Source organism: Cryptomeria japonica, chromosome 6 (assembly GCF_030272615.1).
Source record: "Cryptomeria japonica chromosome 6, Sugi_1.0, whole genome shotgun sequence".
Lineage (NCBI taxonomy): Eukaryota > Viridiplantae > Streptophyta > Pinopsida > Cupressales > Cupressaceae > Cryptomeria > Cryptomeria japonica.
This window is the reverse complement of record NC_081410.1, coordinates 124,413,260-124,557,438: the sequence shown is the minus strand read 5'-3', so window position 1 is coordinate 124,557,438 and position 144,179 is coordinate 124,413,260. Positions and strand designations below refer to the sequence as shown.

The window sequence follows — 144,179 nt, the reverse complement described above, 5'->3', positions numbered from 1 at the left end:
TATATTCATCTCTATGTATGATAGATAAATACCCATCTTTGTGGATTTTAGGAAAATATTCATGTGTGGATTTTAGGAAAACATTCATCCTTGTGCATTAACAAAAAAAAAAAATCATCTCTGTACTTTTTAGAAACATATTCATCTCTTTGGATTTTTAGGAAAAAAAAAATATTATTCCTTTGCATGTATGAATTTTTTAAATTGAATTATACTTTAGAGTTTGTAATTAAATTTTATGTGTTTAATTTAAAATTAAAAATGTTTTAGAATATTGAAAGTTATTTTGAATGATTAAAATTAATAAGCTTATAGTTCTTTGAAATTTAATTATGCACTTGGTGATTAAAAAATCATTTAGGATTAGTTTATAATTATAAATTTTTAATAATTAAAAATTTATCAAATTTAGTGATGGATTTATTTATTGAGGTCCATTTAATGAAAAATGGTTTTATTTATTGATATCTATTTAAAAAGGATTAATGAGACCTATTTATAATCTAACCTTATTAAAATTAATAGAAATGTGTTTAAAATATCATCTCTAGATTTAGGAATTAGATTATTAATATATTAAAGGAAAATTTAAGCAAAAAGGGTCTAACCCATATTAATGGATACCTTATTGGAGTTTTTAAAATTTAAGTTGCAAATTTGAACTCTTTTTTTTAAATTCTAAAGAGTTAGTATCTCCTCAAAGATGGGAAAAGAGTCCCTTGGGTTTTGAAAAGATAAATATTGCATAAGGAAAAAGGGTCAATTAACACTTGAGAATTTCAATAGATAATCGAGCATTAAAATATCTATCATCTTGAATTAATCCTTCTTAGGATGTAGATATAATAGTTAAATCTTTTTATTAAACAAATTAGTTTGACTGAGGAAAAACAAAGCAAAGGGAAAATGTTATTGCACTAATGATACACTTATTTCATAGTTTTGGATCTTTTCATCAAATAAATAAATCCTAATAGTAAGTGGGTTCCCTCAAGACATTCAATACATTTCAAATATTTAAGTTCTTTAATTATTGGATTTCAAAACTAACTTTTGTATATTTCAATTTGTACAAGTATCAAATGTTAAAGGAATTTACCTAACAAGTAGATGTGTTTAGATTCATAGTAACCCTTTTAGGTATTTCAGCAATATGAGTTAATGTTAAACAAAGTTTTGCCTCAATTCGAAAGATTGATTATTTGATTTGTTTCTTTATTAGATTCCAAGATATGAGTATATAAGGTATTGAGAATAGTCACTTCTTTTAATAGTTAAAATCATTTACCTTCTAACTAAAAGAAACATAAGACTAGTAAAAAGGAAAAGTTACACTTAATAATTAAAGTAATTAGTAAGGATAAATTTAATTAACATAAAAATTAGAGGTAATTTGCATAGTTAAATACACATATGGTAATAGTATTAATTAGGATGCAAAGAGAGTTTATTCAAAACCAAAATTGTTCTAGCAAATGAGTTTCAAGAAACCTATTCTGTGATCACTTAGAAAATTAAATAACAATTCTAATTGAGGGTAATTTAAGGAGCAAACATTAGCTCCCATCGAAGTATTTGAAATTGATAAAGTTATTATTTGTAGAATGTATCCAACAATAAAATTAATGTTACTTCAAGTGGAAGGAGTAATTAGTTATCACTTTATAATCTTGCAAAGGTATTAGTTCAAAAGCAACTAGAAGTTTATTGATTAGAATTGTTTATTAGGAGACTTAGTATTATTTACTTGGTTAACTAGCAAGTGTTTATACTCGTCTAATCTCTTTTTCAAACATTAGTGACTAAGAATAATGTGGTTAGTTTGAAGCTTATTGTTGAATAGTTGTTTCATTTTCCCTTCAACAAGTGAGTATTAAATTCATTTCCAAAGTATAATTATTTGATAATTTAATTCTATTTCAAGCAATTTAGTACCTTTCAAGTATTAGGATTCACATTTAAAGTAGTGTTATCATTTGTAGATAAAATTTGTATTACTTCATATGGAAGAATTAGTTGGGGATCATTATTAAGTACTTCCCACTTCAAACAAGTAGGTGTTAAAAGTCATTTCCAAATTCTTGCTATTCAATCATTTAATTTTATTTCAAGCAAATCAGTACTAGGATTCATACTTATTGTGTAATGGTTTGTCCCAAAACAAGTATATCTTGCAAGTAATTCAAATAATTTTCATAAGTTATCTTTGGAAGTATCATGGTTTCCAAGCAATTAGTAATTTCATGTATTTAGTTCAAGTTTTTGAATTTTTAACTTTCCTTAGGAGAAAATACTATTCCAAGTAGTCGATTTGTTTATGTTCCTTTCAATTACGTAAAATTCATTCAATAGTTTTTAAACTCAAGTGATAATTCCTTGTATATAATAGTTCTTTTCATAATTGTATTGGTATAGTGCTTCATTTAAGATTCATGAATTCAAAGTTAAATTCCTAGTTAGATAACTAACAAGAGGAGTTGAAACCAAAAATTAGCGGCGTTCGGTATCTATGGTGCCTCTGGGTCACACTTACGAGTAATGCTGTCGTGTTGAACTACTGCACTTAACGCCTAATAAAGCTGCAATAACGGCATCTATGGCATCGTCCCTCTAAATCACGGAGGAGAAATAAGGGTCATTTGGAAGTTAAAATCCAAGGGGTGGGTAATCCCCCTTGGATTGATAATCTAAAGGATTAATTTTTAAATGAATTTACATCCGATCAGTTGAACTTTAGATAACCCCAGTAGGGTTTGGATGTGTGTGAATATCTTGGAAATTTATTTTATCTTGATACAATTCAACGGATGATAACGGATTAAGGGTGATGTATTTAATAGAAAATAGGACTTAGTTGTTTTAGGACACAAGTAGAAGGCCACCTTAAGCCTTTTTCTATAGAGCTACCATCATGGGTAGCAACCACAAAGAAACTGTCTGGGACATTGACCCTAGAAAGGGTTGTGTGGCCACCAAATAGTTTACATTAAACCATAGTTAGAAACCAGAACTACATACTTTACGCCTTGATCTCGTGCCGAAACGGGTATGTAGGCAGTCTAGGGACGGAGTTGTCCCTTGTACTCAGGCATTCGAGGATGGGGATTAGGATTTGGGTTTGGGTGATTAGTTGGTTCTTGAAGTTCCTTGGTCTTTTAATAAAATGGTGCAAATACTAATTGAAAGGTTAAAATTAATTCAATGCATACTCAGAAGGAATCTCGTATGGATTTGCTTGACTTCCTGAGGCTTTAGGCTGAATTCTGAGGTGGAACTCAAGCTTGTTTATGTAATTATTTTAATACTCCTAAGGACGGCGACCTCGGTGCACTCCTAGTAGGGGAGTGTAGTCTTTAGAGAGTGGCTCAGGACTTGAATGGTCCCGATGAGTCTAAAGTCTCTGGCCAGAGCATATCCTATTCTTATGAATAGATGCCTACCCCGTTTGGGTAGATGCCTATCCCAAATTGGATAGATGAAACCTCCTATCTCGTATGGACAGATGCCTAACCCGTATGGTTAGATGCCTAACCCGTATGGATAGATGCCTAACCCGTATGGTTAATGCCCATCCCAGTTGGATGGATGCCTATCTCATCTGGATAGATGTACCTGAGTATGTGATCGAATAAAAAATAAATAAGAATAAGTAATAATAAGAAATCAATATTTATATATATATAAAAAAAAAAATTAGTTGAGTTTTTGGATTAAGTTAAGTGGGTTATTATAGATTCCTATCTCGTTTGGATAGTTATACCTAAGTATGTGATTGAATCAAAAATAAATAAGAATAAGTAAGAATAAGAAATCAATATTTTTATATAGTAAACAAAAAAAAAAAATCAGTTGAATTTTTGGATTAAGTTAAGTGGGTTATTGCATGTGGTATCAGAGCGAAGGTTCAAGTCTAGGCCTTGAGCTCACTTCAACTTATAGAATCTTGAAGAGTATCTTGGAAGTAGTTGGAGGTCATAGAGGTAAATCGCTATGTATTAAATCAAGAACTAAATAAGAAATTCAAATTTCAAGAAGACCTAGAAGGTAAGAAAGTGGAAGAGGAAAGCATACCACCACTTCAAGGAGTCGGATTCAACTACACTAAAGGAAAAATGAAACAAGAAGTCAAAACTATAATCAACATATTAACTAATTAAAGGGATGAGATCAACTCCATGGAACAATCAATGCAAGACCATAGAGAAAGGCAAAATGACATCAAATAAATAGAAGAAGGATTGAAAATGAGAACTTGGCAATGATTTAAAAAAAGAGGGATTGGAGCCATCTAAGGATTTCAAGGAAATTAACCAACCTAAGTTTGAAGGGAAGAAATAGGTGAAGGAGCTGAGGATTGGTTGAATGGAAAGGGAAAATACATTGAACTAAAGGACTTTAGTGAAATAATTAAGACATTATGGGGTTTCCTATCAACTCACTAGAGAGGCATCTTGTTAGTGGACTAATGGGTATAACAAGGATATAATCACATGAGATCAATTAATTCACTATTTTCATAAGAGGAGGTTGTCATAATTATTCTTCAATAATATATGTAACATAATTCTATAATCTTCGACAAGGGGCTTTGACAGTACAACAATATTGAAATAAGCTTGCCAAATTGTTAAATTGTGTACCCATGTGTCAAAAGATGAGAAGGGTCAAATCAAAAAGTTCATTTTTGGGGCTCAATACCAACTTGGGCAGAAGTTGATGTGCATAGACTCATAGGCATGAAGGAAGTACTTGAAAGAACACTAATGGAAGATTCAAGCTAGAACAATAACGAGATAAATTTTTAACATGAATCTTTCATTTAAGGCGAAGCATGATTCAAGGCAAATGCAAACTTCAACTGTGAGGATCAATAGAATAATTTATCTGAAAGAAGCCACATCATAATCAAAATCAAAGGGATGGATACAATACTAATAGGGGCAATTAGAATAGGATAACTTATCCACTAAGGTTTGATGAAGTAAGGAAAGATCCTCATAGGAATCAGGGGGAATAATGATAGAGCCATTCAGAGTATTGGAGAAGCACCAATACCAATTGTGCAACAAAGAGATTGTTCTACTCAAGTATAATGGAATCAATATGATAAAAGGAATACTACATGGGAAGACTCAATTATGATGCAGCAGATGTTTTCACTTTGGTTATAAAAATTATGAATTAGCAAACTCTTTTATGGATATATTAAATAAGTGCATCGGGACGATGCACAATTTAAGGAGGGAAGGATGTCATAACCCTCTTTTTAGACCTTGTTATGCTTATTATTATTATTACTACATTCATTATTATTATTAACTTTAAGAATAACATTAGTTAGAAATTATAAATTTAATATGGTTGAAATATTTTAAAGGGAGAAGAACAAATAGTGCTGACTCACACGTGAGGTCATAATTTACTTGTAAATTATTTTTTTATTTTTTTTCCCAATATTCTAATTGAGCACATGGTGTAGGAGAAATAAGAAGATTCTAGAAGTGAATTTTGAATTCAAAATGCATGGTCAAAAGTAACTGGCACTATGACAAGTTGTAAGGAATATGTCTCGCATGAAAGAATTTCAAATTCAAATTTAATATGCATGTAACCCCCACTTTTGCATGGAATTATTTTGGGAAAAAAAAGAAGAGAATATGTGAATCATTTAATTCTCTCGTAGTGGGAAATGACTCTCATTTTTTTTATATATTGAATACAAGATTTTTGAAAAGGAGGGAGTTGATTGTTTTTTTTTGGGTGAAGAAGTACTTTCTCAAGTTCTGGTAGATGCTTGTTAGTAGTAGTAGGATTTTGTAGCCACATTTCAATGTAGAATTTTTTAAGTTTGTTCTTGAAGAATACTCACCAAGCTACAAGGAAGGATTGAAGAAGATTAGGGGGAGATTTGGAGATGGTTCTACAACAAGTTCTAGTTCAATCCGGGTTCCATTTTTGTACACTTGTCTGTCTTCTTTCATGATGTATTTGTATGGTAGATATTGTAGGAAAAAGATCTATTTTATTTCTTACTTGCATGCATAGGTTTTCTTTGTAATGGGTTTTGTCACAACCCTCCTTTATCACTTTTGGATTTAAAATACAACTCTATTATATTTTTGGATAAGCTATTTAAATGATTAAATGAATACTATAAAAGGATAAAATAATAATACACACACACATGGAAAATATACATTATTTTTATTTATCTATTTTCCACATCCAATTATGGCACATGTTGTAGGAAGAATAAAAAGCTTCTAGAGGATTCTCCACCACCTTGCATGTAACTCCCCCACTAATTTTAATCAATTTGCATGAAGTTCAAAATTGGGAAAGAATCTCCTTTTTAATTAAATTTTCTAGATAGTGGAATGGAGGGAATTTTCTTATGAAATTATATCAAGTTTCAAAGAAGGGAGTTGATCATGTTATGAAGAAAATTTTCCAAGTCTTGGAAGTAGATCTTTTGGTAGTCTTATTTTTGTTGCAGGAATTTTAAGTTGTGGTTGGAAGGATTTCTCTCAAGTTGCAAGGAAGGATCATAAGGGTAGCTAGTGGATTCTGTAATGCCCCGCCAGGAAACCCCGAAGGGATTAAGCCATAACACAAGAATAGAGTGCAAAATTTATTTTTTTTAAAGTTACAACACATAAGATGCAACAAGATACCAAAGATTCAGATTACATAGCGGAAGACTTCAACTAACACCTAAAGAGTTTCCCAACGAGATTACTTAAATTTCACAATTCACTTAACTCACACAATGACCAATAAACTGAATATCTTAATAACAAGATAATTCATAATCAGGATAATTTCTTTCAGAAGATGGAAATATAAATCACAAGCAAGGATTCATCCATTAAGATCCATTCATAATTTCCATTCCACCTTTTCATTTAAATTAACAAGCCATACAACTAATATTCTAACATACTAGAATTTCATCATAAACATATGAGATCTTTCCAAGCATATTTAAATTCCTTAACAACAACTGAATAAAATCCACTACTCTAAGTTACATTCATTCATACTCCAATTTATTGCATTTCAAAAGACGATTGCATACTAGCATCTACGATAAATCTCATCTAAACCACTTACGCAATTCGATCAACATGGCATTCAAGAAGGAACTGAATATAAGCATTTATAGTTAATTCCAATTATCCACTTAACCATTCTAACATAAGCTAATCATACATGATAAAGCTGAATAAAGGAACATAAGAGAATACATCACATAACACCATAATGATCTCGGAGTTCACCCCTAAAGGGCTACATCTCCGGGTCTGCTCAACTGCAAGACCCCTCTGATAAATAATAAAGTTAAGAATACAAGAGGTTACACCATACAATCCAGCCATCAAGGCAAAACATAAACAATATACAACGACCGCACCAGTCAATTAATACATAAACGATCCTTGAAAAGAACAGGATCCAGTTGAACATAATCAAAGCTAAAACAAGAGGTCCATGAGAGCATCCATAAAACTGAGCCATCACCACCCAAGGTCTAACATGAAACCAAGACTCTCAAGGGCAGAGACAAAGGACGACTCACAAAGGTACTCCTAACAGGACAAAACGACAACACACTAGCGAACGTAGGGACAAGTGTCATCACACAACATGGTATGGTTACCATGGCAAGTCTTCATAGGCTCCGGTCCCATACACTGGGTCACCCTGGCAACCTAATCCGAGCTTCCGGCCCATCCAAGCCTCATGTGGACCCACACATCCTCTCGTGAAGACAAGGAAGATGGTTTGCCATTTCAGGCTTTCTCACAGCATGTCGAATCTATGATAGCACTCGTCTCATGTGTGAGGCACATTTATCTTGTTTAGAGATTACATTCTAATCTACTTAGGTTATCACTTATTAGACTCACTTTCGACGGGTTACCCAGCAGCCACTTTGGGCGCGGCCCCCAATCGAAAGCCACTTTCCCATACGACACTAGACTATACTCGGACGAACTCAAAACCAAGGAATACACATGGTCTGACAAACGGAGTTCAAGAAGAGATACACAATCATCAGGTCATACATGACTCAAAAGTAATCACTTACTGATGGTACTCTAACTAGAGACCCGACCAACAACGGTCAACCACAATCATCATTCGACTCACACACAAGGAGGATATGATCAAAACGACACTACCACAATACAGCAGTCACTCGGAATCGAGGACTGAAACAGGTACACCAAATCATTTGATACGACAGGGTCCTACTAGACAAAGCAAAACATGCCATTTCATAATTAAGGGCGAATATAGAAATTAAACTCGCAAGGCAATAATCCGAAAAGACAATATTCCTCAAATTGATTTAAACATTAAAATCGATCAAGTTTTCTACATGATCTAAAAATAGGTTACAGTTATCTACCTCATCAAGGGATAAGTTGCTCTTGGTTTTCTAACTCCTAAGGTTCAAAGCATAGAACAGGCAAATTAAGCCATAATGAGTTTTTAAACCAAATTCATATTAATAAAATTCAGACAACCATTAATCGACTAAAATAAGATATTTAATCTCCAATCCAAAACGTCATTAACATACTGGTCTAAGATCAATCTCTATAGATTCCTAATTTCAAATTCAGTTACATAATACGGATTACGGAAATAAAAATGTAGAAAGAGAATCTAAATGGAGATAGTCATTCCCAATGCATATCGTTAAATTTCCAATGCCCAACGATAAATATTTCACTACTTTACAATTACTCAAATGATATGTTCTACGATAAAATTTAACATCATCAAGCAGTAATTACATCGTATTTCAACGATCAAGATCTAGATTCATTAATCCAAGATCGATCAGGATATATTCAATGATATTTAGTTGCCAAGTTAACAGTTTTAGAACTTAATCAGGAAGGGAGCATAAGTCATGAAATGAGATTGAATAATGATTAAACCTATAAACTCCGTTACAAAATTATTCAATACCAAATCAACATTTATGATAATATTGCCACCCTAATCCTAAATAAGAAACTAATTAAATCTTAACACTAAAATAATATTCACAATTATCATATGCCATTTTTTTTTTGAATGAAAAAAAATACATTAAAAAAACATGTTAAAAACTTTGATTTTACAAAAAAAAACGCATTAAAAAGTGGAGGCGAGCTGGGAGGGCCGTGCCCTAACCCTAGCCGCAGTCCACACCGAAACATAGGGGAGCCCATGCGGGTGGCGCCGCTGCGGTGCCCGCAGGTCCTTTGCGCCCAGCGGCCACTGCAGTGTGCCGCGGGCATAGCCCTTAGCACCAGCGAGGGGGAAACACAGAGGAAACGAGCGGGGAAAGCAGGGGGGACGTGCGAGGGAGGGGGGAGGAGCGGGTGGAGCTCCGCTCCCTGCCCTCCACCCCAAACCCTCGGCTCGCTAAGCATTAAAAAAACACGCACAGTCCAAAAAAAAACGTATTAAATTTAATTTGAGCACACGGTTCGGAAACAAACACAAACGCCTAGTTCAGGTTTTATGACATTTTCGCCCAGCTCGATTTCATAAAAAAAAGAACAATGCACAGGGGCGAAACAAATATATTTTCCTTATTTTCAAAACACAGTTCGAGCTTTATAAAACAAAACGCCCACTACCAGGTTTGATAAAGAATTCTGATTCAATACAAATTCGGTTTTAACAATCTGAGATTGATATCACATTTCCATTTCAAACAAAAAACTAAAATTGAGAGATAAATCCTACCTGATCTCGCGTTCCTGGCAAGATCTCCAGCTCCCAAATCCTTCCTTCTCCATCCAAAATCCTCCAATTTCATCTCCAAAATCTTTCCCAACCAAAATTCCTCCAAAAATGTCCCTCTCTCCATTTTTCCCCAAATTTGGGTTATATGGAAGAGTTGACCCAAAAATTCCATTTTTGGAATTAAAACTTTTATTTACAAATAATTCACCAAATAATTCCTTTTCTAATTATAACAACAAATTGACTTGCTTTATCAATTCCAAAATCGATTTTCTCATCTAATCAAATTTAACCTTTCTAATTTAATAATCCAACAGAATGCAATTACGTCTATTGCGATAAAATACAAAAATTTCTTTTTCAACAGCATATATAAATGCATTAAATATTCGAAAACAGACATTTAATCAGATTTACTTCCAATTTAAAATGAGCAATCCAAAACAACGAAAATCGCATAACGAAATTCTGATTAATCTAGTCCATTAATCTCTAATGCATAAATACATATTTAATCAAGAAATTACTAAGGACTAATTAATCAATTTAACCAAACACACCAAGCATGCAAAACGAGAAGGTCAACCAAACAGACGACTCGCAAACCCCAAACAAAAAGGGATTACCGACGACGACTGGCGATGCTCACTTGAGCACGACGAAGGTCAACTAGGGTCTTACGACCACCTAATCCAACTCTAAGGATTAAAAAGGTACACTCAAACCTGTACATCCAGGTGAAGACGAACCTCGCACTCATGCGGCGTTGTACCTGAAATTTCCTGCAACCAAAGATCATACATGCATACATATATAAAATCTAATGAAAGCGTTAGCTCGATATTGATACCACGAAATAGGAACACTGAATAACTCGCATATAACTAGTGAGAAAACCACATCAATAGCTATGCGTTAAATCAACATCTGACTATAACATCATATTAAGATAAACCTATCAAGATTAAACCAAGGTTAGAAATAGACTAGGGTAGGGGTACTACATTCTCCCCCCCTAGGTTCCGACTTACTCCTGGAAGTCGTAAGGCTAGATGGAGAACCTGTCGTACGCATCAGCCCTGAAACTCATTCAACAAAGATCAAATTGCACATAGAAATCTTTCCATAAATGAATGAAATATTACTGCAAAATTCTTTACAAACGCCATAATCCATTGGCAAGATACATCTAAAACCATACATTCCTTAAAATATTCTAGGAATTATCCACAATCATAGCAGAGAAACAAGAAATTTCTTCCTTTCATTTCACCAAATTAAAGCATTACAAAGAGGTAAACAACAATTACCATAATCATCTATCAAACATGACAAGAAAACATGCCATAATGATCAATTTCCTTTACCAATCCATCTTTATCATAAAATTTAATAACATAGAACTAGCTCAAAATATCAATTTCTACCACCAAATTAACTTTCATGAAATAAGAGCAACAAAATAACTCAATTGTTTACACTTGCCAGGCATAAGAAAACCTTTCCAAAGACTATGTCCCATAACATAGTGACAAGTTAATACAATTTACTCCATGATACAAATAATAACCATCCACATAACTGGAATGCATAACAGAAAAGGCCACATGTGAGCATGTCTAATGCTCGGTCAAGGATAACATGCACGATCAGCATCTCTATGCCTGATCTCAGAACAACAATATGATCATAATAATCCAATATCTCACTCAAAGGCTTGATGGTGCTAGGCACACCATAGCAGTGCTACCTTCCATACAAGACCTTTGTGAATATCCCTTGTTGTGTAAGGTGTTTAGCCTCCAAGAGATAGTCACCACACAAGGTAGGTAGTGGATAATAGCTGCAACATAGCCTCACATACCCCCATCCTCAAGGTTCCCTGCATCTACTTCCTCGTATACACTCATCCAAGCCCGTCTCCTACGTTCTTGGAGAGGAATTCACATTGCAACACAAGACCAGCATCCGAAAACAATAATGATAAACCAGTTTAGCCACCAAAGTACAGATGAATAAAGATAATAAATCCTCAATTCCAACAGTAAAACAAGAAAATAATCCGGAATCTCAACACCAAATCAAAAGTGCAAAAGATCACAAGATCGTGGCCAAACCTTCAAAATCAAAGTAAAATAAACTGTTGATCCGCAAAGAAATATAAAAAATAGCACAACTGCACATAACATCACTGCGTGACTAATAGCTAGCCACCAACGAGGAAGGAAGGAAGAATCGTCTAGCTATCCTAGTAGCTCATCATGTGGTGTGGCCAAGTCACACATCCGCATGGCATGGCAGTGTGCACCTCGACATCACTCCGCATCACGTCGTCACGTGGCATGGCTCTACCCAATGCCTAGCGGTAGGCCGCATGGAAATGTCTACTACATCCCGCATCATGTCTCAGCACGGCATGGCAATACTCCAAGCGGACAAAGCACGCAATGGACATATCCCGCATGGCAGTGTACCCCGCGGATAAGGCACGCGTTGGTCACACTCCGCATAGCGATGTTCCTCTCAGGATACTCGCCGTAAGCCAGAGGTATACATGGCTAAGGTCTACCCACAAGTCTACCAACACTAGTCAGTTGGCACTTATGTAAGAACAATAACACGCCTCTCATGAAGACAAGGCAACTGATGCTCCAATAGAATCCAACAATATGCTCAAAAACTGCCATCTATATGCTCAAAATAAAGGATAGGAATAAGGCTAGCACACATAAACCTATAAATAGATTCATCAAAGGGAAAGTATTGAGTACACCTTGATATAGTTTAGTAGTACAACTATATCATTCCTCGAGGTAGAGAAGCTAAAGTCGCTTCGCGCCAACATTACTCGTACGCCAATCCATACTATTCAAGGAATGGTTACTACGAATACTACCCCTTAACATACCGAGTTACCCACAACCCGAGGTTTGGTACTCAGCAGGGAAACAAATAAGCAACAGCACATAAACAGTATGGTTTCCCATACTCATAAGCAACATATCCTCCATGGTTGATTACTTCACCAATCCATGGGCACATAAGATAAGCACTGGTTTCTTACAATACACACAAATACATCGGTACTGGTTTAGTCACATTTACGGGGAATACTTTTCAGTACGCTAACATCTATACAAGGGAGATTCAATTATGCTTTCTATATAAATAACTGAATCAAGTTTACTCTAGATTCAAGTACTGAAATTATTAACAATTCACAATTACATAAGGAAATAACATCATTCCTATATCTTTATCACATTTCACTAAGCATCCGAACTCACATTACTAACTATTCAAATTCATTTCTAAGGCTTAAGACTTTCATCTATCACTATGAAGCCCAAAATGCAATAGTACAATTTCACATGTTTTATAAGCATTCTATTTAAATCAATGCATTCTTCAATACCATTTCTAAAAAAAAAAATCTTATGATTAGGCAAAGAGAAGGGAAAGAGAGTTTGATAGCCAAACTATTTCCTACAAAGACACAAGATCAATCAAGATCACGCTATAATATTAAATTTTTCACTATAAGCCTATCATTTCAATTACACGGTTTTCATTTCGCTACCGTTAGAAGGATGACAATCAGCCTAACAAAAACATTTTCAATAATTATGGTTGCAATAGGAGGTTCTAGTTTTCCAACCAAAACAGAGATCAAGAGAAGCAATCTTTTCGATAATGCAAGACCTCTTAAGAACACTCACTTAAATAATACAATATAGACACATGTCATAATTTTGCAACCTATTAGGGAAGATCACATTACGATCAAAGGCAAGCAAAGAGCTATTAACCAAATAGAACATATTAATGCATGCACATCAAACAAGCTTTTCCATTCGCACTTTCTAAACACATTAAGGTAATTACATATACCCAACAGCAAGTTCAATGGAGCATTTGCTAAAATAAATCTTCAATCAAACTGGTTTAATGAAACACATAAAACAATCTTTCGGAAAACACATTAATATACTCTCGAAGCTACAATAACATGCTCTTTTTTTTAACACTTCTACAAACCAAGCAGTTTCGCATAATTCCACTATTCGCATAGCAATGCACCTTACCAAGATAGAATTTAATCATGCTACTCCTACAACCTACACATGGAGAATTCTTTAAACATAAACATACAGTTTTCTCCCATAACCAATATAAAATTTTTAAACCCATAGCCCTTTAATGATCTAATAACATAAGCGACATAAGGCTCACTCAAGGGTTCAAGAAGTCACACCCTTTTCTCTTGAAAACAAGAAACTCAAATCAAAGATAATTACACATATCTTAATCATTTTAATTTCCAGAAAGAAAGAGAGAGGAATGGTGACGATCATTTAATTTTCTACAAAATAAGCATTCAATAATTGCCATACTAGTCCTTCAAGCGAACAACACTAAGCTAGATCATAATCTTAAACAAACACAATTCGCACTTTCAGATTCAAGACAAGCACGGACCAACCCAAATGGATTAGTCTAAAGAGTACAACACTCAATAAGGGAGGTACATACGACTCTCTTTCAGAATAAGAGTAATCGTAGACCAAGACATCAATAATCAAACAATGCACAAATAAGCACTCAAACACCAACATCAAGAAGGCGACAACAAGGTATGAACACACACACATTACACACTAGCTAAGGTCTGCTCAATCACTCACATGCAAAAGGAGGACAAGCATACACATAAGGTCGATACACCTCACACCAAATAGAGGGCACATGCGACACCAGAGATCCCAATGTTTGCAACATGGGCTCTGATACCAAATGTAATGCCCCGCCAGGAAACCCCGAAGGGATTAAGCCATAACACAAGAATAGAGTGCAAAATTATTTTTTTTTAAAGTTACAACACATAAGATGCAACAAGATATCAAAGATTCAGATTACATAGCGGAAGACTTCAACTAACACCTAAAGAGTTTCCCAACGAGATTACTTAAATTTCACAATTCACTTAACTCACACAATGACCAATAAACTGAATATCTTAATAACGAGATAATTCATAATCAGGATAATTTCTTTCAGAAGATGGAAATATAAATCACAAGCAAGGATTCATCCATTAAGATCCATTCATAATTTCCATTCCACCTTTTCATTTAAATTAACAAGCCATACAACTAATATTCTAACATACTAGAATTTCATCATAAACATATGAGATCTTTCCAAGCATATTTAAATTCCTTAACAACAACTGAATAAAATCCACTACTCTAAGTTACATTCATTCATACTCCAATTTATTGCATTTCAAAAGACGATTGCATACTAGCATCTACGATAAATCTCATCTAAACCACTTACGCAATTCGATCAACATGGCATTCAAGAAGGAACTGAATATAAGCATTTATAGTTAATTCCAATTATCCACTTAACCATTCTAACATAAGCTAATCATACATGATAAAGCTGAATAAAGGAACATAAGAGAATACATCACATAACACCATAATGATCTCGGAGTTCACCCCTAAAGGGCTACATCTCCGGGTCTGCTCAACTGCAAGACCACTCTGATAAATAATAAAGTTAAGAATACAAGAGGTTACACCATACGATCCAGCCATCAAGGCGAAACATAAACAATATACAACGACCGCACCGGTCAATTAATACATAAACGATCCTTGAAAAGAATAGGATCCAGTTGAACATAATCAAAGCTAAAACAAGAGGTCCATGAGAGCATCCATAAAACTGAGCCATCACCACCCAAGGTCTAACATGAAACCGAGACTCTCAAGGGCAGAGACAAAGGACGACTCACAAAGGTACTCCTAACAGGACAAAACGACAACACACTAGCGAACGTAGGGACAAGTGTCATCACACAACCTGGTATGGTTACCATGGCAAGTCTTCATAGGCTCCGGTCCCATACACTGGGTCACCCTGGCAACCTAATCCGAGCTTCCAGCCCATCCAAGCCTCATGTGGACCCACACATCCTCTCGTGAAGACAAGGAAGATGGTTTGCCATTTCAGGCCTTCTCACAGCATGTCGAATCTATGATAGCACTCGTCTCATGTGTGAGGCACATTTATCTTGTTTAGAGATTACATTCTAATCTACTTAGGTTATCACTTATTAGACTCACTTTCGACGGGTTACCCAGCAGCCACTTTGGGCGCGGCCCCCAATCGAAAGCCACTTTCCCATACGACACTAGACTATACTCGGACGAACTCAAAACCAAGGAATACACATGGTCTGACAAACGGAGTTCAAGAAGAGATACACAATCATCAGGTCATACATGACTCAAAAGTAATCACTTACTGACGGTACTCTAACTAGAGACCCGACCAACAACGGTCAACCACAATCATCATTCGACTCACACACAAGGAGGATATGATCAAAACGACACTACCACAATACAACAGTCACTCGGAATTGAGGACTGAAACAGGTACACCAAATCATTTGATACGACAGGGTCCTACTAGACAAAGCAAAACATGCCATTTCATAATTAAGGGCGAATACAGAAATTAAACTCGCAAGGCAATAATCCGAAAAGACAATATTCCTCAAATTGATTTAAACATTAAAATCGATCAAGTTTTCTACATGATCTAAAAACAGGTTATAGTTATCTACCTCATCAAGGGATAAGTTGCTCTTGGTTTTCTAACTCCTAAGGTTCAAAGCATAGAACAGGCAAATTAAGCCATAATGAGTTTTTAAACCAAATTCATATTAATAAAATTCAGACAACCATTAATCGACTAAAATAAGATATTTAATCTCCAATCCAAAACGTCATTAACATACTGGTCTAAGATCAATCTCTATAGATTCCTAATTTCAAATTCAGTTACATAATACGGATTACGGAAATAAAAATGTAGAAAGAGAATCTAAATGGAGATAGTCATTCCCAATGCATATCGTTAAATTTCCAATGCCCAACGATAAATATTTCACTACTTTACAATTACTCAAATGATATGTTCTACGATAAAATTTAACATCATCAAGCAGTAATTACATCGTATTTCAATGATCAAGATCTAGATTCATTAATCCAAGATCGATCAGGATATATTCAATGATATTTAGTTGCCAAGTTAACAGTTTTAGAACTTAATCAGGAAGGGAGCATAAGTCATGAAATGAGATTGAATAATGATTAAACCTATAAACTCCGTTACAGAATTATTCAATACCAAATCAACATTTATGATAATATTGCCACCCTAATCCTAAATAAGAAACTAATTAAATCTTAACACTAAAATAATATTCACAATTATCATATGCCATTTTTTTTTTTTGAATGTAAAAAAATACATAAAAAAAACATGTTAAAAACTTTGATTTTACAAAAAAAAATGCATTAAAAAGTGGAGGCGAGCTGGGAGGGCCGTGCCCTAACCCTAGCCGCAGTCCACACCGAAACGCAGGGGAGCCCATGCGAGCGGCGCTGCTGCGGTGCCCGCAGGTCCTTTGTGCCTAGCGGCCACCGCAGCCCTGCGGCCACCGCAGTGTGCCACGGGCATAGCCCTTAGCACCAGCGAGGGGGAAACACAGAGGAAACGAGCGGGGAAAGCAGGGGGGACGTGCGGGGGAGGGGGGAGGAGCGGGTGGAGCTCTGCTCCCCGCCCTCCACCCCAAACCCTCGGCTCGCTAAGCATAAAAAAAACACGCACAGTCCAAAAAAAAACGTATTAAATTTAATTTGAGCACACGGTTCGGAAACAAACACAAATGCCTAGTTCGGGTTTTATGACATTTTCGCCCAGCTCGATTTCATAAAAAAAAGAACAACGCACAGGGGCGAAACAAATATATTTTCCTTATTTTCAAAACACAGTTCGAGCTTTATAAAACAAAACGCCCACTACCAGGTTTGATAAAGAATTCCGATTCAATACAAATTCGGTTTTAACAATCTGAGATTGATATCACATTTCCATTTCAAACAAAAAACTAAAATTGAGAGATAAATCCTACCTGATCTCGCGTTCCTGGCAAGATCTCCAGCTCCCAAATCCTTCCTTCTCCATCCAAAATCCTCCAATTTCATCTCCAAAATCTTTCCCAACCAAAATTCCTCCAAACATGTCCCTCTCTCCATTTTTCCCCAAATTTGGGTTATATGGAAGAGTTGACCCAAAAATTCCATTTTTGGAATTAAAACTTTTATTTACAAATAATTCACCAAATAATTCCTTTTCTAATTATAACAACAAATTGACTTGCTTTATCAATTCCAAAATCGATTTTCTCATCTAATCAAATTTAACCTTTCTAATTTAATAATCCAATAGAATGCAATTACGTCTATTGCGATAAAATACAAAAATTTCTTTTTCAACAGCATATATAAATGCATTAAATATTCGAAAACAGACATTTAATCAGATTTACTTCCAATTTAAAATGAGCAATCCAAAACAACGAAAATCGCATAACGAAATTCTGATTAATCTAGTCCATTAATCTCTAATGCATAAATACATATTTAATCAAGAAATTACTAAGGACTAATTAATCAATTTAACCAAACACACCAAGCACGCAAAACGAGAAGGTCAACCAAACAGACGACTCGCAAACCCCAAACAAAAAGGGATTACCGACGACGACTGGCGATGCTCACTTGAGCACGACAAAGGTCAACTAGGGTCTTACGACCACCTAATCCAACTCTAAGGATTAAAAAGGTACACTCAAACCTGTACATCCAGGTGAAGACGAACCTCGCACTCATGCGGTGTTGTACCTAAAATTTCCTGCAACCAAAGATCATACATGCATACATATATAAAATCTAATGAAAGCGTTAGCTCGATATTGATACCACGAAATAGGAACACTGAATAATTCGCATATAACTAGTGAGAAAACCACATCAATAGCTATGCGTTAAATCAACATCTGACTATAACATCATATTAAGATAAACCTATCAAGATTAAACCAAGGTTAGAAATAGACTAGGGTAGGGGTACTACAGATTCAACATCAAGCTTGATAATCCAGGTTCTCTCCTTGTTGTTTATCTTTACATTTACTTATGAGGAATTCATAATATCAAAAATAGTTACAGGTCTTCCTTTATATAAAGAAATTCTTTTATAAGATTTTAAATCTTTTATTTGGAGATAAATAATAATGATAATGCTTTCATATAGTGCATGCAAAGGATAGTTATTTATTTATTTTATTTTCCTTAAGAAGATATGCACATGATCTTGTTTTTTTTGTTTTTTTAAGATTTTAGCAAAAAGAAAATCATATTCTTTTATTTGTTTAAAATCTCTCTTTCTGAGATTAAAATTCTTCCTGTATAATTTGAATCTTTTTCAATTCTCTGGTTCTTCGAATGAAAATCTGAGTCTCATTCTTTAATCTCTCTGAGATTATTAGTTAAATAATTCCTTTCTGTGATTATTAGTTAAACAAATCTCTCTGTGAATAATAATTAAAATAAAATCTCTATGAAATGAGTTGAAAAAAAATCTCTATGAAATAAGTTGAATAAGATCTCTGTGAAATGAGTTGAATAAAAATCTTTGTGAAATGAGCTGAATAAAATCTCTGTGAAATGAGTTGAATAAGATCTCTATGAAATGAGTTGAATAAAAATCTCTGTGAAATGAGTTGAATAAAATCTTTGTGAAATGAGTTGAATAAAATCTCTCTGTGAATATTGGTTGAACCTCTATGATTATCAGTTGAATAAAATCCTCCTGTAAATACTAGAAACGAATTCTGGAAATAAACAATTCCCTGTGAAATCTGGAAATAAACTTCCTTCCTGTGAATGCTGGAATAAGCTCTCTCTCTCTCTCTCTCTCTCTCTCTCTCTCTCTCTCTCTCTCTCTCTCTCTCTCTCTCTCTCTCTCTCTCTCTCTCTCTCTCTCTCTCTCTCTCTCTCTCTCTCTCCTCTCTCTCTCTCTCTCTCTCTCTCTCTCTCTCTCTCTCTCTGTGTGTGTAAATGTTACCCTCCTGTTTACTACAAAATCAATCTAAAACAATTATTGATCATCTATTTTATCCATGTTCTTATAAATAAATTCTCTTCTATTTTTATATATCATTAAGTAAGGGAATATGAAATCATATATAATCTGGAAATAAACTTCCTTCCTGTGAATGCTGGAATAAGCTCTCTCTCTCTCTCTCTCCTCTCTCCTCTCATCTCTCTCTCTCTCATCTCTCTCTCTCTCTCTCTGTGTAAATGTTACCCTCCTGTTTACTACAAAATCAATCTAAAACAATTATTGATCATCTATTTTATCCATGTTCTTATAAATAAATTCTCTTCTATTTTTATATATCATTAAGTAAGGGAATATGAAATCATATATATATATAGTAATATATTAAATTTAACAATAATGAATATATTACACATTGCAAGTGATTATAAATTTTTAAAAAATAAAAAAAAAATGGTCAATTTGTTGAGTAATTATGGTGGGTTATTACATGTGGTATCACAAGCAAAGGTTCAAATCTAGGCCTTGTGCTCACTTCAATTTATTCAACTAAGGAATGTTTGCAATGGTAGAAATTAATTTAAAATCCTAAATCAAGAACTAACTACATCATTTAACTTTCAGGTAAAACCCTAGAATGGCTAGGGAAGTAACTAAGTGTTTGTCGAGAGCAAAGGTACAATTTCCTGAGTTTGAAACAAGGGTAGATCTCTATATGGAACCCCTAGGATTGTATGATGTAATTATTGGAATGAGTTGGTTAACAGACCATCAAGCTAATGTAGATTGCTATAACAAAGTTGGAATGTTTGGATGATGGGGGGGAAAAGGTCAAAATCCAAGGAAAGTTTAAACCCATTAATATAGAAACCATCTCAGCCATGCAATTAAAGAAGGAAAGGAGAAGAGGATGGCCTAATCTATATGGTTGAAATTGATGAAGGAAAAGAGGAAAATACACCAACCTTCAAAAATACCCCTTTCTTAAAAGAATTCAAGGATGTTTTTTTAGAAGAATTACCTGGCTTACCCCCTAAAGGAAGTTTGACTTTTCTATTGAAGTACTACCAGGAGCTGAACCAATATCAAGGGCACCTTACCGAATGAACACAACTGAATTACAAGAGCTCAAAATGCAATTAGAGGAACTCTTAGCTAAGGGATTAATAAGGCCAAGTGTACCACCATGGGAAGCGCCAGTCCTATTTGTTAAGAAGAAGGATGGAACCTTAAGACTATGCATCGACTATAGGATGTTGAACAAGGTCACAATAAAGAATAGAAATCCCTTACCTTGCATAGAGGATCTTTTTGACCAAATGAAAGGAGCAGTAGTTTTCTCAAAGATAGACCTACGGTCAGGGTACCATCAACTCAGAATTAAGGAGGAAGACATTATGAAGACAACTTTCAGGACTAGATGTGGGCATTATGAATTCACAGTAGTTCCTTTTGGTGTAACCAATGCCCCAGCTGCATTTATGAACCTAATGAATAGTGTACTCCATGGACTAATTAGATAAATTTGTGTTGGTATTTTGGGATGACATATTGATTTACTCTAGGAATGAGGAGGAACATTTAGTGCACCTACAAATTGTTTTACAAAGGTTGAGAGAACATAAGTTATATGGGAAATTGTCAAAATGTGCCTTCTTCAAGGAAAAGATTCACTACCTTGGGAATATAATATCAAGGGAAGGAATAGCAGTTGATCTAGATAAGATAAAGGCAATAGTAGAATGGCCAATCCCTAAAAATGTTTCAGAGGTAAGAAGCTTTATGGAGCTAGCAGGTTACTATAGGAGGTTTGTGGAAGGATTCTCTAAGATAGCAAACCCCATCACCTCATTACAAAGGAAGGGTAAAAGGTTTGTGTGGACAGAACAAAGTAATAAGGCATTCCAAATTTTGAAAGGGAAACTAACTTCAGCACCCATTCTAAAGGTACCAAATCCGAATGGACACTTCACAGTCATAACTGATGCTTCTATTGAAGGTTTAGGAGGAGTACTTGTCCAAGATGAAGGGGTAATAGCTTATGAATCTAGGAAGATAAAGACTCAAAAATTTAATTATGCACCCCATGACTTAGAGTTGGCAGCGATTGTGCATGCCCTACAAAAATGGAGGCATTTCTTACTAGGGAAGCCCTTTGAGCTAAAGTCAGATAACCAAGGACTAAAGTACATCTTTACCCAACCCAACTTAAATGCCAGACAAAGAAGGTGGTTAGAGTTTCTAAGTGAATATGATTTTGAAATTGAATATATTAAGGGGAAGGAAAATAGGGTGGTAGATACCTTAAGTAGGAGGAGACACTTGATGACTATAGCAACATTCAAAACTTCTTTCAAAAGGCAAGTAATGGATGAACAAGGACATGACCCATGGTATGAGCAAGTCAAATTGACTTTAGAACATGATCCAACCGATCCTAATATTGGAGGGTATACATTAGAGGAATATGGGTTGCTCAGATACAATAATAGAATCTATATTCCTAATTCAGGGAACTTAAGGGAAGTAGTCTTGTCGGAGGCTCACAATGCCTCTTATTCAGGGCACCCAGGAGTTAACAAACTTTATGCAAATCTAAAGAAGTTATACTTTTGGCAAGGGATGAAGAATGACATTGTCAAGTATGTGGCTAAATGTTTGGAGTGTCAAAGAGTAAAGGCAGAACATAGACATCCAGCTGGATTGTTACAATTGCACGATGTACCTCAACACAAGTGGCAAGTTATTAGCATGGATTTTGTGCAAGGGTTACCCATGTCACCTTCTAGGCATGATGCAATAATGGTGGTAATTGACAAACTCACTAAGGTGGAACACTTTATACCAGGGAACCTAAAGGATGATGCACCTACCTTGGCTAGGTACTTTGTTAAGGAAATATTTAGGTTGCATGGAATACCAGAGAAAATCATATCAGATAGAGATGCTAGATTAACTTCAAGGTTTTGGACCACTCTTCAATCAGCTCTAGGAACTCAACTAAATTTTAGCACTGCATACCATCCTAAAACCAACGGTCAAACAGAAAGGACAAATCAAATTATGGAAGACCTACTTCACATGTATTGCATGGACCAACAGAAGAAATGGGAAGAGTACCTACCTCTGGTAGAGTTTGCTTACAATAATACATATCAAACATCTTTGGGAATGGCACCTTTTGAAGCTTTGTATGGTAGACCATGTCGAACACTTTTGAGTTGGGATAGTCTTGAAGATAGAGTGATTGTTGGACTAGAGATGTCAAAAAGAGATGGAGAGGAAAACTAAGGAAATTAGAGAAAGATTGAAGGAAGCCTCGGATAGGCAGAAGAGTTATGCAGAAAAAAACATGACACCAAGGGAGGTTGAGGTGGGAGAGAAAGTCTTCCTAAGGGTTAGGCCACACAAGAGTTCCATAAGATTTGGGAAAAAGACTAAGCTTGCACCTCGTTATGTTGGACCCTTTTGAAATATTGGGAAGGATTAATCCAGATGCATACCGGTTGGCCTTACCTCCCCAATTGAGCCGAATCCATGATGTCTTCCATGTATCTCTTCTTAAAAAGTATGTACCTGATGAGAAACACATTTTGAATTGAGATGCTTTACAGGTCCAGAAAATGGGAGGAATAATGATAGAGCCATTCAAAATCTTGGAGAGGTGCCAGTGCCAGTTGCGCAACAGAGAGGTTGATCAGTGCAAAGTACAATGGGACCAGTATGATGAAAAGAATGCCACATGGGAAGATACTAAGGAAATGCAGCAATTATTTCCTTTATTGTTTTAATCATGAACTATAGACTCTTTTGGATGCATTCAATAAGTGCATCGGAACAATGCACAAATTAAAGGGGGGAGGATGTCACAACCCTCCTTTATCACTTTTGGATTTAAAATACACTCTATTATATTTTTGGATAAGCTATTTAAATGATTAAATGAATATTATAAAAGGATAAAATAATAATACACACACACATGGAAAATATACATTATTTTTATTTATCTATTTTCCACATACAATTATGGCACATGTTGTCGGAAAAGAATAAGAAGCTTCTAGAGGATTCTCCACCACCTTGAATGTAACTCCCCCACTAAGTTTAATAAATTGCATGAGTCCAAAATTGGGAAAGAATCTCCTTTTAATTAAATTTTCTAGATAGTGGAATGGAGGAAATTTTCTTATAAAATTATATGCAAGTTTCAAAGAAGGGAGTTGATCTTGTTATGAAGAAAATTTCCCAAGTCTTGGAAGTAGATCTTTTGGTAGTCTTATTTTCGTTGTAGGAATTTTAAGTTGTGGTTGGAAGGATTTCTCTCAAGTTGCAAGGAAGGATCATAAGGGTAGCTAGTGGATTCAACATCAAGCTCGATAAACTAGGTTCTCTCCTTGTTGTTTATCTTTACATTTACTTATGAGGAATTCGTAATATCAAAAATAGTTATAGGTCTTCCTTTATATAAAGAAATTCTTTTATGAGATTTTAAATATTTTATTTGGAGATAAATAATAATGATAATGCTTTCATATAGTGCATGCAAAGGATAGTTATTTATTTATTTTATTTTCCTTAAGAAGATATGCACATGATCTTGTTTTTTTTTGTTTTTTTAAAGATTTTAGCCAAAAAAAAATCATATTCTTTTATTTGTTTAAAATCTCTCTTTCTGAGATTGAAATTCTTCCCTATATAATTTGAATCGTTTTCAATTCTCTGGTTCTTTGAATGAAAATCTGAGTCTCATTCTTTAATCTCTCTGAGATTATTAGTTAAATAACTCCTTTCTATGATTATTAGTTAAACAAATCTCTCTGTGAATAATAATAAAAAAAAAATCTCTGTGAAATGAGTTGAATAAAAATCTCTGTGAAATAAGTTGAATAAGATCTCTGTGAAATGAGTTGAATAAAAATCTCTGTGAAATGAGTTGAATAAAATCTCTGTGAAATGAGTTGAATAAGATCTTTGTGAAATGAGTTGAATAAAAATATTTGTGAAATGAGTTGAATAAAATCTCTATGAAATGAGTTGAATAAAATCTCTCTGTGAATATTGGTTGAACCTCTGTGATTATCAGTTGAATAAAATCCTCCTATAAATACTGGAAATGAATTCTGGAAATAAACAATTTCCCTGTGAAATCTGGAAATAAACTTCCTCCCTGTGAATGTTGGAATAATCCTCTCTCTCTCTCTCTCTCTCTCTCTCTCTCTCTCTCTCTCTCTCTCTCTCTCTCTCTCTCTCTCTCTCTCTCTCTCTCTCTCTCTCTCTCTCTCTCTCTCTCTCTCTCTCTCTCTCTCTCTCTCTATATATATATATATATATATATAAATGTTACCCTCCTGTTTACTGCAAAATCAATCTAAAACAATTATTGATCATCTATTTTATCCATGTTCTTATATATATATTAAATTTAATAATAATGAACATATTACACATTGCAAGTGATTATAAAATTTAAAAATTAAAAAAAAGAATGGTCAATTTTTTTGAGTTAATTATGATGGGTTATTACAAGTTTTATGTAGTTGAAGGAAGAGAAAATTTTATTCAATTGTATGCATTTCATATCATAAATTTGAGTGGCTAAAAATAATATTGCATATCTTTTCCAAAAAAAAAAATCCTTCATTGGTTTAGATTTTGATAAAAGAATTCATATACAAATAGGAAACAAAGTTGTATAATTTGCATATAATCAGTAGACTTGCCTCAAAATATACATACAATTAGAATATTAAAATCTTTTCTACCCTTTACCTTGATTCCATTATTTTTTTGCTTTTTTTTCCAAGAGATTTAAAATAGAATAGGGATAAAAGAAAAGAAATAAAATGTTTTTTTATGTGAAATGCATATCTCTTTGCTTACTCAAAGGTGTATATATATCCTTGTGAACATATATATTCCGTGAAAATTTGTCTTTGAAAAATATATTTTTCTCTGGGAAATCTTTGTGTTTTTCTCTGAAAAATATATTTTTCTCTCGGAAATCTCTGTGTTTCTTTTTTCTCTAAAAAATTTGTCTCTGGAAAATATTTATCTCTAGGAAATCTGTATGTTTATTTCTCTAAAAAATTTGTCTCTAAAAAATATTTATCTCTAGGAAGTCTCTGTGTTTATATCTTTGGAAATTTGTCTATAAAATATATATATATGTGTTTATTTTTCTGGAAAATTTGTCCTTGAAAAGTATAATTTGTGAAAAACTCTCTCTGTGAAATTTTTTTGAAATCTTTTATTCCCAAAGTGAAATCTATGAAGTTTATCTCTTTGTTTTTTTTTTTTCTCAAAATGAAATTAGTGAAGTTCTCTCTCTCTAAAATTTTTATTTTCTCAAAGTAAAATCTGTGAGTTCTACCTCTCTAAGAAATCCTTACCTCTAAAAAGTATGATCTGTGAAATTCATCCCTCTGTGTACAAATATCTTTTTCTATTTATGAAATCCTTACCTCTCAAAAGTATGCTTTATGAAATTCATCCCTTCTATGTACAAATATCTTTGTCTATTTATCTCTCGAATACTCTTCTACCTTTGTCTATTATCTCCGGATTACCCATCCCTGTGTACAAAATCTCCTGTAAACAAGAAATTTTATCTCTATTTTTATTAAAGAGGAAAAAATAATAATAATAATAACAAACCACACAATCATTATATATATATAATACCCTTCTTTATGATTGTTGAATATAATAATTATATCTTTATTTTTCCATCCATTAAAAGAAAACACTTTTTGTTGTTTCCTGTTTTAAAGAATTCTTTTTTAGTACCCTCTCATATTATATTAAGAGAAAGTTTTTTTTTTAAATTTACTTTTTGAAATTTATTTTATTTTGTAATTTTAATATTGTAAATTAATTTCTGAGTGTTATGAAATAATTAAAATATTTATTTATTTGAGTTTATTAATCAAAAAGGTATTTTATTAGTTAAAGGTATCTAGAATTTATTAGTAATAATTAAAATTGTTTTATTAAAGGTAAAGGAAACAATCAGAGCTTTTTAAGATTATTTAGTTGGAATTTATTTATATTTAAGTTGTTAGCAAAGATTTATTTGTATCATTAGGATTAATTAGCACATTTGAAAATTAAAAATTATTCATATTAGTTGAATTAATTTATAGTTAAGCATTACAAATAATTTTAATAGTTAAAAAATTGTTCAATTTATTTAGAATCTGAGGATTTATTCTTAAGTGTAAAATATAGTTTTAAAGAAAAATAATAAAGTGGTAATAAATTTCCTAGGGAGAAGGACGACAAACATAACTCATGATAAAAGAGTTTGATATATAAGTTTAAGTTGTAAATTTGGACCTTCCTTTTAATAAATACTTTATCTATAAAGATTTCACTATCTCCCTCAAAGATGGGAAAAAAGCCTTTGGGGTTTTTAAAGGATAAATATTGCATAAGTCCAAATGGTCAAATTACACTTGTGGGATTCAGTTAGATAATTGAACACTAAGAGATTTATTATATTGAATTAATATTTCTTAGGATATAGATAAAACAGTTAAATCCCCTTATTAAATAAAATAGTCGACTCAAGGAAAACAAAAGAAAGGGAAATGGCATTGCTCTCATGCATCTTGGGAAGCTTTTGCACGAATGAAATTATTCCAAGTATTGGATTCTCCCTCATTAGTTAGTCTCAAATGGAACCTAGTAGTAAATGGATTTCTCCAAAACAATCAATACATTTCAAATATTTAATCTCTCTATTTCGAAACTACCCCTTTGTATAGTTAAATTTGTGCAATTATTAAGGAATAAATGAATTTACATACTATGTAAATGTGCTTAGATTCATAGTACTCTTTATGTATTTCGAGCAATATGAATTTCCTTCAATCCAAGAAGTCGAATATTTGATTTGTTTCTTTGTTAGATTTCAAGGCATAGAGGATGGTCATTTCTATTAATGGTTAAAAACATTTACCTTCTTGCTATAAAGAAACATAGGGCTAGTAAAGGAGAAGTTACTTTTATATTACAAGTAATTAGTATAGATAAATTTGATTAACATTTAAGTTTAGAAATGATTTTCATACAATCTAAAGGGTATATAATCTATTTTGGAAGAATAGTAGTATTAATCTGGGTGTAAAGAAATTTTATTTGAAAACCAAAATAGTTTAGTAGATGGGTGAGACAAAGGTTGAAATCTTTTATGTGATATTATTAAACATGACTTACCTTCCGAACCTCAAATTTAGTACTTATCTATTATTTATAAATTATCTAATGAAACTTACCTTCAAAGCTGAATAAAGTTAGGATTTGTTGGGTTCTATCATTATCGAGCAATGAGTTTTCAAGAAAACTACCCCATGATCACTTGGAGAGTAAGATAATAAATTTTAATTGAAGTACATTTTAGGAGCAAGCATTAGCTCACTTCTAAGAATTTGGAATTGAAGAGGTTGTTATATGTAGGAAATATCCAAGGATAAAGTTAACATTACTTCAATAGTTATCTCTTATAATCTTGCAAGGAATTGACATTGGTTCTAAAGAAACTAGAGGAAGATTGATTCAAATTGATTAGGGTCTTTATTTTAGTTGATTAGCAATTATTAGACTCTCTTCTAATCTTATTTTTGAACAATTAGTGATTAAAGGTATTGTGGTTATTTAAGCATATTGTTAATAGTTCTTTTCCTTTTTCCTTCAAAACAAGTGAATATTAATTTTATTCCCAAAGTAATATTAGATAAATTAATTTTCTTTAAGAAATTTAGTACCTTTCAATAAGTATTTCAATCCTTTTCATAAGTTATAATTTTACATGTTTTCAAGCAAAACTTCCTTGTATATCATAGTTTCATTTTCATGATTGTATTAGTATATTGTTTTACATAAGATTTGTGAATTCAAGTTAAATTCCTAGTTAGACAACTAAACAAGAGGAGATGAAACCAAAACTTAGTAGTGTTAGGTATCTATGGTGCCTCTAGGTCACGCTTATAGGTAATGTCGTCGTGGGTATGTGCACCAAGTTGTGGTACCAAAAGGGGGTCTTAAGATGCCACTTTTTTTTGAAATCAGCAAAGTCTAAACTTCAACGACAAATTGAAGATAGTTACACTCCAAATTTGAAGATGCAACAAGAACAAGAGTTTGAGTGCTTCGAGTCTACTTTCTAAACTACTAATTTTGTTTGAAAATGGTGGAGATTAAAGGCTTCAAAAAGGGGAGCCACAAAAAGTGGTCATGTTTTTATGCAAAAAACATAACATAGCGTCTGTTGTGGCCCCCCTAAAATGTTAATTTTTTTTTTAATTTTTAAAATTGCTTTGGTGAGAAATTAGCTAACACCTTGTAGTTTATGCCAGAATTTTCAGCTAATTTTTTAATGAGTATATGATTTTTTACTAATTTTCGAAGTGGACACATCCTGAAAAATAGAAATTTGAGTTTGCTCCCCCCTAAAATCATTGAAAACAAATCAAAAATCAAAACCTTTTTTTTTTAAATTGTGTAGAATGGAGTCTAGTTTCTAAAAATGTAATTTTTTTCAAAATTTGATAAACGTGTAAAAATCTAGACCAAAAATAGTGCATGTTGGTTTTGACAAAAAACAGACACACTAACAAAAGAAATTGTAGATGAAGGACTTACCGAAATCAAAATTTGAAATAAATTACATTTTTGGATAGCTAAGAGGGAGCTCAAGTTTACCACGGTATTTTTTTTAACTTCATTGAAACACGTGCAAACCTGATGGAGAGCACGACCAAAAATATGTCAAAATTTTCAATGTTCTGATAAAAACACGTCTCTAGCCTGAAATGGTCGTCCAAACCTTTGGTTTGGATGCCCAAGGAAAATCCAAACCATAGGTTTGGTGTTTCCCAAAGTGGGCCATTTGGCACTCGCCAAATATGGTGAACGCCCTATTTGGCGTGCGCCAAATGTGATGAATGGATATTCCATTTGGCGTGCACCAAATGTGGTCCATATTCCACATTTGGCATGCACCAAATAAAGATGAAGAGGGAGATAGCTTGAGGGATAGCAGAATAAGGGAATTGTGAGAGCTAGAAAGGGGAGAGACAAAGAAGAGTATGTATCTATAAGAATGAAGAGCCTGAGAAGAGGTAAGGGGAGAGAGAGAATATGAGATCTAGTTCATAGAGAGAGATGGAACTACGAGGGAAGGCAGATAAAGAAGCGAGATGTGAGATGGGGGTTTCTATGTACACATTTGGCACTCTCCCTATTTGGCGCGTGCCAAATGTGGAATAGATACAAACTTTCCTTTGTCCCTCCCCTCTCTAGCTCTCACAATTCCCTTATTCTCCTATCCCTCGAGCTATCTCCCTCTTCATCCTTACACCCATCTAATTCCCTCTCTCACCTCTTTCCCTCAGTTTTTTCCTCATTCCCTCCTCTCTCTAGGTCCTAAGGGGTCATAGGACATAAAATGGCCCCTTACGACACAAAATGACCCCTAACAACACCTAAGCGGTCATATGGTGTCCTAAGGGATCATAGGACACCATATGACGTCTTAGGTTACCATAGGACCCATAACGACACCATATTTTATCCTAAGTGGTCATAAGACAGCCTATGACCCCTTAGAACACCATACAACCCATAACAGCACCATATGGTGTCTTAATGGGTCATAGGACACCATATGACCCCTTAGGTGTCGTTAGGGATCATATTGTGTCCTAAGGGGTTATATGGTATCATATGACCGCTTAGGACACCATATGACCCCTTAGGACAACATATGACCCATAACGACACCATATTGTGTCCTAAGGGGTCATATGGTGTCCTAAAGGGTCATAGGAAACCATATGACCCCTTACGACACCATACAACCCATAACGACACCCTATTATGTCCTAAGGAGTCATATGGTGTCCTAAGGGGTCATAGGACACCATATGACCCCTTATGACACCATACAAACCATAAGGACACCTAAGGGGTCATATGGTGTCCTATGGCCCCATAGGACACCATATGACCCCTTAGGTGTCCATACAACCCATAACGACACCATATTGTGTCCTAACAGGTCATATGGTGTCCTAAGGGTCATATGGTGTCTTATGACCCCTTAGGACACCATATGACCCCTTAGGACACAATATGGTGTCGTTATGGGTCATATGGTGTCTTAAGGGGTCATATGGTGTCTTATGACCCCTTAGGACACCATATGACCCCCTAAGACACAATAGGGTGTCGTTATGGGTCGTATGGTGTCCTAAGGGGTCATATGGTGTCTTATGACCCCTTAGGACACAGAGGACACCATATGACCCCTTAGGACACCATATGACCCATAACGACACAGTATTGTGTCCTAGGGTGTCATATGGTGTCCTGAGGGGCCATAGGACACCATATGACCCCTTACGACACCATATGACCCATAACGACTCCATACAACCCATAATGACACCTAAGGGGTCATATGGTGTCCTATGGCCCCATAGGACACCATATGACCCCTTAGGTGTCCATACGACCCATAACGACACCATATTATATCCTAAGGGGTCATATGGTGTCCTAAAGGGTCATAGGAAACCATATGACCCCTTACAACACCATACAACCCATAACGACACCCTATTGTGTCCTAAGGGGTCATATGGTATCCTAAGGGGTCATAGGACACCATATGACCTCTTACGACACCATACGACCCATAATGACACCTAAGGGGTCATATGGTATCCTATGGCCCCATAGGACACCATATGACCCCTTAGGTGTCCATACGACCCATAACGACACCATATTGTGTCTTAACGGGTCATATGGTGTCCTAAGGGGTCATAGGACACCATATGACCCCTTAGGACACCATACGACCCATAACAACACCGTATTGTGTCCTAAGGGGTCATAAGACACCATATGACCCCTTAGGACACCATACGACCCATAATGACACCCTATTGTGTCCTAGGGGGTCATATGGTGTCCTAAGGGGTCATAGGACACCCTATGACCCCTTAGGACACCATATGACCCCATAGGATACAATAGGGTGTCATTATGGTGTCCTATGGCCCCATAGGACATCATATGACTCCTTAGGTGTCCATATGACCCATAACAACACCATATTATGTCCTAAGGGGCCATATGGTGTCCTAAGGGGTCATAGGACACCATATGACCCCTTAGGACACCATACGACCCATAACGACACCATATTGTGTCCTAAGGGGTCATATGGTGTCCTAAGGAGTCATAAGACACCATATGACCCCTTAGGACACCATACGACCCATAATGACACCCTATTGTGTCCTAGGGAGTCATATGGTGTCCTAAGGGGTCATAGGATACCATATGACCCCTTACAACACCATACGACCCATAACAACACCTAAGGGTTCATATGGTGTCCTATGGTCCCATAGGACACCATATGACCCCTTAGGTGTCCATACAACCCATAACGACACCATATTATGTCATAAGGGGTCATATGGTGTCCTAAGGGGTCATAAGACACCATATGACCCCTTTGGACACCATACAACCCATAACGACACCCTATTGTGTCCTAGGGGGTCATATGGTGTCCTAAGGGGTCATATGGTGGGGTCATAGGACACCATATGACCCCTTACAACACTATACAACCCATAATGACACCATATTGTGTCCTAAGGGGTCATATGGTTTCCTAAGGGGTCATAAGACACCATATGACCCCTTAGGACACCATACGACCCATAATGACACCATATTGTGTCCTAAGGGGTCATATGGTGTCTTTTGACCCCTTAGGACACAATATGGTGTCGTTATGGGTCATATGGTGTCCTATGACCCCTTAGGACACCATATGACCTCTTAGGACATGATATGGTGTCGTTATGGGTATAGAGTAGAAATTTATCAAAGGTAAAAAATTTCAATGGAAGTCATTTGGCTAGTGCCAAATATGAGCTGCACAAAAAAAAGTTTATAGCATATAGAGTTAGTGTTTAGTTTAAGGTAAAAAATTTCAATGGAAGTCATTTGGCTAGCGCCATATTTGGCATTGGCCAAATGAGCTGCACTAAAAAACGGTTATATGGGACCCTTGACCCGTGATCCAAGCCCACATTCTCTCATTTTTTCTTCTTTCTACGCATGATCAAACAAAAAAATGCTTTTTGCATGGTGTTGACATTTTATGCAAGGTTGTTTTATACATTCCATTAGCTCTCCACCACCTTTTTTTTTATTTGGCAACGTCAAAGAGGAAGAACATAGTTTTTTTTATCAAATTTGAATAATTGAGGTAATATTTTCTTGTTTTTAGAATTCAAATACTTATTAAGTGTTGTTTTGTTTAAATGTTAGAATAAAAGTGTGAGTCAAAATTGATTATAATCCTATTAGATTTACATTAGATTTACCAATGCATTTGAAGGAAGTTGCATAAGAAAATTATTTGTTTAGTGGTTTAAAACAAAATTTGCAATTTCGTACATCCTTTTTAAGATCTTATGAAATAATTTAAAAAAGGAATACATGAAATAATTTCAATTTCATATATCCATTTTAACATATGCATAATCATCATCATGCCGAGGAAATGACCAAAAAATGTAACACTAGAAGAGCGTGAAGCTAAGAATGCAAAAAAATGAGAAGGAATGAAGCAACTTCGTGAACAAAGGAAATTGAATACCATAGAAGAAGAGGTGTCAATTGAAGAGCTGCCAATTGAAGAGGAACATGAAATATCCATCCAATCTAAGAGAGACAAAATTGGCCACACAAAGGCAATGGATGCAAAACCTTCGTGCAATGAAACAATTGAATCCCGAGGTTGAGAGCATGTCTACCACAATTCAAGTTGAAGGCACCCCATCTCTTACATCTCAAGTTGAAGGCACACCATCTCTTATTGGCACACTATTGGTGTCTACAACATCTCATATTGAATGCACTCCCTCTATGACATTTGACGTTCCAAGTACTTCCCAACTGACATCAAGCATTGGAGCTACACCATCTTGTACACCTCAATTTCAAGGTATGCCATCATTTTCATCTCCGGTTGAAGGTATGCCACCTAACCCTAATGTTGTTGACATTCCTAATCTTGAGATAACTCAAAGTTTGAGAACACCTCCTAGAGTTTTGCATAGAAAGCCTAAGTATTTGATTGATATTGATACTAATGTTTTGAAACCAATGTTTGACAAGTTTCCGAAATGTACTTGTCAAAGACATGCTAGCCGGATATGGAAAATATTTTTTGAGCCTTTAAATGAGACAGGAAGATGTCAACTATTTGTTGAAATGATGAGAAATCTGAAATTTAGGCCTATAATGAAGATTCTTGGGCTAAGAACATCGATTGAATCAAGCGACAAATCTATTGTGAAGAATCTGATGGATGCATATGATACTGTTGGTTCTAACTCATGCACAAAAGACAGTAATGCCACACGATGTGTCATTACATCAACAATTGTAAGCACTCAAAATAAGAAAGATCGCCTCCTTAGAAAGACAAGTAAACAATTGAATCTAAGTAGACAAACTCTAATGAGAGCTTTGGGAAGGCAATAAAGAATGGAGGATCCATATAACAATGAGTTATGGGCATTTTCCAGTAGATTACCATGGAAAGATAAAGCAATTGTTGAAGCCTTGAGATCCCTAATTGAATATTTTTGGAAGAATAACACAAGGGTCTCTCCAAATCAAAGAGATGTTGTAAGAAGGAGGATTGGTAGTAAAATCCGTTATCCACATCCGAAACATTTTTTGGATATGACTCAAACACAATTTTTTGCCAAGTTTCAACGTATGTATCCTCAAATAAAAATTAGTCAAAGGTTCTTTGAAATGGTAAATCCTTTTTATCTCAAAATAAATCACACACGTACAACTTGTTGTTGTAGAGTACATATTGAATTTTCTAACCATTATGATGTTTATCAATGCATATGTATAGATTTGCATGCTAACAATGTTTTGCAGGAATGCAACATAAATGGTCCATCGACATCTTCAAGGGAATTCATATCTAGCATCTTATGTGAAAGAGTAGATGGTCAAGTATATTACAATAAGTGTTGCTTGGATGGCACATGTGTTGATTGTGGTGGATTGCGACATTTACAAATTTGTCAACATATGGATATTGGACAAGAAATTGGTAATGAATTAGTAGAATTTAAAAAATATAAGACAGTGGCCTACATGCTAAAAGATGGAAAAGAAGCAAAAAGGTGTGAATTGGTTAGTGAGAAGATTCCATTGTATCAGTTTATGGGCATCTTTCATGAGAATATAGTGTATGAGTATGCAAGGCATAACCATCGAGCTCGTTGGTTGGACTCACAATTTAAGCTATGCAAGGACACATTTCCAGTTCATACAATCATTTCAATTGTTAACTTTGTAGAGAACTACACACTACAACCGCATAACAAGGTGCAATCACAATATTACAACTCCACACAAGTTGCCATATTTTTGCATATAGCATTCATTCATGCACATGATAGTATGGATGAGGATAGGAAGATATTGAGGGAGTATCATTTTTACATCAGTGATGATTGCTCACACTCTACAGAGTTTGTGCAAGGTTGTTTTCAAATATTCTACGATGATTTTGCTAGCCGAGGCATATCATTTCGTCAACATATCATATGGTCAGATAATTGTGCATCGCAATTTAAGAACTCTCGGATGTTTTATTGGTTGAGTAGGATGCATAAGTTGACTGCTATTTAGCATATGTGGAATTTCTCTGAGGCTGGGTGTTAGGGTTTCAAGCAGATCTGAAGCAAATATGAACTAACAATTATATGCAGATTTAAATACAAAAGATAAAGAAATAAAATAGGACACAGATAACACAGAGATTTAACGTGGTTCACCCAGAATGGGTTACGTCCACCATACACAGCCGTCCAATCTTTCTTATTATCCAGCAAAAATAGTACATCAACCTTACAATGCCTTAAGCATCCCAGTCGCTTATAACATGCATTTTTAGGGCAACAAACAAAGACGGCCTTTTTAGGGTTTTATTACAATGTCGGTTTTCATCAACGAAAAATGGCAAAAAAAAATTTCTCAGGGGCTACCGCCCCCGTACCCCGGCGAGGATACATGCTGAGTGTACAGTACTTTGCTGATCAGTCGCTACATTTCAACAATCTCCCACTTGGAGACTGATCAAGCTCCACATTGAACAATCTCCCACTTGGAGACTGATACTACACGACACCACTGTACATGCAACATCCGCTGGATAAAACACTAGGACTTGACCGGTATAAATTCCATAATTATCAATCAAGAAGACCAATAGAAACTGATGAAGAAATCAGCTTCTCCTGTGGAACTGCCTTTGTGAACATATCGGCAGGATTCTCACTTGTGTGAATCTTCTCAAGCCGTAACTGACCCTCCTCCAAAACAATCCGGATGAAGTGGTACCTGAGTTGAATGTGCTTTGTCCTTGAATGAAAAGCAAAGTTCTTTGCAAGATGAATGGCACTCTAGCTATCAGTATACAATGGTCTATCCTCTTATGTCTGACCCAATTCCTTCAAAAAATATTGCAACCAAATCATCTCTTTGCTAGCTTCTGTAGCAGCAACATACTTAGCTTCAGTGGTTGAACGTGTAGCAACCTTTTGCAGCCTAGAAATCCAACTGACTGCAGTTCCCCCTATAGTAAAAACATACCCTATAGTACTCCTTCATGAATCAATATCACCCGCCAGATCAGAGTCAACAAATCCACTCAGAGCAGCATTAGATCCTTTGAAACATAATGCCTTCGTAGTAGTTCCTTTCAAATACTGAAGAATCCATTTCACAGCATTTCAATGTTCCATACTCGGATTACTCATAAACCTGCTCACAACTCCCACTGCATGTGCAATATCTAGCCTTGTGCATACCATTGCATACATTAGACTACCAATAGTTGATGAATACGAGATGTTAGACATTTTATTAACCTCTTCCTGTGCCTTTGGGCACATCTCCTTAGTCAATTTGAAATGACCAGCCAAAGGTGTACTAACTGTTTTTGCATCCTGCATGTTAAATCTTTTCAACACCTTCTTTATATACTCACTTTGGGACAAATTCAAGGTTCTATTTTTCCTGTCCCGTGTAATCCTCATACTGAGAATTTGCTTAGCTACACCTAAATCCTTCATAGAAAATGACCTAGCTAATTTCTGTTTAAGATCATTTATATGTTGCATGTTAGACCCAGCAACAAGCATGTCATCAACATAAAGCAATAGGATAATATAACTGCCATTATCAAATCTCTTAAAATATACACAATGATCAGAATGACATCTATGATAACCTTGTTCAGCCATGAAACTATCAAATTTTAAATACCATTGTCGGAGTGCTTGCTTTAGGCCATACAGACTTTTCTTCAACCTACACACCAAGTTCTCCTTACCTTTGACCTCATATCCCTGTGGTTGCAACATGTAAATTTCCTCCTCCAAATCTCCATGGAGAAAAGCTGTTTTGACATCTAATTGTTTAAGATGTAAATCATCTGCAGCCACAAGACTAAGTACGGTTCTAATTGAAGTCATTTTTACAACTGGAGAAAATATTTCATCATAATCTATACCCTTTTTCTGTGCAAAACCTTTTACCACAAGTCTGGCCTTATATCTTTTCTGACCTCCTTCCTCCTCCTTCAGCCGATAAACCCATTTGTTAGGCAAGGCTCTTTTTTCTGCAGGTAAAGGGACTAAGTCCCACGTCTTATTTTTCATCAAGAAGTCCATCTCCTCTTTCATGCCTAGCTCCCACTGTTGTCTGGCATCTACCTGCATTGCTTCTTCATATTCTTCTGGTTCACCAGAATCCGTTGATAAAATAGAATACAAAGAAGGAGAAAATCTTTCAGGGGGTCTACTTTTCCTCGTAGAACGTCTAACACTTGCAGGAGTTTGTGGGACAATCTATTGTTGTTGAGCATCAAGTACCTGTGGCATTTCATTTTTAGGAATCTCATCCAACACCACATATTCTTGTTTGTCCTGTTCATGCTTCTTTTCTTGCATCTGTTCTTTATACATAACCTTCTCATTGAATATAGCATCTCTACTTCTAATTATTTTCTTATTTTCAAAATCCCATAACCGATAGCCATATTCATCTATCCCATATCCAATAAAGGTACATTTATGAGATTTAGCATCAAGCTTGGTTTTGTTTTCTTTATCAACATGGACAAAAGCTTCGCAACCAAAAGTTTTTAGAAAAGAATAATTTACCTTTTTACCAGTCCATGCCTCCTCTGGAATACCACCATCCAAAGGGGTTGAAGGTCCTCTATTTATCAAATAGACAGCAGTATGTACAACATCTTCCCAAAAATGTAAGGGCAATCCAGCATGCAATCTCATGCTCCTCGCACGTTCCATGGTAGTCCTATTCATTCTCTCTGACACACCATTTTCCTGTGGAGTTCCTAGAACTGTCTTCTGCTTTGAATCCCATTTAAGGAACAATAATCTTCAAATGCTTTGCTACAATACTCACCTCCATTATCCGATTTGAGACACTTCAATTTTTTTCCTAGCTCATTCTCAACCAAAGCTTTCCATTTCTTAAAAGTTTCAAAAACATCTAATTTTTGTTTTAGGAAATATACCCATGTTTTTTTGGTTGAGTCATCAATAAAAATAACATAATAACAAGAGCCACCAAGAGATGATACCTGAGCCGATCCCCATACATCTGAATGTACAAGCTCTAACTTCTCACTCTGTTTCTCTTTCCCAACCTTGAGAAATCTGACTCTTTTTTGTTTACCATAAACACAGTTTTCACATAACTCTAAATCAATCTTCGTTAGTCCTGGCAATAGATTTTTGGAGTGAAGGATTTTCATCCCTTTCTCACTCATGTGCCCAAGCCTATGGTGCCACATTATCTAATCTGTTCTTGCAACATTTATTGTTGTTGTCCCTACAGTAACTTTATCTATAGCAACTAAGGTAGAGTAAGTGTTACCAGTACACAGATATAATGTGTCTACTTTCGCACCTTTAGCTACTACTAATGATCCTTTAGTGACCTTCCACATACTATCTGAGAAGGTAACTATGCAACCTTCACTACCTAGTTTCCCTACAGAAATTAAATTTCTTCTTAAATTAGGAACATGTCTTACCTCCTGCAGAAACCAATCATTACCATTCTGCAACTTGATCTTTATCTTTCCTTTTCCAACAATTTGACAGGGCTCATCATCACCCAAATATACCTATCCAAAATCACCTTGAATATAATCTAGAAAATATTTTCTATGGGGTGTAGCATGAAATGAAGCCCTAGAATCTATTACCTAGGAATCATTAACATTATCCAAACATAAGATTAAAGCATCTTGTAAAGTATTACTTGCAATATTAGCTTCCTTACTGTCATTTTCATTTTTGTCTCCTTCTTTGTTTTTTCGAGTCCAATAGTCTTTCTTTAGATGACCAGGCTTTCCGCAGTACCAGCAATCTTTCTTTCCTCTAGATTGAGAGCGTCCTTTCTTTGACTTCCCTCGTGACTTCTCATTCCCAGGGCCTTTTCCTCTTTCCTTTGATCTTCCTCTGTTCTCCACATTCAAAACACTACCCGATGATGTTGAAGTCTCACCTATGCTTTTCCTTCACATTTCCTCGCTTAGGATAACACCAACAATATCATCAAATACCAAAGTATTTTTACCAGAGACAAAGTTACTTACAACCATAACCAAGCTATTCTAGCTTTCTGGCAAAGAACATAAAATCAAGAGAGCCCTAACCTCTTCTGCAAAGGTAATTTTTACCAAAGACAATTGACTGGTAATTATATTAAATTCATTTAAGTGCTCTGCTACAGATCCTCCCTCACTCATTTTCAAATTAAACAAACGCTTCATAAGAAATACCTTATTCGAAGCCGAGGGTTTCTTATACAACTTAGCCAATGTTGCCATCAAATCTATAGTCGTTTTTGCTTCTGTTATATTGAATGCTATAGATGGTGCAAAGCATAATCGAATGGATCCCAGTGCCTTTCTATCTAAAATTACCCACTCTTCATCTGACATTGTGGTTGGTTTCTTTGCCTTTCCTTCCAATGGCCGCCACAAATCCTTTTGATACAGGTAATCCTCCATCTGCATTTTCCATAACTGATAATTCTAGCCGTTAAACTTTTCAACCTTGAATTTGGAATCCTCCATTGCTCCCACTCAAATCTAAAAGTCCTACCAATTTACAGAAAACCTCGCTCTGATACCAATTGTTAGGGTTTCAAGCAGATCTGAAGCAAATATGAACTAACAATTATATGCAGATTTAAATACAAAAGATAAAGAAATAAAACAGGACACAGATAACATAGAGATTTAACGTGGTTCACCCAGAATGGGTTACGTCCACCATACACAGCCGTCCAATCTTTCTTATTATCCAGCAAAAACAATACATCAATCTTACAATGCCTTAAGCATCCCAACCGCTTATAACATGTGTTTTTAGGGCAACAAACAAAGACAACCTTTTTAGGGTTTAATTACAATGTCAGTTTTCATCAACGAAAAATGTGTTGAGTGTACAGTACTTTGCTGATCAGTCGCCACATTTCAACACTGGGCATGGAAAAGGGGAGCATGATGGTGCAAGAGCATGTATTAAAAGAGCTTTAGCATGAGAAGAGTTAAAGTACAAAGGGAATGCAAACTTGAAAGATACAAAATCAATTGTTCAATGGTGCAATGGTACAATTGGTCCACGTAATCAAGGTAAGTCTTTAGTTCACAGATTTTTTTGGTTGGTAGATGATACTAACATTGCAAAATTAGAAAGTTGTTATACATTGACAGGATCAAGTGAGCTACACTCTTTCAAAAGCTCTAATGCAGGTTCATGGACTATCCATACGCGACGGATGGCATGTTATTGTTCTTCATGTAGAGATGTTGCCTATAATGACTTTGAGTCAAAGGAGTGGGTGGACGAATGGTGTATGAGACCTCTAATCCCACTTGAGACATACCGACCTCCGAGTGCACTACAACTCACACAGATGGAAGCATCAATTGACTTTGACCATGTGTCAGATTTAGTCCAACCAAGTAAATTATCCACATGCAATTTTTTATACTTTAATATTTTACCTTAGTTGTTTGCTAAATTCTTCTCACTTTATCATTGCAGGGCATGTTTATGTAGTAATTGCAGCTGAAGACAATGAAGAAGGAACATATTATTACCTGTGTCATTGTGTGGACACAAAAAAGAAATTGGATCACCCTGTGGTAGATGGAGAAAATATTGAGTACCCCATAGGATCAGTAGTTGTTACTGGAACATGGCTTAGAAGGTACCTAGTGAAGAAGTCTAACTTGTGGTTGTTCAAGGATTTTGAGACACATAGGAAGATTCTTCATTATTCTAACCTTGTTGTAGCTTCAAATGTTCATTTGATCAAATATGGGGGTAGACCACTAAACAAGAACCTATGGAAGGTTCCTGAGTCTGACCATGAGGCCATACTAGACACGATAAAGAGTAGAATAGATCCAGATGGTTCATTGGATTAAAAGTAAATGTAAAAAATTGTAATATCAATCTTATTTGGATATATGTACATGACTTGTATTTTTGACTACTCGAGGCATTGTAATATAAAAAATTATGTTTTTGTCTTGTTTTGTGTGATTTTATGTAAATAATGTCATTTTGGACCATTAGAGATCACATGGGATCATTTCGTGAAGTATACCCTGCTAATATGGTAAAAGATGTAAAAAATGCTCATTTGTTGTCAATCACTCAAAGTGTGAAAAATTATCAAAATTTGGCATGGTTTTTCTTGATGTTAGTGACATGTAATAATGATCCATCTAATCTTGTGGGGTTGTGTTATGGCACTCTAAAAAAGCCTCTCTCGGTTTGGGTAGACTCAGATCCAGTTGCTCGTGGCGACTCTTTCTCAGTTGCGACAAAAAGCGTCGGATGAGTTCAATGAAAAGTTGTACAATGCCCCATCTTTCAATCTACTCGTCGTGACACCGAACCGTCAGCTCGTATGTGTCAGGGTGGTCAGGTTTACGCTAGGAATTCCTTCTTTTTTCCCTCCAACTCACCCGATCGTTGCGGGCCACACCCTAGCAGCCAAATCACCCAAGTGCTCAAATTGCTCAAAGTTGTCAATATTCGTCATTGTGTTTCTCCGTGCCCGTTAATCATAAGAATGATCTGTTTGATCCTGCGGGGTCATGTTATGGTATTCTAAAAAAGCCTCTCTCAGTTTCAGTAGACTCAGATCTAGCTTCTCGTGGCGACTCTTTCTTGGTTGCGACAAAAAGTGTCAGATGACTTCAATGAAAAGTTGCACAATGCCCCATCTTTCAATCCGCTCATCGCAACACCAAACCATCAGCTTGTACATGTCGGGGTGGCCAGTTTTATGCTAGGAATGCCTTCTTTTTTCTCTCCAACCCGCCTGATTGTTGCAGGCCACACCCTAGCAGCCAAATCGCCCAAGCGCTCAAATTGCTCAAAGTTGTCAATATTTAGTATCGCATTTCTCCATGCCCATTAATCATAAGAATGATCCATCTGATCCTGTAGGGTTGTGTTATGGCACTCTAAAAAAGCCTCTCTCAGTTTGGGTAGACTCGGATCCAGTTGCTCGTGGCGACTCTTTCTCGGTTGCGACAAAAAGCGTCAGATGAGTTCAATGAAAAGTTGCACAATGCCCCATCTTTCAATCCGCTCATTGCGACACCAAACCATCAGCTCGTACGCATCGGGGTGGCCAGGTTTACGCTAGGGAATGCCTTCTTTTTTCTCTCCAACTAGCCCGATCGTTACGGGCCACACCCTAGCAGCCAAATCGCCCAAGTGTTCAAATTGCTCAAAGTTGTCAATGTTAGGCATCGTGTTTCTCCATGCTTGTTAATCATAAGAATGATCCATCTGATCCTATGGGGTCATGTTATGGCACTCTAAAAAAGCCTCTCTCAGTTTCGGTAGACTCAGATCTAGTTGCTCGTGGTGACTCTTTCTCGGTTGCGACAAAAAGCGTCAGATGAGTTCAATGAAAAGTTGCACAATGCCCCATCTTTCAATCCGCTCCTCGTGGCATCGAACCGTTAGCTCATACGCATCAGGGTGGACAATTTCATGCTAGGAATTCCTTCTTTTTTCTCTCCAACTCGCCCGATCGTTGCAAGCCACACCCTAGCAGCCAAATCGCCCAAGTGCTCAAATTGCCCAAAGTTGTCAATATTCGGCATCGTGTTTCTCCATGTTCGTTAATCATAAGAATGATCTGTCTGATCCTACGGGGTCCTATTATGGCACTCTAAAAAAGCCTCTCTCGGTTTGGGTAGACTCAGATCCAGTTGCTCCTGGTGACTCTTTCTCAGTTGAGACAAAAAGTGTCAGATGACTTCAATGAAAAGTTGTACAATGCCCCATCTTTCAATCCGCTTGTCGCGGCACTGAACCATCAACTTGTACACATCGGGGTGGCCGGTTTTACGCTAGGAATTCCTTCTTTTTGCTCTCCAACTCGCCTGATCATTGCAGGCCACAACCTAGCAGCCAAATCGCCCAAGTGCTCAAATTGCTCAAAGTTGTCAATATTTGACATCATGTTTCTTCGTGCCCGATAATCATAAGAACAATTTGTCTAATCCTACGGGGTCATGTTATGGCACTCTAAAAAATCCTCTCTCGATTTCGATAGACTCGGATCCAGTTGCTCGTGGTGACTCTTTCTCGGTTGCGACAAAAAGCGTCAAATGAGTTCAATGAAAAGTTGCACAATGCCCCATCTTTCAATCCGCTCCTCGTGGCACCGAACCATCAGCTTGTACGTGTCAAGGTGGTCGGGTTTACACTAGGAATGCCTTCTTTTTTCTCTCCAACTCGCCCGATTGTTGTGGGCCACACCCTAGCAGCCAAATCGCCCAAGTGCTCAAATTGCTCAAAGTTGTCAATATTCGGCATCGCATTTCTTCGTGCCCGTTAATCATAAGAATGATCTGTCTGATCCTACGGGGTCATGTTATGACACTCCAAAAAAGCCTCTCTCAGTTTTAGTAGACTCGGATCCAGTTGCTCGTGGTGACTCTTTCTCAGTTGCAACAAAAAGCGTCAGATGACTTCAATGAAAAGTTGCACAATGCCCATCTTTCAATCTGCTCATTGCGGCACCAAATCATCAACTTGTATGCATCGGGGTGGCTAGGTTTATGCTAGGAATGCCTTCTTTTTGCTCTCCAATTTGCCTGATCGATGCGGGCCACACCCTAGCAGCCAAATCGCCCAAGCGCTCAAATTGCTCAAAGTTGTCAATATTCGGCATCACGTTTCTCTGTGCCCGTTAATCATAAGAACGATCCATCTGATCCTGCGGGGTTGTGTTATGGCACTCTAAAAAATCCTCTCTCAGTTTCGGTAGACTCAGATCCAGTTGCTCATGGCGACTCTTTCTCGGTTGCGACAAAAAGCGTCAAATGAGTTTAATGAAAAGTTGCACAATGCCCCATCTTTCAATACACTCATCGCGGCACTGAACTGTCAACTTGTACGTGTCAGGGTGGTCGGGTTTATGCTAGGAATGCCTTCTTTTTTCTGCCCAACTCGCCCGATCGTTGCGGGCCACACCCTAGCAGCCAAATCGCCCAAGTGCTCAAATTGCTCAAAGTTGTCAATATTCGGCATCATGTTTCTCCGTGCTTGTTCATCAGAAGAATGATCCATCTGATCCTGCGAGGTCGTGTTGTGGCACCAAACTATCAGCTCGTACGCATTGGGGTGGCTTGTGTCTTGGATTACAAACACACATTTAGGTTCAAAGCTTAAGTAATAATAAACTTTGTGCAATTTTTCATCTACTCATTTGTACTGCAATTATGGATAACCATGATAAATGATTTGCATTAACCTAAAAGCTACAAATCCATGCAACATTGTATACCGTTAAAACTATCAAATATATCCAATACAAACAAATAGGCTTGCCAAAAGCCATATGGACTTAGAATTTCACATATTCATAAAACAAAACATATGTTCAAAATTGCTATAAAGGCATAGAACATGATATCCAATAAAGTCAAATAGGGGCTTGCCAAAAGCCATATGGACATAGAATGTTACATACTCATAATACAAAACATATGTTCAAATTTGCCATATAGGCATACAACATGGTATCCAATAAAGTCAAATAGGAGCTTGCCAAAAGCCATATGGCGATAGAATGTCACATATTCGTAATACAAAACATATGTTCAAAATTGCCATATAGGCATACAACATAGGACCCTATTCTATTCATTTCCCTCTAGGGGAAGGAAACAGATCATGAGATATCTTTGCCTATCAAGGGGATGGAGATGTATATGTTGCAAGTGTCTTTTGAGTACGTCCACTCGACCTCCTCTCCAGACTTTTTTGTAACTCCACCTGATACAATGAAAAGAATGATGTTAGCATATACAAAAATTGAATTTTAGAATGACATATAATAGAATAGTCACTTACCACATACAAATAATCATGATGTTCATCCACAACAGGTGCACGTTCATGATCTGGAGTGACAAGCCCCTCCTGTAAGCATCACAATATAAATTAAACTAAATACAAGTGTCGTTAAAATTTTCAATAACATATTAATAAGATAACAAATGTAATGCTAAATTTACAAATATGTCTCATACTTCTATTAAAGTAGATGAACTTGCTACTGTTGCAGCAACACCGCGCTCCATTGACGCACGGACAGTAGGACGAGTCTCTAAATTCAACATCTGAAAATTAAACAAAGTATATTGATTAATCTCCAAAACTATCTATATTATTTAATAACAACATTAAAGATAAATTGTTTACCTGGGTGAAAGATTGTCGATGAAATACACTACGAGGTGTTGATGTTGAAGCTCTAGCATCAAACTATTTGACATCCAAAATAAGTAATTAGAAAATCATTCACATAAGGTTCAACTATCTACATATAATAATTATATTTTTTCACTCGTTGTATACTTGTGGAGTCGACGAAGTAGTGAAAAAGGGTGTTGTAGGAATGTTGCTAGTATTGTGAACACTTTGACCCTGATTTTTTATCATAATAATTTACTAATTTAGATATATTCTCAAATTTACATATAAGATTTAATAAAAAGAATGAAATGAACTTGTAATGAAATTCACCTAGGTATCAATGCCAAATGTTTCATTCAGCAAGGATTATGTCATGACAATGTTCTCTGTAGCAAACTCTGCTCGTGCACATGCATTCTCAGAACTATTAGGATCATAAGTGCAAAGAGAACCACAAGATCGACAAAAATGAGCTGGAACTTGATGCCTAGAAGAATCAACATCATCACTCGCATCACCCTCTACTAGAGGACTAGCATACTGTATAAGGGTCTGAGTGAGTGAGCTAATCGAGTCTAGAGTTTCGACCTCAATACTCTCCTTCATAATGGAAGGATTAATAACATGCTCTACCATAGGTCTGGCCAAGGGTCTTGGTGGGAGATTTGGATCACGTTGTGCACCCTCTCTATCATGCGAGGAACCCCCACCTCTACTTTGAAAATCTAGAAAATCAAAATAGTTTGGGATCTCATTAAGGACAAACTCACAGTACAGTTTTCTCAAAAAGTATTGGGGTACCTCATGATTATTGCATGGGGGCTGATCAAATACCATCCACCACATATCCCAAAAATTGTTCTTAACCCCTTCATGATGACACCAATGAATAGGGAATCTCCTACATCCAGGGTGTAAAGGTTGATCTGTTCGGGGGTCCGTAAAAAGAGCACAAAAGTCAAATTTATTAATTTTCTTTTTCTTCGTTGCTGCATATGATAATTTGTCAGCATAAAATTTCTTTTGTTCTTCCTTCTTACAGGACCAAAAATTTATTTGCCCACTCACAGATTGTATGTGAGATACAATAGATTTCAAAGAACTGGCAAGGTTTGTCCTATGGGAGTTTGTTCCAGTGGGATCTTTTAGCCTTGTGATTAAACCTTCAAGCTCTTTTTGGCTATTTTCTATTTGACCTAATAGGTTTTCTTGTGTACCTATGGGGTGTCTAGGGATTGTAGGAGGTTCTTGATGTGCTTCTTCTTCAATATGGTCTTCATGAGGAGCTGATTGATATGCTTCTTCTTCAATATGGTCTTCATGAGGAGGTGATTGAGTGTTTTCAACATTTTCTTGTCTAATCTCATTTCCTGAAAATGAAAATAAATTTAAATCAATAAACCTAGTTTAATCTTCAAATTAATCAAAAAAAATGATAATAAGAAAATAAAAATACATACCTCTTCGAGCTCTTCGATGGCGTGGTGGTATTTTGATGAGAGATGGACAACTTAGTGCCCAATTTCAAGCTTTTACAAAGGGCAAGCCCAAGAAAATAGCACCCAAAAATGCCAAAACGTGGGTTTGGAATGTAGAATGCATCCAAAATGCGAAGCAAGGTTTTTTTGAGGTTTACAATGCACATAAGGTACACACCTTATAAGGCATGTGCACTATAGGGTGCACGCCCTATAGTGCGTGCACCTTATGCGCTTTTTAAATTTTTTTTTAAGTCTAGCACCTTTTTGGTACCACAACTTCATGCATATACCCTCATGTTGAACTACTGCACTTAACGCCTAACAACGCTACAACAACGACATCTATGGCATCATCCCTCTAAATCGTAGGGGAGTAATAAGGGTCATTTAGAAGTTAAAAATCCAAGGGGTGGGTAATCCCCCTTGGATCGATAATCTAAAAAGATAAATCTTAAATAAATTTACATTCACTCAAATAACCTTAGGAAACCCCCTTTAGGGTCTGGTTGTGAGTGATGATTTTGGATATATATTTTTATCTTGATGGAATCCAGCGAATAAAAATGGATTAAGGGTGACTTATTTAATAGGAAATAGGATTAGTTATTTTAGGGCACAAGCAGAAGGCCACCTTGAGCCTTTTTGCTATAGAGCTACCATCGTGGGTAGCAACCGCAGAGAAACTATCTGGGACATTGACCCTAGAAAGGGTTGTGTACCCACCAAACAGTTTACATTAAACCATAGTTAGAAACCAGAACTACATACTTTACGCCTTGATCCCATACCGAAACGGGTATGTAGGCAGTCTAGGGACGAAGTTGTCCCTTGTACTTGGGCATTCGGGGATGGGGATTAGGATTGGTTATGGGTGAGTAGTTGGTTCTTGAAGCTCCTTGGCCTTTTAATCAAATACTCAGAAGGAATCCCGTATGGATCCGCTTGACTTCTCGAGGCTTTATACCGAATTTCAAGGTGGAACTCAAGCTTGTTTATGTAATTATTTTAATACTCTTAAGGACGGTGACCTCAGTGCACTCCTAGTAGGGGAGTGTAGTCTTTAGAGAGTGGCTCAGGACTCGGATGGTCCGGATGAGTCTAAAGTCTCTGGCCAGAGCATATCCTATTCTTATGAATAGATGCCTACCTCGTTTGGGTAGATGCCTATCCCAGATTGGATAGATGAAACCTCCTGTCCCGTATGGTTAGATGCCTAACCCATATGGATAGATGCCTAACCTGTATGGTTAGATGCCCATCTCGGTTGGATGGATGCCTATCTCATTTGGATAGATGTACCTAAGTATGTGATTGAATCAAAAATAAATAAGAATAAGTAAGAATAAGAAATCAATATTTTTATATATTAAAAAAAAAAAAAATATCATTTGAATTTATGGATTAAGTTAAGTGGGTTATTATAGATGTGGCTACTCTGATTTTATGTTTATATTTTATGCAATCTTTGGTTTTGGGCTCTGGATGCTTGTAAGTCCAGAAGGTTTTAGGTCCTTTCTAAAACCTATGGTTCGCTGCTAAGTAATCTAGTCCATTTTTCGATGTCAACTCTCTTGTTGTAAGGGTTTCAAGGCCCCTTCAAAACCTATTTTATCCTAATAAAAAAAAATAAAAAACAATCACTAGAAAAGTATAGTGACAAAAAATCCATTAGAAAATGTAAAAATTCATTGTTGGAAAATGAAAAAGGTTGCTTGAAATTCCAAAAAGATGAGCCAAAAGATACATAAATAATGCTAAAATTTACAAACACAAGGGGCTGATTTCTCTTGCTTGGAATCTATATGACATCATACAAGATACAAATTTGTACAACAGAATGAAATTTAATGTTTAAAAATCTTAGACCCACTATAAAGTACATATAAATTTTTTACCTTTAAATTTAATATTTAAATAAGAAAATATCAAGTATTTTGGCCTTTGAAATTTAATAGTGAGATTAATTTGGCTCCATGTCATAATAAATATTTATCTAAGACTAGATCTATTAGAAAGCTAAGAGAAAATTATGGATGATTTGGAGCTCTAAAACCATGTTGGAGTTGATTTCTCAATCCTATAGCTCCCAAAGATCACTTCCAACCAAACACCTACAATAGAAAGAGAGAAAACCAAAGGTATAGTGCTAAAAGTTGATTGATATAGAAACACAAATCATATTGTGTATTTTATTGATGAAACTATACTAAATAATCCTTATTAAAGGAAATGATAAAAATTAAAAATAAATTGTAGAGAAATCCTAATTGAGGATGAAAGGAGATGATGACATGTGTCCTCATCATTGAAATGCAAAAAGTCACATGACTTGAGTAAGCTTAAGTACTAGAGTAAAAAGAAACATAATGCAAAATACCTTTTTAGACTAGCATTCATAAAAGAGAATTTAATATTTAATTAGCTAACTAATAAGCACAATTGTCAAACAATAGGATTATATAATCACACAAGAAAAAAATAGCAAGCACTCTTAAAAATACTTGAAAACACAAAATAGAAAAATTGAAAGAATATATTAGATTTTAATGATCCAACAAAAAATTAAAGATAAATATATCTTAGTTTTAAAAATAATGATGATTCTATTTCCAATAGTGGATACGTCAAAAAAGATAATAGAAATGTCATAAAAATATTCAAACATTACTCTAAAGAAATAGCGTCCATCTTTCATATATCAATTGATGAAACAAGTACATAAAATCATAAGCTTTCATTGATGTAGTAAGAATGTATATAGAGAACAAATATGTAGTTTTGTGAAAAAAAAAGTGTTGAACAAAGCTATGAGTTAAAAGATACAAGAAATTTGTAAAATAAACAAGTTAATATACATAAAAATTTACTTATGAATAACTTAAATCAATTAAATAAATATAATCCCTACATAAATGATAAAAATATTATAAGATGATGAGAAAAAGAAAAAAACTAACAAATGATGATATGATAAGTCACTCCTAAGTACAAAGATAAACATAATACAAAAAGGGAAGAAGTGATAAGGTATTAGAGAAAACATATTGAATTAATTGTATAGACATTGATAAAAGTACTAAATAAATTTTACAGATATTAAATCTAAACCTGTAAGAAAACTATTAAAAACACTAAAGATTAATATATTTAGAATGTAGATCGCACTTGACATACCAAAATGTATATCCTAAAGAATTAAAATGAAACTAAAAAAAATTAAAAATGATATTCTAAAACCAAGAAAAGCTCAGATAAATGTTATGTTGTGATGGAATATGATTGCTCAATGTTCACAAACATTTGTACAACATATACCTATAAAATCCTTATACGATGGAATAGAAAAAAATAGTTAGAATTATTTACTTTTTAAATAGAAGATGCAAATTTTAGATCAATTCTCCCAATTTGTATGATATTTGATTTATATCACTTTAGAATGTGCATGCATAAGTCAAAAAGATAAAAAAAAAAAAAAAGAATTGCTTAGACAATTGAGAATGGCATCTGGGTAATTAATCAACTACTTAAATATTTGATTACTTATGTGTGAATGGATTTTATTTGTGGAATGCTTGAAATGATAATTAATCATTTATTTTGTATATGTAATTAATTAAGTATGTATGCATTTGGAATTTGATTAATTAATAAAATTATTATTTAATTGTGGAGTGGTGTTAGTAGATAAAAATGAGAAGTAATTGATTAATAATTTATTTTTTTCTAATGTTTTCTAAACTTTTTAATGAGATGGCCGACGTTGGCATGACATGCCCTTCAATTCTACATGAAACATTTTTTAGCATAGCTATGAATCAATGAGGCCACAAACATGGGACCTCATCCCCACACTTCACTTGTTCAAACTCGTGAGAAAAATGGCCCAATAGGGGTTTGAACCTTAATTTTGTTTAACCATGACACTACACGTCTGAAGACATTAATAAATTAATTAATTATGAAAAAAATAATCAAAAAAAGTAAATAACTAGTTGATAATATTTAATTAGCTAGTATACTTGATGACATAGCCCACTTAATTAGTAAAAAAATTAATGCATGTGGTAATGCTAAAAGGAATTAATTGGGATGAACCTAATGTGTAGAATTATCAAAACAAGTCTAGTATAATATAGTTGTCTACACCTTGACATAATCATAATTTGTATCTTAGTTTACATTGTATTGCACATATAAGCTCACAAATATTAATATTAGAAAAAATTTCTATGCATCAAGTTGATACACAATAGCTAGGATGAAGAAAAATTGGTCCAAAATTCAATTTGAAGTTTTAGGGTTTATTTTTGCATCTTGAAGTAATCTAGATCATTTCTATGTATGTAAAATCTATGATAAGAAATGGTAAATTTTTAGACTAGAACTAGTTATATTTAATGTGGGCAAGATGAGAAGAGATAAAGATCAAATTATATGTCAACACTTAAGTAGAGTCATAAAATTTATATAATTGCTTTTGCATAGCTGAAAGATAACATAGCTAAAGGAGATGTACTAAAAGTGAAAATTTGTACCAATAATATAATACTACTACCCATCAATAATATAATATTTTCTATGTGTGAAATATAATACTACCCATCATTTATATATCACTCAATCAATATAAAAAGTTATATTGATGCTTCTTTTTAGTATATATTATTCCATTAAATTGTTATTGTAATGTAAAATTTGTGTTTATATATGTACTTCATTCCAACTACTTATTTTTTCAGAAAATACGTATACCTCTTACTCTATTTATAGTAAAATAATTATATACCCATCAATTATTAGTCCCCTCACAAACATAGACATTATACAACCAAAAAATCGAAATCAATAGACTAATCACAATAATTTAATTTTTGTGTCTTCAATCTTCAAAATTAATCTTCTAATGTTATGATACTATGTAAATGCAATTCTTATTATTTGAGTTAACAATTAAACGTTTTCTATTGACATGTATATGTATGTGTGAACATCTTGTCTTATCTTTTCTAAATATAAATTATTCATATTTAGCTATTAATTAGCACACAATAACTACCATATATAATTTCCATTGCCTTTGAGAACACTAATAATGAAAGAACTTGTATAATTTGATGAAGTGTTGAAAAGAAAACTCTAAATATGTCAATATTTAATTAAAATATAAATAAATATCTTACTAAATCTTTAATCAACATAGATCAATTATATAATTTAATCATTCTACATATATAATAACATAAAATTAATGACAGAACTTATAAAAATTTCTACCTGTCCATTTGTATATGTAGAATTGAAAAAGACTACGTATTGTTATATTTAAATTTTTTTATAATATAAAAGTGAAAGACCTGGCTTGACAATTACTTTAATATACTAAGTTCAAAATACAAAATCAATTTTATGCTATTAATCTAACCCGAAAAAAACTAGTCATATTGCAATGGGAAAATAATCAAAAGAAAAAATTGTAGACTAAAGAAGATATTTGAGAACACATTTATCTTTGAATTTTTCAAAAGAAGAAACTGAGCTATCTAGGTGAACAACTTGGAAAAATGGAATAGAATTTTGTTGAGAAGCAATGAATGAAGATGAGTTGCAGATCATTGTGTCTATTCATAGAGTCATAACATTTGTTCTTACTCGAATTTTCTTTCGCGTGGGAGAATACTCATCAACATTTTGAAATGTCTTTTGATATCTCTGCCTTCCATTTTTGTTAAGAGACGTACAATTTTATAAAAGAGTGATGAATTAAGTGAAGGGTGAAGATGAAGTGCACATTCTTATGTCTATGCTTGGAGTCGTAACATTTGTCATTATAAGATTTTTCTTTCGCGTGCTTGTAGACTAATTAGTACCTGTTGGAGGTGTAGATCGCCTTTTTAATCTGTCAATACAATGCATCTAACTTCAATGGTATTGTAGTCAATACAATGCATCTATTCTGTCTAGCACGGGAGTCTAATTAGCTTCACCAGCGTCGGCTAGACATTCCTCCCATTTTCCACAACTGTCTACCCATGGATTTGTATTTACCTTATGCTACGCTTGGTTGGAAAGAGAAGATTAATACCAAGTCAAGCCAATTTTGGAGTTTTTAGCATGTGTCATTATTGGAATGGGATCTAGGTGAATTGTTTAGCCATGAAGTAAACACTTTATCAAACAATAAATTTGGTTTCTACCTTGTTAAAATTTACAAGTTAGGAACTCGTCATTAAAAAAATTATTATCAAAGTAAAAATCTTTTCAAGGTGACATTGTAATATTAACTAAAATAGTGATTAAATTGCAAGAATAAATATTTGATTGAAGAAAAAGGAAAAAGAAAATGAAATGCCATAAAGAAAAGTTATAAAAGGAGAGGCTACTCATTGATATGCTTATTATTGAATACACCACAAGCCTAAGAGGGGTGGGCGGGGGTGAATTAGTTTGAACCTCAAATAATTTACTCCTAATCTTTTTAAATTTTAAACCACTATTATTTTATTATTACAATTATGAAACAAGAAAGCAAAAATCACAACAAACAAATGAACACCAAATTTTCCATGGAAAACCCAAAAGAGGCAAAACCACGACAAGAATCGCACTCATAATATAACCGATTACAAATTTTTAGGCTCAAGTCCAAGGATCTCACTACACCTAATAGGACTTGCAAGACTAAGGAACACAACTTTATGGCAAGATAGAAGGGACTTGCATTACTAAGACTCGGTGCCTCAAGGTAAGATACAAATGACTAGAAACAACCAAAAGAGACTTGTTGGCTCCCAGAAGGTATACGGAATAAGTAAATTGAAATGAACAAGATATCCTAATCATTAAATTCTCCTTGAACTATTGTGGCAAGTGAAAGATATCATGAAAAACACATCTAACATCAATCATTGTCTTAAAACACTATCATACTTTTGATATCATCAACAAAACTCTTCACAAACTAACCTTCACACTTTTGCTATATGAAATTTTCTTGTGCATTCTTCACGTTCACTTCACATAAATTAATGCACATTCCACATCTCAATTCATACAACCGCACATTATACAAGATTATTCATGAAAACCCTCAACTAGGTCGACCACAGACAAAATATACAATATTAGATAAATTAGGCCAAATGGACCAATAAAACATAATGTTATCCACTCTTGGAGATAAAGGGGACCCAAACACATCACAACACATCCTTCTAAGTTGATTCTAATAAACTGCACATGGAAACACATCCTCCAAAGTTGGCATTTATCGTAATGTATAGAAAACAATGAAGCACACTAACCAATCAACCCAAAAGGCATCAACCAATGAAAATTACTCATTTGGATCTACAGACACCACGGTAAGACCCATATCAACATCCAAACTTGACCTCCAATGCATATCCATACCAAAAAAGAATGATCCAAATAAGATAAACCAACTAAGTCAACTATAGACCAACACAATAAAGCATGTAGAACATAAAACAACATAACTTCTCTAAACAACTAAAATGAATTAAATTTAATGGTCCCTAAGTAGTACAATTAATGGCGACGGCGAGTGGGAGTGGGAGAAGGTCTGTGGCTAGGGTTTCAGCCGCTTAGGAAGATGACTCTGAGGGAGGAGAAGATGATGGGGAAGGGGATGATCACCCATCTTTCCCTTCCATTCCTTCTTTGTTCCCACCCCAGATCCCCTACTTTAGCCTTTGTGCTTACTTTGTGGATTGGGGGTTCTAGCTGTTTGAGGGGTTTTTGGACAATGGTTTTGGAAGGGGTGCGACAAAGATGGAAGGTTTGTTTTTGGCTATGTCTAGGGTTGTTGGGACTGGCATGTGTTGTTAAGAAGACCTATATCCCTAGTGTCTAGGTTTATTTTCTAGGGGTGCCTTTGGAGCTTCGTTTTGTGGCAGATTTGGGGTCGGATGTTTTGCCCTCTCATGTTGTCTGTGGCTCGCTTTGGGGCCCTATGCTTTCATTGGTAGCTTGGTGCAGAGGTTGTTTCAACCTCTTGGTTTTGTTGGAAGCCATTGGCTCTTTGTGTGAGAAGCACTTTGGTCTTCTTTTGAAATATCACTTGATGGGTTTTTCGGCTAATCTGCTGCCCTGGTTTCTTGGTGCTTTCTATGTGATGGGTTACTCTCCTATAGAGGTGGAGAATCTATTGTTGTGCTAGATGGTGAGAGGCGATTGCAGACTCTCAGGTTGCTTTCCTCCTTGTCTTATCAAAGTGACCACTTCTCCTATTGAAGTGGAGACTAGGTTTGGAGGAGTGATCTAGGCCTTACTAGCTACGTTTGTACTTTTGGGGTTGCTAGTATGCTATCACTTATTTCTTATTGAGGTGGACCTCTCTTCTATTAAGGTGAAGAGATGGGATGAAGAAGCTATTCGACTGTTGTTGTCTGGGTTGTTGGTGAGGGCATGTTTTCTCTCTCTTTTGTCGCTTCATAGTATGGTTTGGGTTTTTCAAACCCCAGCAACCCAGTTTATTTTTTGGTTTGAGGGAGATAATTTAAACCCTCTTGGATCTTTTTGTTTATGGTCCTATGGGATTTCTCTAAGCCTAGTTGTTCCTTCAGGTTGTGGGATCCTTGTTAAACCCACAAGCCGGTTGGATGCTAGCATTAGTCAAGGACCTAGCTTGGCTAGCTTTCTTTTTTGGTTAGGATCAGGTTTTGATTTTGGCGGCATGTGGGCTTCGTTTTAGGTTAAGGGGGCTTGGGATAACCCTTCTTTGGTTGAGGGATCCTATAAAAACCCTATGTTGTTGGTTTTGGGAGCCAGTTTAAAACCCAGTTTGAAGGATATGAGAGCCTTTTAGAACACCATGTGTCCAGATTGTAATTGTATGTCTATCTATTGTAATCTGGTGTCTTTGAAGGTGATGGGTGTCTGGAATCACCCATGGTATCAATTGAAGGTTAAGGGAGCCTTAGTAAAACCCTTGTATATGTGATTTAGGCTAGTTTTTTCCAGCCTTGGCTAGGTTCGGGCTGTTGGTATTTCATTTTAATTATTCTTTTGTGGCAGCGTTGGTTTATGGGTTCTAGATCCTGGTAAAATCTGAGGGTTTTGGGTCCCTTCAAAACCTATTGTAAGGGGTTTCATGTCCCCTCAAAACTTGTTTATACTTAATAAAAAATATGGTTAATTTTATTTTAATTAATTATCCTTTGTAATATGGTTAATTAATACAGCTTACCTTGGGCTTCAACTTGGTTTTCGAGGACTTCATATAAAGGTATGGCACAAAAGTGACTCCCTTAATATTATTGATTGTCTAATTAAGTGTATGCCTCCTAGTTGGACAATTAAACACTTAATTCAGGATTATCTCGACATGATTACCAAGCTAGATGAAGTATGAATAATACATGTTTTACGGGAAGGTAATCAACTTGCGAACTATGTGGCTAAGTTGGGTGTGGCACATGAGAAAACCAAATGGTGGAGGGAAGGGGAAACCTTCCCAATGCACTTGTGTGAACTGGAATGAAAGGATGCAACAGATCTTATGTATTCTCAACTATCGAATATTAATGATGTTGTCTTATCACATGTGTAAAGCCACTCTTTGCAATAATTGAAAATGACATAACACTAGGGCTTCTAGATTGTTCTTGGCTTCTCGATTTTGTGTCTTTTGGTTTTGGTTTCGTTATGAGATTGTGAATCTCAGAATTGGCAAGGGCAATTCGAACATGGGGGGAGATAAAAATAGAGTTGAGTCTTTCTCGTATCAGAAGTATGAGCAAAATTAGGATATGTGGACTAAGATTACAGACAGAGGACTTGTTCCATACCTTAAAAAACTGCATGGTCATGACCCCAGGGTGATGAAAGGGTTTGTTAATGACTAGAATAATGGTGTTCTCAATGGCTATGGTGTAAAGTTCAAAATTAATGAGGATTTTATTGCGAAAATCACTAGGTTGTAGATTGAGGAGAAGAAGTTATACAAAGAACGCAAGGCAGCGAAGGAAGCCCTCTCTATTTTCTTTGCTAAGTAGAGTGAAAGAGACAGAGTTAGGAAAATGACATATGGGAGCTACAACAGAAAAGACCAGATGATCCCTTTGGTTGATGTTGCATTGGTGATTATGAGGTACATTACCTTGGATGCTCATTTTGGTAGTATATTTTCTTATCAATTTACTATTTTGAAACATTTTTGATATGATAGGAAAATCTCTATGTCATTTTATTTGCTCTCTTCTTTGAAGCATGACCTTTATAATCATGCAAAAGATAGTGAAAATCCTATTTTACATGAGAGGCTTATCCTTCTTACTATGGACTATGCTAAAATGAATGAAGTTAAGCCCTCACCAGCCCACAAAATTGAAAGTAACCCTAAACCCTCTACTGGTCCTAATGTGCATGTTATGTTGGATATTGAAATTGACGATGAGAGGGTGTGTGGGGAAGTCTAAGGATATAAATGATAAAAGGGAAAAGGAGATTAAGCTAGATATCCCCCTCAACATGGACCAAGTGGACCTTGATAATAGTAAAAGTGAAATGACAGGTTTTGACCTACTACTAATTAACACCACCTCTAGTCAGGGGAAGTGCTTTCATTGGGTGATCAATGAAATCCTCAACAACAAACATGGAATAAATGATATTATTAAAACCTTCACCAAGACCCCAATTCTTAATAAAACATGTGTTATTCGTACTTCATCCATAAAGCACAACCGCTCAATTAAGTTGATTACCTTAAATTGCTAATTTGGAGAAAGAAATGGAAAAGCTAAAGGGAAGTCTCGGGAATTTGGTTGAGATTAGTTAAAAAAATGAATAACAGTGCTAAAGGAATTAAAAAGATGAAGGAGAAAATCACAATCCATAAAGCACAACTAGGTATGTGCAAGATCATGGTGTGCCAAAATAGGTCCTTAAGTGGTAATGAAATTTCAGAAAATCAGAGTTATGCAACTTGACATGAAAATTTGAATAAGTTGTGAAAATTATTTTTAAAATATGTAAGAAGAGAATCTATAGAAAATTGAATTTAGTTTCTAATCTACTAGTTGTTTTTAAAAAAAAAAGAATCCTATTTAATGAAAATTTCAAATTTCAATGCAGTGGTACTAAAATTTCAGGAAAAAGATAAGAAGTAGACGTATGTCTAACCACCCTAATCACAATCAAAACATAATATTTTTTTATAATATTTATAATATAAGTATTAGACTCATGTCCGGATGTGAAACATATTTTTTTATAAAGTAAATAATTATTTATGAATTTTTTACTACAGCTTTTCAGAAATTCAGAAACTCCTACATCTAACCACCTTAACTTGGTCAAAACCTTATGAAATTTAACTTTTTTTAAATTTTTCCCTATAGTAGACAAAGCATAGAATATGATGCATGTTTCGGATTCAAAAAATGTTATACCATTTGAAAGTTATGAGAGTTTTTCAATCAATCTATCAATCAGGACTATTGTCAGAATTTAATTAGAAAATAAATAATAATTATTTATTAAAGTCGAAATAAGACAAGCCTTATATTGTTGGAAAGATGAGAACATCCTTAAAAAACCCTCTCTCTCTCTCTCTCTCTCTCTCTCTCTCTCTCTCTCTCTCTCTCTCTCTCTCTCTCTCTCATATGAGTAATAAAATCGGATATCAGATATCCAATTTCTGTCATTGCCATTAATGTGGCAACAATGAAAAAAAAGGCAGCAACAGGAAAAAAAAAAGATCTTGCAAGTCTCTTGATGATCTCAAAAATAGCATTGCACCGCACTCCTGCAACATCTCATTAGTATGCATCATAGAACAAATATGACGTAAAAGTTCATGGTACATTGAAAACTCCACATGGTACTTGGAACAACAAGTATTATGAATCTTAAGAGGAACACAATAAAATGGCTTCATAGATTCAAAGGCCCTTTGTCATATTTGCAAAGTTGGATGTACTTCGCAAATTTTTTTGACAAAATTGTTTGGCTTGATTCCAAGAAATGTTTGGGATGTGATGTGTGGTCTCGGTTGCCGATTCTTAATTTCCAAACATCCTTTACATTGGGTGACACTCTAGAATTAGAGTGCCAAAATTGTTGAATCTCCTTCTTCACATTGTCAATCAACTTTCTATCAACACGTGGAAGCCTCACACCAAAATCCCATGTATCTTGTTCAAGTGGATCAACAAGTCTTTGTCTTCGTGCAAGTGCTCTATCCAATTTTTTATGATTTATGTTAAAATCAACACAAGTTTGTCTCATTTGACGAGCCTTCCTCAATTGATGGCTTACTAAGGAGGTTGTAATCACTCTTTGAGCAGCTCTCTTATCTCTTTCTTTGGTATTCTTTCCAATAGAATTGAGAGTGTCAAATAGATTTATGGAAATAATAGAATTTCTCTCCATCTTCTTGTTCATATGAATGTTCAATTTGTTTAGCAATGGTCTCATCTTTATCATCTTTATCATATTTAGCAATTGAACAAAGAGTTGGCATTGCTCGGTCAATGTCTTATTGCTAAAATCTTGGTCGAAAAGTTGTGTAGCCCACAACCGAACGGTTCTTGTTGACCTCTTGCCTTCAAGATTCGCAATAATGTTCTCATCGATTTCAAGTAACCATTTTGGGGTTCTTGAAGGTCTTGAATTTGTATTTTTTCTTTCATCCATGAGAGAGTCTTCATTTCTAAAGTAATTAGGTGTTACATATGGCTCACTTGGTTGAGCAATTCCACCTCCAATGTCAAAGTTTTCCACATTTTCACCTCCAATGTCAACATTTTCCACATGTTCACCTCCAATGTCAAAATTTTCCACATGTTCACCTCCTATGTCAAAATTTTCCACATGTTGAGCATTTTCATTATCACTTTCAACATTTTCACTTTCAAAATCTACATTTTCACTTTCAATAACTTGTGACACATTTTCAAATTCAATTTCCTCTTCACTTGAAGTAACATTAGAAATATTTAACATACCTTGTCTTCTCCTCCTATGACCTTCTCTATCTCTTTCTCTATACACTTCAATTTGGTCATTTGAAAGTTTTCTTTTGTGTTTAGACTTCCGACGACTACTACTCCCCATTTACCTCCACAAAGATTCTCCTAAATGATTGACAATGTAAGATTTGACTTTAAGAATCTCTCAAAAGCACAAATTTGTCTCAACCTATCTGAAAACCCATGATCATCAACAGAAAATAGAATATGCAGACTGTGGATCATTGGAATCCACAAAACGGCCCACAAGGCTCTTTTTTATTTACAAAAATTGGATATCTGATTTTAATGTATAACTTTGTGGTCCCAAATTTTTTTCTCGTTGTCACCTTTTTTTTTTAATCATTGCCACATTAATGGCAATGACAGATATCCGATTTTATTACTCATATTTTAGAGAGAGAGAGGGGGGGGGGGAGGGGGGAGAGAGAGGGAGAGACATCAGGAGAGAGAGAGAGAGAGAGAGAGAATATGTTGTCCTTAGGGGTCATATGGTGTCGTTAGTGGTCATATGACAACATACGACCCCTTATGACACCATATGGTGTCATTAGGGGTCATATGGTGTCCTAAAGGGTTGTAGGACATAATATGAACCCTAAGGACAATATACGACCCCTTATGACACCATATTGGGTTGTTATGGGTCCTATGGTGTCCTAAGGGGTTGTAGAACATAATATGACCCCTTAGGACATCATAGGACCCATAACGACCCAATATGGTGTCATAAGGGGTCATATGTTGTCCTTAGGGGTCATATTGTGCGACCCCTTAGGAGATAATATGACCCATAATGACACAACTTGGTGTCTTAAGGGGTCATATGGTGTCTCATGACCCCTTAGGACAACATATTGTGTCATAAGTGGTCCTATGGTGTCCATAGGGGTCAAATGGTGTCCTACGACCCCTTAGGACACCATATGACCCCTTAAGAAACCAAATTGTGTCTTTAGGGGTCATATGGTGTCCTAAGGGTTCGTAGGACACAATATGACCCCTTAGGACACCATATGACCCCTTAAGACACAAAATTGTGTCATTAGGGGTCATATGGTGTCCTACGGGGTCCTAGGACACAATATGACCCCTTAGGACACCATATGACCCCTAACGACACCATATGGTCTCATAAGGGTTTGTATGTTATCCTTAGGGGTCATATAGTGTCCCATGACCCCTTATGACACCATATTTGGTTGTTATGGGTCATATGGTGTCCTAAGGGGTCATATTGTGTCATATGACCTCTTAGGACACCATATGACCTCTAACGAGATAATTTGGTGTCTTAAGGGGTCATATGGTGTCCTAAGGGGTCGTAGAACACAATAGGACCCACAACGACCCAATATTGTGTCATAAGAGGTCATATGTTGTCCTTAGGGGTCATATGGTGTCCTACGACCCCTTAGGATACCATATGACCCCTAACGACACAATTTGGTGTCTTAAGGGATCATATGGTATCCTAAGGGGTCGTAGAACACAATATGATCCCTATGGACACCATAGAACCCATAACAACCCAATATGGTGTCATAAGAGGTCGTATGTTGTCCTTAGGGGTCATATTGTGTTCTACAACCCCTTAGGACATCATATGACCCCTTAAGACACCATATTGGGGTTTTATGGGTCAAATTGTGTCCTAAGGGATCATATTGTGTCCTATGACCCCTTAGGACGCCATATGACCCCTTAAGACACCAAATCGTGTTGTTATGGGTCATATTGTGTCCTAATGGGTCATATTGTGTCATATGACCCCTTAGGACACAATATGACCCCTTATGACACCATATTGGGTCGCTATGGGTCCTATGGTGTCCTAAGGGGTCATATTGTGTCCTATGACGCCTTAGGACACCATATGACCCATAACGACACAATTTGGTGTCATAAGAGATTGTATGTTGTCCTTAGGGGTCATATGGTTTCCAAAGGGGTCATAGGACATAATATGACCCCTTAGGACACCATAGGACCCTTTATGACACCATATTGGGTCGTTATGGGTCCTATGGTGTCCTAAGGGGTCATATTGTGTCCTATGAACCCTTAGGACACCATATAACCCCTTAAGACACCATATTGGGTCGTTTTGGGTCCTATGTTGTCCTACGGGGTTATATTATGTCCTACGACCCCTTAGGACACCATATCACCCCTTAAGACACCATATTGGGTTGTTATGGGTCCTATGGTGTCCTAAGGGGTCATATTGTGTCCTACGACCCCTTAGGACACCATATGACCCCTTAAGACACCAAATTGTGTCGTTATGGGTCATATTGTGCCATATTACCCCTTTAAGACATCATATGACCCCTTAGGACACAATATGACCCCTTATGACACCATATTGAGTCGCTATGGGTCCTATGGTATCCTAAGGGGTCATATTGTGTCCTACGACCCCTTAGGACACCATATGACCCATAACGACACAATTTGGTGTATTAATTTCTCTTCCCCTCTCCCCTAATCTCTCTCTCCCCCTCCCTTGATCTCTCTCTCTCTCTCTCCGCCAATCTCTTTACCTCTCTCCCTTTCCCCCTCTCTCTCCCTTCCCCTCCTCTCCCTCCCTCTATCCCTCCCCCTCTCTCTCTCTCTCTCCCTCTCTCTCCCCTAATCTCTCTCTAGGGTATGTGCACCAAGTTGTGGTACCAAAAGGGGGTCTTAAGATTCCACTTTTTTCTTAAATGAGCAAAGTTTGAACTTCAACGACAAATTGAAGAAAGTTACACTCCAAATTTGAAGATGCAACAAGAACAAGAGTCAAAGTGCTTCGAGTTTACTTTCTAGACTACTAATTTTTTTTTTAAATGGTGGAGATTAAGGGATTCAAAAAAGGGGGCCACAAAAAGTGGTCCTATTTTTATGCAAACAACATAGCATATCGTCTATTGTGGCCCCCCTAAAATGTTAAAAAAAATTTAATTTTTAAAATCGCTTCAGTGAGAAATTAGCTAACACCTTGTAGTTTATTCCAAATTTTTCAGCTAATTTTTTAATGAGTATATGATTTTTTACTAATTTTTGAAGTGGACACATCCTCAAAAACAGAAATTTTGAGTGTGCTCCCCCTAAAATCTTTGATAACTAATCAAAAATCAAAACTTTTTTTTTAAATTGTGTAGAATGGAGTCTAGTTTCTAAAAATATAAGTTTCTTCAAATCCAATGAACATGTAAAAAACTATACCCAAAATAGTGCATGTTGGTTTTTGACAAAAAATGGAAACACTAACAAAAGAAATTTTGGATGAAAGCCTTTAAAAAAATCAAAATACAAAAAAAATTACATGCTTGGATAGCTAAGAGAGAGATTGAGGTTGCTATGGTGTTTTTTTTAGGTTCATTGAAACACGTACAAACCTGATGGAGAGCACAGCCAAAAATATGTAAAATTTTTTAATCTTCTAATAAAAACACGTCTCAGGCCTGAAATGGTCGTCCAACCCTTTGGGTTGGATGCCCAAGTACAATCCAACCGAAAGGGTTGGTGGTTTCCAATCCAAACCATTTGGCGAGCACCAAATATGGTGCTCCCTAAATGTGAAAAGTCAATTTTTTGCATTTGGCAAGCACCAAATTTGGTGTGTGCCAAATGTTTTGCATTGTCCAAAGTGAATGTTTTGTGAGTGTGTAGATTTTCCAATCTGGGCACAATTTATATCCACCCTCAAAGGAGAATATATACATTACTTTAAGTTATATTTCATGTATATATTGGCAGGATGTTTGAGAGTGGTTTCAACTCTATAGGACTTATAATGTAGATTCTAGTTTTAAGAGGATCATATAAAATTTCAAACTTAGTCAAATTTCAGCAATCAACATGTTCCTATTAGCATTCTTTAGCTATTTATCTCACTCTCTTTATTGTCCCCAAACTCTAGACCTATCTCTATCCCTCTCTTGTCTCTCTCACTTCTCTCTCCCCTCTCTAGGTAAACCCAACTTCTCTACCTTTCATTCCTTCCTTAACCCCACATCTATCCTTGACTCCCTCCCTCTCTCTTCTCTCTCATTCACTTATTATTTCACTCCCCTCCCTCTCCATTCTCTTGGTCACTACATATCCCTTCTATCTTCTCTCTCCCCATATCTAGGTCTCTTCCTCCCTCCCTATTCACCTCACTACCTCTCCCTCCCTATACTTCTCTCCCCCCTCTAGGTATCTCACCTAATTAATTGTCCACCCTCTAGTTCTCTCCCCCCATCTCCATATTTCTCTCCCTCTCCCTTAACCATATCCATTTATGAAATCTCTCCCTCTATTCTCTCTCTCCAAACCTATCTATCTCCTCATTCCTTAGGTCTCTGAATCCCTCCATGTCTACCTCTCCATCCATCCCCTCTTAGTCATCTCTTTTATATTCTATCTATTCCCTCTCTCCATTGTCTAGGTTGTCACCTCTCCCTCCTACTCTCTCTACCTCCCTCTCTCAAATTTCTAAGTTTCTCCCTCATTCCCTCTCCACCTCTATACATATCCATTAATGTTTCATTAGTCACCTATCTTTAAGCCCCCTATCTATATCTCCTCTATCTCTCATGCTCTACATATCTCATCTCTCTATTTATCCCCTCTCTATTTCTCTCCATTCCTCTCCACCTCTCTCTCTCCATCACCCCTTACCCATCTCCCTTTATGAACTCTCCCCTTCTCTTATCTCTCTCATCACCTCTTTATCTACCAAAAAATCTAGATCTATTACTCCCCCTTTTTTTCTCTATTTTTTCTCTCTCCCCTCTCTAGGTCTCTCCTATACTCTCTCCCTCTCTCTCTCACCTTCCCTCCCTCCATCTCTCCTCTTCTTATTGTTTCTCTCCACTCTCTCTATGTTCTCTTAATGAATACATCTCCCTCCTAACCTCTCTTTCCATACTGATTTTTCTCCTTCCCTCCATCTTTACATATCTACATCTCCCTCTTTGTCTCTTAATCCCCCTGTATCTCCTTCACCTCTATCTTTCCACCCTAGGTCTCTCACCTCTCTCTTCCTAGGCTCTAGATCTCTCACCTCTATATCTCTCTCCTCTAATTCTTCCATTTCCACCTCCTTACCCCTCTTTCTCTCTTTGTGCACTTATCTCTCTTATTTTATTCTCTCTCTCCCTCACCTATCTACTCTTCCCTCTCTAGGTCTCTCAGTCACTCCCTACCCACCTCTCCCTTTCTTCGTAGATCTCTCTTTCTCTTTATTCTTCTCTCTCCCCTCTTTTTTCTCCATCCTCTGTATAGGATTTATATAGTAGGTTGTAGGATATAAGGTTTATGGTATGGGGTACAAGATTGATGGAACATTGTTTAGGGTAGATAGGGTTGAGGGTAGTGGTCGCATTGATACTCAGGACACCATATGAACCCTTAAGACACCATATGACCCCTTACGATACCATATGACCTCTTAGGACACCATATGACCCCTAACAACACCATATCATGTCCTAAGGGGTCATATGGTATCGTTAAGGGTCATATGGTGTCCTAAGGGGTTATATGGTGTTGTTAGGGGTCATATGATTTCATAGGGTATTCTATGACTCCTTAGGAAACCATATGACACCTAAGGACACCATATGGTACCCTAAGGGGTCATATGGTGTCCTGATGGGAAATATGGTCTTCTATGACCCCTTAGGCCACCATATGACCCCTAATGACACCATATGGTGTCCTAAGGGGTCATATGGTATCCTGGGGGGTCATATGGTGTTCTATAACCCCCTAGGACACCATATGACCCCTTTTAACAACCTAGTACATGACATGACTACTTGTGACACCATATGACCCCTCAAGACACAATATGGTGTCGTTAGGGGTCATATGGTGTCCTAAGGGGTCATATGGTGTCGTTAGGGATCATATGGTGTCCTAAGGGGTCATATGATATTCTATGACCCATTAAGGCACCATATGACCCCTTAGGACACCATATGACCCCTAACGACACCATATGACCCCTTAGGACTTTTTGACCCTTGTGCCCATAATGGATCTTGTGCAACGTGTGTCGTTTCTACTCGGAAGAAAAAACAATAGTTATAGGCACTTAAGTTGCATATGGAGATCATGTAGACAATCCTTTGACCTCGAAAGATTAATAATCACCTACCTTATATAACATAGGAAAGAATAAAACAAAAATTACTTATTTGAACATCTTTATTCATTATTCAAAACCTGAAAATTACATCTCTTGATAAGCTAAAAAACTCTTATAACTGAATCCCTTTTTATTTAGAGATAAACCCCTAAATTACCTCCTAAATAGAAAATCATTACCTAAGTTATCTCCTACAGAGACTACTAGCAACAAATGCTTAATAGAAAATTAATCCCTTATTTATTTCCAGTGGAGATTACAAGTAATAGTAGTCTATAATAGAGAATTCACTTCTAAATTAACTTTGTAAGCTATTCAAAAACAATAGTTTCATACAATAGTCAACCTCCTGATTATTAGGAGTTTGTTTGCATGACAACCCAAAAATATTGTCGAAATTCATTTAGAAATTTTGGGTTTGTGAAATTAGCTATAGGGGAAGCATACCAACATTCGTTATAGCTAACTTTATGCACTCACAAATTGTAAAGGGTATATTGGATTGTAACAAAAAAAAAATTGTTGTCTCTACATGTGGCTTAACTACTTATAACTATTGTTTTGGCTTTTGGGTAGTAATGATGCATGTTGTGGGCTCTATTATGTGCACAAAGGTCAAAAGGTACACATTTCAAAGTGTCGCCCAATACTTGTTCAAAGATGCTTCAATAACTGTGCACTTTAAATTGCCAATACTTATGCACAAATGTCCCATGCGCTATGGGTACGAATAAAGGTGCACAAATGGACCAATTATGGTCCAAAAAAGCTACAAAATGAGCAGGTATTGATACATGAGAAATTTATTAATGAACTTTTCGTTATTTGTTTTTTGGTTTTTGTAAAATTAATAATTAGGAGGTTCAGTGTGTAAGAAATAAATGGTTATTAGAACATGAATGACAACGAGTGCTCTTCCCCTAACGACGACTACCAATACACTTCCTATAAAAAGAAGATGTACATGATTTTTGGTGGAAGTGGAGTGTAAAATGAGATTGAATGATAAAAAGTTTGTAATAAATTCATAAGAACTTACATTAAAATATATTTAAATTTTATAAAGAAAATAATAAATGATTCATGTCTCTAAGCTTTTTCCTCGTAGGTACATTGTCTTGATTTTGGATTGTAAAATATGATATACACTTCCATATGCAATCGAGGAGCCCAAGATGTGGAGTTCCCCCATCATGAAATTGCACAAAAATTTGGTGATTGGAAAATTGAAAGATAAAACAACGGAGACCTACTTTGTCGGTAGAAAGTCGAAGCCAAGAAAACCAAACCCAACTAAAAAACGTGACCGCTAAATAAACGACAAATTATCAAAGTTAAAATCAAAGATGGATAAACATTCAGTTCTCTTGCATATGTCCTTTATTGGAGACGGCATCTTTCCCAATTAGGTGCAATGGTGTAAATTATTGGACACGACATCTTTCCCTCTTAAAATTTCAAGGAAGATGCATGCCTCAGTTCTCTTGGAAATAATTCATGACAAGGACCACAATTATTGTTGGCGGTCCAATCACCTCAATGGCGGACAGCTGGTGACCCTTTGCTATTGTCTTGTCCACCCGAATATTCCTTACCTCAATTGGGGACAGCTGGTTATCCTTGTCATTTTCTTACGAGTCACTACAAATATCAGATATTGTTTCATCATTCCATCAAATCCAGTTGGTAACTCTGCTTCCTCAGTTTCATTCATTTTGCAATTCCTGTGTTGCATTCATGGCTTCCTCCTCTTCAGCAATTGCATGTCCTAAACTATATGATGCATTCATCAGCCACCGAGGCCCTGATGTCAAGGAAACCCTTGCTAAACACTTGTATCACCTTCTTAGGGAAAGAGGGTGCCAGGCATTTCTAGACCGTCCAGAGATACAAGTGGGGAGTTCTATTCCTTTTGCCCTTCACAATGCCATTTGCTCATCTTTTGTGCAGATTGCCATTTTTTCCCAAGGATATGCAAACTCCTCTTGGTGTTTAGATGAGCTTGTTCTTATGTTACAACAAACTGATGCCCTCTTCATTCCTGTCTTCTACAATGTCCAGCCATGGGAGCTACGTCACATCGAGAACGAGAAATCACAATATGCTGAGGCATTTTCTTATTATGAAAGGAGAGGCAGGTATCCTGATAAGTTGGATGAATGGAGAAGGGCCCTCAAATCCACTGCAGACATATCTGGTTATGAGCTTAGCCAGCATCAAGAGTAAGATTACTATTCCTCTTGTTTTCCCTATTTCTCCAGTTTGTGACATTTATTTTACCTTAAGTTAGGATGACTTTCTGAAAGGATTTTTTGGTTTTGGATTTCAGCAATTTGTGTGAAAATATTATTTCTCGTGTCCTACAAGTAGTGTAAGAAAGGAAAAATAGGATACTGTAAAGCGGAAAATGATCAAACCCTAGTTGCTCTCCCCTCTTCCAACTCCAAGGAGAGAGAAGGGAGGTGACTAGGGTTGGCGGTTTTCACTTAGGGGAGACTTTACATTCAAAAGAGGGGTTGAAACCCACAAGATCCAATCCCACACAATGCAAGATTGGATTCTAAATGAGTTTCAAGGGTTAAGACAGCAAGGCTACCCTCTTTTGTAAAGAATGTAGATAGAATGATTAAGCTAGGAATGCATAGAAAGTGAGAAAGATTCACTTATAAACTGAGATAGGGATATAGGATGAAGCTGCGGACCTGGAATTAGCAGTAAAATGTCGATACGATGCTGTCCTGCAAATTTGAGCGAAAGTTGACAGGACGATGGCGCCCGGCGTCCACAGGGTCCTCCGAAAAATCCACGAAATGAAGGGGGATCTGTTCGTCTCTGCACAAGGATTCCAGATCTTCAATTTCAGCCGCGTACCTACAACCTACACACAGAAAAGTGAAGACGATTGGGGGGTTAGGGATTAGGGGTTTGCCCTTAGGTCAAACCCCGATTTTGGAATTAACCAAGAAATGAGAAATGTTGTAAATGTAAATGTTTGTAATGTAAAACAAGTACTAATACCTTGTTGTAAGGATGTTTGTATCCTTATGTGTGAAGGTATAGATGTTGTTGTATGTTGTATGTTGTAGTAGTATGTAGTAGTATGTGATATCCTCTTCAATGGTTGAATCCTTGTCTTGAATGCAACACTTAGCCTTGAATGCAACACTTAGCCTTGAATGGAGACTTAGAATGATCAATTGCTTGAAGGAATGCTTGAATGCTTGAATGCTTGAGTATCGTTTCCACATATGTTCATCTTCTACCCAAAATGAGAGAGAAAATGTAGTTTATATACTTGTCAATTAGGGCTGATAGACTGATTTTTCCGACCTTGGGCCGACAAGGAAAGATAATTTTCCAATTTGCAAACAAAAGGACCCGAAGCCCCAAAGGAGACCGGGCCCAAAATAGGGCCAGGGACCAAGGCACTGGGCGTCCTGGTCCTGAAGGACCAGCGCGCTGGGCACTCTGGTCCCACCTCCCGGGACAGCAGGGTGCAAAGGAGGATCAGGCCAGGGTGCTAAAAAATGCAGTTTTTGGTGTCATAAACAGATTTCGGGGTCTCCATTCAGGTTTCATGTTGCGTCGCCATCCTGAAGACCGAAATGCAGTTGAAATTGCAAGTGTCACAATTTTAGGACGCTACATTTAGCCCCCACTTTAGCGGGAGTATGTATGCTCATACTTCCAGTAAAGTACAAGGAAACAACATTGAAAGACTTTCACCATGTCAAGGAGGCAAGACACACCAAGCCCCCAGTGGACTAAGGATCTTACGACTTCGATTGACAAAGTAAAAGGCAAGATCATGAGGGAGAACCATGACTGTCAGTAGTAAGGTTCCCTCACTATGAGTCATGCAAGAGAAATACCGAAAATTTTCAAGGCAAAGCTAAGTTCGCCAAGAAATTTTCAAGTATCCTGAAGGGATAGATGGGGTGTATGCCCCCCTACGTTAAAGCGATCACACATGCCTCAACGGGGGTGATTGCTTTAAGGTAGTGATACACATAAGAAATGAGAAAGGAAAGGAGCACGTTATCACAAAGATTTAGCCCCCAAGTGTGAGATAAACCCAAGGATAATAGACACAAAACACAAAGCACGAGGTGACTTCGCTTTCCTCGGGGTCAGTATGTTGTATGATAAGTCATGTATATCATATGTATGTATGCATAATTGTTCTTCATTCCCCAATCAAGGAAGGTCACCTAGAAGAAGGGAACACATGTGTCTTTTGAGTCAACATGAGAGAGACCAAAAGAGATCTCAATGCTTTGCATCATCCTCAAGTAGATAACACTAAGGACAACAAATAGAAGAATGAGAATAACACATAGAAGAAGTAACAAAAGAGAGGAGGAAAGAATCTGCTATGCTAATGAAACTAGTCTAGCACATCATCTACCCCCCGATCTTGCTGATCAATGTTTCGGGAAGGCAGGGAACATGCTAGAGGAGGAACATTCAACACAGCAGATGGAGCTATCACAAGATCCAAACAAGGGCTATGTTCATGTTCCAAGCCACGTTGTTCTTGTCTAGGAGCTAGGATAAGTGCTTTAGAAAATTCGTTAGATAAATGGTTATCAATATCAACAAGTTCATATTCACTATCAGAAGCAAGACGAGTAACATTTTCATCATGAATAACATTTTCATCTATATCATCATCAAGATTTATAAAAATAGGATCTTTAACTCACACAGGATCAAGACCATCATGCATCTTATGTTTAGGAGATTTTGGCTCAATTTCTAGTTGAGGAGAAAATGGAATAATGCTTGTTGAAGGTGTTTTTGGAGATTGCAAAGTTTGAGAAGCATCTGCTTGAGCTCTAAGACGACGCTTTCGTCGGCGTTCACGTGCAGAACGATTTCGTCTAGTCTTAGTAGGAAGTGGAGAAGATTGAGGAGGAGGAATGTTCTCATCCTTATCACTTGGGTGTTTAGGTTGTGGTCTCTTAGGCTGGATAATAGGAGAAGAAGAAGGTCTCTTCTCTCTATAAAAAGAAGGAGGAAGAACTGCTCCATATAAAGGAGGAATATTTGGTTTAGGAAGGAGACCAAGTCCACTATGATGAGGAGGTATAGGTCTACCTTTAGAAAGTTTGTTAGACATAGACATAGTTACATCCATAGGGATGGGTTGGGAATCTTCTTGAGGAAAGACATTAGTTTTATCTTTCAAAGGAAGGACTTCCTTCTCAAGAACGATAGGAATATCAAGTTTGGGTGTTCTAGGTTCACTTAAAGATAGGATCATATCTGTTTTCCATTTTTGATAAGATTTGAAAAGATGATCACTTCGCGGAGGAAGAGATTGGAATTGTTTAGGCCAAAAATAATCAATAGGAACGCTAGAAGTTCTATCAGCTGATTTAAAGAGACTATGATTGACAGTAACAACTTCACCATTATGGGGAAATTTCAAACACTTATGAATAGGAGAAGCAATAGCTTTCATGGAAGATAGCCAAGGATAGCCAAGCTTCACATGAAATTGTTCAAATGAAGGAATAATAGCAAAGTTCACATCAAGGGATTTGTTATGAACTTCAATAGGTAATGTAATAGAACCAATTGCAAGAGAAGAAAATGCATCAAATAATTTCACAATCACATCTGTTTTGTCATAAATCACTTGATTCAATTGCAAAGTAAAAAGAAATTCTTCAGTAATAACATTAACCATGCAGGAAGGATCAATAAGCACTCCACAGCAAGGTGTATTCTTGACTTTTGCAACTATGTATAAAGGACCATCAGGTGCCCTGATAGTTTCACTAGAATCAAATGTGATGGAAGGTTCTTTAGGGTTTTCTTGCTGCTCTACAAAGTTAATCACATTCGGAGTTATAGACACAAGACCATCAGATGAGAGAGAGGAATCATTAGCCTCAATCGCATTAGAGGTATGAGAAGGTAATGGATCAGTAAAAATCTGAAGATTTTGGTTAGGGGGAGCTACAGATGTGTTGCCTTTATCATTCACTCCAGAAACAGAGATAGTATTATTATCAATCAAATCTTGAATTTTACCCTTTAAAGAAAAACATTTATCAATATCATGCCCAGGCTGACGATGAAATTGACAAAAAGATTTGTTATCAAAATAAGGTGAATTAATCTTTGTAGGATCAATTTGCCTTATAGGAGGAAGAGTAAGCACATTTTGTTCCAATAACTTATTCATAATACTATGCAATGATTCATTCAATGGAGTAAACTTTCTTTCTTTCTTGAAAAACTTAGAAATAGAAGGCACACCTGATGCTGCATTCACATTGTTGTTGATGATGTTTTCATTGAATTTGATGGAATCTCTGTTTGGTTTAAACTTTCCAAATGGTTGTTGACTGCTATCACCCTTATCACTTGGAGCCATAGGATGTGATTGTTCCATTTGACTCACAATCAGTTGATAATTGTGAAGAGTTGCACACAACTGTTGGAAAGAAGTAAACTCAGAAAATAGAAGTTTGTCTCGAATATCTTTTTGTAAATTGGAAATAAAGATTCTTTGAATATCATTGTCAGGCACTGGAAAAGAAATTTGAGCATACAAATGCTTATATCTACCAATGAAATCAGTCACTTTTTCTTTAACACCTTGTTTACAATGTATTAAATCAATCAAAGTAACTTTAGGACTTATATTGTTTTGAAATTGTTGAATGAAAGCATTTGCAAGTTGTTAGAAAGAAGTAATAGAATAAGAAGGCAACGAGCAATACCATTGTAGGCCTTTGTCTCTTAATGTTCTAGTAAACAGTTTTGCAAGCAACCTTTGGTCATAAGCAAAATCGGTACAAATTGTTTGAAAAGTCTTGACATGTGTTAGAGGATCACCTTTACCATTATAAAGCTTTAAATTAGGGATTTCAACATGTTTAGGTGGAATAGCTTGAACAATGTCAAGAGAAAGTGGGCTCGCAACATCAAATGTGGGCACACTAAACTTAGATTGATTCATAGAGGCAATTTGTTGTTGTAAAGAAGAGACAGTTTGTGCAAGATTGTTAATGGTCGCTTCAATCGAAGAATTCATATTAGATGTGTTAGATTGAGATGGAGGTGTTATGTTATTGAAAGAAGGTAGAGAGTAAGGTGGTGGGACACTATGATAGTTAGTCATAGGAGAGGATTCGACAGGAGGAACACTACAAGGAGGAATGGAATGGTTGAATGAATTGCCCCCTTGCGTCATGTTCATTTGCGGAGATGTAATAGGAACACTCATTGAAGGAATGAATGAAGAAGTCGGATTAAATGAAGGAAGAGGGTTAATTGAAGAAGAAGGATTGCCCCCATGACTGGTGATCACAAGAGGAATGTCTTGTATAGAAGTAGTCATTATGTTTGATGTAAAGGTAGGTATGCTAGCAATAGAAGTTGTCAAAGGAATAGAATGATTAACTTGAGTCGGAGGTTGTGTATAACCTAAAGTTTCAGCACAACTCTTCATAGGAATCACATTCGAATCCACAATGTGTGCAATACCACGCAAAATATCAATTCCATTCTTACCACTTTGAAGCATATGTTTTAGACCCTCAATTAAAGGAAGAGCTTGACTATCGGGGTATTCTTGAGACATCCATTGTCGAAAATCGTCAAATTGATTATCCAATTTTGAAAGTTGTTCTACAGAAACCTCATGGAGAGCTTCTTCATCATTAGGAGGATTAGAGGAATTACCCATGTCCTCGTTAAAAAGGCTATTCAAATTAGGTTCCATTTCCTCGGTAATTAAACCTCGGAAAGACTTAATTCTATGGCTTCGTCTAACGGGAATAGTGTAAGTAGGGCTTATTGTTGTAAAACTCATGCACTAGAAAGAGAGAGAAGATTTTGAATTTAGAGGGAGCAATTTTTAGTAAAATCAGCCAATCTTCTAGATTTAAGCTGTTAAATGCAATCACGACAATCTACCGAAATTTCGGAAAAAATATTCGGGACCGTGGCGCTCGGAGTGCACACGGTCCTCGCAACTTTTTTCGAAATTTGTAGGGATGAAAGGTATGATGATTTTAGAGCTAATCTGAAAAAATTGAGTGATTTTACGATCTGTAGATAGGCCAAACTAAAGTTGCAATCTCAAAATTGAACCCTACCAAGATTGTCGAAAAATGCAAAATTTGAATTTTGAAAAAGAGAGGGAAACTGAAATTTTGAATTTTATGATTTTAGAGGGAATGTCAAAAGCAATGCAAGTTTTGAAATTTAAAAATTGACTCAATTTCACGCAAAATTCAATTTTGAAAGCGGAAATTAAAGTTGTTGTAATTAAGCACTTAATTTCAAAAGTCACAAATTGCAAGAATTTGAATAAAGCACTGAAATTTCAAATGAATGTAAACACACTTTTCAGATTTAGGACAGTAAGAACACAATTTTGACACAAAATTTGAATTTCAATGATTTTTGAATGATTAGAAGCCTTAATCCAAGCAATCACAAGACCAACTTTGACTGTAATTTTGAAAGTGTTATAATTGATAAAATTAGCCAAAATTCTAGATTTTAGCAGAAAAATACAGTAAGATCTAGCTCCCAAAATTTCGAAAAAAATGTCGGGGACGATGGCGCTCGGAGTGCACACGGTCCTCGCAACTTTTTTCCAAATTTTCAGGGATGAAAGATATTGTGATTTTATTGCGGAATCCAAAGTTACAGCTGATTTGGAGATGTTTTGATCAGTTAAATTGTCAGACAAAGGTTGAATCAAGAGGGTTTTAAAAATTAGGGTTTTGACACTTAACCACTTAATTTTTAGAATTAAAGCACAAATATGAATTGTTAATTTGTAATAGAAGGGCAGATTTGAAACAAGCATTAATAATTAAACATTTTGCAAGCTCAATTTTTTTAAAAAGAAAATTTAGGGTTTTTATGCAATTAACCTCTAAAATTTTGCAAAAGATCAAACATGGAAATGTAATCAAGGAATCCAATTTTCAGATCTAACCATGAATAATTAGAAAGGATGTTCACGTCGGGTTCACCAAAATGTAAAGCGGAAAATGATCGAACCCTAGTTGCTCTCCCCTCTTCCAACTCCAAGGAGAGAGAAGGGAGGTGACTAGGGTTGGCGGTTTTCACTTAGGGGAGACTTTACATTCAAAAGAGGGGTTGAAACCCACAAGATCCAATCCCACACAATGCAAGATTGGATTCTAAATGAGTTTCAAGGGTTAAGACGGCAAGGCTACCCTCTTTTGTAAAGAATGTAGATAGAATGATTAAGCTAGGAATGCATAGAAAGTGAGAAAGATTCACTTATAAACTAAGATAGGGATATAGGATGAAGTTGCGGACCTGGAATTAGTAGTAAAATGTTGATACGGCACTGTCCTACAAATTTGAGCGAAAGTTGATGGGACGATGGCACCCGGCGTGCACACAGTCCTCCGAAAAATCCGCGAAATGAAGGGGGATCTGTTCGTCTCTGCACAAGGATTCCAGATCTTCAATTTCAGTCGCGTACCTGCAACCTACACACAGAAAAGCGAAGACGATTGGGGGGTTAGGGATTAGGGGTTTGCCCTTAGGTCAAACCCCAGTTTTGGAATTAACCAAGAAATGAGAAATGCTATAAATGTAAATGTTTGTGATGTAAAACAAGTACTAATACCTTATTGTAAGGATGTTTGTATCCTTATGTGCGAAGGTATAGATGTTGTTGTATGTTGTATGTTGTAGTAGTATGTAGTAGTATGTGATATCCTCTTCAATGGTTGAATCCTTGTCTTGAATGCAACACTTAGCCTTGAATGCAACACTTAGCCTTGAATGGAGACTTAGAATGATCAATTGCTTGAAGGAATGCTTGAATGCTTGAATGCTTGAGTATTGTTTCCACATATGTTCATCTTCTACCCAAAATGAGAGAGAAAATGTAGTTTATATACTTGTCAATTAGGGCTGATAGACTGATTTTTCCGACCTTGGGCTGACAAGGAAAGATAATTTTCCAATTTGCAAACAAAAGGACCCGAAGCCCCAAAGGAGACCGGGCCCAAAATAGGGCTAGGGACCAGGGCGCTGGGTGCCATGGTCCTGGGGGACCAGGGCGTCCTGAAGGACCAGGGCGCTGGGCGCTCTGGTCCCACCTCCCAGGACAGCAGGGTGCAAAGGAGGATCAGGCCAGGGTGCTAAAAAATGTAGTTTTTGGTGTCATAAACAGATTTTGGGGTCTCCATTCAAGTTTCGTGTTGCGTCGCCATCGTGAAGACTGAAATACAGTCAAAATTGCAAGTGTCGCAATTTTAGGATGCTACAGATACCGTTGGATGTTGCAAAATATCCAATTGGACTTGTCAAGCTCGTCGAAGATTTTGAAAGTTGTTTAGAGAGGAGGCGGTACAAGAGACCCAAAACAATGGACAAGGTCACGATAGAAGGGATCTATGGACTTGGGGGCTCTGGCAAGACCACCCTCAGAAAAGAATTGTTTAACAGAAAGAGTTCAGGCTACCATGCATCATCTTTTCTCTTTGATGTCAGAGAATCACATGCAAGAGGTGAATTGCACCACTTGTAAAGTTAGCTCTTGAAAGACCTTTTAAAGATTGAAAATTTAAAGATCAGCAGTGTGCACCATGGAATTGGAGAGCTGAAGGATCACTTGGGAAGAGCAAGGCATTTGCATTTTCTTATAGTTCTAGATGATATCGATCATTTAGACCAGTTGGATGCCTTGTTACCTCAAGGTATGCTCATCTATAGTAGCCTGATAATTATTACAACCCGCAATCAAAGTATGTTAACAGATGCAGGTATCCATTATAAGATGAAGGGAATGAACAGGGATCAAGCCAATGATCTCTTCTGTAGCCATGCTTTCCATGGACAGGATCCTCCTGTTGCATATAAGGAATTGGTTGAAAGTTTCATGCAGTTCTGTGGAGGATTGCCCCTCTCACTCAAAGTTTTGGGTGCCCATCTTTATGGTAGGAAAGAGTATTATTGGGAGTTAGAATTGGAAAAAGCTAAGAAAATCCAGCCTATGGATATAATGGAAAGGCTAAAAATTAGATTTGATGGTTTGGACCAAGAGGAGAAGGAGATATTTATAGATATTGCTTTCTTTTTCAATAAGATATATGATCCATATATGAAAAGGAATGCCATATTAATCTGGAAGGCATCCAGTTGGAGCACTGAACATGCACTACAAACCTTGATGGATAAGTCCCTAGTTGAAATTAATAATTATTATTTTAGCCCCTTCGAAATGCATGATCACCTCCGCGATATAGGAAGACAAATGGCAGATGACTTGAGGCCTACTCGGCTGTGGAGACCACAAATTCTTAGATCTATGGTATGCTACTTTAAAAAAATTAACGAAAACAATAGAAAGCTTTTACAAAATACATTTCAATTTTTGTGGTTTTATAAAAAAAATTCCAGCCAACCCCACATTTAATTCTGATCCTTATATGTAGGAAGCAAAAGGATTTAAACAAATCCTAGTAGAAGCAAAGGGTAGGTGTTTCCATTAGTTCTACGATTCGTCCCTCCAAGCCAAAATTACTTATTTTATAGCGAATTCAAATGATTCTATTGAGACTGACCTCCTCCAGCTTAGAATTCAAGATTTAATAGAAATTCCTTCATGGATTCCTCTACAAAAATTGCATTGCTTACATGTTTCCGAAGTGAAAGAATTGTGGAGCGCTTTTCATCAACAGTTGCAGACCAATACCCAGGTATTTCGCCATCCTTTGGTGAAAATAAGTCATATCATAAATTAGAATATTGTTTGGTCAAAGGTTGTTTACTTCTGACAATTAATTCATTTTTTGAAAGTAACTGTGAATGCCAAACCGATTTCGAGTTGAGAAAGTTGCGTATTGGTGGGTCTCCCTCATTGCAAAAGCTTCCAGATTTAATAGGAATGTTCAGTCATTTGGAAGAATTAACAATGGTCAACTCTTTGAAGAATATTGATATACTAAACAACTTAGTAATCTTAGATCATTGTGTTTGGAATCCGAGGACGAGGATTTGGATGTGAGCAAAGGCAAATATTTATTTAGTTTGGAGGCTTCTACAAGCAGTTGTACCACTAGCCTTGAAACCATATCTTTAGGCGGATTAGATAATATATCAAAGTTACTAATTAGTGGAGAGGTTTGTCCCGGACTTCGATCATTGGAAGTTTTCGGTATGTGGAATCTAAATGAAATGGACTTAAAGAATCTAGAGAGACTGAATACTCTTGATGTGCGGGACTGTCCCGAATTGGAAACGATGTCAGGGTTATCTTCTTTGACAGGGCTTCAGTCTCTTATAGTGGAGGATTGTCCCAATTTGGAAACAATATCAGAGTTGTCTTCTTTGACAGGGCTTCAATCTCTCGTAATTAAGTGCCTGACAATGTATGTGCCTGGGTAAAGAATTGCATTTATGGACTTAAGGTAATACTATTTTTTTTCAATACAAACAAATTGATTTTCAGTGGAAAGCAAGTTAATTTATTGTCAAAGGTGAAGTCGGCGATTTTTTCTTTTGTATCCGATGGGGGAAAATAATTTTGGGTACTACCTCGTAGTTGTGTGTTCAGCAAATTTTGTTCTTACTTTTCAAATATTTGTATTAATTATTTAATGTTTTATGTTGACATTTTAAATGTTTCAGAGGCTGCCATCACATCAAACCATTTTAGTAGGGATGCCAGTGGATACAGCATCGTGCAGATTGGATGTAAATTTGTTTTCTGAGATTGGATGTAAATTTGTTGAGATTAAGAGAGGAAAGCATAATGCATTGTGTAGTCACATAAATCTATCCACTTAATTAAATGAATATTTAGTATTTATTTGATTATTTAACCATCAATTAATAATTAATTAAATTAATATTTAATTAATTCATCTTAATCCTCTTCTCCTATTAATTAAATAAATTATTCAATTTATTTGATTTAATTCACTTAACCAAATTCAGACCATTAATTAAATAAATAAATCATATTTATTTAATTAAATATTCTCTCACATTTAAATAAATTAATATTTATTTAAATCCCTCAAAATCCCATCTCTCACATTTAAATAAATTAACATTTATTTAAATCACCTTTATCCTCTACCCACTTGCATTTTCCTACAAATGCAAGTTGCACAATTATTTTAAATAAATTATTTATTTAAATCACCTTTATCCTCTACCCACTTGCATTTTCCTACAAATGCAAGTTGCACAATTATTTTAAATAAATTATTTATTTAAATCACCTTTATCCTCCACCCACTTGCATTTTCCTACAAAAGCAAGTTGCACAACTATTTTAAATAAATCATTTATTTAAATCACCTTTATCCTCCACCCACTTGCATTTTCCTACAAATGCAAGTTGCACAACTATTTTAAATAAATTATTTATTTAAAATCCTATTTATCCTCACCCACTTGAAACCTTTAATGGTTTCCCTTAAAGTCTTCAAACTTGATGGCTTTAAAGTCTTCAAACTTGGTGGCTTCCTTCTATAGTCTTCTTAAGCCTTTAATGGTTTCCTTTAAAGTCTTCAAACTTGATGGCTTTAAAGTCTTCAAACTTAATGGCTTCCCTTGAAGTCTTCGTAAGACTTTAATGGTTTTCCTTAAAGTCTTCAAGCCTTTAATGGTTTCCCTCAAAGTCTTCAAGCATTTTAATGCTTTATCTTCCTTTTTCTCATTTAAATAAATTAATATTTATTTGAATATTTATCCAAATGCAAATTACACCATTTAATTGAAATAAATAATTTTATTTTAATTGAAAATACCAAAATTCCTCCCACTTGCATTTTCCTACAAAATCCACTTGCATGCCTAAACCCCTTCTAGATTCTTCTAAACCTTTCCTAATTAACCTAATCCATCCCCTAAATATTGTCACATTCCTAAGCAAATTGGAGTCACTTCTCAAAGACTCCAAAGTCTTTGAAAAGCAATTAATGCTTTGTGTGTTCAACAAATTAACCTCTAAAGTCTTCCAAACCACTTATGGCTCTTACATGACCATTAATGGTTAATTCCACTTGCACCCATGGTTAAGGACTTTGACCCCTAACTTAACCCTCATGTAACCCATGTGTCTCTTCAAAGCATTTATTTCTTTGACTAGGGTAACCATCATGTCCCCTCAAGCATTTAATGCTCTTTATCTCTCCTCTCAAGCCTCCTCATGGTGACACTTGTCAACATGGGATTGGGTTGAAAGTCTCACATGGATTGAATATCTTTCAATCCTAACCCTTGTTAAGATTACTCAATCTTAACCCTTCATTTCCCCATTTCTTCTATAAATAGAACCCTTCTCCTCAAGCAAAGGGGGAAGCATTAGAGTATTGTTGTTATACTGGCATTAGCATAGAGCTTTCTCATAGCATCACTATCTACACTTGCATAGCATTTGCTTATCATATTCAACCATCTTGAATCTCCATATGGCATCCATGGCTAGTGCTAAAAGCTGAGAGATACACTCATTTGGGACTTGGAGAGGAGAGGAACAAGGGAGGAGCAACTATGAGCATCTTGATTAGCTATTTTATTCTATGTTTATATGCTTTCTATTTCATGCTTAATATCTCTCTTGATATGCCTGTTTAGGATAATCTTTTGTTGCTAACACTAATGTTCGTTTCTTGTGCTCTTGTGTGTGTTGCCATCAAACAGATTTTCTAATCCTTTTTGCAGAGCATCATTTGGTGAACCCGACATGAATCGAACACACAACCTTCTGAATCCAAACACCAAAAAGATCAACTTTTTTTTAAAACCAATAACATGTTTGAATGTTGAAAATGTCACACAGGTTGCGCTTTTGACACTGTTTTGGCACGTTTGACATTGTTTTGGCGCTATTCACCTTGTTTCAGCATTTTTTTGCCTTCTCTGTCTTTCCCTTTCTTTTAGCGCGTTTGTGTTAAATAGCGCCTCTGTTCAAACACAGACTAGTGCTATTGTAACAAAACGTTGTACAAATCACCTTGTAACCAAAAAAAAACAAAAAAAAAAAATTAGGCTTGTAGAAGCCCACCAAATAGGCGGATTTTACTGACTATTTTTCTCTTTTGTGCAGATTTAAATTAGATTAAAAAGTAGATTTATATTTTTTACTAACTTGTTTTTGAAGTTGGTTTTAAAAATGAATTCACTTTTTATTTTGGTTTAAAATTAACTTCACATTTCAAATTTGGGCTTTTAAAAAAGAATCACACATTTGTTTGGGGCTCTTAAAAAGAATTTCATTGTTCCAAGGTAAAAAGAACCACAAACTTATACAAAACAACTTTATTTCTTGCAAGTTAGGAAACAAACTTCGTTTTGGTGCTTAAAATCAACAAAACAAAATTTATTTTCTTCCATCAACTTAAAAGAAATTTACAATCAACACTTTGTTTTGGGCAATCTAAAAAGAACAAGCCATTTTTCCTTCAAGCTCAAAAACAATTTTACTTCAAGCAAAACGTGTTTTCAATTCAGTTGACTAGGATTTCAAAGTTCCTAGTTTACAAAATATTTTGCCTTGAAGTTAAAAAGAACACCATGACTGTTGGAGCAACATCTCCAAATAATTAGATCACATTGCAAAGATAGATTAAAAAGAACATGTGTTTTTCGTGCTTGACACACTTGTGCAAAGAGTTAGTCGAGTGGTCCTACTTCTAACACACACTATCCTCTCCCTTGGCTTTCATGGTCCTAGGTGCAAGAGAAAAGTGTTAGTAACACTCAAATTTTATCTTTTTAAGAGAGGCCTGCCAAGGGATCGATACTCTTGGGAATGACCTCGAGCGGTAAATCTTTCGAGCCGCTATAGAAATCAGGTGAGAGTGAAAGTTGTAGCCTTGGGTATAGCTGTTCCTACAGTGTAATTGGTCGAAAGGACAAATGGGCCCCACCACCAGTTACAAGGCTCTTAAGTGAGTCACTGTAGAATGAACTTATGTCCAAAAACATTGAACATGACTAAACACCTTTAAGTAGTAGCCCACCCATTCTATTGATTGAGGATATTTGAGATATAATTTAGTGCAAGAGCATAGATGGTTTTGCTCCCAAGATACTCACCATACATATTTCCTTGAGTAGAAACATAACTTTTTGAAAAGTCACTTGTGACTTGATAAAAGTGGTGACTCCCCCATCATAGGGATCATCTATTTGTTATGCTCGTGCAAGACTTAGTATATCACATCCTTACCTGCCATAGCGGGATTCATAAGGTATGTAGTACCAAAGTCGAAGAAATATCAAGATGTGGGCTAAATTTATCACAACTGGCCATTTGACCTTAGGGATAAAAAGTGTTTGAAGTGTGTTCGTTTTAAAGACCAAGTGCAAATTGAGCCGACTTCAGGCTGTGGAAATACACCTTAAAATACATCTAAAGGAAGGGTCATATACAAGTCCAAGGATTGGGTTGATCTAGACCCATACTCATTTGTGCCTTTTAGGCAATATTCTTCTGTTTGTGTGCTTGCTTTTTTTTCTTGTCAAAGAAAAATCAGAAAATCAATCCCAAAAAAAACAAAGTATTCATCCAACCAAACATTTCTCAAAACAACCAAACACATCAAAAACAAAGTGCAAACAACAAAGAGTCAAATTTTATGACCATTCTTCACATCTTGCAAAAGAAGAAGCATCATCAGAATATCAACTTGAAAAGAAGACCATTAAGCTCAAAGGCTTTGATCAAAAGAAGGAAGTTCTTCTATATAAATAGACAAATCTTTGTCTCACATAGAGTCTTTCTGCATCGCATGCGTCTCTACCTTCAAGGCAAAACAAATGAATTTGATTCAAAATCATTGAACCGCAGAGCTTTTATGCAATATAGAGCTCTGAGTTATCACAAAAACCAAGGAGGCAAGATTAATCCCAACTTTTTCCCAAACATCTATATCACATACAATGTAGCTCGAGAAATACCACCAACACCCAAAAGAGAAGAAATAGAGTTTGTCCCATTTGTGACACAAAGTTTTTATTGAAGTTGAAAACAAAACATCCATCATCTTACTCATCCATCATCACTTCATCATCAATCCATCCCAACTCTCAAAACATTAAGAGGTTCTTGTCCCAAGATTCCTTTTTAGATATTGCTTAAATCCAATGCATCACATCACTTTTTAGATTGTTTCTACATCTAGGATAAGCTCATCCTAAGAGACACATCTACACAGGTTAAAACTAGTTCATGAGTGAATCCTCTCATTGCTAGGTAGTCAAAATCTGTAACACATCTCAGATTTCTCTACACCTTATCCGGTCCACACTTATCAAACAAGCAAGCAATTCAAAGAAGGAATTTCGGTTACATCTACCTTAGAGTGCTAGAGATCTACATACCACACAATCCACTAAATCTTTCGTCAAACAAACTCATCATCATTTTTCAATCAACTTCAACACAAACTTGCAAACAAAATGGCTCAAACCCGATCCCAATCAAGGCAACGTGAAATAGAAAGAGAAGCAGAAGAAGAGGACAATCTCAATGAATTTCAAGAAGCACTGGGAGGAAATGCAGATGATGAAAACCCAAGTACTCCCACTCTTGCAATAATCGAAAGGGCTCAACATAACCCTCTCTTTAACAGATTGTTTGACGAAATACTCAGGAGCAATGCGGATGCTCACTTCTTAAAGCTCGCTCAAGAAGGGGACAAACTCCCCTCTGACTTTGATCTTGCCCAATTACGACAAGCATCAGAAAGACAAAGTCACCATGAAGAGGAAAGAGGTAGAGATCCCATCAGATATAACATTCCTCGAGGTAACCCACCACCTCCTCCTCCAAATGAAATGGAGCTGTTGCAGCAACAAGTCAAGAATCTCGCCCAACAGCTTCATAGTGGTGTCAAGACTAACAAATTCTCACTCAATGACATCTGTCCCTATCCTTTTGATAGGAATCTTTATATGCCACCCTTTCCACGAGGATTCGAAACACCCAAATTTGAAAAATATAGAGGAAAGGGAGACCCTCGTGATCATGTCCGAGAATTTCGTTCCGCTTGTCTTGAAGTGGCATATGAAGACACATACCTCATGCGCCTTTTTCCCCAAAGCTTAGGAGGAGCAACCACATCATGGTTTTCTCAACTATCAGGTGGCATAAGAACATTTGAGGAACTCATCCAGAAGTTCTTGGTTCATTATTCTCATAACATTGAACGCGACATCACCATGGTTGATCTGTGCAACACCAAACAAAAACCAGGTGAACTATTCTCAGTATTCCTGCAACGATGGCGCCAAATGTCTAGCAGACGTTCTCTTCAGTTACCTGAATGAGAACTAGTGGAAATATTCATTTCCAACTTAAACGAAGAAATGGAATTTCACCTGGATGTCAAAGACACAGACTCTTTTAATGATATGATCACCAAAGGTTTGAAGTGTGAATGGGCACTCATCAAGAAAGGACTCATCAAAATATTTAATGAACCAAAAGATGGTCCTCGCCCACGCTTCAATAGTGATAAACCAAACTTCTGGAACAAGAACAAGAATATCATCAACAATGGAGTTGTGGATTCTCGAACTATCCAAAATGCACAACCTGTGGTTCAATTTGTAGGACAAAATCCTCCACCTCAGAACAACATAAATGTCCCTTCAAATCAAGGTTGCATCACGTCTCATGATGAACCAAGACCTCGTCAACAAAAATAGAAACGAACATACACTCCCTTAGGGGAACCCATCGAAACAGTATTGCGACAACTCATTTCTCAGAATTTGGTCACTCTACCTAAACTATCAAACTATGAGCCTCAAGTCAAACCGGCATGGTGGAGAGATACTGAACACTATGAATTCCATCAAGGAAGAGGACACAAGACAAGTAATTGTCACCGATTGAAAGATCTTATTCAGGATCTTATTGACCGAGGAGAAATTGAAATTGAAGAAAATGACCCAAAAACAACAAATAATGATCATCTGATGTTCAAAAATCCACTTTCATCAAAAGATCAAAGGGGTCCTTCCACTTCCCGGTGAGGCACTGATACCACTGATTATACGTAGGCTGCGTATAACTACACTGTAAATCACCTGTATGATGCCAGTGAACAAGTTGCAACTATAACCTTCAAAAATCCCAACTCAAATTGCAATGTTGTTACACGTCGTGGCAAAGTCACCATAAAGGAAGCTCCACAAGGCACCACTTCCATCCCAAAGCAGTACAATCTTGTGGAACAATTAGACAAAATGCTTCTGCTTATATCCATTTTAGAGCTATTGCGCCTATTGCCACCTCATAAAACAATCTTGGATCAAGCACTCCAAGAGGCGTCAGTCCCTGCAAACCTGAATACAGACCAATTTCAAGCCATGGTTGGAAATCTAAAGTCATCACCTTGTCTCACTTTTTCTGAAAGTGACAACTCTTCCTTCCAACAACCTCATAATGCTTTGCTACACATTGAAGGCTTTATCAACCAACACAAGATCAAGCGAGTCTTGATAGATAATGGAGCAGGCCTAAACATTTGTACACTACAGTTGGTCACAACATTGGGATATGCAATAGAATCAGTAGATCCTCGTAAGAAGATCACAATCAAAGCCTATGATGATGTAGAGCATTCATCCAAAGGAGTTGTGGTATTACCAATCCGAGTGGGCCCTGTGGTAAAGCACATCATTTGTCAGGTTCTGGATCTTCCTCTGCCATATAATCTATTGTTAGGAAGACCTTGTATACATGCCATGCAAGTCATTCCATCTACTTACCATCAATGTATCAAGTTCCCACATAACGGTACAGAGATCACAATCCTGGGCGATGCAAATCCTTTTGCGTATTGCCATAATATCAACCATCAACCAGAGATTAATGTTCCTAATAATAGAGAAGCCATTTCCTCCACATCATATATAAGTCCAGCCTCTCTTGCCAGTTCGAACACCACTATACCCAAGCAAGAAAAGCTTAAAATGAAAATAGCAGAGGAAGGTCCTGGGGAATACAACTTGAATCAACTCTTTTTTGTGGGACAAATGCCCACTTCTCCTAGAACACATGGTAAACCACAGCAGTTACTCCAACAACCACTAATCACGCCCGCATGTGCTTTGATGCCTTTCATCCTTGGAAAGAGTCAAGAAGAAGAAACCCAAGATGAGGACTTAGCAAAATGGATCTATAAAGATCCCATCACCACTGATCTACCACAAATTAAACTTCCTATAGATCAGTATGGCAAAGGTCTCCTCATTATGCAAAGAATGGGGTATGATGGTCAGAGTGCTTTAGGATATTGCAAATAAGGATGACATGAACCTCTGCTACCGAAATTAAAGCCCAAAGGTAATACGGGCCTAGGCTTTGAAAAAGAGATCTTTCCTAAACTCAAATTCAAAGAAAAACCCAGCAAACCATTATATCAACCTACTGCAAAAAGGACACCTTTCATTATCAAAGCAGCATCAAGCACCATCACAACTGCCCCATCGAGGCTCAAAATCCCAACACCACCATCTACAATACCAGTCATCCCACCAATCAAACCAGTAATCCCATCCACAGCAGCCATCACATCAATAGTACCATTAGTAGCAGCAACTGTATCAGAACCCGCAGTAGCATCTATGGCACTAGCAGTTCCAGCAGAAGCACCTGAGTCAACACTACCAGTACTCCCCATATCGGATTCCTTAATCTCCATCGACCTTCTTGCAGCACCGATCATTTCATCTACAAAGGTACATCAACCGATCACACCTGCAATATTTTACTCAAAGGACATCCCAGTATGGTATAGTAATCGGATGCTGGAAAGTGATTTAGAGACCGACTCACATGAATGGGAGTTTGATTTTGTTCAGCTTAACACTTCAAATGAGGAAGACACATCAATAACTCCACCCCGCAAAGACATCCCTGTTTACGGAGAAGCACAGATAAAGACTTCTTGGGTTCCTAAGCTGGAAACATCTTCCACAGACCCTACGTCTCATCCAACGCCTGATTCTGACAAGGAGAGTACCATCGATGACTTTCACCACACTGTCTTAACCCTCACCGATACATCTAACAAACTTAACCTAATCGTTGAAGTAATGCCCATTATCCATCCTGAACTCATCGAATGGAACAAACCAAATCCCCCATGTCTTGACCTCTTCCAAAACAATGAGGCCATCATTGACTTTTTGGAATTAAGGGATAACCTACCAAGCGGGGCTCACAAAGCTGGATTCGCCATAGAACTAAATAGCGCAACATACTTCGGGGTGGATGCCAAACCTTTCAGCTGCAAAAATATAACAATAAAACATGGATCTTCCAGTGAAAACCACACCGTGGCACTGTTTGATTCAACAAAAGTAAAAAGAAAGAGCGTATCCAACAGTGAAAACCTCTCTGAGGCGCCTGAGGATGAAGGGTTTGACATTCTCCCTGCTAGTACACAACAGGAACAATCAACGATTCTCATCAAGGAAACCAAAGAATACAATGTGGGGACTCCTGAAAATCCTCACCTCATACATCTGACATCTCTTCTCACTCTAGAGGAACAGCCTAAATTTATAGAGTTCTTCCAGAAGCGTCAGATCAACTTTGCATGGTCATATGCAGACATGCCTGGGCTTGATCCTGATTTAGTCATGCATCACCTCACCGTAGCAGAAGGAGCCAAACCTGTCAAGCAGAAGCTTGGTAAGATGCATCCCCAGATTACAGTGCTAGTCAAAACATAACTCAAGAAACTCCTAGATGTTGGTTTCATTAGGCCAATTGATTATACAGAATGGATCTCCAACATTGTGCCTGTCGGAAAACCAAAAGGGGGCATCCGCATTTGTACTGACTTTAGAGATCTGAATAAGGCATGTCCTAAGGATGACTTCCCCCTATCAAATATCGACATCATAGTGGATCTGACAGTAGGACATGCCATGCTTTCACTCATGGATGGCTTTTCAGGATACAATCAAATAAAGATCGCACCAGAAGATCAACATAAGACAGCCTTCACCTGTCCATGGGGCACATATTGCTGGAATGTAATGCCTTTTGGTCTAAAGAATGCAAGAGCGACCTATCAAAGAGCAATGACCACCATCTTCCATGACATGATGCATACTATGATGAAAGATTATGTGGATGACTTACTAGCAAAATCACTCACCAGAGAAGGGCATCTCAACATATTAGATAAAATATTTGATAGACTGGAACAATATCATGTTCGACTCAACCCAAAGAAATGTGTCTTTGGAGTAACCTCCAGGAAACTTCTAGGATACATTGTCTCAAGCAAAGGCATTGAGGTCGATCCAGCAAAGGTTAAGGCAATCATGGACATGCCACCTCCAAAGAATATCAGTCAGCTAAGGACACTACAAGGACGGCTCCAATCTATCCGCAGATTCATTGCACAACTGGCTGATAAATGTCACCCATTCACACACCTGCTACACAAGAACATCCACTTTCAGTGGGATGCCAGATGCCAGCAAGCATTTCAGATGCTTAAAGATTATCTCATGAATACGCCATTGCTGATCCCACCAGATCCGAGTAGACCATTATTACTCTATATATCGGCAACAAGTACAGCATTGGGTGTACTACTGGCACAACATAATGCAGAAGGAAAAGAGTGTGTTGTTTACTACATCTCTTGCACACTAGTGGGCTATGAACTCAATTACACACCTATTGAGTGAGCTTGCCTAGCAGTAATCGTGGCAACTACTAAACTACGGCACTATCTGTTAACACACAAGGTTCAGCTCATTGCAAAGATCAATCCACTCAAATATTTACTCAGCAAAGCAGCACTGATAGGCCGCTTGGCCAAATGGGTGATGATTCTAAGTGAATTTGACATTGAGTATGTGGACCATAAAGCTATCAAAGGTCAAGTTATTGCAGATCAGTTGGCCGATGCACCCCTCACAGGTGATCATCCCCTCATTTCCAATTTTTCAGATGAAGAGATATTCATGATCATAGAGGCACCGCCATGGAAACTATGTTTTGATGGTTCATACACTAGGCACGGCTCGGGGGCAGGCATTCTATTTATCACACCTCAAGGTGACAGCATCCCGAAGTCTTACAGGCTCACATTTCCATGCACCAACAACATAGCAGAGTATGAGGCCTTGATCACAGGACTCAGGTTAGCCATACAATGGAAATTACAAGAATTGCAAGTATATGGCGATTCCCAATTGGTCATTCGGCAAGCAACTAATGAATATCAGACCAAAGATGATAAACTCATGCCATATAAGCAAATAGTGGACAATCTAAAGACATCATTTACTACTATCACTTTTGAGCAGATACCAAGAGATCAGAATCTGGTTGTTGATGCTATGGCTACCATCGCATCTCTACTAGATCTTCCCCAAAATTCAACACGCTATGAGTTCTTGGTAGAACAGCTTTGGATCCCCGCTTATGATATCCCCGAATCTGAAATGATATGTCACCTTGTCGGTTCCGAATCCCCATGGTACGGTGAGTTCTACACCTATCTCCGCAATCACACCCTTCCTCCTAACCAATCAAATAACCAATGTAAAACCTTCATTCACCAAACCGCTCGATATACCATTATTGCAGAAATCCTATACCAACGTAGTCTTTATGGTACTCTCCTTCAACGTCTGGAACAAGGTGAGATAACAAAGGCTTTGGAAGAGGTACATGAAGGAATATGTGGAACTCATGCAAGTGGTCCGTCACTAGCCAAGAAGATCATGCGAGCTAGATACTATTAGCCATCTATGGAAAAGGATTCCTACTACTTTGTCAGAAAATGCAAGAAATGTCAAGTTCACGGTGACCTAATACATGCACCAGCACAGGAACTGCAACCAATCATGACACCATGGCCTTTCTGTCAATGGGGCCTTGACCTTGTGGGTAAGATTCATCCATCTTCATCCAATGGCCATAAATTCATTATTACCGCCACCGAATACTTCACAAAGTGGATCGAAGTTGTTCCACTTACCCAAGTCACCGGCAAGCAGATCGCCTCATTCATCCTCAATTACATCATCTGCCAGTATGGTGTGCCCATGTCTATCATCACAGATAACGGTCTTCCTTTCAAAAATCAGGATGTCCGCAAACTTTGTGAGAAATTTCATATCCAACACCGCTTTTCCACCCCCTATTACCCACAAGGCAATGGTCAGGCCGAAGCATCCAATAAAAACATATTAAGAATCCTAAAGAAGACAGTCAATGATGCTGGTCATGATTGGCATGTTCAATTGAATCCAGCGCTATGGGCATATCGAACTAGCATTCGAACTCCTACAGGTGCAACTCCTTATTCATTGGTCTATGGTTCTGAAGCTATCTTACCTATTGAGGTCAAGATACCATCCTTACGGGTTTCCTTGCATAATCTAATAGATGATGAAGTGTACAGAGTCTCACACCTCCAAGACTTAGAATTACTTGATGAGAAGCGACAAGCTACATGCAATCATCTCAAAGCCTATCAGCAGCGCTTGAGTAGAAGCTACAATCACTGAGTTAGATCTCGTACATTTGAGGTAGGTGATCTTGTTCTATGAGAGAATCCTCGCAACCAACCAAACAGAGAACATCAGGGCAAGTTTGAATCAAACTGGCTGGGCCCATATGTTGTCACTGTTGTATTCGGGTCCGGAGCATATCAGTTGGCTACATCAGAAGGAGAACCACTTACAGATCCAATCAATAGCATGCACCTCAAACAGTTTTATACCTAAGGTGTACAGAGCATCAGGTTCCCCTGCATATCAAAAAATATCAAAAACATTCAGAAAATGTCCTGAAGAAAATACAAAAACATTCAAAAAAAAGTAAAGAAAAATCATGCATCCAAACGGTGAACAACCACTCCGGTGGCACCTTGGGTAGGTGCGATGGTGAAAACCTAGCAAACAGGTGCCACTCATCAAGACAATGGCTCTAGTATCTTTCAGGCTCATTGCGATCACATTCATACACATATCCATCCATCCATCCAACCATGGCTTGTTATTTGATCTCCAATCAAGAAAGTACTCTATGCGTCTTGCGTCCCACTTTTTCATAGTCATGTCTAAACTTGGGGGGCAATGCTCTTAACCTATTGATGGAAGTGGATTCTACATTACTGGTGATTCATTTGCACAAACATTCAAAACTATTCCACAAAATCCAAAAACATCAAAAAATCATCGAAAATCACACAAAAACATGGCAACACCTTGTACATACTCATCCGTGCAGATACCAAACAAACATTGTGATATACTCCACAAAATGACCACTTATCAATTGACCAAACAATCAACATCAGCAATCAAACTGTCTTCAACAAGGATGCATCCTTCCTTACCAAAACAAAGACAAAATGACATTTTCTTTGACAAGAAAATTGTGTTAAGCTATCAAATACTTGGTTGATTTATGGGCTAGTTATTTATATCAGGTTCCTACAGCATTGTTTGTGTATCTTCGGTGCATTATTCCGATGAAGTACTAGGGCATGTACTAATGGTGTCTACGTGGGAAGTTCACCAAGCTACATGATCTTATGCAAAATGTAGTCATAGATCATTACGGCTTGCTGACTACAGCGTATACCTCGACCATATGAGCATGAACCATTACCAAGGATCCCTATTCTTTATTCTTTATGTATATATTGTTTGTTTGCAGGTACAATGCTCTTCCTTTGGTTCCTTCCTACATCATCCAAACTGGATAAAGGTTTTATCTCTTATTACAGTATGCACTTGTCTCAGGATATGATCAGCTTAAGATCAAGGAGGACGATCCAAGTCATGCATGAAAGGAGATAATCCTTATCTGTTCTGCAAGCAATACTCAGGTCAACTTGATCTATTATATCAAGTTGCTTGTATTAACTTGCTATATCAAATCCATGTAAGAAATACTCAGGTCATCTTGAATCATTATGTCAAGTTCCTTGTATTAACTTGCTATATCAAATCCATGTAAGAAATACTCAGGTCATCTTGAATCATTATGTCAAGTTGCTTGTATTTTCTTACAACATTTTAAATCTCAATGATGAAAAATAAATCACCATGGATCGTCATCTCATCTCATCTATATATATTGCATTTCATTGCATTCCACCCATCCATACATTCATAATAGCTGCATATCATGCATACATAGTCATAAGAATGCATACTCTATTTTACTCCTCTTCTTCCATAGGACTTGGTCCTAGTCCTCCATATCTTCTATCTAACATCGAATCCCCCCTCACCCTCCCTATCTTGATCATCAACATCATCCTAATCCCTTCATCGCTTCCCATCCTCACTCATCCACAAAATTAAGCCAATTACTTTGTCTACATAGATACATCGACTCCCACACACCTAGACTATAATTAGATACTCTAATCAAGTATCTTCGGGTCTCAACAAGTAATCGATCATGGTAATCCTAGACTACATTAGGCATTTATCATAATGACCTAGTCTCAACGGGGTTGCCATGATTCCCCACAACCATCCATCACATGCACACACTATCAATTGATCAACTAATCAAACACAATCCAATGGATAATTACATCAATTGTCTACGTCTCAATGAGTATTTTGCTTCATATACCTTGACTTCATCGGGCAATTACATCAATTGTCTAAGTCACATCAGGTCACTTTGATTCACTTACTCAAACTTTATCATGTCCAAGTGACCAACTGACATCAACTGTCACGCTTTGACTTGACCGGGGCAATTAAACTGATTGCACCAGATTGTCCAACCAATTTTGATCAATTGTATAGCATCAATCCAAACCCCACACTACATCTGCTATGTATCTCTTGCATGACCTCAGGGTACTCGCTGGCTTGTTGTTTCTTCATATTCACTCCATTTTCTTCCATTCTTTCATCATTAGTTCTAATTTCTTCTATTCTACCTCCCCTCCACTTTTCATTTTTTCTCAAGAGATCGCCCGATTTTTCAAAAAAATTCGGCCCATCTCTCGAGGGGGCATACCACCCACACACCTATTTTTCTTTCTTTGAAACGACACGATAAAACCGCACCGTCTCAAAGAGGGGCAAATGTAGTCACATAAATCTGTCCACTTAATTAAATGAATATTTAGTATTTATTTGATTATTTAACCATCAATTAATAATTAATTAAATTAATATTTAATTAATTCATCTTAATCCTCTTCTCCTATTAATTAAATAAATTATTCAATTTATTTGATTTAATTCACTTAACCAAATTCAGACCATTAATTAAATAAATAAATCATATTTATTTAATTAAATATTCTCTCACATTTAAATAAATTAATATTTATTTAAATCCCTCAAAATCCCATCTCTCACATTATTTAAATCACCTTTATCCTCTACCCACTTGCATTTTCCTACAAATGCAAGTTGCACAATTATTTTAAATAAATTATTTATTTAAATCACCTTTATCCTCTACCCACTTGCATTTTCCTACAAATGCAAGTTGCACAATTATTTTAAATAAATTATTTATTTAAATCACCTTTATCCTCCACCCACTTGCATTTTCCTACAAAAGCAAGTTGCACAACTATTTTAAATAAATCATTTATTTAAATCACCTTTATCCTCCACCCACTTGCATTTTCCTACAAATGCAAGTTGCACAACTATTTTAAATAAATTATTTATTTAAAATCCTATTTATCCTCACCCACTTGAAACCTTTAATGGTTTCCCTTAAAGTCTTCAAACTTGATGGCTTTAAAGTCTTCAAACTTGGTGGCTTCCTTCTATAGTCTTCTTAAGCCTTTAATGGTTTCCCTTAAAGTCTTCAAACTTGATGGCTTTAAAGTCTTCAAACTTAATGGCTTCCCTTGAAGTCTTCGTAAGACTTTAATGGTTTTCCTTAAAGTCTTCAAGCCTTTAATGGTTTCCCTCAAAGTCTTCAAGCATTTTAATGCTTTATCTTCCTTTTTCTCATTTAAATAAATTAATATTTATTTGAATATTTATCCAAATGCAAATTACACCATTTAATTGAAATAAATAATTTTATTTTAATTGAAAATACCAAAATTCCTCCCACTTGCATTTTCCTACAAAATCCACTTGCATGCCTAAACCCCTTCTAGATTCTTCTAAACCTTTCCTAATTAACCTAATCCATCCCCTAAATATTGTCACATTCCTAAGCAAATTGGAGTCACTTCTCAAAGACTCCAAAGTCTTTGAAAAGCAATTAATGCTTTGTGTGTTCAACAAATTAACCTCTAAAGTCTTCCAAACCACTTATGGCTCTTACATGACCATTAATGGTTAATTCCACTTGCACCCATGGTTAAGGACTTTGACCCCTAACTTAACCCTCATGTAACCCATGTGTCTCTTCAAAGCATTTATTTCTTTGACTAGGGTAACCATCATGTCCCCTCAAGCATTTAATGCTCCTTATCTCTCCTCTCAAGCCTCCTCATGGTGACACTTGTCAACATGGGATTGGGTTGAAAGTCTCACATGGATTGAATATCTTTCAATCTTAACCCTTGTTAAGATTACTCAATCTTAACCCTTCATTTCCCCATTTCTTCTATAAATAGAACCCTTCTCCTCAAGCAAAGGAGGAAGCATTAGAGTATTGTTGTTATACTGGCATTAGCATAGAGCTTTCTCATAGCATCACTATCTACACTTGCATAGCATTTGCTTATCATATTCAACCATCTTGAATCTCCATATGGCATCCATGGCTAGTGCTAAAAGCTGAGAGATACACTCATTTGGGACTTGGAGAGGAGAGGAACAAGGGAGGAGCAACTATGAGCATCTTGATTAGCTATTTTATTCTATGTTTATATGCTTTCTATTTCATGCTTAATATCTCTCTTGATATGCCTGTTTAGGATAATCTTTTGTTGCTAACACTAATGTTCGTTTCTTGTGCTCTTGTGTGTGTTGCCATCAAACAGATTTTCTAATCCTTTTTGCAGAGCATCACATTGCACATTAGCAGCTCATCAAATGCAATCACCATATATGCTTTGATTGGATCTCCTAGTAAAAAAAATGACCCTTTCATGAAAATTCATTCTGTCTGGATCGAGGATGGAGGCGAAAGAATGATTACAGCGTTACTCCCCCACCATGATACTAGGAAGGGTTTTACAATGTCTCACATCAAAATAAGGAAGGGGATCAAGGCCATAGTGAATAAAGGGGAAGAAGGCAAAGCTTTAACTTTAGTGCAAAGAATTGTGGATGAATTGTATAGATAAATAAAAGGCATTGAAAAATCTGATTTACTTTTGAAAAGTCTTTTTCATATTTGTTTTATTTGAAGTCTTTAATTTATAATATTTCTTGTATGATAATTTATTTATTTTTGTTGGAAAAAAGTTTTTTAATGTTTTCTTATAATTGTTGTATGGTAATTTAAATATTTTTTGTTGGAAAAAAGTTTTTTAATGTTTTCTTATAATTGTTGTATGGTAATTTAAATATTGATGACAGTTTACATCTCTTTTATTTCTAAATTTTAAATTAAAAAATAAATTTGATAATTTAAAATTATATATGTATATAGAGAGATTAATTAAATATAATTGAATATTAAAACATGCTACAGTTAATGCATGTTATTTTAGGAAAGTAAATAAGAAGGATAGGACGATTAATCCCATAATCATTAATTATTCAAGTATTGATATAGATTTGCTAAATATGATATCTTGAGATTTTGAATAATGTATTCTTGACTATGTTGGTAAACAGATTTGTCACTGTGAATTCACCTTCAAAATTGACCCTATTCACCCAAAAGGCAATGACAAACGTTCCAACAGTTGGAGAGATCATGGTGTAGCCACAATCTTCCTCTGCGTTTGAGAGGGGCAGCTCCCTCGTATGATGGGGGTATTTAGGATTTTTCAAAAAAAATTAAAGAACGAACAATAAAGAAAGATTGAACGCCATATAAGGTATGAATCTAGATTAAAATAAATCCCATATAATCAAGTTTGAGATACCACAACTTGAAATAAACTTCTTCACATTCAATGTTAAAGGGAAAGCATTAGGTAATCATCAATCAAACATAAGAACATTGATAATAACCCATGAGAATAAGTTGAACACACATCCAAATTGATCTCTATTGCTTAATTGCTTGAATAATACTATCCAAGTCTCTTATACAAAGCTTGTGAAAAAGTGGAATCCCCTACATTGAATAATAATGAGGTATATATAGGTGAAGTGGTAACCACCTGAGGTAACTACCCTAACCACCTTTATAACTAATTTATAACTTCTTCAACTACTTGAAATAACTTCCTCAACTTTGGAAGAAATAACTACTTAGAAAAACTACCCAAAATGAGAACTTAGGATAACTACCTCATCCAATGCTTAAAAAAAAACTACCCCTTACAAATAAGTTAGGATTGACCTAACTTTCACAAAAGAAAAGCCCAAATTCTAACTTTAATTACAATAAGTGACTTAGGTCACTTTTACAAAGATCAACTTGAAACATTAAAACATTAAAGTTAGGACCAATGTAAGGCACTTATCCATCTTCATCTTCTTTATTGATCTTTGTGACCGTCTCATCATCTATTCATCTTTATTGACATCAAGAAGTAGTTTTCGCCAACACATCTTCTTCAAGTACATATGTGCTTCAACTATCCCATTAAGCATCTTTTGCTTCCATGAATACACCTTCCAAAAACCAAGGAGTCTTGCATCAATGTGACTAACTTATTTCAAAATATTGCATATTTTGTTCACATTTCCCCATAACCATCTTAACATGACATTAAAGTGATAAGAGTTGAATGTATTCGCTAAATGATAAATTTATATACATCTATACATTCTTTGTCACATTCTATCAATACTTCCTGCACTTCTCTTTATCTCCACATCAACAAGATTCCGGAAATTGACTTTGGGATTATTTTTTTTTACATATCTTCTCATAAGCTTTTAAATTCATTCTAATATGTCTTTTGTGTGCAACCTGTTATTATTTCATTTTTCTCCATGAGATGACATGTTTTGGAGGCATTTGTCAAATGGATCTTTTTCTATGCAAATTCTTTCACGGCTTGTCCGGTGTACTTCAGTGGGTGTCCATACCATGAGCATGAAATAATGTTTCTCTCAAGCATCCTTTTGAATAATTCATGATGCCATGTCTATGTTTGTCATGCTACACACATGTCAACCAATGCCTCTCCTTTACTTTGTATTCTTGGGTGACAATGTTGATTGCTAGGACATAGTTAAAACTAACATCTTTCATAGGCAATTTAAGGAGTATTGGCAATGTTTAACTCTTTGTTCTCCCTCTTCATAGACGTTATGGTATGTGTGAGAATCTTTACTTTGGCAACCTAGGAAGAGTTACCAACTTGTTGACAAAACCAATATGCCACCTTGAAACCTTTTCTTCACCTTGTCTATACTTACATTCTTTCCTTGTGCTATTACAAAACTCCAGTTTTAACAAAGGCAAAAGGATGCTAGCAGAGGTTACAGAATTTGTCTTTACACCTGCCAATTGCATCGACTTGAAAATTTCTAAAGATTTTTTTTTAACAGACCGATTTGTGCATATCCTGCAATCTTCTGTTGTCATGAGACCACATTTCTTTGATGTTTTTCCTTTGAAGATGCTTTAGTGCATGACCATACATTGCCATGAAGACGTGAAGAGCCCTACAAAATGGTTGGGAAATGCGACATTACTTCTGCAAATTGCATTTGTTTGAAAGTTTTGAAATCTTTTTCAACATCTCCATTTTGCGCAGTCTGCAACTCAAACCGCTCATTCATTTTTTCTATGTTCTTCCACACTTTGCATTCATATCGGCCAAGGTAATAGCAACTAAGTCATTCGATGATGGACGTTCACAGCCTACTCTGAACCTTAGCACTGGCGTAGAGGAACACTGGTAGAAGTTGTTGAATTTGGGCTTTACACCTGAAAATTGCATATGCTTGAATATCTCCAAAGCTTTATCAACAAACCCATTCTGTGCATATCTAGTGACAATTGCAGTCCATGAAACCACATCTTGTTGAGGTATACCGTCAAACAATTCATGTGCCTTCTGTAGATTTCCACATTTTGCATACATGTCTATCAAGGCTGTCAAAACTATAACATCTGAAGAAAATTCATCTTCAAATACTTTTCGATGGATTTCCATACCCTCGTCCAAGGCTCCCATTTTGGCGCACGTAGGGAGGATGCTGGAAAAGGTTGATGAGTTGAGCTCTACATCTGCCAACTGCATTTTCTTAAAAATCTCTAAAGAGTTTTCTAGAAGGCTATTTTGTTCATATGCAACAATCATAGCAGTCCATGAGACAACACTTCGTTGAGTCATTTTGTCAAACAACTCATATGCCTTGTGTATGCTTCCACATTTTACATTCATGTTCAACACGACATTTGCAGTTGCTTGAAAGTTTCTAAAGAATTTTTGCCAAGTTTATTTTGTGCATGTCTTGCAGTCATTGCATTTCATGAGATCACATCGATTTGAGGCATTTTGATGGGTGAACGTAACCTGTTCGAAAGCTTCCATTTTGCGCAGGTAGAGAGGATGGAGACAAAGATTGTAGAGCTCGGCTTTGCAACTGTCACTTTAAATTTTCTTGATGGTTACCAAGTTGGTTTTACTGAGTGCATGTAGTTTCAAAGCAATATAAGAATCAGTTATGATAACTAACTCTTCCTTGAAAAATGCATATGTGCTTTCAGAAGCTTGCACAACTTTTCTCAATCATGGATGAAATAATAACGACCTTTTCGCTTAAGAATGCATTAGCTCTTTGGCAACTTGATAAAATTGTCAATAAATGAGTTAGAATAACTAACTTTGAGAGTGCATCGGTGTTTTTCTATACTTTGCAAAGTTGGCAATCTTACAAATATTACTTCATTTATCATCCACATCTTCAGTCAATTAGTGACTTTTGAAAGTGCTACAACTTGCCAATGATATTAATGAGTTGATATGTTGGTAACATTGGAATATTGAGAATTTTTTTTTAAGTGAAACTTTGAAAATATGTCTCATATAAGTATATTGGCTTCTTTATAAAATAAACCAACTTGCCGATGAAGACTTTATCATTGAAAGTGTTTGAACAAACTTGGCCAACTTGTTAAATCTTCGATGAATGAGCTTTAATAACTAAGTTTTCACGGATGGAATGCATGGGTATTTTAACTTGTATTGACAACACTCATCAAGAAGGATAATAAATCATAATTTTTTTTATTTTAAAACCCCTCATTTATAACTTCTTCGGCCATAAGATTATTAGTTCAAGGATTTTAGCACTTTAAAGTTTGACCTAAAAATTTTAAATTTTACTGTTAAAAATGGAGCTAACAGACTACCATTTATATTGTAACTAAAATGTTTTGACTATGGAGAATCAAGTTTGAGAGTTGAACTCACATTTACAACCATGAATATATCTTTGCATCTATAAAATTGATCTGGTGACTAACAAAATTTTAATATCAAAAGGCTTGAGGTATTTAAAATACCTTAATACATGTTCTTGTTGGTCAACCCTATGACATAATTTTATAACCTTCAATAAGATTCTTTAAGAGTACAATAATAATGGGACAAGTTTGTAAAATTATTAACATGTGTCAATTTATTAAATGGATGAGAGGATTCAAACAAGGAATTTTTGTTAGGGTTGAATGCTAATATTGTTGGAGAGGTAGATGTGTATGATCATGAAAATATGAATAAAGTGCTAGAATAGTCTTTAAAAGGGGGAAAAAAATATAAACTCCAATTGTTGCAAGAAATCTTTTAACAATAAGAAGAACAATTCTTTCAAAAAGGAAAGAAATTTTGAGGAGAAATCAAATCATCAAGAACCAAAGAATGAAATCTTTAAAAAGTAAACCACTTACAAATTAAAATTTGAAGAATGTTTTAAAGAGGAACTAATAGCATAATTGGTTCTAACAAGAGTTATCTTATATCGATATTTCCATCATGACTCAATGAAATGAGAAATGGTCCTTGAAGGAATCAAATTCAATAAGGACCATTAGCTAGACGTTTTGTGTGTGGAAGGAATCATTATGCTAGGAACTACCCAAAGATGCAAGGATAGATTAAAGAAAAAATCAACCTCAACAAACACCTCCATAATGAATTTAACTAAGAAGGATGAAAATGTGAATCAAAATAAAATTGAAGAACTATAATGCATGAACCAAATTCAATGACAAACATTAATATCATATCAAAGACCTTAGATTGTTCCATTGTTTCTTGATATATTTTTTTATATTTTCTTGAATGTTTGAAATGGAAGTTGATCTCCAAAGCAGCATAATCATGATAGCACAATGATACTTTGTAAATAATTAGATATTTGTTAGTAATGTGATCTTGATAATTTGAGAGAAAATAAATGTGTGAATATAATAAATATGAACAACTCATCAAATGTAATCACTATATATGCTTTTCTCATATCACAGTGAATGAAAGGGAAGAATGCAAAGATTTAACTTTAATGCAAAGAAAAAATATACTAGTACTAAATGGGATATGATCAGGACTGTAGGTGTGGAGTACACCAAATTCACTGCATATTTGTTTTTAAAAATTCTAATAAAAAAACTTCAAGAATGAGCCGCCAACTTTATAATAGCCCTTTAAACAAACAAGTGATATTTTCCCTTTTCATTTCAATGGATTTATAAATTGGTAAAAAAAAAAAAGATTTTGAATATTTGCTTCAAAAACTCAATTCTAAGTTGGACTACTCTAGCCATAGATCACTAAAGTGTAGTAACCCACCATGATTCATCCAACAAAAATTGAGTATATTTTTTTTTTTTTTCTTTATTATGTTTTATTCAATTGCATACTTTGGGCATCCATCCAATAGGATTGGGCATTCATCCATTCGGGATGAGCTTCTAACCATACGGGTTAGGCAATTGTCCATACGGGACGTAAATTCCATCTATCCAATACGGGATAGGCATCTACCCATACGGGGTAGGCATCCATCCAAACGGAATAGGAGATGCTCTGGCCAGAGACTTAGACTCATCGGGACCATTCGGGTCCTAAGCCACTCACTAAGTACTACATTCTTCTAACAAGAATGCACCGAGGTCGCCGTCCTTAGGAGTAATAAGAAAATAATACAAGCTTGAATTCCACCTCGGAATTTGGCTTAAAGCCTCGGGAAGTCAAGCGAATCCATACGGGATTCCTTCCGAGTATGCATTGGATTAAATTTGATTAACTTATCTTTCAATTAGGATTCTTACTCAACCAAGCCTAGACCCCACCCACGAACGCCTGAGTACGAGGGACAACTCCATCCCAAGACTGCCTACATACCCGCTTCGGCACGGGATCAAGGCGTAAAGTATGTAGTTCTATTTTCTAATCTATGGTTTGATGTAAACTGATTTTTGTGGGTACGCAACCCTTTCTAGGGTCAGTGTCCCAGACAGTTTCTCTGCGGTTGCTACCCACGAAGGTAGCATTTAAGCGAAGGCTCAAGATGGCCCATTGCTTGTGGCCTAACAAAATAACTAGAACCTAATTCTTATCATGAGCATCACCCAATTGCAAATCACCAATATCCCTTCGAGGTGAATAATTAAATAATAAATAAGTAAATTTCACGAGAGCTCTTAACTTGACCATCCCTAAGAGGGGTTTACTATGGTTTATCTCAACGGATGTGGAATTCAATTAAAAGTTATCTTATTAAATTATCGATCCAAGAGGGATTACCCGCCCCTTGGATTTTTAACTTCCAAATGTCCCTTATTACTCCCCGACGATTTATAGGGACGATGCCACAGACGTCGTTAATGCAGCTTTATTAGGCGTTAAGTGCAGTAGTTCAACACGACGGCATTACCCGTAAGCGTGACCCAGAGGCACCGTATATACCGAACGCTGCTAGTTTTAGTTTTCCAACTCCATTTGTTTAGTTTTCTAAACTAACATCATACTTGAATATAATTATGAAATGGATGTACATAATTTTAAACCTTAAATACTATTTGAACAAAGAATATCATTATTCTACAATTAATTAGATTAATACATGTATTGGCATGGTAATGATAATTGTGAACTTACGAGTAATCGCATGAAAATTAAGGAATACGAAATAATCATAATGCAATGCAAAAGTAACGTCATTTATATTCAAAATGCAGAAATGTTTTTCTCTATCGCAAGACTTAATTAGTTATAAGGTTACAAATTTCTCATGAGTGACCAAATTGAATAATAATGAGACTTTACTTATCTCAAAAGTTATGGGTCAAATAATCCATTCATTTCTCTAAGGATTTGAAATAATACATTGAATTCAACTCTTGTTAATTTTAAGGAAATTAAATTTAGCTAAACAAATGTACATAAAAAAAGAAATTAATTTAATTTTAATTTAAAACGATACACAAAAAGAATACTTAAATGTTAAATCGAATGTTAAACTTCCATCGAAATTTCCTATGGCAATCTCGTTTTAATTATTGTATATAGAACCGGGGGTGGGGACCATGGGTCCCGCCACTCCCTACGGTCCTGCATGTGCAGGCCCGTAGGGGTTGACGGGGCCACGTGGTCCCCTCCACTCCCCTGCGGCCACTTGCAGTGACCGCAGGGTAGTGGGGGTACCACTAACCCTGTCGGCTTACGGTAACGCCTTTCTGCGCTCGTATGGTTATTTTCGGGGTCTGTGCGTACGTGCGGTTATTTTGGGGTCTGTGCGTACGCAGTGATTGATAATGTATCATTTAAATTGCAAATTGACAATGGGGTTATATAATCTATATATGTATATATATATATATATATATATATATTTGTATATATATATATATATATATAAATATATATATGGTTTCAAATTATTTACAGGATAATTTTTATTCAAGAAGGTAAGAACAGGTAAAATAACTGAGTAATTCTTGGTTTGTCTCCTTACAGAAACCAGACCTTTAATGTATGTATATATATTTTATTTTTTTTAAATCAGAATCACAGAAAGAGAGAGAGAAAGATTTATCCAGCCATTACAGGAAGGGAGTTGTTCTCAGACTTCTCAGGAAATTGGTTTGTTTCCAGGGTTATTCTCAGAGTCCAGGAGGATTTATTCAACTGGTAATTTTAGTGAGCTCTTTATTCAATCCACAGAGAGTTTTCAAAAAGAAAATAATAATAAGAATACTCCTTAAATGAGATTTGGATAACAATAACCAGAGAGATGAAAGATGGTTCTTCTTAGCAAGAATCAAAAAGAATAAGAGGAACAATTTAAATCTGGATCTAGATTTAATATTACATTTTTTTTTTTAAAAAAAACAGTGAATCTAATTCTTTGTCAAGCAAATTTAATCTACTTCCTTATCAAGAATCTGAAACTAATAATCAACAATTTGTTCTATTCTACTCCAAAATTTAAAACTAAATTTTATCAAAGTTTGAAACAATGAATCAACAAATTTATTTTTCTTTCTATCAAACATTTTAATCTACTCCAAATCTGAACTAAATTTTATCAAAATCTGAATAATGAATCAACAATTTATTTTCCAAAATCAAGAATCCAAACAATGAATAAACAATTTAAAACATTTTAATCTAATTCTTATCAAAGTCTGAAACTAATTTCACGAATGAATTTCATTTTCATAAAATAATCTAATCTAATCTACAACAAGAACAAGATGCACAAACTAAGCTTGAAGGAACCTGGATGCTTGCAAAAATGGTGTAGAGTCTTCCTTGATCCTCCAAATTGAAGAGAAATCCTCCCAACAAAACCTTGGCTGCAAATGAAAAATGGACTACAAAGGAGAAATTGCAGAATTTTCTTATGGAATAGCTAGCTTTTCTTTTGAAACTTGTACCTATTTTATAAAGCAAATTTCAAATTCCCACTACCTAATTTTAAATTGAAAAAAATGAGATTCTCTCCCAATTTGGCCTCCATGCAAATTAATTGGGCTTAGTGGGAGGAGTTACATGCAAGGAGGTGGAGAAGCCTCTAGAAGCTTCTTATTCCTCCTACAACATGTGCCTTAATGTGAGGGAAATTAAATAACTAAATTAAAATATATATGCATTTTCCATGTGTGTGTGGTTTATTAATTTATTCCCTTACAATATTCAATAATTCATCCAAAGAGTATAAATAAAGTTTTGTATTTAAATCAAAAAAAATGATAAAGGAGGGTTGTGACATCCTCCCCCCCTTAATCTGTGCATCGTCCCGATGCACTTATTAAATGCATTCAAAAGAGTTTATAGTTCATGTTCAAAATAAAAAGGGAAATAGCTGCTGCATCTCCTTAGTATCCTCCCACGTGGCATTCTTTTCGTCGTACTGGTCCCATTGCACCTTGCACTGATCAACCTCTTTGTTGCGCAACTGGCACTGGCACCTCTCCAAGATTCTGAATGGCTCTATCATTATTCCCCCCATTTCTTGGACCTGCAAGGCATCCCAATTCAAAATGTGTTTCTCGTCAGGTACATACTTCTTAAGAAGAGATACATGGAAGACATCATGGATTCGGCTCAATTGGGGAGGCAAGGCCAACCGATAAGCAACTGGATTAATTCTTCCCAATATTTCAAAGGGTCCGACATAACGAGGTGCAAGCTTAGTCTTTTTCCCAAATCTTATAGAACTCTTGTGTGGCCTAACCCTTAGGAAGACTTTCTCTCCTACTTCAAACTCCCTTGGTGTTCTGTTTTTATCTGCATAACTTTTCTGCCTATCCGAGGCTTCCTTCAACCTTTGCCTAATTTCCTTAGTTTTCCTTTCCATTTCTTTCAACATATCTGGCCCAATAATCACTCTATCCTCAAGACTATCCCAACTCAAGGGTGTTCGACATGGTCTACCATACAAAGCTTCAAAAGGTGCCATTCCCAAAGATGTTTGATATGTATTATTGTAGGCAAACTCTACCAAAGGTAGGTACTCTTCCCATTTTCTCTGTTGGTCCATGCAGTACATACGAAGCAGGTCTTCCATAATCTGATTTGTCCTTTCTGTCTGACCGTCCGTTTCCGGGTGGTATGCGGTGCTAAAATTTAGTTGAGTCCCTAGAGCTGATTGAAGAGTGGTCCAAAACCTGGAAGTGAATCTTGCATCTCTGTCTGATATGATTTTCTCTGGTACTCCATGCAACCTAACTATCTCCTTAATGAAACGTCTAGCCAAGGTGGGTGCATCATCTGTCAGATTTCCTGGTATAAAGTGTGCCACCTTAGTGAGCTTGTCAATTACTACCATTATTGCATCATGCCTAGAAGGTGACATGGGTAGCCCCTGTACAAAATCCATACTAATAACTTGCCACTTATGCTGGGGTACATCGTGCAATTGTAACAATCCAGCTGGGTGCCTATGTTCTGCCTTTACTCTTTGACATTCCAAACATTTAGCTACATACTTGACAATATCGCTCTTCAACCCTTGCCAAAAGTATAACTTCTTTAGATCTGCATAAAGTTTGTTAACTCCTGGGTGGCCTGAATAAGGGGCATTGTGAGCCTCCGATAAAACTACTTCCCTTAAATTCCCTGAATTAGGAACATAGATTCTGTTATTGTATCTGAGTAGTCCATCTTCATCAAATGTATACCCTTCGACCTTAGGGTCGGTCGGGTTGTGTCTTATAGTTAATTTGACTTGCTCATACCATGGGTCATGTCCTTGCTCATCCATTACTTGCCCTTTGAAGGAGGTTTTGAAGGTTGCTATAGTCATCAAGTGCCTTCTCCTACTTAAGGCATCTGCCACCCTATTTTCTTTCCCCTTAATATATTCAATCTCAAAGTCATATTCACTTAGAAACTCTAACCACCTTCTTTGTCTGGCATTTAAGTGAGGTTGGGTAAAGATGTATTTTAGTCCTTGGTTGTCCGACTTAAGCTCAAAGGGCTTCCCTAGTAAGAAGTGTCTCCACTTTTGCAGGGCATGCACAATTGCTGCCAACTCTAAGTCGTGGGGTGCATAATTGACTTCATGAGTTTTTAGCTTCCTAGATTCATAAGCCACTACCCCTTCATCTTGGACAAGTACTCCTCCTAACCCTTCAATAGAAGCATCTGTTACAACTGTGAAGTGTCCATTTGGGTCTGGTACCTTTAGAATGGGTGCTGAAGTTAGTTTTCCCTTCAAGATTTGAAATGCCTTATCACTTTGCTCGGTCCATACAAACCTTTTGCCCTTCCTTTGCAACGAGGTGATGGGATTTGCTATCTTAGAGAATCCTTCCACAAACCTCCTATAGTAACCTGCTAGCCCCATAAAGCTTCTTACCTCTGAAACATTCTTAGGGATTGGCCATTCTACTATCGCCTTTATTTTATCTGGGTCGACTGCTATTCCTTCCTTTGATATTATATGCCCAAGATAGTGAATCTTTTCCTCAAAGAAGGCGCATTTGGACAATTTTCCATATAACTTATGTTCTCTCAATCTTTGCAAAACAATTTGTAGGTGCGCTAAATGTTCCTCTTCATTTCTAGAATAAATCAAAATGTCATCCAAGAATACCAAAACAAACTTATCCAAGTAGTCATGGAATACGCTATTCATCAGGTTCATGAATGCAGCTGGGGCATTAGTTACTCCAAAAGGAACTACTGTGAATTCATAGTGTCCATATCTCGTCCTGAAAGCTGTCTTCGGAATGTCTTCTTCCTTAATTCTGAGTTGATGATACCCTGACCGAAGATCTATTTTCGAGAAAACTGCCGCTCCTTTCATTTGGTCAAAAAGGTCCTCTATGCGAGGTAAGGGATACCTATTCTTTATGGTAACTTTGTTCAACATCCTATAGTCGATGCATAGCCTTAAGGTTCCATCCTTCTTCTTAACAAATAAAACTGGCGCTCCCCATGGTGATACACTTGGCCTTATTAATCCCTTAGCTAAGAGTTCCTCTAATTGCATTTTGAGCTCCTGTAATTTGGTTGTGTTCATTCGGTAAGGTGCCTTTGATACTGGTTCAGCTCCTGGGAGTACTTCGATAGAAAAGTCAAACTTTCTCTTAGGGGGTAAAGCGGGTAGTTCTTCTGGAAAAACATCCCTAAACTCCTTTAAGAAAGGGGTATTTTCAAAAGTTGGGGTATTTTCCTCCTTTCCTTCATCAATTTCAACCATAAAGATTTGTCCTCCTCTTCTCCTTTCCTTCTTTAATTGCATTGCTGAGATAGTTTCTATATTAATGGGTTTAAACTTTCCTTGGATTTTGACCCTTTTCCCCCCATCATCCAAACATTCCACAATTTTGCTATAACAATCTACATTAGCTTGGTGGTCTGCTAACCAACTCATTCCCATAATTACATCATATAGTCCTAAGGGTGCCACATAGAGATCTACCCTTGTTTCGAACTCAGGGAATTGTACCTTTGCCCTTGGTAAACACTTAGTTACTTCTCTAGTTGCCTTATCCCCATATTGAACCGTCCATGATGACTCCATTTGATTAACTTTTAATGCATATTTGTTCACTAATTCAGGTGAGATGAAACATTCAGATGATCCAGTGTCAATTAAAATTGATATTGGTCGTTCAAATAGTGTACCTGTAGTTTCCACGGGAACATTCTGGTATCTCCTTCTTTGGTTCCTAACTGCTGCATGAATCCTCTGTTGGGGCCCTTGTTGGGGTTGATTGGCTCTAATTTGTCCTTGCATCCTGGGGCAATCTCTAGCAAAATGGTTCTCCCCGCACATAAAGCATCCGCCTAGAGGACCTCTCCTACCTTGATTTCTAGGGGGATCATTCCTTGTTTCATTTCCCCTGGGTGGATAAGTTATCCTGTTCTGCTGGTCATTCCTGTTATAGTTGCCCCTGTTATCATTGCCCCTGTTATTATTGCCCCTGTTATCATTGCCCCTGTTATTGTTGCCCCTGTTATTATCATTTCCATTCCTCTGATATTGATTAGGCGGTGGTCTCCTTTCGGAAGAGTTATTCCTTTGACCCTTGTTGAAATTAGTGTTTCCATTGAATTCTTGCTTCCTTTTAAATGAGTGGTTCCCATTATAGTTTCGTCCTGCTAGTGTTTGAATCTTCCTCTCTTGCCTTAGAGACTTTTCAAGAACTTCATTCATGTTTCTGGGTCCATGCATATCAACCTCTGCCCCTATGTTGGTATTCAGCCCCAAAATGAATTTCCTTGCTTGGCCTTCTTCATCCCTTTGGTACATAGGCACATACTTAAGCAACTTGGCGAATTTATCCCAATATTGTTGAACGGATAGGGACCCTTGACGTAGATTATGGAATTCTGTCACTTTCTCATCAAAGAACAATTGGGGGAGCCACCTATCTCGAAAATGGTGAACAAATTGATCCCATGTGATTGTATCCCTGTTATACCCATTTTGTTCCTTGGTGTTGGTCCACCAACTAGCCGCCTCCCCTGTGAGTTGATAGGAGCCCCATAAAGCCTTAGTTGTTTTGCTGAAATCTCTTAGCTCAAAATATTTCTCCATTTCATTTAGCCAATTCTCAGCCCCTTCACCAATCTGCCTCCCATCAAACTTAGGAGGGGTGATTTTCTTCAAATCCTTGGAGAGTTCTAATATGTTATTTTCCTTTCCTTTACCCATCACATTTCCTTGATTGCTACCAGGGTTTCCATTCTCGGTACCGCTTCTATTCTCATAGTCATTCTGCCTTTCCCTAAGATCCTGTAGTGATTGTTCCAGGAAGTTGATTTTATCTCTTTGTTCAGTTAGAAGGTCGATTATAGCTTGAACCCCATCTCCGTTATTCCCTAGGTTGTGTCGATCCTCTTCATGATCTTCCTCATGGTTTTCCACATGGTTTTCCTCATGGTTTTCCTCATGGTTTTCCTCCCTTTGACTCCTGGTACGTCTCCCATTACCCCTTCCTCTTCCTCTTCCTCTTCCTCTTCCTCTTCCTCTTCCTCTTCCTCTTCCTCTTCCTCTTCCTCTTGCCATTCTAGGTTTTACCTGAAAGTTAAATTGTGTAGTTAGTTTCTTTTTTTTTGTAGAATAAAATTTAATTTCCTATTATTGTAAAACATTCCCTTAGCTGAATAAATTGAAGTGAGCACAAGGCCTAGATTTGAACCTTTGCTCTGATACCACATGTAGTAACCCACCATGATTCATCCAACAAAAATTGAGTATATTTTTTTTTTTTTTTCTTTATTATGTTTTATTCAATTGCATACTCTGGGCATCCATCCAATAGGATTGGGCATTCATCCATTCGGGATGAGCTTCTAACCATACGGGTTAGGCAATTGTCCATACGGGACGTAAATTCCATCTATCCAATACGGGATAGGCATCTACCCATACGGGGTAGGCATCCATCCAAACGGGATAGGAGATGCTCTGGCCAGAGACTTAGACTCATCGGGACCATTCGGGTCCTGAGCCACTCACTAAGTACTACATTCTTCTAACAAGAATGCACCGAGGTCGCCGTCCTTAGGAGTAATAAGAAAATAATACAAGCTTGAATTCCGCCTCGGAATTTGTCTTAAAGCCTCAGGAAGTCAAGCGAATCCATACGGGATTCCTTCCGAGTATGCATTGGATTAAATTTGATTAACTTATCTTTCAATTAGGATTCTTACTCAACCAAGCCTAGACCCCACCCACGAACGCCTGAGTACGAGGGACAACTCCATCCCAAGACTGCCTACATACCCGCTTCGGCACGGGGTCAAGGCGTAAAGTATGTAGTTCTATTTTCTAATCTATGGTTTGATGTAAACTGATTTTTGTGGGTACGCAACCCTTTCTAGGGTCAGTGTCCCAGACAGTTTCTCTGCGGTTGCTACCCACGAAGGTAGCATTTAAGCGAAGGCTCAAGATGGCCCATTGCTTGTGGCCTAACAAAATAACTAGAACCTAATTCTTATCATGAGCATCACCCAATTGCAAATCACCAATATCCCTTCGAGGTGAATAATTAAATAATAAATAAGTAAATTTCACGAGAGCTCTTAACTTGACCATCCCTAAGAGGGGTTTACTATGGTTTATCTCAACGGATGTGGAATTCAATTAAAAGTTATCTTATTAAATTATCGATCCAAGAGGGATTACCCGCCCCTTGGATTTTTAACTTCCAAATGTCCCTTATTACTCCCCGACGATTTATAGGGACGATGCCACAGACGTCGTTAATGCAGCTTTATTAGGCATTAAGTGCAGTAGTTCAACACGACGGCATTACCCGTAAGCGTGACCCAGAGGCACCGTATATACCGAACGCTGCTAGTTTTAGTTTTCCAACTCCATTTGTTTAGTTTTCTAAACTAACATCATACTTGAATATAATTATGAAATGGATGTACATAATTTTAAACCTTAAATACTATTTGAACAAAGAATATCATTATTCTACAATTAATTAGATTAATACATGTATTGGCATGGTAATGATAATTGTGAACTTACGAGTAATCGCATGAAAATTAAGGAATACGAAATAATCATAATGCAATGCAAAAGTAACGTCATTTATATTCAAAATGCAGAAATGTTTTTCTCTATCGCAAGACTTAATTAGTTATAAGGTTACAAATTTCTCATGAGTGACCAAATTGAATAATAATGAGACTTTACTTATCTCAAAAGTTATGGGTCAAATAATCCATTCATTTCTCTAAGGATTTGAAATAATACATTGAATTCAACTCTTGTTAATTTTAAGGAAATTAAATTTAGCTAAACAAATGTACATAAAAAAAGAAATTAATTTAATTTTAATTTAAAACGATACACAAAAAAAATACTTAAATGTTAAATCGAATGTTAAACTTCCATCGAAATTTCCTATGGCAATCTCGTTTTAATTATTGTATATAGAACCGGGGGTGGGGACCACGGGTCCCGCCACTCCCTACGGTCCTGCATGTGCAGGCCCGTAGGGGTTGACGGGGCCACGTGGCCCCCTCCACTCCCCTGCGGCCACTTGCAGTGACCGCAGGGTAGTGGGGGTACCACTAACCCTGTCGGCTTACGGTAACGCCTTTCTGCGCTCGTATGGTTATTTTCGGGGTCTGTGCATACGTGCGGTTATTTTGGGGTCTGTGCGTACGTAGTGATTGATAATGTATCATTTAAATTGCAAATTGACAATGGGGTTATATAATCTATATATGTATATATATATATATATATATATATATTTGTATATATATATATATATATAAATATATATATGGTTTCAAATTCTTTACAGGATAATTTTTATTCAAGAAGGTAAGAACAGGTAAAATAACTGAGTAATTCTTGGTTTGTCTCCTTACAGAAACCAGACCTTTAATGTATGTATATATATTTTATTTTTTTTAAATCAGAATCACAGAAAGAGAGAGAGAAAGATTTATCCAGCCATTACAGGAAGGGAGTTGTTCTCAGACTTCTCAGGAAATTGGTTTGTTTCCAGGGTTATTCTCAGAGTCCAGGAGGATTTATTCAACTGGTAATTTTAGTGAGCTCTTTATTCAATCCACAGAGAGTTTTCAAAAAGAAAATAATAATAAGAATACTCCTTAAATGAGATTTGGATAACAATAACCAGAGAGATGAAAGATGGTTCTTCTTAGCAAGAATCAAAAAGAATAAGAGGAACAATTTAAATCTGGATCTAGATTTAATATTACATTTTTTTTTTTAAAAAAAACAGTGAATCTAATTCTTTGTCAAGCAAATTTAATCTACTTCCTTATCAAGAATCTGAAACTAATAATCAACAATTTGTTCTATTCTACTCCAAAATTTAAAACTAAATTTTATCAAAGTTTGAAACAATGAATCAACAAATTTATTTTTCTTTCTATCAAACATTTTAATCTACTCCAAATCTGAACTAAATTTTATCAAAATCTGAATAATGAATCAACAATTTATTTTCCAAAATCAAGAATCCAAACAATGAATAAACAATTTAAAACATTTTAATCTAATTCTTATCAAAGTCTGAAACTAATTTCACGAATGAATTTCATTTTCATAAAATAATCTAATCTAATCTACAACAAGAACAAGATGCACAAACTAAGCTTGAAGGAACCTGGATGCTTGCAAAAATGGTGTAGAGTCTTCCTTGATCCTCCAAATTGAAGAGAAATCCTCCCAACAAAACCTTGGCTGCAAATGAAAAATGGACTACAAAGGAGAAATTGCAGAATTTTCTTATGGAATAGCTAGCTTTTCTTTTGAAACTTGTACCTATTTTATAAAGCAAATTTCAAATTCCCACTACCTAATTTTAAATTGAAAAAAATGAGATTCTCTCCCAATTTGGCCTCCATGCAAATTAATTGGGCTTAGTGGGAGGAGTTACATGCAAGGAGGTGGAGAAGCCTCTAGAAGCTTCTTATTCCTCCTACAACATGTGCCTTAATGTGAGGGAAATTAAATAACTAAATTAAAATATATATGCATTTTCCATGTGTGTGTGGTTTATTAATTTATTCCCTTACAATATTCAATAATTCATCCAAAGAGTATAAATAAAGTTTTGTATTTAAATCAAAAAAAATGATAAAGGAGGGTTGTGACATCCTCCCCCCCTTAATCTGTGCATCGTCCCGATGCACTTATTAAATGCATTCAAAAGAGTTTATAGTTCATGTTCAAAATAAAAAGGGAAATAGCTGCTGCATCTCCTTAGTATCCTCCCACGTGGCATTCTTTTCGTCGTACTGGTCCCATTGCACCTTGCACTGATCAACCTCTTTGTTGCGCAACTGGCACTGGCACCTCTCCAAGATTCTGAATGGCTCTATCATTATTCCCCCCATTTCTTGGACCTGCAAGGCATCCCAATTCAAAATGTGTTTCTCGTCAGGTACATACTTCTTAAGAAGAGATACATGGAAGACATCATGGATTCGGCTCAATTGGGGAGGCAAGGCCAACCGATAAGCAACTGGATTAATTCTTCCCAATATTTCAAAGGGTCCGACATAACGAGGTGCAAGCTTAGTCTTTTTCCCAAATCTTATAGAACTCTTGTGTGGCCTAACCCTTAGGAAGACTTTCTCTCCTACTTCAAACTCCCTTGGTGTTCTGTTTTTATCTGCATAACTTTTCTGCCTATCCGAGGCTTCCTTCAACCTTTGCCTAATTTCCTTAGTTTTCCTTTCCATTTCTTTCAACATATCTGGCCCAATAATCACTCTATCCTCAAGACTATCCCAACTCAAGGGTGTTCGACATGGTCTACCATACAAAGCTTCAAAAGGTGCCATTCCCAAAGATGTTTGATATGTATTATTGTAGGCAAACTCTACCAAAGGTAGGTACTCTTCCCATTTTCTCTGTTGGTCCATGCAGTACATACGAAGCAGGTCTTCCATAATCTGATTTGTCCTTTCTGTCTGACCGTCCGTTTCCGGGTGGTATGCGGTGCTAAAATTTAGTTGAGTCCCTAGAGCTGATTGAAGAGTGGTCCAAAACCTGGAAGTGAATCTTGCATCTCTGTCTGATATGATTTTCTCTGGTACTCCATGCAACCTAACTATCTCCTTAATGAAACGTCTAGCCAAGGTGGGTGCATCATCTGTCAGATTTCCTGGTATAAAGTGTGCCACCTTAGTGAGCTTGTCAATTACTACCATTATTGCATCATGCCTAGAAGGTGACATGGGTAGCCCCTGTACAAAATCCATACTAATAACTTGCCACTTATGCTGGGGTACATCGTGCAATTGTAACAATCCAGCTGGGTGCCTATGTTCTGCCTTTACTCTTTGACATTCCAAACATTTAGCTACATACTTGACAATATCGCTCTTCAACCCTTGCCAAAAGTATAACTTCTTTAGATCTGCATAAAGTTTGTTAACTCCTGGGTGGCCTGAATAAGGGGCATTGTGAGCCTCCGATAAAACTACTTCCCTTAAATTCCCTGAATTAGGAACATAGATTCTGTTATTGTATCTGAGTAGTCCATCTTCATCAAATGTATACCCTTCGACCTTAGGGTCGGTCGGGTTGTGTCTTATAGTTAATTTGACTTGCTCATACCATGGGTCATGTCCTTGCTCATCCATTACTTGCCCTTTGAAGGAGGTTTTGAAGGTTGCTATAGTCATCAAGTGCCTTCTCCTACTTAAGGCATCTGCCACCCTATTTTCTTTCCCCTTAATATATTCAATCTCAAAGTCATATTCACTTAGAAACTCTAACCACCTTCTTTGTCTGGCATTTAAGTGAGGTTGGGTAAAGATGTATTTTAGTCCTTGGTTGTCCGACTTAAGCTCAAAGGGCTTCCCTAGTAAGAAGTGTCTCCACTTTTGCAGGGCATGCACAATTGCTGCCAACTCTAAGTCGTGGGGTGCATAATTGACTTCATGAGTTTTTAGCTTCCTAGATTCATAAGCCACTACCCCTTCATCTTGGACAAGTACTCCTCCTAACCCTTCAATAGAAGCATCTGTTACAACTGTGAAGTGTCCATTTGGGTCTGGTACCTTTAGAATGGGTGCTGAAGTTAGTTTTCCCTTCAAGATTTGAAATGCCTTATCACTTTGCTCGGTCCATACAAACCTTTTGCCCTTCCTTTGCAACGAGGTGATGGGATTTGCTATCTTAGAGAATCCTTCCACAAACCTCCTATAGTAACCTGCTAGCCCCATAAAGCTTCTTACCTCTGAAACATTCTTAGGGATTGGCCATTCTACTATCGCCTTTATTTTATCTGGGTCGACTGCTATTCCTTCCTTTGATATTATATGCCCAAGATAGTGAATCTTTTCCTCAAAGAAGGCGCATTTGGACAATTTTCCATATAACTTATGTTCTCTCAATCTTTGCAAAACAATTTGTAGGTGCGCTAAATGTTCCTCTTCATTTCTAGAATAAATCAAAATGTCATCCAAGAATACCAAAACAAACTTATCCAAGTAGTCATGGAATACGCTATTCATCAGGTTCATGAATGCAGCTGGGGCATTAGTTACTCCAAAAGGAACTACTGTGAATTCATAGTGTCCATATCTCGTCCTGAAAGCTGTCTTCGGAATGTCTTCTTCCTTAATTCTGAGTTGATGATACCCTGACCGAAGATCTATTTTCGAGAAAACTGCCGCTCCTTTCATTTGGTCAAAAAGGTCCTCTATGCGAGGTAAGGGATACCTATTCTTTATGGTAACTTTGTTCAACATCCTATAGTCGATGCATAGCCTTAAGGTTCCATCCTTCTTCTTAACAAATAAAACTGGCGCTCCCCATGGTGATACACTTGGCCTTATTAATCCCTTAGCTAAGAGTTCCTCTAATTGCATTTTGAGCTCCTGTAATTTGGTTGTGTTCATTCGGTAAGGTGCCTTTGATACTGGTTCAGCTCCTGGGAGTACTTCGATAGAAAAGTCAAACTTTCTCTTAGGGGGTAAAGCGGGTAGTTCTTCTGGAAAAACATCCCTAAACTCCTTTAAGAAAGGGGTATTTTCAAAAGTTGGGGTATTTTCCTCCTTTCCTTCATCAATTTCAACCATAAAGATTTGTCCTCCTCTTCTCCTTTCCTTCTTTAATTGCATTGCTGAGATAGTTTCTATATTAATGGGTTTAAACTTTCCTTGGATTTTGACCCTTTTCCCCCCATCATCCAAACATTCCACAATTTTGCTATAACAATCTACATTAGCTTGGTGGTCTGCTAACCAACTCATTCCCATAATTACATCATATAGTCCTAAGGGTGCCACATAGAGATCTACCCTTGTTTCGAACTCAGGGAATTGTACCTTTGCCCTTGGTAAACACTTAGTTACTTCTCTAGTTGCCTTATCCCCATATTGAACCGTCCATGATGACTCCATTTGATTAACTTTTAATGCATATTTGTTCACTAATTCAGGTGAGATGAAACATTCAGATGATCCAGTGTCAATTAAAATTGATATTGGTCGTTCAAATAGTGTACCTGTAGTTTCCACGGGAACATTCTGGTATCTCCTTCTTTGGTTCCTAACTGCTGCATGAATCCTCTGTTGGGGCCCTTGTTGGGGTTGATTGGCTCTAATTTGTCCTTGCATCCTGGGGCAATCTCTAGCAAAATGGTTCTCCCCGCACATAAAGCATCCGCCTAGAGGACCTCTCCTACCTTGATTTCTAGGGGGATCATTCCTTGTTTCATTTCCCCTGGGTGGATAAGTTATCCTGTTCTGCTGGTCATTCCTGTTATAGTTGCCCCTGTTATCATTGCCCCTGTTATTATTGCCCCTGTTATCATTGCCCCTGTTATTGTTGCCCCTGTTATTATCATTTCCATTCCTCTGATATTGATTAGGCGGTGGTCTCCTTTCGGAAGAGTTATTCCTTTGACCCTTGTTGAAATTAGTGTTTCCATTGAATTCTTGCTTCCTTTTAAATGAGTGGTTCCCATTATAGTTTCATAAAATAATCTAATCTAATCTACAACAAGAACAAGATGCACAAACTAAGCTTGAAGGAACCTGGATGCTTGCAAAAATGGTGTAGAGTCTTCCTTGATCCTCCAAATTGAAGAGAAATCCTCCCAACAAAACCTTGGCTGCAAATGAAAAATGGACTACAAAGGAGAAATTGCAGAATTTTCTTATGGAATAGCTAGCTTTTCTTTTGAAACTTGTACCTATTTTATAAAGCAAATTTCAAATTCCCACTACCTAATTTTAAATTGAAAAAAATGAGATTCTCTCCCAATTTGGCCTCCATGCAAATTAATTGGGCTTAGTGGGAGGAGTTACATGCAAGGAGGTGGAGAAGCCTCTAGAAGCTTCTTATTCCTCCTACAACATGTGCCTTAATGTGAGGGAAATTAAATAACTAAATTAAAATATATATGCATTTTCCATGTGTGTGTGGTTTATTAATTTATTCCCTTACAATATTCAATAATTCATCCAAAGCGTATAAATAAAGTTTTGTATTTAAATCAAAAAAAATGATAAAGGAGGGTTGTGACATAAAGGTAAAAGGAGGCCGAAGTAAAGCATAGAGCTTCACTCTGAAGAGCAAGCTCATGAATTGGATTTTTTCGCTCAATCCAATAACACAAATCATGTTGTTCTATAGAATATGTACTCTGCATAGAACTATCAATCAGTAACAATAATGATCTCCATCAGTGAGAGCATAGAATCCTCCTAGTGGTATTTATGAATTTGAATAAGGGTGTCTACCATGAGGACTATAGAGTTGACTCCCACTGATCTCATCAAAATATCTCAGTTGCTCTTCTCTCAAGGGAAACACATTAACCAGTTTTGTAAATATGCACTTCTTAGCTTAATTGTTAAATACAACAGGGTCTGCATCTCCAATCACTGCTATCCATTTCTCCTTTAAATCCACATTTACAGAGCCAACTCCTGCACCAAACTAATGAAGACATTATTATTTAGGCTCTTTCAAGAAAAGGGAGAAAAGGTCAATACAAAGTATGACAATGTGGAGGTTGTGCTTACCTTGGATCCTAGCACTAGTTTGCAACACCTTTCTTTTGCATTTCTCTCTATTCATTTCTATTTTGAACTCAATTTTAGCAACAAGAGATAGAGCATGAAGATGATTTAACAAGGAAAGCAAATGTCTTTAAAGGATTTTAGCGATAAGAGGTAGAGTATGAAAATGATTTAACAAGCCAAAAAAAAAGGTGTATGAAGGATTTTAGAAATAAGAGATCAAGTATGAAGATGATTTAATAAGCAAACAAAAGGTATATGAATGATTTTACCAATAAGTGATCGATTATGAAGATGATTTAACAAGAAAAATGAAGGTCTATAAATAATCATATGCTCCTTCCTCTATGATAATGACTTCACACAATATCTAGTTATCCAAGCAAACTAGAAATATTCCTTGCATTTAAGACTAATTATATGCATAAATTAGAAGGATTGAGAATTCACTTTGGTTAATTACTTTGAAAAAAACTCTTTTTTTAATTATTTATTTTTATTCTAAGTCTCTAATTTATAATATTTTATGCATTGAATTTTTTTCTTTGATTTGATAAAAAATAGTCTTTCAATGTTTTCTTATCATTATCGTATGATATTTTAAAAATTGATGATAATTTACATTTCTTTTATCTTTAATTTTTAAATAAAATAATTTTAAAAATTAAAAATTTAAGTGTTATATATTTAGAGAGAGAGATGAAAATTAAAATATAGAACAATTAATGCATGTCATTTTATGAAATTAAATATGAGGATAAGGATGCTTAATCTTATAATCATTGGTTCGCATCTTCTTTACTCAATGAAAGCATGCAACCTGAGGGAAGGGAAGATCCTGCTTAATGTTGGCGTACGTGGACTCCAGCTGGACTCCACTAATCTTCCCTGCCTCCGTAACTTATCTACTCCAACCACCGCATTTACTCCTCTTTCTCATATCTTCTTCTACTCTGCTTTTTTTTATGCATCTAGATGGTTCGAGTATTAGGCGCGCATTCTAGAAACATCTTTTATTGTTGTGAACAAGGCTTTGTTTTAAAAGAGAGTTGTAATGTAATACTTTGTTTTATGAATGAATGTATAATGTAGAAAGTAGTAATGAGCAGCTCTATTTTCTGAAGACATTTTTATAAACTATTATAAAATTTGTTTTGGTAATAATATAAATTACTTTTGCTTATTTGTTATTATATCTCTATGTTTTTTTTGTCTTGTGTTCTTTCTCCCCTACAGAGTGGTATCAGAGCAGGGAAATTAGGGCAAAAGTTGCAGATAAAGGCAAATAGAGAAGGCAGCCAGTCTGCAAGCAATCATCTCTATGAGGTGAAGTTGTTGAAGATAATATTGATGTGTGGAGAAGACACAGAGGTAACAAACAACTTGTTGCTGTTGAAAGTTAACATAGCTACTAGATCAAAGCTACTAGATATATATTATTGTTGATAAAGAAAGAGAGAAGTTGTCATTATTCAAAAGTGTAAACTAGTAAGGAAAGTCAAAGTTTAATTAAGGTAGAAGGGACTCGTGTAGAAACAAACAGAGAACTCTGCAAAGGCAAAGTTTTATTCTAAAAAATTATGGCAGGAACAAGTGGAAGTATTTCACAACCACAGATTCCAATTTTTAATGGAAAAAATTATGACTATTGGAGTATTAAAATGAAAACCTTATTTTGCTCCCAGGGTATTTGGAACTTTGTTGAAAATGGGTTCCCTGAACCACCAAATCAACAAGCATATCAAGCACTTTCACAAGCTGAGAAAGACTTGCTAGAGGAAAACAAGAAGAAAGATGCAAAGGCATTATTTTTCATTCAACAAGCAATGGAGGAATCAATCTTTCCAAATGTTGCAGCTGCCACAAGATCAAAGCAAGCATGGGACAGTTTGCAAACAACATACCAAGGCACATGCAAGGTAATAATGGCAAAATTACAAATACTTAGAAGGGATTTTGAAAATCTGCAAATGAAGGACTCAGATTCAATAGATTCATTTTTCACTCATGCAATGTCAATAGTAAATCAGTTAAGGTCCTATGGTGACACTATTGAAGATCAAAAGATTGTAGAGAAAATACTTAGAAGTCTTCATGGCAAGTTTGATGCAGTTGTAATAGCCATTCAAGAGGCCAAAGATCTTTCTCAACTATCAGTAGATGAATTAATGGGGTCACTCTTAGTGCATGAGCAAAGAATAAATCAATCAGGGACATCATCATTGGAAAATGCATTCAATACTCAACTTTCATTTGGCAAAACAAGAGGGAGATCAAATCACAGCAGAGGTAGAGGATGTTTACACCAAGGGGAGGAAGAGAAAATACACAATTTGAAAGTAGAAGACTAGCATCGAGCCCACATGCCCATTCTACACCAACAAGAGGAAGGGGGAGCAGTCATTCTCATAGCCATCATCAAGGAGAAAGGTATGATAAATCAAACATCCAATGTCATTATTGCAATAAATTTGGGCATTTTGCATCAGAATGTAGAAAAAACAATATGATATGAACAAGCAAAAGGCACATTTTACAAATGAAAACTAGACAAACACTAGTGAGCAAGACACCATATTGATAACATGCAATGTAGCACAAGAGAGTTCCAAAGAAGTATGGTTCCTAGATAGCGGTTGTAGTAATCATATGAGTTGTAAGAAGGAGATGTTTGCAACAATGGATGACTCAGTAAAATCAGAAGTAAAATTGGGAAATGATCAACGAGTTTTAGTCATGGGCAAAGGGTCAATTAACATAAGAACTAAGCAAGGTGAAGAGAAGCATATTTCTGATGTATATTATGTTCCTAGATTGCAACACAACCTCATAAGCATTGGATAACTAGTGCAAAAAGGATATAGAATATACTTTGAAAATGGTGAATGTGTGATTCTAGACAAGAAACCAAACAATAGGCTGATTGCAAAAGTAGAAATGACAAAAAACAGGATGTTTCCATTAAGAATTCAAAGTCAACTATTTGTAGAGCCTCAAGGATTACAAAAGGTTGTTGAATTAGCTTGCAAACCCTCATATAAAAATGAAACTTGGTTATGGAATTTAAGGTTTGGGCATTTAAACTTCAAAGGGTTACAACTGTTATACAAGAAGAAAATGGTATATGGGCTGCCACCAATAGAGCCACTTAAGACCACATGTGAGAGTTGCATATTGGCAAAGCAACATAGAAAACAATTTCCAGTTGGAGAGTCTTATAGGGCAAAACATCCACTTGAGATAGTACAATCAGACCTTTGCGGACCTATGCAAACACCTTCCATAAGTGGAAAGCTTTATTTCTTGACATTCATTGATGATTTCAGCAGAAAAGTATGGGTTTATTTCTTGAAATATAAATTAGATGTATTTGCTATTTTTAAGGAGTTCAAGGCAAAAGTTGAGAAAGAAAGTGGATACTATATTAAAACATTGAGAACTAATCAAGGTGGAGAGTACATTTCAATTGATTTTCAAAAATTTTGCAAAGAAAATGGCATAAATAAAAAATTTACAGCAAGGTATACTCCTCAACAAAATGGAGTAGCTAAGAGAAAGAATAGAACAATTATGGAAATGGCACGAAGTATGATAAAAGCAAAACATCTACCAAATGAGTATTGGGCGGAAGTGGTTGCATGCTCGGTATACATATTAAATAGGTGTCCAACAAAAGCAGTGATAAATAAAACACCAGAAGAAGCCTGGAGTAAAAGGAAGCATAACATATCACATTTAAGAGTTTTTGGTTGTGTGGCATACTCCTTGATACCTCAAGAGTTGAGAAAGAAACTAGATGATAGAGGAGAGAAGTGCATATTTGTGGGATATAGTGAACAATCCAAGGCATATAAGTTGTACAATCCTATCACAAAGAAGTTGATTATAAGTCGTGATGTTGAGTTTGTTGAAGATGAAGCATGGGATGGCAGCATAGACAAAACAACTATAATTGTAGCTAGTGTTCCACAAGAGAATGAAGAGAATGAAACTCAAGTTGAGAATCCTACTACATAAGCAAATGCACCTACAACACCTTCTAGAGAACCTAGCACTCCAAATGCTACAACACCAGCTAGTAATAACAGCAATGAATCTTCTAATCCAACTCTTGCATCACTAAGATCAAGATCCATAAACACTTCAAAGAAGACACGTAGTCTAAGGGAGATTTATGATGAAATCCAAGAGGCTGGAAATGATGATATATGCACTAATTTTGCATTCCTAATACAAGCTGATCCAATTTACTTTGAAGATGTTGTTAAAGATGACAAATGGATTGCAGCCATGGATGAAGAAATCCAATCCATTGAAAAGAATCAAACTTGGGATCTAGTTGAGCTTCCTAAAGACAAGGATGTGATTGGAGTTAAGTGGGTTTACACAACAAAGTATAATGCTGATGGAAAAGTAGAGAAACACAAGGCAAGACTAGTGGCCAAAGGCTTTGCACAACAACCGGGTATAGACTACAATGAAATATTTACACCCATGGCAAGATTGGATACAATAAGAATGGTCTTATCTGTAGCAACTTAAAACAAATGGAAAGTTTTCCAAATGGACGTTAAATCAGCATTCTTGAATGTTATTTTAGAAGAAGTGTATGTAAATCAGCCACCTGGTTATGAAATTTTGGGACAAGAACATAAGGTATACAAATTGAAAAAGGCACTATATGGTTTGAAGCAAGCTCCTAAAGCTTGGTACAGCAGGATAGATTCTTATTTTGTGAACAATGGTTTTGGCAAGTGTGGCAATGAACCAACTTTGTATGTCAAAGTGAATGATAAAAAAGAAATCTTGATAGTTTGTTTGTATGTAGATGATTTGATATTCATAGGTAACATGTCCATTGACTCATTCAAGACAGCCATGAAAAAGGAATTTGATATGACTGATTTGGGGCTCATGAGATACTTTCTTGGCATGGAGGTAAGTCAAACTAATCAAGGCATTTTCATATGTCAAAGCAAGTATGCTAATGATTTGATGAAGAGATTTAAGATAATAAATGTGAATCCAGCACCTACACCCGTTGCTTTGGGTTTAAAACTTAGTAAGGATGACAAAAGTCCTAGTGTTGATGCAACTTTATTCAAAAGATTAGTTGGCAGCCTCATGTATCTAACTGCCATAAGGCTGGATATTATGTATGGGGTTAGTCTTATTTCTAGATTCATGGATAAACCAAAAGAATCACATTGGAAAACTGTGAAAAGAATTTTAAGGTATATAGCTGGAACAAAGAGTTTTGGGATTCTATATACAACTTCAGATGACTACAAACTGATTGGATATATAGATAGTGATTGGGGAGGTAGCATGGATGATAGAAAAAGCACTTACGGGTATATGTTTCATCTTGGTTCCAATGTTATCTCTTGGGCATCAAAGAAACAACCAATTGTCACCCTCTCATCAGCTGAAGCAGAGTATGTTGCAGCCACATCAGCAGCTTGCCAAGAAGTATGGATGAGGAGAGTACTTTCAGATTTGGGGCATCAACAAGAAGAACATACTAAAATTTATTGTGATAACAATTATGCAATTGCTTTATCTAAAAATCACTTCTTTCATAAATGGAGCAAGCATATTGATACAAGATATCAATTTATTCAAGAATTGGTGAATAATGGTGACATATATCTTCAGTTTTGTAGGTCCAATGAACAACTAGCAGACATTTTCACAAAGCCACTTGCAAAGAATATTTTTGAACACCTCCGAGAAGGAATTGGTATTGTAGACATATATGGCAGTGAAGATTAAGGGGGAGTGTTGGCGTACGTGGACTCCAGCTGGACTCCACTAATCTTCCCTGCCTCTGTAACTTATCTACTCCAAACACCGCATTTACTCCTCTTTCTCATCTTCCCTGCCTCCGTAGCTTATCTGCTCCAACCACCACATTTACTCCTCTTTCTCATATCTTCTTCTACTCTATTTTTTTTTTATGCATCTAGATGGTTCGAGTTTTAGGCGCGCATTCTAGAAACATCTTTTATTGTTGTGAAGAAGGCTATGTTTTAAAAGAGAGTTGTAATGTAATACTCTATTTTTGTGTGGGTACAAGGTAGGAGAAACTCTGTTTTATGAATGAATGTATAATGCAGAAAGTAGTAATGGGCAGCTCTATTTTCTGAAGGCATTTTTATAAACTATTATAAAATCTATTTTGGTAATAATATAAATTGCTTATCTATTATTATATCTTTGTGTTTTTGTTGTCTTGTGTTCTTTCTCCCCTACACCTAAGAGGGAGAAGCCTACTGCCTAAGCCCAGGGCTGAAGCTGTTAACAGGATTAGTCTATCCTGCCAAGTAGTAGGGAGTGTTCTTGAGCAAGTAGTAGGGAGTGTTTTCGAGCTAGTAGTAGAGAGTGATGATCCAACGGTCTTGATAACTAATTACCTTCCAAGGGTGAAACTTGCCCTCACCCATGGTTCTCACGTGATAGGATGGGGGTAAAAATAAGTGGATCAACCAGTTGTATTATAGTTGCAATCCAACTTCTCACTAGGTGTCCCTCTATCCTTCACCTCCGGTGTGGGAGACTAGAGAGAGTTGAAGGAGATGGAATCCATGCTGAGGAAAGGATGCCAACCCACTGAACTGAACACCTTCGATGAAGGATGGCTAGTGAGAAAGGTGGATCAATCAATTGCATCTCTAGTAGTGGTTATTAGATTAGGAATAAACTATCCTTGACTATCATTTATTCTATAACCAAAATATTTTATTTTAACAATGTAGAATCAAATTTTAGGGTTGGAATCATATTTGCAATCACAAATATATCTTTTCACCTAAAAATTTCATCTAGTAACTAGCAAAATTTTAGTATCAAAAGGCTTGAGATATTTAAAATACTAAATAATGCATGTTCTCTTATGTTAATCCTAAAAAACAAAGAGGAATGATCGGAGACAACATTCTTTAGTCATTTAAATGCTCTTAAAAGTGATCATATAGTCTTAGATTTTATTAAATCCACCAATTAAGGTGTGTGTATATATATGAATTGATTTAAAATTGAGAGACTATTCTTTAATTGTCAAAGTGAATATATTAAATGACTTTAAAATAAGGAAGGATAATACAATACAAAACTATATTTAGTTGGCCCTTAGAGTGGAATAATTTGCAAGTAACAATTAAATTTAAATATTTAAATTTAAAATTAAATTGTTATAATGTAATACCCTAAGATTGACTTATTACTCTAGTCTTGATTGGAACACGTAAAACATCAAATAAAAATGGTAATGTGTAAAAGAAAATGTGTACATTAATAAATAAAACTATAGATAAGATAAGGTGAATGGATATGTATATATAACCATATGGATAACACAAAGAGATAAGTACATCAAAAAAAAAACTCCACTAGAACACATATAATGAGTAGATAAATAGCTGGGGGAAGGGACCTAAAACTAAATGTGAAATTACATAGAGATACACATTTTGCCATTTTATTTTAGTCCTAATTTGAGGTACAAATGAATCTTATGATGATCATGGAGTAAGTGCACCAAGATAGTGATAAAAAAGGGGGTCAAAAGTGACAACTTTTTTTCTAAATCAACTTAACCTGATCTTGGATGAGTAATTTGAGATTCATGCACTCAAAATTTCAAGATATGAAAAGAACAAGAATTGTAGTACTCTAAATCTAATTTCTAAACTATTCAAGTTTTTCAAAATCTAGTACTCTGAATCTAAGTTATGAAGCCAATATTGTAATGATCATCAATTCTAGGAACCTTATAACCCCCGATAAATTCCCAAGATAGTTTTAGTCACTAATAAGACTAAAAGCTATGAAAAATGTACTAAATGGGTAATTTTGACTAAAAGATTGGCAAATCATTTTAGGAGATCAAGGCCTAAAACTCATTTGCAACAAATATCTGTACACTAGTGCCCAAACATTTATGATAACAATTTGAAGTCTTGAAGTATTTTGTCTATAGTATTGTTGTACTTAATTGTATATTTTCTATGTTTATTTTATATAGAATTTCTTATCTTGTATATGAAAATATTCACAATTCAAATTGTACAATTCAGCTTTACAAATGAAATTAATCGAATTTATTCTAAATCTTTATTTATAGTCGTCTACTTATGCATTCCAAGTTTTCAATGAAATCGTTGTATACAATATTTAAAATTGTATATTATTTTAATAAAAGAAAACATAAAAGTATATGTGATGCTTTTATTAACATCATAATTGAAGGATATCCAATAGAAAATACATGCTGAAAATATGTATTCATAGCCAAATTCAATATTCAATTCCTAGGAATGAGAAGCATCTAAATTGTCTTGTTGCCCACTCTAATATGTGGGCAAAAGCATGGAGTTGTGTCACACTTCATGCTAACTAGGGGTAGTTCAATTGGACTACCCCCCAGCTGTGTGGCGCCAAAATGGTGTCGATAGTCAGTTCGGTCGGACTCACTCCGGTTGGACTATCGGTTATATAAACAGTTTTTTTGGTGACCCACTCTCATTTGCAACCAGAGGAGCTTTGGGAGTTTGATTGAGCTACACAAGGAGCTTAGTGTCAGCCCTTGTTTTTCCAGGTATGTACATTTTTTTTCTTTTTTTAATTTTTTTTTTAATTTTGTTTTATTTTTGTAGTTTAAAAAATAAATATATTTATTGTTATATTTTTTTATTCTTTAGTTTATCATTTTTTTGAAAAATTTTAGAATGAAAGGGGTAAGTGCACCAAGATGGTGTGCAAAAAGGGGGTATAAGTGGACACTTTTTTTTTTGAAATCAACTAAACCTGAACTTGGAGGAAAAAATTGAGAGTCATCCACTCAAAATATGAAGATACTCAAAGAACAAAGATTGTAGTACTTTGAATCTAGTTTCCAAACTACTATTTTTTTTAGAAATTGGATAAGATTAAGGGGGTCAAATATTTCGTGCACAAAAAACATATATCATTTTTTCTGAAAAACATATACTGATTTTTTCTAAAAAACATAACATAGTGTTTGACGTGCGCATCAAAAAAGTCAGTTAAATTTAATATTTTGACAAATCCTTTGGTAGAAAGATAGTTAAAAGTGAGCACTAGAAGTTGTTTATTTTTTGTAATTTTTTGTTGAGTATTTTTTTTTATGATTTTTTGAATCGAGCACATACTGAAAATCAGGTACCTGTTCGTGTGCAAAGCGTAACTTGCACCAAAATAATCGAAAATACAAATTTTTTTTGAAGTGTAAAGAATCAAGTGCACTACAATAATATATAAAGTTTTTAAATTTGGATAAGTAGATCAAAAGTTATTAAAAAAATGGTACACATATGTCTCTCAGAACTATGGAGACATCGATAAAATAAATTCAAGATTAATATGTTAATGTTGTTCAAATTTTTTTTTTAAAATATGGTTAGAAAGCTCAGAAGATGGGTGAAAATATGGTGACAATTTTAGAAATACCCAGTTGATGAGGTGTAAACCTGATGATGAGAAAGTCGAGAAACCAATATGATAAAACAAAACATGTCAAAAAGGAGGGAAATGGAGGCAAATCAAACTTCCAACCCTCATCCTTGTCATCCAAGCCTAATCACAAGCCTAAATGCACTAAACGCATATGGGTTTTGTTTTACTAATAGCGCGTACGAGGTTTGTAGAAACAATAGCACGTATGAGGTTTAGAGAGAACAAAACCTGTACGGATTATGTCAACATAAAGACATCCTAATATATACAAATACATATTTATGTATATAATATGTGTATGCATATGTATAGTATGTATATATATGTATATATAATATGTATGTATATGATATAATATGTGTAGTGTATGTATACATATATGTATGTAAAATATATGCATATATAGTCTCTCAATATCTTAGTGCATTGTATTCCTACCCTCTTTAAATATATATATATATATATATATATATATATATATATATATATATATCCCTCTCTCTCCCCCTTAGGACCCCACATAACCCCTAATGACATCATATAAGGCCCCTTAGCACACCATATGACCCCTTAAGACCATATATGATGTCCTAAGGGAGCATATGATGTTCTAACACATGTGCAGCCCCATTAGGACCCCACATGACCCCCAATGACACCATATGACCTCTTTGGACCATGTATGACATCGAAAGGGGTCATATGGTGTTGTAACACATGTGTGGCCCAATTAGGACCACACGTGACCCCTAACGACATCATGTGACCTCTTAGCACACCACATGACCCCTTAGAATCATATGATGTCTTAAGGGGTCATATGGTGTCCTAGTGGGTCATATGGTGTTGTAACACATGCAACACCATTAGGACTCCACATGACCCCTAATGACACCATATGACCCCTTAGCACACCACATGACCCCTTAGGACCATATGATGTCCTAAGAGGTCGTATGATGTCCTAAGGGGTCATATGGTGTTCTAACACATGTGCAAACCCATTAGGACCCCACAAGACCCCTAATGACACCATATGACCCCTTACCATACCACATCACCCCACATCACCCCTTAGGACCATATGATGTCCTAAGGGGTCATATGGTGTCCTAAGGGGTCATATGGTGTTCTAACACATGTGTGGCCCCATTAGAACCCCAAAGACCCATAATGACAACATACGACCCCTTAGTACATGACATGACCCCTTATGACCATATGATATATTAAGGGGTCATATGATGTCCTAAGGGGTCATATGGTGTTCTAGCACATGTGCGGCCCCATTAGGACCCCACATGACCCCCAATGACATTGTATGACTCCTTAGGACCATGCATGATATCCTAAGGGGTCATATGGTGTTGTAACACGTGTGACCCAATTAGGACCCCTAACGACATCATGTGACCCCTTATCACACCACATGATCCATTAGGAGCATATGATGTCCTAAGGGGTCATATGGTGTCTTAATGGGTCATATGGTGTTGTAATACATGTGTGGCACCACTAGGACCCTACATGACCCCTAACGACACCATATGACCCCTTAGCACACCATATGACCCTTTTGGACCATATGATGTCTTAAGGGGTTGTATGGTGTCCTAAGGGGTCATATGGTGTTGTAACACGTGTGGCATCATTAGATCCCCACACAAACCCTAATGACACCATAAGACCCCTTAGCACACCATATGACCCCAAGTAAGACCATATGATATCTTAAGGCGTCATATGGTATCCTAAGGGGTTATATGGTGTCCTAAGGGGCAAGATGAACCATTATTACAATATAAAAACTAGTGCCAATACTTCTTACAAAAATAAGTTCAGATCACCCGAGCCCCCTTAGGACACCATACGACCCTTAGGACCCCACATGACCCCTAACGACACCATAAGATCCCTTAGCATACCATACGACCCCAAGTAGGACCATATGATATCCTAAGGTGTCGTATGGTGTCCTAAGGGCTCATATGGTGTCCTAAGGGCTCATATGGTGTCATAAGGGGTCATATTGTGTCCTGGGGAGAAAGATGAACCATTATTACAATATAAAAATCAATGCCAATACTGCTTACAAAAATAAGTTCAGATCACCTGGGCCTTTAGCACACCATATGACCCCTTATGACCCAACAAGACCCCTAACAACACCATATGATCTCTTAGCACACCATACAACCCCAAGTAGGACCATACAATATCCTAAGGTGTTGTATGGTGTTATAAGGGGTAATATGGTATCCTAAGGGGTCTAATGGTGTCATAAGGGGTCATATGGTGTCCTAAGCAGTGATGACTTTAAGAAACCCTAGTCAAAAAATTATATAAAATCTTGGAAAATATTTAATTTTTTTTAAAAAGAAAGTAATTTTTCTTGGCAAATCTTTCCTTTTTAAAAAAAGAAATATTAATTTTATTAGCGATTTTTTTTATATCTATTGTTTTGGTAGAAAATATTGGCAAATCTTGGAAAATAATAAGAGTATGCATTAATCACTATTGAAAATCCTTTCATTCTAAAAAAATAGTTTTTTATAGAAGAGTAGAGGTCTGAACGTGGAAATCATTAATGAGTTTAAGGGGTAGACTCTACTTTATTTAGTTTCTACCATTAATTTAACATAATCTAATAGCTTATCCCCCTTCGTCACTGGAAGAGGCTTTTTGATGGCCTGGGGGATAACACTCATTTGAGTCATTTGGTGGGGGATCTTCAGTTGATTCTTGAGGAGGTTAGGATTCCCCTATCCCCCCATGCTGACAAGTTTTTCCAGGCAAATAATTCCTCTAGGTCCTTTACTGTCAAGTTGGCCTACAATCTTCTCATCACTCCTACCAATTATTTCTACAGCTGGAGGAAAGTTTGGAATTTGTAGCTTATTCCAAAAATTAATTTTTTCTAGTGGACGACTATCCATGGGAAGATCCTAAACATTGATAACCTTAAGAGGAGAGGCTTTTTGATGGCCAATTGGTGTGTGGTATGTAATCATGCTGAGGAAAGTATCAATCATCTTTTTATTCATTATCCTTTTGCCTCCATGGTCTAGTACAAAGTCTTACAGAAAATCAACATCATCTGGACCTTCTTAGAAGACTTGCAGCAGTTTGTCATCAACTGGGAGTGCCCATCATCTCACCCCCCGATCAAACAGTTATGGAAACTTATCCCTCCTCATGTCTGCTAGAACATCTGGAAAGAAAGGAATAACCAAATCTTCCATGATACCAACAGCATTGTGGACACTGTGATCCATATAACGAAGAAGCTTCTTAGGAAGAATGCTCTGGTCTGCAAATGGAAAATCCCACAATACGCCCCTTTGGAGATGGATTGCAGTTGGGTTAGGAAATGGAAATTGTCTAACAACTTCCTCCACTATGAAAATTCTATAAGGTTGGAGAGATTCAACACTAGATGGTCGGCCTCTTCCCCCTCATGGTTTAAACTCAACTTTGATGGCACCGCCCGCAATGGGGTTGCGACGGGAGGTGGAATTATAAGAGACAATTTGGGTAATTTAGTTTTGGCCTATGCTGGCAATTTTGGTTCAGCCTCGAGTAACCTAGTTGAAGCCTTAGCGCTCTTCTGGGGTCTTAAATTGGCTGTCATTATTGACTCTAAAAGATTGGTGATTGAAGAAGATTCTAAGTTGATCATTGAGGCGACCAAAGGTGTTTCTGGGATTAGCTGGAAGATTTGCAAAATTATGAAGGACATATGGTGTATGCTTATTTGGCTAGATAAATTTCATATTCAACATATTTATAGAGAGGGCAATATGGTGGCTGACTCCCTGGCTGTGGCAGGCCTTAAGATGAAGGGTATGAGGTGCTGGAGACACTTGGCCTCTCTTTCTGATAGATAGAAATCCCTCATAGGGAGAGATAAAAACTATCTTACCGACAAATGAATTGCTATGGTTTATTTTATGGGTGGATATACTGGTCTATTTGGGGGACCATGATGAAGGCGGGAAATACAAATTTGAATTGGTCTGATTTTGCCATGGTGGCCAAGGGTGTATCTACTACTTCCCCCCCAATGCTAAAGGTAAACAAATATGTTAGGAAGATGGGAGGAAGTCTATGGGCATTCAGACTGTTGTTGGTGGAGGTGAAAAGGCGGAGGCTATCCAATGTGCGGGTTGTAAAGCCATTTCCAAGGATCTGAACAATGTTAAAAAGAAACTTGAAACTCTGGACAAGCATTTCAACAAAATTGTGAAATTTGCCCTAAAGTTCATGCATTCCTCAGCCACTACTATGTGTCTTCTGCATCAAGAAAAAGAGAACCAGGGAGGTTTGGGAGGTGATGTCATGAAGGACCTGTTCGAGTTCCTTGCGGATGATTCAATCGGACTGCTGCTTTCCCCACATATGGAGACTAGAAAAAATGAATAATGGGTGCCTTTCTCCATTTTTGCTTATGGTTTCATTGTTGGAACTGTTGTATCCTGGTTTTGTTTAATTTCCTCATCAGCCCTACGTGGCTTTTTAAGACTCTTTTTATTTCCAGGTACTGTCATAAGAACAATATGGTTATGTAAAGCAGAAAAATCGCGATCGAACCCTAGTTGCCCTCCCCTCTTCCAACTCCAAGGAGAGAGAAGGGAGGTTCACTAGGGTTGATGGTTTTCACTTAGGAGAGAGACTTTACATTCAAAAGAGGGGTTGAAACCCACAAGATCCAATCCCACACAATGCAAGATTGGATGCTAAATGAGTTTCAAGGGTTAAGAAAGCAAGGCTACCCTCTTTTCTAAAAGAATGTTGATAGAATGATTAAGCTAGGAATGCATAGAAAGTGACAAAGATTCGCTTATAAACTGAAATAGGGATATAGGATGAAGCTGCGGACCTGGAATTAGCAGTAAAATGTTGATACGGTGCTGTCCTGCAAATTTGAGCAAAATTCGCCGGGACGATGGCGCCCGACTGCCACGGTCCTCCGAAAAATCCACGAAACGAAGGGGGATCTGTTCATCTCTGCACAAGGATTCCAGATCTTCAATTTCAGTCGCGTACCTGCAACCTACACATAGAAAAGCGAAGACGATTGGGGGGTTAGGGATTAGGGGTTTGCCTTTAGGTCAAACCCCGGTTTTGGAATTAACCAAGAAATGAGCAAGTGTTGTAAATGTAAATGACTGTAATGTAAAACAAGTACTAATACCTTATTCTAAGGATGTTTGTATCCTTATGTGCGAAGGTTTAGATGTTGTATGTTGTTGTATGTTGTAGTATGTGATCTCCTCTTCAATGGTTGAATCCTTGTCTTGAATGCAACACTTAGCCTTGAATGGAGACTTGAAATGATCAATTGCTTGAATGCTTGAATGCTTGAGTATAGTTTCCACGCTTTTTCCGTCATGTATGTCTTATATGTCTTATGTCCAAATGAGAGAGGAAAATGTAGTTTATATACTTGCCAATTAGGGTTAAAAGACTGATTTTCCTGACCTTAGGCCGACCAGGAAAGTTAATTTTCCAAATTGCAAACAAAAAGACCCGAAGTCCCCTTAGGAGACCGGGCCCAAAATAGACCCAGGGACCAGGGCACTGGGCGCCATGGTCCTGGGGGACCAGGGCGCTGGGCGCCCTGGTCCTGAGGGACCAGGGTGCTGGGCGCTCTGGTCCCACCTCCCGGGACAGCAGGGTGCAAGGAGGTTCAGGCCAGGGTGCTTGGAAAATGTAGTTTTCAGTGTCATAATCAGGTTTCGGGGTCTCCATTCAGGTTGCGTGTTGCGTCGCCATCATGAAGACCGAAATGTAGTCGAAATTGCAAGTGTCGCAATTTTAGGACACTACATTTAGCCCCCACTTTAGCGGGAGTATGTATGCTCATACTTCCGGTAAAGTACAAGGAAACAACATTGAAAAACTTTCACCACGTCAAGGAGGTAAGACACACCAAGCCCCCAGTGGACTAAGGATCTTACGACTTCGATTGACAAAGTAAAAGGGAAGATCATGAGGGAGAACCATGACTATCAGTAGTAAGGTTCCCTCACTATGAGTCATGCAAGAGAAATACCGAAAATTTTCAAGGCAAAGCTAAGTTCGCCAAGAAATTTTCAAGTATCCCAAAGGAATAGACAGGGTGTATGCCCCCCTACGTTAAAGCGATCGCACACGCCTCAACGAGGGTGATTGTTTTAACGTAGTGATACACATAAGAAATGAGAAAGGAAAGGAGCACGTTATCGCAAAGATTTAGCCCCCAAGTGTGAGATAAACCCAAGGATAATAGGCACAAAACACAAAGCACGAGGTGACTTCGCTTTCCTCGGGGTCAGTATGCTGTATGATAAGTCATGTATATATCATATGTATGTATGCATAATTGTTCTTCATTCCCCAATCAAGGAAGGTCACCTAGAAGAAGGGAACACATGTGTCTTTTGAGTCAACATGAGAGAGACCAAAAGAGATCTCAATGCTTTGCATCATCCTCAAGTAGACAACACTAAGGACAACAAATAGAAGAATGAGAATAACACATAGAAGAAGTAACAAAAGAGAGGGGAGGAGAGAATCTGCTATGCTAATGTAACTAGTCTAGCACGTCATCTACCTCCTGATCTTGCTGATCAATGTTTTGGGAAGGCAGGGAACGCGCTAGAGGAGGAACATCCAACACAGCAGATGGAGCTATCACAAGATCCAAACAAGGGCTATGTTCATGTTCCAAGCCACATTGTTCTTGTCTAGGAGCTAGGATAAGTGCTTTAGAAAATTCATTAGATAAATGGTTATCAATATCAACAAGTTCATATTCACTATCAGAAGCAAGAGAAGTAACATTTTCATCATGAATAACATTTTCATCCATATCATCATCAAGATTTATAAAAATAGGATCTTTAACTCGCACAGGATCAAGACCATCATGCATCTTATGTTTAGGAGATTTAGGCTCAATTTCCGGCTGAGGAGAAAATGGAATAATGCTTGTTGAAGGTGTTTTTGGAGACTGTAAAGTTTGAGAAGCAGCTGCTTGAGCCCTAAGACGACGCTTTCATCGGCGTTCACGTGCAGAACGATTTCATCTAGTCTTAGTAGGAAGTGGAGAAGATTGAGGAGGAGGAATGTTCTCATCCTTATCACTTGGGTGTTTAAGCTGGATAATAGGAGAAGAAGAAGGTCTCTTCTCTCTATAAAATGAAGGAGGAGGAACTGCTCCATATAAAGGAGGAATTTTTGGTTTAGGAAGAAGACCAAGTCCATCATGACGAGGAGGTATAGGTCTACTTTTAGGAAGTTTGCTAGGTATAGACATAGTCACATCCATAGGGATGCGTTGGGAATCTTCTTGAGGAAAGACATTAGTTTTATCTTTCAAAGGAAGAACTTCCTTCTCAAGAATGATAGGAATGTCAAGTTTAGGTGTTCTAGGTTCACTTAGAGATAGGATCATATCTGTTTTCCACTTTTGATAAGATTTGAAAAGATGATCACTTCGCGGAGGAAGAGATTGGAATTGTTTAGGCCAAAAGTAATCAATAGGAACACTAGAAGTTCTTTCAGCTGGTTTAAAGAGACTATGATTGACAGTAACAACTTCACCATTATGGGGAAATTTCAAACACTTATGTATAGGAGAAGCAATAGCTTTCATGGAAGATAGCCAAGGATAGCCAAGCTTCACATGAAATTGTTCGGATGAAGGGATAATAGCAAAGTTCACATCAAGAGATTTGTTATGGACCTCAATGGGTAATGTAATAGAACCAATCGCAGGAGAAGAAAATGCATCAAATAATTTCACAATCACATTTGTTTTGTCGTAGATCACTTGATTCAATTGCAAAGTAAAAAGAAACTCTTCAGTAATAACATTAACCATGCACGAAGGATCAATAAGCACTCCACGGCAAGGTGTATTCTTGAATTTTGCAACTATGTATAAAGGACCATCAGGTGCCCTAATGGTTTCACTAGAATCAAATGTGATGGAAGGTTCTTTAGGGTTTTCTTGCTTCTCTACAAAGTTAATCACATTCGGAGTCATAGACACAAGACCATCAGATGAGAGAGAGGAGTCATTAGCCTCAATTGCATTAGAGGTATGAGAAGTATGAGAAGGTAATGGATCAGTAAAAATCTGAAGATTTTGGTTAGGAGGAGCTACAGATGTGTTGCCTTTATTATTCACTCCAGAAACAGAAATAGTATTATTATCAATCAAATCTTGAATTTTACCCTTTAAAGAAAAACATTTTTCAGTATCATGACCAGGCTGACGATGAAAGTGACAAAAAGCTTTGTGATCAAAATAAGGTGAAGTAATCTTTGCAGGATCAATTTGTCGTACAGGAGGAAGAGTAAGCACATTTTGTTCCAATAACTTATTCATAATACTATGCAATGATTCATTCAAAGGAGTATACTTTCTTTCTTTCTTGAAAAATTTAGAAATAGGAGGCACACCTGATGCTGCATTCACATTGTTGTTGATGATGTTTTCATTGAATTTGATGGAATCTCTGTTCGGTTTAAACTTCCCAAATGGTTGTTGACTGCTATCACCCTTATCACTCGAAGCCATAGGATGTGATTGTTCCATTTGACTCACAGTCAGTTGATAATTGTGAAGAGTTGCACACAACTGTTGGAAAGAAGTAAACTCAGAAAACAGAAGTTTGTCTCGAATATCTTTTTGTAAATTAGAAATAAAGATTCTTTGAATATCATTGTCAGGCACTGGAAAAGAAATTTGAGCATACAAATGCTTATATCTACCAATGAAATCAGTCACTTTTTCTTTAACACCTTGTTTACAATGCATTAAATCAATCAAAGTAACTTTAGGACTTATATTGTTTTAAAATTGTTGAATGAAAGCATTTGCAAGTTGTTTGAAAGAAGTAATAGAATAAGAAGGCAATGAGCAATACCATTGTAGGGCTTTGTCTCTTAATGTTCTAGTGAATAGTTTCGCAAGCAACCTTTGGTCATAAGCAAAATCAGTACAAATTGTTTGAAAAGTCTTAACATGTGTTAGAGGATCACCTTTACCATTATAAAGCTCCAAATGCGGGATTTCAACATGTTTAGGAGGGATAGCCCGAACAATGTCAAGAGAAAGTGGGCTCGCAACATCAAATGTGGGCACACTAAACTTAGATTGATTCATAGAGGCAATTTGTTGCTGTAAAGAAGAGACAGTTTGTGCAAGATTGTTAATGGTAGCTTCAGTCAAAGAGTTCATATTAGGTGTGTTAGATTGAGATGGAGGTGTTATGTTATTGAAAGAAGGTAGAGAGTAAGGTGGCGGGACCCTATGATAATTAATCATAGGAGATGATTGGACAGGAGGAACACTATAAGGAGGAGTGGAATGGTTAAATGAATTTCCCCCTTGCGTGATGTTCATTTGTGAAGATGTAATAGGAACACTCATTGAAGGAATGTATGAAGAAGTTGGATTGAATGAAGGAATAGGGTTAATTGAAGAAGAGGGATTGCCCCCATGACTAGTGATCACAGGGGGAATGTCTTGTATAGAAGTAGTCATTATGTTTGATGTAAAGGTAGGTATGCTAGCAATAGGAGTTGTCAAAGGAATAGAATGATTGACTTGTGTAGGAGGTTGTGTATAACCTAAAGATTCGGCACAACTCTTCATAGGCATCACATTTGAATTCACAATGTGTGAAATACCACGCAAAATATCAATTCCATTCTTATCACTTTGAAGCATGCGTTTTAGACCCTCAATTAAAGGAAGAGCTTGACTATCGGGATACTCATGAGACATCCATTGGTGAAAATCGTCAAATTGGTTATCCAATTTGGAAAGTTGTTCTACAGAAACCTCATGGAGAGCTTCTTCATCATTAGGAGGATTAGAGGAATTACCCATGTCCTCGTTAAAAAGGCTATTCAAATTAGGTTCCATCTCCTCGGTAATTAAACCTCGGAGAGACTTAATTCTACAGCTTCGTCTAACGGGAATAGTGTAAGTAGGGCTTATTGTTGTAAAACTCATGCACTAGAGAGGAAGAGGAAATTTTGAATTTAGAGGTAGCAATTTTCAGTAAAACCAGCCAATCTTCTAGATTTAAGCTGTTAAATGCAATCACGACAGTCTCCCGAAATTTCGGAAAAAATGTCCGGGACCGTGGCGCTCGGAGTGCAACACGGTCCTTGCAACTTTTTTCAAAATTTGCAGGGATGAAAGGTATGATGATTTTAGAGCTAATCTGAAAAAATTGAGTGATTTTACGATCTGTAGATAGGCCAAATTAAAGTTGCAATCTCAAAATTGAACCCTACCCAGATTGTCGAAAAATGCAAAATTTTGAATTTTGAAAAAGAGAGGGAAACTGAAATTTTGAATTTTATGATTTTAGAGGGAATGTTAAGAGCAATGCAAGTTTTGAAATTTAAAAATTGACTCAATTTCACGCAAAATTCAATTTTGAAAGCGGAAATCAAAGTTGTTGTAATTAAGCACTTAATTTCAAAAGTCACAAATTGCAAAAATTTGAATAAAGCACTGGGATTTCGAATGAATGCAAACACACTTTTCAGATTTAGGACAGTAAGAAACACAATTTTGACATGAATTTCAATTTCAATGATTTTTGAATGATAAGGAGCCCTAAACCAAGCAATCACAAGACCAACTTTGACTATAATTTTGAAAGTGTTATAATTGATAAAATCAGTCAAAATTCTGGATTTTAGCAGGAAAATACAGTAAAATCTTGCTCCCAAAATTTTGAAAAAAATGTCGAGGACGATGGCGCTCAGAGTGCACACGGTCCTCGCAACTTTTTTCCAAATTTTCAGGGATGAAAGATATTGTGATTTTATTACGGAATCCAAAGTTATAGCTGATTTGGAGATGTTTTGATCAGTGAAATTGTCGGACAAAGGTTGAACCAAGAGGGTTTCAAAAATTAAGGTTTTGACATTTAACCACTTAATTTTCAAAATTAAGGCACAGATATGAATTGATGATTTGTAATAGAAGGGCAGATCTGAAACAAACATTAACAATTAAATATTTCACAAGTTTAATTACTAAAAAGAAATTTTAGGGTTTTTATGCAATCACCTCTAAAATTTTGCAAAAGATCAAACATGGAAATGTAATCAAGGAATCAATTTTCAGATCTAAGCATGAAAAATCAGAAAGGATGTTCACGTCGGGTTCACCAAAATGTAAAGCAAAAAAATCGCGATCGAACCCTAGTTGCCCTCCCCTCTTCCAACTCCAAGGAGAGAGAAGGGAGGTTCGCTAGGGTTGATGGTTTTCACTTAGGAGAGAGACTTTACATTCAAAAGAGGGGTTGAAACCCACAAGATCCAATCCCACACAATGCAAGATTGGATGCTAAATGAGTTTCAAGGGTTAAGAAAGCAAGGCTACCCTCTTTTGTAAAGAATGTTGATAGAATGATTAAGCTAGGAATGCATAGAAAGTGACAAAGATTCGCTTATAAACTGAAATAGGGATATAGGATGAAGCTGCGGACCTGGAATTAGCAGTAAAATGTCGATACGGTGCTATCCTGCAAATTTGAGCAAAAGTCGTCGGGACGATGGCGCCCGACTGCCACGGTCCTCCGAAAAATCCGCGAAACGAAGGGGGATCTGTTCGTCTCTGCACAAGGATTCCAGATCTTCAATTTCAGCCGCATACCTGCAACCTACACATAGAAAAGCGAAGACGATTGGGGGGTTAGGGATTAGGGGTTTGCCTTTAGGTCAAACCCCGGTTTTGGAATTAACCAAGAAATGAGCAAGTGTTGTAAATGTAAATGACTGTAATGTAAAACAAGTACTAATACCTTGTTCTAAGGATGTTTGTATCCTTATGTGCGAAGGTTTAGATGTTGTATGTTGTTGTATGTTGTAGTATGTGATCTCCTCTTCAATGGTTGAATCCTTGTCTTGAATGCAACACTTAGCCTTGAATGGAGACTTGAAATGATCAATTGCTTGAATGCTTGAATGCTTGAGTATAGTTTCCACGCTTTTTCCATCATGTATGTCTTATATGTCTTATGTCCAAATGAGAGAGGAAAATGTAGTTTATATACTTGCCAATTAGGGTTAAAAGACTGATTTTCCCGACCTTAGGCCGACCAGGAAAGTTAATTTTCCAAATTGCAAACAAAAAGACCCGAAGTCCCCTTAGGAGACCGGGCCCAAAATAGGCCCAAGGACTAGGGCGCTGGGCGCCATGGTCCTGGGGGACCAGGGCGCTGGGCGCCATGGTCCTGGGGGACCAGGGCGCTGGGCGCCATGGTCCTGGGGGACCAGGGCGCTGGGCGCCATGGTCCTGGGGGACCAGGGCGCTGGGCGCCCTGGTCCTGAGGGACCAGGGCGCTGGGCACTCTGGTCCCACCTCCCGGGACAGCAGGGTGCAAGGAGGTTCAGGCCAGGGTGCTTGGAAAATGCAATTTTCAGTGTCATAATCAGGTTTCGGGGTCTCCATTCAGGTTGCGTGTTGCGTCGCCATCATGAAGACCGAAATGCAGTCGAAATTGCAAGTGTCGCAATTTTAGGACGCTACAGGTTATTACTAGGACTATGTTGGTTTAGTGTTGGTTTCTTTTTGGATATCTATATTTTTAGATTTTACATGGACAAGATTGCCATCAATCTTGTGATGTTCTATAATAGTAGGTGGAATATGTTTTTGATAGTTAAGATATGGATTAGTTGATACTCTGTCATTTGTTTGTTGTTAATGTGTTGATAATGCTCTCTTTGAGACTTGCTTTGTACTCTGGGTTAGCCCCCTAGTTTTGGTTGTTTTTTTTATCAAAAACATAATCTAATAGCCCTCTTTGTATTTTGTGAGATAAAATGTACTAGCAATTTGTAATACTCATGGGGCCAAAAATTGCTTTTAGACCATTGATTTTCATTAAAGTCAACAATTCAAAACCAAATTCAACCCCCACGAGCATTACAACTTGTAGGTACAATTTACCTCACGGAATACAATGGTCATTTGATTACATTTTAAATCAATGGTGGCAACTAAATATCGTTGATATAAACCTAAAGTAATTAATAATTATGATATATTATTGGTGAACTAATTTAGATTTATACAATAAATTATAAAATGTTGGTGAATCTAATCCAATCATGTATTGAATATTGTGGCGAATCTTTGAGTTAAAAAAATTAATAAAATAAATTCTCTAGTGATTTAAATAACATTAAAATAAAAAATTGTAAAAATGTGGCAATTCGAGTCACCTTAAAAGTTGATTAAAATATTAGCCATATTTTGATTCCCAAATTTCAAAAAATAGCCAATTGGCAAATATTAGTCACTAAAAAAATCATTAGTCCTAAGGGGTCATATGGTGTCCTAAGGGGAAAGATAAACCATTATTACAATATAAAAAGTAGTGCCACTACTACTTACAAAAATAAGTTCAGATCATCCCCTGAGAGCGAGCATCAGGTTCACAGATGAAAATAATAAACCAGTATGCTCCCCCTCTCTCCCTTCCTCCATACTCTCTCTCTCTCTCTCTCTCTCTCTCTCTCTCTCTCTCTCTCTCTCTCTCTCTCTCTCTCTCTCTCTCTCTCTCTCTCTCTCTCTCTCTCTCTCTCTCTCTCCCTTACTCCCCTTACCATCCCCCCCTCTCTCTCTCACCCTCTCTCTTTTTCTCTCCCTCCCTCCCCACTCTTTGTCTCTCCCTCCCCCCTTCTCTCTCCCTCTCCCTTACTCCCCTTACCATCCCCCCCTCTCTCTCACCCTCTCTCTTTTTCTCTCCCTCCCTCCCCACTCTTTGGCTCTCCCTCCCCCCTTCTATATTTGTTCCTTTCCCATCCTCTCACTCTCCCTCTCCCTCCATCTTGAACTCTATTTCCCTTTGCCTTTCTCTCTTTCTCTCTCTCCCTTTTCCTTCACCCTTTCTTTACTACAAGTAATGTGTACAGGTTTTTCAACATAAAAAGAGCGTACGGGTTATGGGAATTATGAGCATTGGCTTGTTGGGGTATTTTTAGGGACTAATTACACATATGGGTTAACTAAACATAACCCCTATGCATTTTTTACACATTTTTATTTGGTCAACAACCTCAATGATCACAAAAGGATTTTTTGAAGTCATTGAAGGCCCCACTACAACTAATACTACGATTTTGTGACAGTTTTATATGTCAAAGTAAGGGAAATTTTGTTTTGTATGATTTCAAATGATTTAATTGTTATTCTAATTAGTGTAAAATGATTATATTTAGGAAAATCATTATCAACAATGGTAAAGAACAAGTGAGGAGCAATCGAACAACAAGAGGCTGAAAAGGAAAGACAAAGGAAGCATATGAAGAAATTACATGAACTAAGAACAATGGGACAAGAAGGTGTGTCATCCAAAACATCTCAATTAGATCCACCAAATGAACCTAATGCAATTGAAGAAAAAATCATAATCAATAATCAAACAAACAATAAAGATGCACCAACAACATTATATTTGCCGAATGAACCTAATGCAATTGAAGAAGAGACCACAATGAATAATCAATCAAATGATGAACATACACCAGCTCATTTTGATGTGATGAATGTACCTAATGCACAAAATGCACCAATGTTAACACCTCCTAGAATTATTTGTAGGAAACCAAAGTATCTAATTGACATCGATGAGTATATTTTGAAGCCAATGCTCGATAAAATAAATGAATGAACTTGTAGAAGAATGGTTAAAATAATATGCCAACACTATTTTGAAAACTTAAATCAAACTGGAAGATGCCAATTAATTGTTGAAATGATTAAAATTTTGAATTTTAGAGAGATAATGAAAATTCTAGGCCTAAGATCATTGGAAAGTAATAGTGAAAGAACTATTGTGAGAAATCTATTTGATGCATATCAAGCTATTGGTTCAAAATCACGTACTAAATATTATAATGTTACTCGACATGTTATTACATCAACCATAATGAGCAAGAAAATAAAAAAAGATCATTTGATAAGAAAAAAAAGTCATTAAACATAAGTAGAACAACATTATGTAAAGCATTAGAGAGGCAGGATAAAATAGAGGATCCTAACAATAATTATCTTTGGGTATTCTCAAGTAGACTACCATGCAAAGACAAGGTTGTCGTTGATGCACTAAGAACATTAATTGAATTTTTTTGGCATGACAACACAAGGGCTTTGCCCAACCAAAGAGATGTTGTTAGAAGGCGAAATGGATCTAGAAATCATGAGCCACATGCCAAACACTATTTGGATATCACTAAAACAAAATTTTATGAAAGATTCCTTAAAAAGTTTCCTCAAATAAGAATTAGTCAAATATTTTTTGAAATGGAAAAAGCTTTTTATGTTAATAATAATCATGTATGCACCACGTGTTGTTGTAGGATGCATATTGAATTTTTCGTGCACTATGATATTTATCGTCATATATGTTGTATTTTGCACTCTAACGATATTTTGCAAGAATGCAATATACAAGCACATCCTAAGTCACCAAGAGAATTTATTTCAAGTGTTCTATGTAAAAGACATGATGGTTGCATTTATTATAGGATGATGTGTCTGAAAGGTTCTTTTACTACATGTGGTGGTTTGCAACATTTACCAAGATGTGTACATTTGAGAGCACACATGAAATTGGTAAGAAACTAGTTTCTTTTGGAAAATGCAATAGTCACATATGGGGTTAAAGATGGAAAAGAATTGAAGAGATGTGAGTTAGTGAAAAAATGATATATGTGTAGTTGGATTTATGAAAATGTTTCAAGAGAAACTAGTTTATGAGTACATAATGCATACACATAGAACTTGGTGGTTAGATGAGAAATTCAAGTTTTGTAAGGACACATTTCCTCTTGGTACCATTATCTCTATCATTGATTTCACTGAAAATTATACACTACAACCTCAAAATTAAGTGCAATCTATGTATTACCATTCTACACAAGTTTTTATTTCTGTACACATAGCATTCATGCACACAAATGATAGCACAAAGGAGGATAGAAAGGTTGTAAGAGAGTATCACTTCTACATAAGTGATGATCGTACTCATTCATCAGAGTTTATGCAAGGATACTTTAAAGTTTTTTATCATAATTTAAGGGAAAGAAACACACAATACAACCAACACATATAATATGGTCAGATAATTGCACCTCACAATTGAAGAATGCAAGGATGTTCTATTGGCTAACTAGGATGCATGTGACAAGCGGTGTACAACATTTTTGGAATTTCACTGAGGCTGGACATGTAAATGGGGAGCACAATGGTGCAGGAGCATGTGTAAAAAGAGCCCTAGATAGAGAAGAATTGAAGTACAAAGGTGGTGTTGAGTTGATAGATGCAACAAAAATTATACAATGATGTAACTCTACAAGGGGACCAGGTAATACAGGTTAGAAAGGTTAGAGACCTACAACCTAGGGATAGAAAGGTGATGGACCTTAGGAGAGAGACAGAGGTGAGAGAGGGGGAGAGGGAGAGAGAGAGAGAGAGAGAGAGAGAGAGAGAGAGAGAGAGAGAGATGGGTAGCAAGATAGGGAGGGAGAGGTAGAGGTAAAGAGGGAGGGAGAAACCTAGAGAAATGGAGAGAGAGGGTGAAAGGAAGACATAGTGATAGAGAGAATACAGAGAGGTGAGAAAAAAAAAGAGGGATAAGAAGAGAGAGGGAGGGAGGTATGGATAGAGATGGGGGTAAGGAGAGAGGGGGTGATAGAGAGGGAGAGAGAAATAAATGATTGAAGAAACCTAGAGAGGAGAGAGAAGGAGATGAGAGGCATGAGAAAAGAGAGAGAGAGGGGGGGGGTTAAGGAGGTGGGGGGGATATAGAGGGAGAGAGGAAGAAAGGGAGGTGACATCCTAGAGAGGGAAGGGAGAAGAGGTGGAGAGGGGGGAGAGAAATAGAGAGGGGATAGGTAGAGAGGGG

General features: G+C 36.4%; 1 protein-coding gene across 1 annotated transcript; it reads right to left on the bottom strand.

Moving 5' to 3' along the window:
• Positions 1–98,100: 98,100 nt before the first annotated feature.
• LOC131029826 (pentatricopeptide repeat-containing protein At2g13600-like) lies at positions 98,101–98,703 on the bottom strand. The gene has a single exon (XM_057960476.2). The coding sequence runs from the start codon at positions 98,701–98,703 to the stop codon at positions 98,101–98,103; it is 603 nt and encodes a 200-aa protein (XP_057816459.2).
• Between the last annotated feature and the right edge of the window lie 45,476 nt (positions 98,704–144,179).

What these genes read in the sequence shown, in the direction of transcription:
- LOC131029826 (XM_057960476.2), bottom strand. Translation starts at nt 98,703, where the DNA reads ATGAATGTAAAATGTGGAAGCATACACAAGGCATATGAGTTGTTTGAC.